The following is a 144179-nucleotide window of genomic DNA, read 5'->3' on the forward strand; positions in this document are numbered from 1 at the left end:
AGACTCTTCCAGATCTGCCAGTCAACCAGACTCTTCCAGATCTGCCAGTCAACCAGACTCTTCCAGATCTGCCAGTCAGCCAGGATCTGCCAGTCAGCCAGGATCTGCCAGTCAGCCAGGATCTGCTGAAACCACCAGCCAGCCAGGAGCTGGTAGATCTATCTACCTGCCTGAGCTTCCTCTCACTCCTGAGCTTCCTCTCACTCCTGAGCTTCCTCTCACTCCTGAGCTTCCTCTCACTCCTGAGCTTCTCTCACTCCTGAGCTTCCTCTCACTCCTGAGCTTTCTCTCACTCCCGAGCTTCCCCTCAGTCCCGAGCTGCCTCGGTCCCGAGCTGTCCTTCAGTCCCGATCTGCTCCTCAGTCCAGTGGGGTTCTGGGTGGGGACTTCTAGGCCATGGTCGGCGGCGAGGGTGGACTATCCAAGGACGAAGGGAGAGGGGACTAAGACATTAAAGGAGTGGGGTCCACGTCCCGCACCGGAGCCGCCACCATGGACAGACGCCCACCCGGACCCTCCCTATTGTTTTGAGGTGCGTTCGGGAGTCCGCACCTTAGGGGGGTTCTGTCACGCCCTGGTCAAAGTATTTTGTGTTTATCTTTATGTATTTGGTCAGGCCAGGGTGTGGCATGGGGTTTTTGTAATTGTGGTGTGTTTGTCTTGGGGTTTTGGTGGTGGTATTGGGATTGTAGCTTAGTGGGTTGTCTAGCAAGGTCTATGGCTGTCTGGAGTGGTTCTCAATCAGAGGCAGGTGCTTATCGTTGTCTCTGATTGGGAACCATATTTAGGCAGCCATATTCTTTGAGTTTGTCGTGGGTGATTGTCCTTAGTGTCTTACTTGTACTCTCTGTTAGTTTGCACTAGATAGGCTGTTTTCGGTTTTCATTACGTTTATTGTTTTGTAGTGTTTAGTGTTTAGTCGTGTTTAGTGTTTAGTCGTGTTTACGTTTTGTTTAATAAATATGGATCGCAATCGACACGCTGCAGTTTGGTCCGACTCTCCTTCATCACCACTAGAAAACCGTTACAGCACCCTAAATCATAGGTAGCCTATACGTTTATATGGAGCCAATGATGAATTTAAACTTTGACATTGATCCCTATGATACTCTTGTCTCATACTGTGTTGGAGGGTCAGAGAGTGGAACCTCAATTATAATCAAAATGATGACTAAACAGAGGCTGAATACAGGAGCTCATGAAACGTTACTTTGTTCTCTTGAAGAAGTACCATTGCAAACAGTTCACGTGACATGCAGGAATTTATAGACACAGGTCAGACATTAGCCTACCAAATCAATGGTCATCAACTCCAATTTCCACATCATAAAATCCTGTATAGATAGATAGGTCGGTAGCTAAATATCCTACCCACACACCAAATGCTGAGTGCCTGTTATGTGAAAAAGGGTTATATTAGCAGGAAAAATATTAGTGTAGCACAATCTTATGATCAAAACATGTTTCACAGGGTGAGATGATGATCCCTTTAAAAGTGTCCATAATGACACAAATCTTAATGCTGCAGCAGACATTATTTTTGATACATTGCATTGTTACATTGTTATAATGCATTGCCGTGTTCAACACGTTAGGGAGTGTAAGAATAGCACACCAACTGCTCCCATTAAAATCATATTACTGGAGTCTTTAAATCAAGGATAGGTTCAATCAAGGGCCTCAAGAGACTAGGGTCAACCAATGATGTATATAAAACAGGGGAGAGTGACTGTCCCCTCTCACTGAAGCCACGGAAGTTCAAGGCCGACCATAGTACTGCAGGCATTGATTTGAAAAACATGATCTCCCGTTACAGTGAATGGAAAAATATCAATGTTCATGGTCAATCTTTGTGTAAATTTCTTTTTTTTTTTGAAGACAATCATGGTACCAATAATTGCTTTTAATACACCAGATGTATGTCCTTTATCTGATTATTTTACAATCACATAGAAGAACTTATGAAGATAATTTTGTGGCTGCCTGCAGTACCCCGTTTGGCCTTCAACTTGATTTACTTAATAAGACGGGGCAGCACTGAGCTAGCATGCAACTTGCTAGAGTAGATCAAACTGCAGATGTTATGTCTCCATGAGACACCATCTTAACTGACTTTTTGACATTTGGCTTCAATGCGCTATTGTGTCTTCACATAGGAATGCATGATGTCATGTGATAGGCAACAACACATCTGCCACGCTGATCCTCAACACGGGGGCAGCTCAGGGGTGCGTGCTTAGTCCCCTCCTGTACTCCCTGTTCACCCACGACCAAGCACGACTCCAACACCATCATTAAGTTTGTCAACGTCAAAATGGTGGTAGGCTTGATCACCGACAACGATGAGACAGCCTACAGGGAGAAGATCAGAGACTTGGCAGTGTGGTGCCAGGACAACAGATCCTCAAAAAGCTATACAGCTGCACCATTGAGAGCATCCTGACTGGTTGTATCCCTGCCTGGTATGGCAACCGCTCAGACTCCGACCTCAAGGCGCTACAAAGGGTAGTGTGTATGGCCCAGGGCCAAGCTTCCTGCCATCCAAGACCTCTATACTAAGCGGGTTTTCGAGGAAGGCCCTAAAAATTGCCAAAGACTCCAGCTACCATAGTCATAGACTGTTCTCTCTGCTACCACATGACAAGCGGTACTGGAGGGCCAAGTCTATGGCCAAAAGGCTTCTTAACAGCTTCTACCCCCAAGCCATAAGACTGCTGAAAAGCTAATCAACTGGCTACCCAGACTATTTGCATTGACCCCCCCACCCCATTTGTACACTGCTGCTCCTCGCTCTTTGTTGTCTATGCATAGTCACTTTCACCATCTACATGTACATATTACCTCAATTTCCTCAACTAACCTGTACCCCCGCATATTGAGTCAGTACCGATACTCCTTGTATATAGCCCTGTTATTGTTATTTTATTGTTACTCTTTTTTATACTTTAGTTTATTTAGTAAATCTTTTCTTAACTCTTATTTTTCTTAAATCTGCATTGTTGGCTATGGGCTTGTAAGTAAGCATCTGTTGTATTGGGCGCATGTGACAAATAAACTTTTATTTTATTTTATTTGACCGATGGCTTTGTCCATTCATATATACAGTCATTGATATAAACCCTGGATTGCTGATGCTATGTATTGACCAATGAGAGAATTTGAAGCCACCGGGTGGCCCTATTGGCACTCCTCAGAAGAAGTACTCCTTCATTGGAATAAATGGATTTCTACAGTATTTCAATTAAATGTTTCAAGGACAAAATTACAAGTATTTTTTGTTGTTGTTGTAGTACATTAGTACTTTCCAAAAATTATATTTTAACGAAAATGTCTTGAAAAAGTATGCATTGATGTGCCTGTAATGGAATAAACAGATGTAGATAAAGATGTTAATAAATACCTTTCTATAGCTTCCAAAATATGTTTTTCAATGGAGAAGGAGAGTACCAAGATGGAGGCGCTGTGACTTCAAAACAGTGCCCTCTGTCAGTCATCTAGTGTATATATAAATCATTGGGGTCAACATGGTTATCAAGACCACATATATTGAGTGATGTTTTGATCAATAAGTTTTGCCCCAGAATACAGTAATATGTCTTCAGTTGGCACTGTAGAGATTACAAGTTCAAAGAAGGGTTAGTTTCACTAGATGGCAGCATTTACTGGCAGTCTGACATCGCCAGTCTGACATCGCCTCTAAGCAAGGGGAACTGCCCCTTCCTACCTTCAGGCTATGGTCAAACCCTACACCCCAACCCGAGCTGGTTGGTCTCTTGGCCCTAACACCCGAAGGGCAGTTCCCGCTGGGCCCAGTCAAAGATTTTCTCTGTCCTGGAACCCCAATGGTGGAACAAGCTTCCCCCTGAAGCTAGGACAGCAGAGTCCCTGCCCATCTTCTGAAAATGAGAGTCTTAGACATATCCCATTAGCTTTTCCAACTAGCACTGACTTTGATGATGAAATGTACTTGCTACGACTTTATATGTTGATGTCTCACCTAGCTATCTTAAGATGAATGCACTAATGTAAGTTGCTGGATAAGAGCGTCTGCTAAATTACTCAATTATAAATGTAAGCAAATGCTCCATGAGTTTGTGTTCAAGTGTGTGTGTGTTTGTACTTGTGTTTGTGTGTTGTATCTGTAAGAGAAGGAGGGATGGAGGGAGGGAGGTCACTACTTTCCCAATGTCATCTATTCAACAAAGAAAGACAGAGATAAATGCAGGAATCACCACTGTAAGGATTACAGTAAATACCTTTGTTGTCAACATGTCATCATGCCATAGGTTACAGCGCTTTGCACATCATTACCAAAGCTTGTAAACTGCAGCAGTCCAATGCTATAAATATTCACTGGAGCCACTGTGCTCTAGAAATGTGGATTCAGTGACTTCACAGTGTAATGACCATGGAGTTTGAATGCATATAATGCTTGTACTGTAAGTAATAGAAGCATTTTACAATTGTTTGTGGGCTTTGTAGTAGTGAGGATTGGGGCCGGGGTTGAACAAATTCAGCTTCATCTACTGGTGAGCTAAAAATAAAAATATCTGGAATTGAGAACCATGAACTTTCAACCCATTCCAGGTATTTAGAAATCTATATGCATTATTTTAAAAGTGTCCTGATACTACAATGGAGTCAATAGCAACTTGGGGAAACTCCAGAATCACCATTACATTTTGATTTGTAAAAATTAGCACGAAGATGAATAATTGTACCCTGCTGTTTTTAACTTACATGAGAGGATTAAAATGGTCTGCTTCACTAGTTTGTAGTACATGTCATTGAACACGTTGAGAGAGTATTGCCAATTTGACAAGCTATTCATAGACAGGCCAGTGGTAAGACAAGTCCCTGCCATAACGCTCTTTGTTGACAAAACAAAACACTGTCTCTGTCACATGGAAGACAGAGAGGAAATGTTTCAGATACCCTCACGCCCCTGAATCCCCCAAGGAATCCTACTGCCACCCTGTTACTCCATTATAGGAATAACTCCACAAGGCCCGGCAGCAGGCAGCCTCATGCCTCACAATTACCCCAATTAACACTGCTGCTACGACTCCGACTGTAGCAGGATTAGGGCTGTGTGGATACTGTAGGGGCTGGTATTAAATAGAAACAGAGCGTGATCACCAGCTACATAGCCTTACTAATACCAATGTCGTGCCATGTGCCACATAACGCAACCCTGGTTCCTGCTCCACTGATATTTTCCTTGGCTGTGCCAGGCAATAACAAAACACACACACTGAGCATTTTGATGACCATTTATTAACCAGCATGGCTAAACCCACCGGTCAACTTTTGCCCTCAGTCACCTGCAACTACTGTACAGCTCCATTTCCTACACCAAAAGGAGCAAGGCATTGCCAAACAAATTGATTGGACTAAAATAATGATATCTCATTGATGCATGGACGTACATGACTATTCTAAATGTGTCACATGGGACAGATCCCTCAGATCCCGCATGGGCCATGCTCACTGAGATGAGTGGCATGCCAGGCTGAAACGATATCTCACTCGCCTGTCTTCACCCACTCCATCTGCAGTGGGCACTGTGTAACCCATCTCCTTCAGAATGACTCTTTATTAATCTTTCTATATTAAGCAGCACAGTTTCCTCTGTTCATTCCCTTACTTTGTGTCAACCAGCAACAATTTATACTGCAGACAGGCATTACAAATATGCTTTCGTACACGCATGCCCTTGCCTGAGCATGCTGCTCTGCTGCCCTCTTCTAGGAAACACTGTTTGTCAGTCCCCATTAGGCGCTACTTGATAAGTAGCATATTATTTGTCTTCAAGACAAAAGTAATTATGTGTATGGGTATTTGTTTATATAACAAAGCATGTATGTGTAAATAAATGTCCCGCAGGCATATTTCAAAAGATGCCAGGAGCTCCATGTCAACATTCGTTGAGGGTTTTTCTCACACTTGGTGTGATGATGTGATGATGCTGAGGCCTTGGGTTCAGTAGTTCCTGTGGCAGGCAGGCCAGGCCAGCCAGCAGCTGAGGGCACAGAGCGGTGAGGTGGCTAGTGGAGCTGTCAAGCAGTATGGCCTATATAAGACCATGTGTCACTGAGACTTGGACAGTAAAGCTGCAGTTTATCACGATCAAGATACCTGATACCCTGAATAATTATAAACAATTAATACATATTTTCTCTTAACAGCAGGTGGCCTGGAACGGGTGTGTGCGTGTGTGGTTTGAGATGAATTGTTTCATTCTCTGAATGGAAAGACACTCAGTGATCCCAAGGTTTGTTACCCATGTACAAATCTGATAGCTAGTATACATTGTTGATCTTCTGAAGAATCATGTACTGCATAAGTAAACTCAGTGCGCATGCAAAACTATACCTCTATCTTTCTATGGGACTAATGTCCAGAACAGCTGGGAGTTATTAACTTTTAGTGTAGCACCTATTTGGAAATGTTAGCCTAATTGCAGCTGTGTTGAGCTGGTTGCCTTTCTACACCACTCTATAATTCCATTCCTGACAGACTCTGGGGACAGGTTGGAAGGGAGGACACCAGGACCTCTGTCCTACCATGTCATAGTTCCAAAACATGACAGCCTGGGTCAACTCTGACACTGAAATGTGATGAGCAACATTTAGACACTACACAATGTACACAAAATCATGCATGGCTCAAAGTAGTTTGTCATGGCCCACGAAGGAGCTATTATTGATGCTGTTCAAAATGACAGTACATTTAAATGATAAAACAGTTGTGCAGACAAATAATATTCAGTACCTGACCCAATACACTGATAGGAAATCAGGAATTCACATTGAAATAGACATAACATTAAACATAACCAAACTGAATCTGTATCTGAGCTGGGGCAGCCTGGGACAACATATTGGCCCTGACACTTTATCCACACACAGCCCACATTACTGCATGCACTGCCAACTCCCTGTCAAAATAGGACTCCATCATTTCCTTATTATTATATATGTTTAATAGAGATTCATTACATACATCTTGATGTACATTAATATCATAGGCTAATTTGTTTGCGGTTCAAAACCTGAGGAAGTGGAAAAAACACGTTAGCTCGATTGTTAACTGTAAATATAATACCCACTGCTAGTCCTAAAAAACACGTTAGCTCGATTGTTAACTGTAAATATAATACCCACTGCTAGTCCTAAAAAACACGTTAGCTCGATTGTTAACTGTAAATATAATACCCACTGCTAGTCCTAAAAAACACGTTAGCTCGATTGTTAACTGTAAATATAATACCCACTGCTAGTCCTAAAAAACACGTTAGCTCGATTGTTAACTGTAAATATAATACCCACTGCTAGTCCTAAAAAACACGTTAACTCGATTGTTAACTGTAAATATAATACCCACTGCTAGTCCTAAAAAAAAACATTGCAGTTGTAGGCACAACACTCAATATCTCAAAGCCATATTAAATATTTTGTTTGCAAAATAGTTACTATTAAGTTGATTATTGAGAGTTGAGAAATAAATATATACCTACAGGAAGCTGAGACCCTCCTCTCTTCAACAGGGACAAAGAGACAAAGCTTTCAAAGCTGTGTTTTTACTTCAATTGCATTTTGAAATGTTATATGTTCAGAACGCATTTCTCTCTCGAACGCATGGGAGGAGCGGAGAGTGGCTCGCTCATCACAGCAGCAGGCCCCAGCGAGGGCACAGGCACAGGGGCAGGGGCAGGGTAATGCACCAAATCATGGTCAATTATTTTTAAGTGAGGTGACAATGTAGAATGTGCTCTTTCTACGTTTATAGGCACCCTTTCCATTTTTTACGATCCATGATCTTGACTGTCTGATGACAGAGTCAGAGCAGGTCTCTTTGCTGATGCTGAATTTACATCTGAATTTGAGTTCGTGTGACCTCAGCTCAGAAAACCAGGCTGGCCCATCTTGGTAGGGAGGCCGGCTGTTGCTCCCTGATCAGCCAAAGGCTCATTATAGATTAGTATATCAGAGTAATTGCCCCAAAATGTATCTAAAAACAATCTTAACAGGCCCATGGGCCACCGGTCATTTCACCTTTTTCATTGTTTTATTTTTTGATATATATAAAAAATATTCTTGTGTGTGGCAATTTCGACCAGCCCATCCAAGCAAAATAATCGTCCAGCCGATCTGGCAATTACCAGAATTACCAGAATTGCCTGATAGCCAATCCACCCCTGTATCTGAGCAGCCTATAGACCCCAGAATAACTAGGGTCAGGGGTGATGAGTGAGGACTCTGAAGACCACCACTCTAGTCCATGTTGCTTCATACATATCCCTGTGGATATGTTTGTGTGTGTGAGTGCCACTGCTTGAGTGCATTCATGGCCGGCTCTTCGGGCTCTGCAGATAAGCCCCCTGTTGCACTGGACCTGGATCCATTTCAGCCTGGACAATCTAGTAGTGACCCAGCTGGCCAAAGGTCAATAGAAAGCTGGATGCAACAGGCTGGATGCTGGATGCAACACCAGTAGCTATATATGGTTTGCCAAATAGAGTTTTTCAAATCTGCTTTAGATTCTTTAATGAGATAAAGAATGCTTTCCTGAGTTCTTATGAGTTTTCTTCATCTCAGCTTAACCACATGATGTTTAACTCAGTTGTGGTGCTGTGTGGTGAGGTAAACTAGTCAGAACGTCATACAAATCTGATCCATAATTATTGGCACAGTTGATAAAGATGAGCAAAAATGACTGTATAAAATCAATACTACAAATACTGAGCTATTTTGCATGCAACAAAAAAATGAAAATTACATTATTTTATACCAATGCAATTGTTCAGAGAAAGAGTTGTTGTTTAACAAGTAATACAAAAAATACAAAAATGTATAGTGTTTCCAGATCCTTGATGTCCTTCGTCTACCCTTATGGACTTCCCTCTTCAATTCAAACCACAGGTTTTCAATGGGGTCCAAGTCCAGAGACTGAGATGGCCATTTTACTGGACAATTAACATTTCTTTGTGGAGTTTGATGTGTGCTTGGGGTTATCGTCTTGCTGGAAGATCCACTTGCGGCCAAGTGTCTGCCTCCTGGCAGAGGCAACCAGGTTTTTGGCTAAAATGTCCTGGTACTGGGTAAAATGTTTACTTGTTAAACAAAATCTCTTTCTCTGAACAATTGTATTAGTATAAAATAATATCATTTCATTTTTTTTTTGGAGCATACAATATACTGTAGCTCAGTTTTTTTGTATAATTTATTTTATACAGTCTTTTTGCTCATCTTTATCAAGGGTGCCAATATTTATGGAACTGACTGTATGTGGTGCGTTCAGTCTGCACATTCTCAGGGTACATGGGCTTGGTTACAGGGCAAGGAGGACGTAAATACAATGTGGTTGAATTAGGACATTTCAGGAAACAACTTTTTTCCCCCTTTTACATTTGTGACTGGAGAGATAATACACCATACTACTGTATCTTCACTGTGCTCAACTCTTTATTCTAGATAAGCGTGCATGACTGTGTGTTTAAACACACCTGCACATTTGTCGTTTAATAGACGCAGTCCTGTTAGCACTGAGAACATTGGGAGGTTGTAGTGGTATTAGCACATGTACTTACTCGTAGTTCTCTAGGGGGTTGTATTCGTGTGCATTTGTGTGAGTGTGCGAGCGGGAGTGTGAGTGTGTGGGCATGTGCCCATATTGGTACATCCAATAGTGACAGAACCTTTAATCTTCCAAGAGCAGTTAAGGTGCTTCTGCTTTATAAAGCAGCATGTGTGTCAGTGTGTGTGTCAGTGTGTGTGTCAGTGTGTGTGTAAGAGTGTGAGTGCCCTTTGCAGCAGCCAGTTTTGTAATCAGCTGTCGAAGTGGGCTCCGAGTCTTAGCTGTAGTCGAGTGGTAGCACTCTCCTCTAACCCTGGTCCACTCAGCCAGCCACACAGCCCTGTGATCCACAGCACAGCTGCAGTAAGGTGATGGAAGGACAGAGGGACACTAGCTAAACCTGAGCTTCACCACTACGCTAACTGGCACATGCATGCAAGTTGCATGTAGGTTGTGCGTATGTTTTTTTTTTTGTGTGTGTGTGCATTGTGTTTGTTGCAACATATGTGTACATATTTATTGATCGAGACCATTGTGATACTCTACTATAAAGGTAAGATAACCATCAGTCAGTTCTCTGATCATTTTGGTTGATGCAATGTTTTATGCTTGAGTAAGATCAATGTCGATTCAAATGCAATGAAATCATTGCTTTTGTTATGCATGTCATATGGGTATGAGATTTCTATATGTACTTAAATGCCAATTTTATAGTTTATGTACACCTACAACATGTGCATTAATACATCTTGCAGAGAAGGCTTGTGGTATTGCAAAAAAAGTATTATTTGTAATGATAATGCATGATATATCATATGATGACAAAAACCCTAAAAGTGTTCTAAATTGATCAGTTTACAACTGATCAATATTGAATGTTTACATGGAAAAACAATCAATAGCGATTGTGAAACCCACATTGCTTCCTTTTGCTAACTATTTTATGATTGAACATTTCTGTAAATATAATTACATCGGAAATGAGTTCCAATGTAATTTAATTGTGTAAATTCATAGCGAGATCTCGTTTAATGATTAATGTTCTCGTTAAAATAAACTACTGTATACATACATCCACTCCAGAATATTATATTATACAGTTATACCAAATAACTAATTTCGGTAAACTAATTTCAAGTCCAAAGGAATTAGATTTTCTTACTGTAGTAGTTGACATCATTCAAACAGGAAATTATGAAAGAGGATGTTTAAAATAAATGTTGGAACATTAATTCCATGTAGCCCATCTTTATTGTCAACATTTTAATTATGCATTTACACTATAATGTTACTGCTACAATTACAGCAACATGTTCTGTCACTACACAGTACTTTGTGGGATAATAACACTGATTGGGTATGTTATTAACCCGTGATGTTGTGTTTTTAGCAGTTTGTGTGATTATTTGCTATTTTATTTGACCTCAGCCTACACAAACGTAACAATCTTTGAGAAGTATTTAAGCTGTCACATAATAAGATAACCAGGCCATACAGAATGCATGTTCTGACTCCAAGTAGCCCTCCTTGCCATACAAATACGCCACGGATAATTCAAAACACCTGCAACATGTCTACATAACATGTCATCTAATGCTGTCAATGTGTTTCACGCCATGTGATACTATAAAATGTTTGGTTTTGCAGTGAGTGCTGAGTGTGTCGTATTAGTGTGTATGAATGACTGTGGTACAGAGAGAGTGCTGGGTGGGCCGGTGCTTCTCAGCTGAAACGAGTCGACCGAGGTAGAGGGGCATGCATAAAGTTACAGTAGTAAGACTGGCTATGGATGGATCTCTTTTCTGGAGATTGCGATTGTGATTCACCCTTTATTAACGGTCAGATTCATTATTAGGAATGGCTCGATAAATACATTGGTATTGTGACCACCAAAAACGTTGACCTCAAAATGAAGCTCTGTTGCCTTACAGTATAATCTTGGTACAGTGCACTTGGTACAGTGCAAATTTTGTTACGTTAATTAAAGCCTTATTCAAAATGTATTAAAAAATTCCAACATCTATCTACACAAAATACCCCATAATGACAAAGCGAAAACAGGTTTTTAGAAATGTGTGCAAATTTACTGAAATACCTTATTTACATAAGTATGCTATAAGACTCAAAATTGAGCTCAGGTGCATCCTGTTTCCATTTATAAACCTTGAGATGTTTCTACGTCTTGACTGGAGTCCACCTGTGGTAAACTTAATTGATTGGACATGATTTGGAAAGGCACACACCTGCCTATATAAGGTCACACAGTTGGCAGTGCATGTCAGAGGAAAAAACAAGTCATGAGATCAAAGGAATTGTCCGTAGAGCTCCGAGACAGGACTATGTCGAGCCACATATCTGGCTACCAAAAAATGTCTGCAGCATTGAAGGTCCCCAAGAACACAGTGGCCTCCATCATTTTTAAATGGAAGAAGTTTGGAACCACCAAGAATCTTCCCAGAGCTGGCCACCCGGCCAAACTGAGCAATTGGGGGAGAAGGGCAATGGTCAGTGAGGCGACCAAGAACCCGATGGTCACTCTGACAGAGCTCCAGAGATCCTCTGTGGAGATGAGAGAACCTTCTAGAAGGACAACCATCTCTGAAGCACTCCACCAACCAGGCCTTTACGGGAGAGTGGCCAGACGGAAGCCAATCCTCAGTAAAACAGCCCACTTCGAGTTTGCCATAAGGCACCTAAAGAATTCTCAGACCATAAGAAACAAGATTCTCAGGTCAGATGAAACTAAGATTGAACTATTTGGCCTGAATGACAAGTGTCTCGTCTGGAGGAAACCTGGCACCATCCCTACGTGAAGCATTGTGGTGGCAGCATCATGCTGTGGGGATGTTTTTCAGAGGCAGGGACTGGGAGACTAGTCAGGATCGAGGGAAAGATGAATGGAGCAAAGTTCAGAGAGATCCTTGATGAAAACTTGCTCGAGAGCGCTCAGGACCTCAGACTGGGGCGAAGGTTCACCTTACAGCAGGACAATGACCCTAAGCACACACACAAGACAACACAGAGGTGGCTTCGGGACAAGTCTCTGAATGTCCTTGAGTGGCCCAGCTAGAGTCCGGATTGAACCCGATCAAACATCACTGGAGAGTCCTTAAAATATGCAGCAACGCTCCCCACCCGACCTGACAGAGCTTGAGTGGCTCTGCAGAGAAGAATGGGAGAAACTTCCCAAATACAGGTGTAACAAGCTTGATGCGTCATAGCCAAGAAGACTCGAGGCTGTAATCGCTGCCAAAGAACTGAGTAAAGGGTCTGAATAGTTATGTAAATTTGATATTTGTGCTATTTATTTTAAATAAATGCTCTGTTATTATGGGGCGTTAGATTGATGTGTAGATTGATGACGGGAAAAAATGATTTAATGCATTTTAGAATGAGGCTGTAACGTAACAAAATGTGGAGAAAGTCAAGGGGTCTTCTTTACGAATGCACTGTATAGACTGTATACTGTGTTCGCATCCGTGCATCTCCAATAATTGTTTGTTGTGAATTGTGCAGAGGCATTGGATCATTACATTCATTAACCCATGTCTCTCTGACTGTCAGATTTGAGACAGAGAGAGAGAGATGATCGAGCTGGGCCTTGCAGATGGCAGTCTGATCGATGAACTGATTGCGCTGACGGCTCAGAGCCTAAGCCACTTGGAGATCAAAGAGCACTTCAACATTATCAAGGAGATCGGCCGGGGGAAGTATGGCAAGGTTCTGCTGGTCACCCATCGCTGCAGGGGTAAGAAGCCAACTCATAGTTTAAAAGGCTGAAATACTAAGGGCTTTCCTTTGGTTCAATGACACAATGAAATGTTTTATTGATTTCACGTAACTTGAAAAGTGTCAGAAGTTTTTGGTATCAAATTACCCTTAGAATTATTATTATTATTATTATTATTATTATTATATTTATTTAACCAGGTAGGCCAGTTGAGAACAAGTTCTCATTTACAACTGTGACCTGGCCAAGATAAAGCAAAGGAGTGCAACAAAAACAGCAACACAGAGTTACACATGGTATAAACAAACGTACAGTCAATAACACAATATAAAAATCTATATACAGTGTGTGCAAATGTAGTAAGATTAAGGAGGTAAGGCAATAAATAGGCCATAGTGGCAAAATAATTACAATTTAGCATTAACACTGGAGTGATAGATGTGCAGATGGGGATGTGCAAGTAGAGATACTGGGATGCAAAATAGCAAAAAATAAATATTATATGGGGATGAGGTAATTGGGGCTATTTACAGATGGGCTGTGTACATGTGCAGTGATTGGTAAGCTGCTCTGACAGCTGATGCTTAAAGTTAGTGAGGGAGATATGTCTCCATCTTCAGCAATTTTTGCAATTCATTCCAGTCATTGGCAGCAGAGAACTGGAAGGAAAGGCGGCCAAAAGAGGAGTTGGCTTTGGGGATGACCAGTGAAATATACCTTCTGCAGCACGTGCTATGGGTGGGTGTTGCTATGGTGAGCTAAAATAAAGTGTGGCTTTTCCTAGCAAAGACTGGAGCCAGTGGGTTTGGCGCGAATATGTAGCGAGGACCAGCCAGAGCATACAGGTCACAGTGATGGGTGGTACATGGGGCTTTGGTGACAAAATGGATGACACTGTGATAGACTACATCTAATTTGCTGAGTGGAGTGTTGGAGGCTATTTTGTAGAGGATATAGCTGAAGTCAAGGATCGGTAGGATAGCCAGTTTTAAGAGGGTATGTTTGGCAGCATGAGTGAAAGAGGCTTTGTTGCGAAATAGAAAGCCAATTCTAGATTTAATTTTGGATTGGAGAGGCTTAATGTGAGTCTGGAAGGAGAGTTTACAGTCTAACCAGACATCTAGGTATCTGTAGTTGTCCACATATTCTAAGTCACAACCGTCCAGAGTAGTGATGCTAGTTGGGCAGCGATCGGTTGAAGAGCATGCATTTAGTTTTACTAGCATTTAAGAGCAGTTGGAGGCCACGGAGGGAGTGGTGTATGGCATTGAAGCTCGTCTGGAGGTTTGTTAACACAGTGGCCAAAGAAGGGCCAGAAGTATACAGAATGGTGTCATCTGCGTAGAGGTGGATTAGAGAATCACCAGCAGCAAGAGTGACATCATTGATATATAGAGAGAAAAGAGTCAGCCCGAGAAATGAACCCTGTGGCACCCCCATAGAGACTGCCAGAGGTCCGGACAAGAGGCCCTCCAATTTGACACACTAAACTCTATCTGCAAAGTAGTTGGTGAACCAGGCGAGGCAGTCATTTGAGAAACCAAGGCTGTTGAGTCTGCTGATAAGAATGTGGTGATTGACAGAGTCAAAAGCCTGGGCCAGGTTAATGAAGACGGCTGCACAGTACTGTCTTTTATCGATGTCGGTTATGATATCGTTTAGGACATTGAGCATGGCAGAGGTGCACCCATGAACAGCTCGGAAACCAGATTGCATAGCGGAGAAGGTACGGTGGGATTCTAAATGGTCGGTGATCTGTTTGTTAACTTGGCTTTTGAAGACTTTAGAAAGGCAGGGCAGGATGGATATAGGTCTGTAACAGTTTGGGTCTAGAGTGTCTACGCCTTTGAAGAGGGGGATGACTGCGGCCGTTTCCAATCTTTAGGGATCTCAGACAACACAAAAGAGAGGTTGAACAGGCTAGTAATAGGGGTTGCAACAATTGCGGCGAATAATTTTAGAAAGAGAGGGTCCAGATTGTCTAGCCCAACTGATTTGTAGGGGTCCAGATTTTGCAGCTCTTTCAGAACATCAGCTTTCTGGATTTGGGTGAAGGAGAAGCAGGGGAGGGGGGCTTGGGCAAGTTGCTGTGGGGGGTGCAGAGCTGTTGGCCAGAGTTGTGTGGTAGCCATTTGGAAAGCATGGCCAGCCGTAGAAAAATGCTTATTGAAATTCTCGATTATCATGTATTTATTGGTGGCGACAGTATTTCCTAGCCTCAGTGCAATGGGCAGCTGGGAGGAGGTGCTCTTACTCTCCATGGACTTTACCGTGTCCCAAAACTTTTGGGAATTTGTGCTACAAGATGAAAATGCTAGCCTTTGCTTTCCTAACTGCCTGTGTATATTGGTTCCTAACTTCCCTGTTGCATTTCACGGGGGCTATTCAATGCTAATGCAGTACGCCACAGGATGTTTTTGTGCTGGTCAAGGGCAGGCAAGTCTGGAGAGAACTAAGGGCTATATTTGTTCTTAGTTCTACATTTTTTTAAATGTGGCATGCCTATTTAAGATGGTGAGGAAGGCACTTTTAAAGAATAACCAGGGTACCCGGGCCAGGTTGATTAGAAAGGCCTCCTCGCTGAAGTGTTTTAGGGAGCGTTTGACAGTGAGGGGTCGTTGTTTGACCGCGGACCCATCACAGACGCAGGCAATGAGGCAGTGATCGCTGAAATCTGGTTGAAGACAGCAGAGGTGTATTTAGAGGGCAGGTCGGTCAGAATGATATCTATGAGGGTGCCCATGTTACCGGATTTGGGGTTGAACCTGGTAGGTTCCATGATAATATGTGTGAGATCGAGGGCATCTAAACTCAGCAAAAAAAGAAATGTCCCTTTTTCAGGACCCTGTCTTTCAAAGATAATCCAAATGACTTCACAGATCTTCATTGTAAAGGGTTTAAACACTGTTTCACATGCTTGCTCAATGAACCATAAACAATTAATGAACATGCACCTGTGGAACAGTCGTTAAGACTCTAACAGCTTACAGATGGTAGGCAATTAAGGTCACATTTATGAAAACTTAGGACACTAAAGAGGCCTTTCTACTGACTCTGAAAAACACCATAAGAAAGATGCCCAGGGTCCCTGCTCATCTGCTTGAACATGCCTTAGGCATGCTGCAAGGTGGCATGAGGACTGAAGATGTGGCCAGGGCAATAAATTGCAATGTCCGTACTGTGAGACACCTAAGACAGCGCTACAGGGAGACAGGACGGACAGCTGATCGTTCTCGCAGTGGCAGACCACGTGTAACAACACATGCACAGGATCGGTACATCCGAAGATCACACCTGCGGGACAGGTAAAGGATGGCAACAACAACTGCCAGAGTTACACCAGGAACGCACAATCCCTCCATCAGTGCTCAGACTGTCATCAATAGAGAGGCTAGACTGAGGGCTTGTAAGCTTGTTGTAAGGCAGGTCCTCCCCAGACATCACCGGCAACAACATTGCCTATGGGCACAAACCCACCATCGCTGGACAAGACAGGACTGGCAAAAAGTGCTCCTCACTAACGAGTTGCGGTTTTGTCTCACCAGGGGTGATGGTCGGATTTGCGTTTATCGTCGAAGGAATAAGCGCTACACCAAGGCCTGTACTCTGGAGCGGGATCGATTTAGAGATGGAGGGTTCATCATGGTCTGGGGCGGTGTGTCACAGCATCATCGGACTGAGCTTGTTGTCATTGCAGGCAATCTCAACGCTGTGCGTTACAGGGAAGACATCCTCCTCCCTCATGTGGTACCCTTCCTGCAGGCGCATCCTGACATGACCCTCCAGCATGACAATGTCACCAGCCATACTGCTCGTTCTGTGCGTGATTTCCTGCAACACAGGAATGTCAGTGTTCTGCCATGGCCAGCAAAGAGCCCAGATCTCAATCCCATTGAGCACATCTGGGACCTGTTGGATCAGAGTGTGAGGGCTAGGGCCATTTCCGTCAGAAATGTCCAGGAACTTGCAGGTGCCTTGGTGGAAGAGTGGGGTAACATCTCACAGCAAGACCTGGCAAATCTGATGCAGTCCACGAGGAGGAGATGCAGTGCAGTACTTAATGCAGCTGGTGGCCACACCAGATACTGAATGCTACTTTTGATTATGAACCCCCTTTGTTCAGGGTAACATAGTTCCATTTCTGTTAGTCACATGTCTGTGTAACTTGTTCAGTTTATGTCTCAGTTGTTGAATCTTGTTATGTTCATACAAATATTTACACAAGTTAAGTTTGCTGAAAATAAACGCAGTTGACAGTGAGAGGACATTTCTTTTTTTGCTGAGTTTATCTTATATTGTAGGACGGCCGGGGTGTTAAGCATATCCCAGTTTAGGTCACCTAACAGTACGAGCTCTGAAGATAAATGGGGGGCAATCAATTCTCATATGGAGTCCAGGGCACAACTGGGAGCTGAGGAGGGTCTATAGCAAGCGGAAACATTGAGAGACTTAATTCTGGAAAGGTGGATTTTTAAAAGTAGAAGCTCGAACTGTTTGGGCACAGACCTGGACAGCATGACAGAACTCTGCAGGCTATCTCTGCAGTAGATTGCGACCCCGCCCACTTCGGCAGTTCTATGTTGGAGGAAAATGTTGTAGTTGGGGATGGAAATTTCAGAATTTTTGGTGGCCTTCCTAAGCCAGGATTCAGACACAGCTAGGACATCAGGGTTGGCGGAGTGTGCTAAGGCAGTGAAACAAACTTAGGGAGGAGGCTTTTGATGTTAACGTGCATGAAACCAAGGCTTTTACAATTACAGAAGTCAACAAATGATAGTGCCTGGGGAATAGGTGTGGTACTGGGGTCTACAGGGCTTGGCTTAACCTCTACATCACCAGAGGAACAGAGGAGGTGTAGGATAATGGTACGGCTAAAGGCTATAAGAACTGGTTGTCTAGTGCATTGGGAACAGAGAATAAAAGGAGCAGATTTCTGGGTGTGGTAGAATACAGTAGATTCAGGGCATGATGTACAGACAAGGGTATGGTAGGATGTGAGTACAGTGGAGGTACACCTAGGCGTTGAGTGACGATGAGAGAGGTTTCGTCTCCGGTGGGACCAGTTTTGCCAGGTGAGGTCTTAGCGTGTGTGGGGGGTGGGACAACAGAGCTATCTAAGGCAAGGTGAGTGGGACTGAGGGCTCTACAGTGAAATAAAACAGTAAGGACTAGCCTTGACAGCAGTAGACAATGCATATTGATTTTAGAGAGAGGCATATTGACATTAGAAAGAGACATAAAGCAGTCACAGATGTTGATCAGGAGAGCTAAGACAACAATGGGTAAATGGCGATGAATGGGCAGAGCGGGTCAGTTAGGAACATAAAGGACCTGAGTTTGAGGCTGGGGCCGACAGATAAACAAAATCTTATTGAAACTGTCCAGGGGGCATCAGCTGTGTAGACGAGTGATCATAGGGTCCAAAGAATAGCAATATTGGCAAAAGAGATATTGTAGCCCTAGAATTAGCTAGTATATGGGCCTAGCTCGTGGCTAGCTCAACGCTAACTGGTGCCTGCTTCGGGACAGAGGCGTTAGCTAACAGTAGCCACTTGGTAGCAGCTAGTTAGCTGCAATGATCCGGTGTAATGATCCAGAGTGGCAGGAATCCGGTGATGTGGTAGAGAGAAGCAGTCCGATCTGCTCTGGGTTGATATCGCACTGTGCAGACTGGCATGTATTGTCCGAGTTAAAGCTGGCGGTATCCAAGCTAAAAGGTGAAGACCGCTAGCCGTGTCTAACAAAGACTAGTAGCTAGTTAGCTGGCTAGCTCCTGACGGAGGGTCCAGTTATAAGGAATAGAAATAGCAGATCCGTACCACATTGGGTGAGGTGGGTTGCAGGAAAGTATATTTAGTTCATAGGTAGAAAGTGAGATTAAAATGTATACGGGAAAAAAACAGGCTATTTACACAGGATAAGACATGGGATAAGACAAAGACAAACACAACACACGACCGACTGCTACGTCATCTTGGAACAGCAAATTTCATAGAGTACTGCCAATACTGGATCTAATGCTGCTGCTAATATCATTTATACCGTCTGCTATCTCTTGTGTTTTCTGGTCATAAACATCTCTTATGGTCATAACATTTTACCAAGTTGTTATAAAACATAACAAATAGGAACGTTTTACAGGAACACCGATGGCTCTTAAAGTGATGCCAAAAGCCTCCACCAAGCTCCAGGGATTCTTACGGGAGTACTGCATCTCCTTGCACCTATCCTGCCACCCCTGCATCGTAGGTCTCTTCGGAATCGCCTTTCAATCTAATGAGCACTATGGCTTTGCCCAGGAGCTTGTTATTGGGAGGGACCTTTTTGCTGTCATCCAACCAAAAGTAAGATTGTGTTTGATTTTGATATAGTAAAACTGTGACCTAAGTACAAAGTGTTTTAGAATTCAATCAAGAGGATTGGTGAATATTGTCAATATATACCATTTTGAGTGTCCATGAGTGCAATGTACTGTTAAAAATGGTCCAAATGTACAGTCTTCTAATTCACCTTAGACAAGTCTCAGTGACCACAAAGCCTTAACAGTTTCCAATCCTCTGCTCCCAGGTGGGTATCCCAGAGAGTGCAGTGAAGCGCTGCGTCCTGCAGATTGCCAGTGCCCTGGAGTTCATCCACGAGCACGGCCTGGTCCACCGCGACATCAAACCTGAGAACATCCTACTGCTGGACAGCCACTGCTGCCGGGTAAAGCTGGCTGACTTCGGCCTGGCTCAGACGAGAGGCACTCTGATTCGCTTCATCTCCGGCACGCTGCCCTACATGGCCCCAGAGCTGTGTGCCGTTGCCCTGGAGGAGGGCCAGAAGGAGGTGACGGCGCCTCCGCTCAGCGTGGAGCCCAGCCTGGACACCTGGGCCTTCGGAGTGGTCATCTTTTGCATCCTCACCGGCTACTTCCCCTGGGAGCGCTGCGTGACCTCAGATGACTTCTACCAGGAGTTTGCTGATTGGTGCCAGGCACCCACCGTGGAGGAAGTTCCACCCTTGTGGAAGAGATTCACCCCGGCTGCCATGGAAATGTTCAGCAGGCTGTTGGAGCTCAATGCTAACAACAGATGCACAGTAGGGGAGGTCAGGTCCTATGTGGAAAAGGACTGGTTGATGCCGACGCTAGTGGACACAAACGGACTGCAACCGGAGAATGGCAAGGTCAGTGCCACCTGCTCCACCCCTAGTGTGTGTAGGAGTAGTCCTGTCCACCAGGAGGTGGAGTAAATGTCTTCAGTGGAACGGTGTCTGAGGTATCTGTGTACACCTCCAGCTCATGGTATCAACTATCCAATTTATAGGGAGCAAGCACAAGGTGTGCATTCGACCCCACTCTTACCATGCACTGATAGGTAGGGTAACTGAATTATACTCAACGTCAGTCCAGAGAGCCACACAAGGGGAAAAAGCTCTGATAGAATACGAGTATACTGTAAAAGCAGCACTATTTGAGTGTGAGTGAGCTCGTACTATTCTGTGTGTATGTACACAATATTGGTAACCTGATCAATTTAGCAATGTTACGAAATAGTTTGTATATCTACTGTAGCACAGGAGCAGCTTATGCTATATTGTGTGTAACTACACAACGTTGGTGACCTGAGAAATATACTGTAACATAGAACTTGTACCTAGGATAGGAGCAGCTATTTTCAGAACAATGCTTTATATTCTGTGTTTTAGAATCTCTCACTGCACAGAAGACAAGCATTATAATAATTTCATAGAGGGAGAGTGTGCACTGTGCGTTCAAGCTGGCTTAGTGGCAGTGTTCACTTTGGCAGTGCTCAATGTTCTCTCAAATGTTTTTGTAGTGTGTCACACTGTACAGGCTGTTCCGTGAATGAGGCTACCTCAGTTTGTCTATTTCTGTGCATACTCTCATTGTTCATGAAAGATTCATATTCAAATATAGACATACAGAAAATACATTAACTGTATAATGAATGTAATGTAATAGACTGAATATGAAATGGGTATGGGTAAATATCCAGAGTGTAATTTTTAGGTATTCCACAACTGACCCCAGAAAATGACTGTCACACTGAAAGCTGTTTCAAGTTCACATTGTTTCAAATCAACTTAATTTAAAGCAAAGGCAACAAATTGGGAGCTGCTGTATAACAATTAACTCTGTCTCCCTAAATAGAAATTGAAGTTCAATCATCCTTTTTGTGCACTGTAAAAAAAGGAAAAGGTTGTTTTTACGGTATCTTATTGGCAAACAGGTACAGTATGTTACCGTAAATACCGTAAACTTTACAGTAGTGTACTGTTAAAGTTTCTTTGAAATTTATGGAAACATATTGTAACTTTGTTTTATTCGAATCAAGTACATAATTATTGTGTATAGGTTGCACGTAAAGTTTTTGACACAGTGTTTGAGTATGCCTTTTGGTATGAACAAATAAACATAATCCATCTCTTCTGTCTGCTTCTTTTCATCCACTCTCGAGGGCATATCATATTTCCTTCTTTGAAGCTCCGTCCATAACCTAAGTGATTCATAGTCGCACCTCTCTCCCTCTCCTAACACAACCCTCACTCCTCACCACTCTCCCTCTCCTGCCACAACCCTCAACCTTCACCACTCTCCCTTTCCTACCACTCCCTCACCCCTCACCTCTCTCACTCTCCTCACCTCTCTCCCTCTCCTACCACAACCCTCACTCCTCACCACTCTCCCTCTCCTGCCACTACCACTACCTCACCTCTCACCATTCTCCCACTCCTACCACTCCCTCACCCCTCACCCCTCACCTCTCTCCCTCTCCTACCATCCCTCACCGCTCAACTCTTACCTCTCTTCCTCTCCTCACCTCTCTTCCTCTCCTACCACAACCCTCACCCCTCACCACTCTCCATCTCCTACAACTACCTCACCCCTCACCACTCTCCCTCTCCCACCACAACCCTCACTCCTCACCTCTCTTCCTCTCCTACCACAACCCTCACTCCTCACCACTCTCCCTCTCCTACCACTACCTCACCTCTCTCCCTCTCCTACCATAACACTCACTCCTCACCACTCTCCCTCTCCTACCACTCCCTCACCCCTCACCCTCTCCTACCACTCCCTCACCGCTCAACTCTCTCCCTCTTTTACCAAATTTAATCAAATAAAATGCTATTTGTCACAAGCTTCGTAAAACAATAGGTGTAGACTAACAGTGAAATGCTTACTTACGGGCCCTTCCCAACAATTCAAGAGTAAGAAAATAGAGAAATAATAGAAAAGAAAAACACATGTGCAGGGGTATGAGGTAATTAAGGTAGATATGTACATATAACTAGGAATAAAGTGATAGACAATAAACAGTAGCAGCAACATATGTGATGAGTCAATGCAAAAAAGTAGCTATTTGGTTAGCTATTTAACTAACTTTATAGTCTTATGTCTTGAGGGTAGAAGCTGTTCAGGGTCCTGTTGGTTCCTGAATAGGTATCCTGGTAATCTGTTTGGCCTTGTGAATGTTAACCTGTTTAAAGGTCTTATTCACATAGGCTATGGAGAGAGTGATCACAGTCGCCTGGAACAGCTGGTGCTCTCATGCATGGTTTATTGTTGCTTGCCTAGAAGGCATTATTAAGTTTGTCTGGTAGGCTCGCTTCACTGGTTAGCTCTCGACTAGGTTTCCTTTTGTAATCTGTGATTGCAAGCCTGCCACATCTGACGAGCATCAGAGTAGGATTCAATCTTAGTCCTGTATTGACGCTTTGCCTGTTTGATGGTTCGTAGTGGGATTGTTTTATAAGGGTACAGATAAGTGTCTCGCTCATTGAAAGTGGCAGCTCTAGCCTTTAGCTCAGTGCAGATTTTTTCCTGTAATCCATGGCTTCTGGTTGGGATCTGTACGTACGGTCACTGTGGGGACAAAGTCATCGATGCACTTATAATCAAGCCAGTGACTGATGTGGTAAACCCCTCAATGCCATCGGATGAATCCCGGAAGATATTTCAGTCTGTAGCAAACTAGTCATGTAGCTTAGCATCCGCTTCATCGGACCACTTACACTTTTACTTCCTGTTTGAGTTTTTGCTTGTAAGCAGGAATCAGGAGGATAGAGTTATGGTCAGATTTGCCAAATGGAGGGCGAGGAAGAGCTTTGTATGTGTTTCTGTGTGTGGCGTAAAGGTGATCTAGAGGTTTTTTGCCTATTGTTGTACAGGTGAAATTCTGGTAGAAATTAGATAAAATTGATTTCAGTTTTCCTGCATTAAAATCAATGGTCCCTAGGAGCGCCACCTCTGGATGAGCATTTTATTGTTTGCTTTTGGCTCTATGCAGCTCGTTGAGTGGGTTCTTAGTGCCAGCATCACTTTTTGGTGGTAAATAGACAGCTACGAAAAATACAGATGAAAACTATCTTGTTAAATATTATGGTCTACAAATATTACAGTTCTTCAGGTTCCGTTCAAATCAAATCAAATCAAATTTATTTATATAGCCCTTCGTACATCAGCTGATATCTCAAAGTGCTGTACAGAAACCCAGCCTTAAACCCCAAACAGCAAGCAATGCAGGTGTAGAAGCACGGTGGCTAGGAAAAACTCCCTAGAAAGGCCTAAACCTAGGAAGAAACCTAGAGAGGAACCAGGCTATGTGGGGTGGCCAGTCCTCTTCTGGCTGTGCCGGGTGGAGATTATAACAGAACATGGCCAAGATGTTGAAATGTTCATAAATGACCAGCATGGTCGTATAATAATAAGGCAGAACAGTTGAAACTGGAGCAGCAGCACGGTCAGGTGGACTGGGGACAGCAAGGAGTCATCATGTCAGGTAGTCCTGGGGCATGGTCCTAGGGCTCAGGTCCTCCGAGAGAGAGAGAGAGAGAGAGAGAAGAGAGAGAATTAGAGAACGCACACTTAGATTCACACAGGACCGAATAGGACAGGAGAGGTACTCCAGATATAACAAACTGACCCTAGCCCCCGACACATAAACTACTGCAGCATAAATACTGGAGGCTGAGACAGGAGGGGTCAGGAGATACTGTGGCCCCATCCGAGGACACCCCGGACAGGGCCAAACAGGAAGGATATAACCCCACCCACTTTGCCAAAGCACAGCCCCCACACCACTAGAGGGATATCTTCAACCACCAACTTACCATCCTGAGACAAGGTTGAGTATAGCCCACAAAGATCTCCGCCATGGCACAACCCAAGGGGGGCCAACCCAGACAGGATGACCACATCAGTGAATCAACCCACTCAGGTGACGCACCCCTTCCAGGGACGGCATGAGAGAGCCCCAGTAAGCCAGTGACTCAGCCCCTGTAATAGGGTTAGAGGCAGAGAATCCCAGTGGAAAGAGGGGAACCGGCCAGGCAGAGACAGCAAGGGCGGTTCGTTGCTCCAGAGCCTTTCCGTTCACCTTCCCACTCCTGGGCCAGACTACACTCAATCATACGACCTACTGAAGAGATGAGTCTTCAGTAAAGACTTAAAGGTTGAGACCGAGTTTGCGTCTCTGACATGGCAGACCGTTCCATAAAAATGGAGCTCTATAGGAGAAAGCCCTGCCTCCAGCTGTTTGCTTAGAAATTCTAGGGACAATTAGGAGGCCTGCGTCTTGTGACCGTAGTGTACGTGTAGGTATGTACAGCAGGACCAAATCAGAGAGATAGGTAGGAGCAAGCCCATGTAATGCTTTGTAGGTTAGCAGTAAAACCTTGAAATCAGCCCTTGCTTTGACAGGAAGTCAGTGTAGACAGGCTAGCACTGGAGTAATATGATCAAATTTTTTGGTTCTAGTCAGGATTCTAGCAGCCGTATTTAGCACCAACTGAAGTTTATTTAGTGCTTTATCCGGGTAGCCGGATAGTATTGCAGTAGTCTAACCTAGAAGTGACAAAAGCATGGATTAATTTTTCTGCATCATTTTTGGACAGAAAGTTTCTGATTTTTGCAATGTTACGTAGATGGAAAAAAGCTGTCCTTGAAATGGTCTTAATATGTTCTTCAAAAGAGAGATCAGGGTCCAGAGTAACGCAGAGGTCCTTCACAGTTTTATTTGAGACGACTGTACAACCATTAAGATTAATTGTCAGATTCAACAGAAGATCTCTTTGTTTCTTGGGACCTAGAACAAGCATCTCTGTTTTGTCCGAGTTTAAAAGTAGAAAGTTTGCAGCCATCCACTTCCTTATGTCTGAAACACATGCTTCTAGCAAGGGTAATTTTGGGGCTTCACCATGTTTCATTGAAATGTACAGCTGTGTGTCATCCGCATAGCAGTGAAAGTTAACATTATGTTTTCGAATAACATCCCCAAGAGGTAAAATATATAGTGAAAACAATAGTGGTCCCAAAACGGAACCTTGAGGAACACCGAAATTTACAGTTGATTTGTCAGAGGACAAACCATTCACAGAGACAAACTGATATCTTTCCGACAGATAAGATCTAAACCAGGCCAGAACTTGTCCGTGTAGACCAATTTGGGTTTCCAATCTCTCCAAAAGAATGTGGTGATCGATGGTATCAAAAGCAGCACTAAGGTCTAGGAGCACGAGGACAGATGCAGAGCCTCGGTCCGATGCCATTAAAATGTCATTTACCACCTTCACAAGTGCCGTCTCAGTGCTATGATGGGGTCTAAAACCAGACTGAAGCATTTCCTATACATTGTTTGTCTTCAGGAAGGCAGTAAGTTGCTGCGCAACAGCCTTTTCTAAAATTTTTGAGAGGAATGGAAGATTCGATATAGGCCGATAGTTTTTTATATTTTCTGGGTCAAGGTTTGGCTTTTTCAAGAGAGGCTTTATTACTGCCACTTTTAGTGAGTTTGGTACACATCCGGTGGATAGAGAGCCGTTTATTATGTTCAACATAGGAGGGCCAAGCACAGGAAGCAGCTATTTCAGTAGTTTAGTTGGAATAGGGTCCAGTATGCAGCTTGAAGGTTTAGAGGCCATGATTATTTTCATCATTGTGTCAAGAGATATAGTACTAAAACACTTGAGCGTCTCTCTTGATCCTAGGTCCTGGGAGAGTTGTGCAGACTCAGGACAACTGAGCTTTGAAGGAATACGCAGATTTAAAGAGGAGTCCGTAATTTGCTTTCTAATAATCATAATCTTTTCCTCAAAGAAGTTCATGAATTTATCACTGCTAAAGTGAAAGTCATCCTCTCTTGGGGAATGCTGCTTTTTAGTTAGCTTTGTGACAGTATCAAAAAGGAATTTCGGATTGTTCTTATTTTCCTCAATTAAGTTAGAAAAATAGGATGATCGAGCAGCAGTAAGGGCTCTACGGTACTGCACGGTACTGTCTTTCCAAGCTAGTCGGAAGACTTCCAGTTTGGTGTGGCGCCATTTCCGTTCCAATTTTCTGGAAGCTTGCTGTTTATAGGTTAGTCTCGAATGGAGCTAATCCAGTTTGTTCTCCAGTGATTGTACGTTCTCTTTTACGTTGCCTTTTTTTCCTGAGTCTCAAAGATTAGGGATTACCCCTTAACCACTCACCCCGCTCCTACCACCCCCTCGCCACTCACCCCGCTTCTACAACCCCTTAACCACTCACCCCTCTCCTACCACCCCTTCACTCACCACTCACCATTCATCCCTCTCCTACCACCACTTCACTCACCCCTCTCCTACCACCCCTTCACTCACCCCTCTCCCACCACCCCTTCACTCACCACTCACCATTCATCCCTCTCCTACCACCCCTTCACTCACCACTCACCCCTCACTTACCACGCCCTCACCACTCACCCCTCTCCTACCACACCCTCACCCTCACCACTCACCCCTCTCCTACCACCCAGTCACCACTCACCCCTCCACTCACCCCTCACCTACCACGCCCTCACCACTCGCCCTCTCCTACCACCCAGTCACCACTCACCACTCACCCCTCCACTTGCCCCTCTCCTACCACACCCTCACCACTCACCATTCATCCCTCTCCTACCACCCCTTCACTCACCACTCACCCCTCACCTACCACCCCTCACCAACCACCCCTCTCTTAGCACCCCCTCACCACTCACCCCTCTCCTACCCCCCACACCACTCACCCCTCTCCTACTACCCCCTCACCATTCTCCCTCTCTTACCAGCCCCTCACCACTCACCACTCTCTCTCTCTTACCACCCCCTCACCACTCACCACCATCCCACTCCTGCCCCCCTCTGACCACTTTCTCTCGTCTACCACCCTCTCACCCCTCACTCCTTTACATTGAATAAACCCCTGGCACCTGCTGCAGCTGGCCCTGTACTGACGGACGCCCAGCCTTTGTTAGGTTAAGAGCGGCGGGCGCAAGCACGGCTGTCTCAGGGAGGGAGAATGTGGTGTCCTGTGAGCTGGTGGCAGGAGGTTACTTGGCACAAGGCATGAACCTGCCTGCCCTCATGCTTTGCAGCATATTTAGGGTGTTACACTAACCAGGGTCATCTTTCACCAGATCCCAGGGCCCCTGTCACACAGTAACACGGCCAATGTAACTCACACTGCGGTGCACGCTATGACATTTGACTCCTAAACAATCCAAGCTGCAATTTTCTTCACACTGAAAAGCCTTTAGAAAAATTCAGCCTTCACATTATATTACATTAGTGGGCACATTCAGACCTATGTGCCCTAATCTAAATGTTGATTTTACTATTTTAAAACTCAACAGTTTTGATTTTCCTGCACATTACATAGCAACCTGATAGCAACCCATGTGTCTTCAGAATGTGATTTTCAACCTCGCAATCCAACTGGTACAGTAAGTATATATACAGTGCATTCGGAAAGTATTCAGACCCCTTCCCTTTTCTACATTTTGTTATGTTACAGCCGTATTCTAAAATGGATTTAAAAAATAAATAATAATAATCAGTCTACACACAATACACCATAATGACAATGTGAAAACAGGATTTTAGACATTTTCGCAAGTATTCAGACCCTCGAAATTGAGCTCAGGTGCATCCAGTTTCCATTGATCATCCTTGAGATGTTTCTACAACTTGATTGGAGTCCAACTGTGGTAAATTCAATTGATTGGACATGATTTGGAAAGGCACACACGTGTCTATATATGGTCCCACAGTTGACAGTGCATGTCAGAGCAAAAACCAAGCCATGAGGTTGAAGGAATTGTCCGTAGAGCTCAGAGGCAGGATTGTGACGAGGCACAGATCTGGGGAAGGGTACCAAAGCATTTCTGCAGCATTGAAGGTGGCCTCCATCATTCTTAAATGGAAGAAGTTTGGAACCACCAAGACTCTTCCAAACTGTGCAACCGGGGGAGAAGGGCCTTGGTCAGGGAGGTGACCAAGAACCTGATGGTCATTCTGACAGAGCTCCAGAGTTCCTCTGTGGAGATGGGAGAAACTTCCAGAAGGACAACCATCTCTGCAGCACTCAACCAATCAGGCCAGACGAGTGAGACGGAAGCCACTCCTCAGTAAAAGGCACATGACAGCCCGCTTGTAGTTTGCCAAAAGGCACCTAAAGGACTCTTTGGTTCTTTAGATTCTTTGGTCTGATGAAACCAAGATTGAACGCTTTGGCCTGAATGCCAAGTGTCACGTCTGGAGGAAACCTGGCACCATCCCTACGGTGAAGCATGGTGGTGGCAGCATCATGCTTTGGGGGTATTTTTCAGCGGCAGGGACTGGGAGACCAGTCAGAATCGATGAAAAGATGAACAGAGAAAACTACAGAGAGATCCTTGATGAAAACTTGCTTCAGAGTGCTCAGGACCTCAGACTTGAACCCGATCAAACATCTCTGGAGAGACCTGAAAATAGCTGTCCGGCAAAGCTCCCCATCCAAATCTGACAGAGCTTGAGAGGATCGGCAGAGAAGAACGGGACAAACTCCCAAAATACAGGTGTGCCAAACTTGTAGCGTCATACCCAAGAAGAGTCAAGGCTGTAATCACTGTCAAAGGTGCTTCAACAAAGTACTGAGTAAAGTGTCTGAATACTTATGCAAATGTTTTTTTTTTATAGGCTGAAATTTCTTAAAACCTGTTTTTGCTTTGTAATTATGGGGTATTGTGTGTAGATTGATGAGGGGAAGAAACGATTTAACCAATTTTAGAATAAGGCTGTAATGTAACAAAATGTGGACAAAGTCAAGGGCTCTGAATACTTTCTGAATGCACTGTATATTACATGCAAGAACATGAATCTTTGTGGCAAACAAGCTATTGCGGTGTCACTTCCAGGAAACTACAGAGATGAATCATGTCTTTTAATCAAATGACAAGTACCTCAAATGGTATAGGGGTTCATCTGGTATTGATGACACTATGCCCATATATGCTTTCCGATACATTTTATCCAAATGGTTGTCATGTTTGTAGTACTACACAGCATATATAAAACATGTGTGAACAAAAATCATCATGTGAAATGACTGGTCAGCTCATTTATGCTCTATAATAATTGGATTCTAATGGAGACAAGGCGTTGCAAAAATGTAAAGCTTGTTAAGCCAGTCTTTTCCATTTGTCATCTGAACACGACATAACAGTACAAACCATTTGGTCATTCAATACTTTGGCAGATTCCTCAACCATTAGACAACATATATCAATTTACTTTACAGCATGCCACTGATCAATGATTGAACCAAGCAAAAGTTGTAATAGGCAGCAAATGAGGAGTCTTGTCAGGGATATAGTGTAGACATTACCGTAAGTAAGTAGCCTGGCTCGAGCCTTGGCTTGTGTGAGCTGGAACGGCTCATGGGAGCAGGAGCCTATCTCCTGTTTCTGTAGTGTGAGGCAGTTTGATGTAGAAGTACAAACCCTGAACAGAACGCTAGTCTATCGCATGGCCCCAATTCATTTCCTTAATGTAATACTTAATACATTGATATCTGAATACACATCACTAAAACATGCATATACTCTTAATTAGTTAGTAAACAGTATCTCCTATGATGCCTGGCAACCATTTTTTATTATTATTACTCCAATGTCATTATCAACCCCATGTGTGAATATGGTAGAAGTCTGTCTGTCATATGATTTGTTACTGCCATGTGTGTGGAAACAAAGGAGAGCTTGCATTAAGATGTCATGTGTTGTTCATTGGAATTACATCATTCTCCAGGGTCCCACTGAGCATTCAGTCCAACAGATGCTTTAGATGTACAGTAACACCAGCAGGCCAAGATAGGGAAGATAGGGCCATCTTAATGGAACCAACCACTGGGGAGCAATACCTATTAATAAATCTCCGCTGTTGTGGAAAATCACCACAACTGGGCCTTTCTCACAGCTACAGTCTGCCCCATTACACCAATCAAAAGGCACGTGTGTGATGAGGTAAAGAAACATTGGGATTTCACAGCAGTTCGCTTCACCAACCTCGATCCACGGCAAACAAAGCTGTCTGTGAAAACCACAGCAAATGGCCATGGCAGGCTAGTGATGTCAGAGCTGTTGTTTTGAATATCTAGTAGATGAGGTTATGAACATTTGTCCAAGGTTCCAAGGTTAGGTGGTTGACAGTGCCGCAGTCAGTTCTAGAAATGTAAAGTAAAAAGATTAATTGTAATCAAATTCAGGAAAATAAATTGTTTTATAAAAGCTTTATTCATAAGTTGAATTATTCAATTCACTCTTGTTATTCAATTCCCTTCCAGACTCTAAATTTACTCTAATCCCCCCAAAAAGTTTTATAAAACACACTGTTGATGTTAGAGCCGTCAGAATGACTATTTACTATCAACAAGATAGTGATAAACCATGTTATCATGACTATGGCCTCAGTGCTGTTAGACAAAGCATTCAATGTAAAGAGATACACTGCAAACTGTTGATATCTTTAAGAGCATGATTATATAATGCAATCAAAAAAGTCCAATTGAGATCCATGCCAAGATACATAGGTAACAGGGACTGCTGTAAGATAAATTCCTCTTTGTATTATGGAGACAAAATCAAACCCAGAGTGAACATTTTATCCCCTCTCTTAAATATTGGTATGTACTCTGTTCTATTTATGTCTCCATCCCTGCAGCCTTTTTAATCCTGCATCCCTACCCTTACAAGAGCCCCCTGGTAGAGTGGGAGGCTGGGTGTGAGGTTTACATATAACACTCGAACCACAACTTACAAATTAGTCCCGCTGGGTATATCCTCAGTCCTGGGACCGCAATTGGCCCTGAATAACTCCTGGCAACATATAAAGCTCTCTGACGGTTGACATTCATGGTCACGGGATGCTGCTGTACTGTATGTTTCTCCCGTGAAGGGACATTATATCAGTCTTCTCATAAGAAACAGCATATTTGGAAATATTTTTTATCAGATAATTTTTGGTCAACAATTAATTACCTTACTGTGATTGTTTTCAATTAAGAGAGTCTAAAAGAAGCAAAAATGGATTCTTAGCAAAGAACAATTTCTCAAGCAAAATTTAGCTCGGACTGTCTGGGAGTGGTCTGAGTGGGGAGGGGGAAACTGAAACCTAGTTGTTACTGGCAGAGGGGTTGGGAACTCTATGTTATTTAAGTGATAATGATAGAGAAGCCAGTGTTTTGAAGATAGATTGGCACAGGTGTTGTTAGGGCTGAGAAAAAGTATATTTTTTCATTAAAAACTACATTTTGATCAATTTATTCATACTATTTCCTCCTGCCACAAGATATAGTCCCGACACAAATCTAGGGTTGCTACCCAAGCCAGCTGGTCGTTTGTTCTATCGGTTCTGTTGCCATGATGGCTGGCAACGTTCTCATCCCTTCTTTGCTAGCTAGCCAACTTTGGCTAACACAGTCACACTATTGTTCAGAAGAGATAGCCAACTACACAGCTAACACAATCACTTCAAGCTGAAGTTGGAATGACAGCAAACTAGCTGCATTTAGTGTTTTTCTATTGACATTTCTTTGTATATATCCATAAAAATGATGCTGATTTATGATTTCGACTGGCTGAGAAAAGCTGCCAGCCTCTCTGTCTCATCCCGACTCCTGACACGTTCATTACCACATAGGACAGCTGGAGATTGAATGAGAGACAGCAAAGATATTACTGTTATGCTGTTGAAAACCAAATGCTAGTCTAAAAGAAATGGGAGAAAAGGTCTAAATGCTTTTCATAGTGTAGATCAACTTTATAAATTGCCTGGCTGAGCTGATGAGACAATAGATTGCTCAGTCAGATGGAACAGAGTAAATAGGCATTTCAACATCATAGATTTAGCTGGTGGTAACTTGTGGAATAGACACAGGCTGGAATGCGGTTTTAACCAATCACCATCCAGGATTAGACCCACCCGTTGTGTAATGATGTCACCATGCTGGCCATAACTCCATCCCACCAGGCAGGCCAAAACTCCATCCCACCAGGCAGGCGAAAACTCCATCCCACCAAAACAGGCAGACATTTCAGGCAGCTCTTACACTAAAAGGGCATTATCATAATTTTCACTATTTCACAGTATTGCTCCAAACTCACAGTGTGAAAATATATATAAAACACAGGAAAATCACATTTTTGATTCCACTGCACTGCATACTGTATGTGCATAGACAGTTTAACCTTCACTGTTTTTACTTGTCTAAAATGTCATATTGTTAGGCATTGTAAACCTTCAAAATATAAAGATCAGTATTTTTTTTTAAATTACCATCATATGAATAATTTCACAATGTAAAATGTTAAATTAACACGACAGCATCAATAGAGCCAATAATTTAGTCTCCTTACAAAATCATTACTGACAGCACAGTACATTATTAAAGCAGTATATTTTCATTTTCTTCAATTGCGAAAGACATAATAAAGAAAATCTGACACTGTACATCAAATAATCATTGGAAGTATTCTTAATTGTAATTCATTTTATACCTCTCATCATCATCTCAATTTGTTTCATTTTTCACATTTAAGTTAGTTTTCTAATTTACACTGATTGTTTTCTCCACTATTGACAATATTCTTAAAATTCCAAACACCAAAATCTCAAACATGATTTCATAAAGAAAACAAAACTCTAAACAAACATGTTTAAACAAATAAAATACATAGCTATGAGATAAACCCTGTGAACTAATACGTTCATATTTTATAAACCTTCAAATATAATCAATTCAAAAGGTCAAAAATCTAACATTGAAATTATTATTGTGTAAAATCTGAATAAGAACTTTCATAAACACATAAATACTGAGAAGTTGAAGAGGAGAATAAAAACAACATCATTTCAGTGCACAATGTTATTGCATTTACAAATTTAAAAAATGTAAATTTTGCATTTATAAATGGTAAAAGTAGCAACAACAAAAAAACACGATAAAAGTCATTGAAAAACAGCTGTTGGCTATGAGCTTTGACGCATAAAGTGCAATTAAGAATTTTCACATGCTGTTCTTTATGGAAGGAACTATCACATAGCAAGATCATGTTTCACTAATACATGTTGTAAGACAGACACCATTGATTCTGTTCTGTGTCAATCAGTTCTGCTTTACAGGCCGTGGCACAACAAACCAATCGAAACATGTCAAATGAATCAAAACATTTGAAACGGTATCAAATGTTAGAGACAGAAAAGGGTCAAGTAATTGTAATAATTGGATCCTCACATATGAAAAAGAACCAGCAATATTATAAGTGAACCGATGAAAAGGGAACGTGAGGTTCTTATGCAGATACCCAGATTTTTGATGCCAACTTTGGGATCCTAAAAAGAGATGTTACAAGACATTTGAAATGGCAAGTTTAATGAATACAAAATATTCTTAAGAATTTGATGCGATAACATGTTTTCTCTATTTTGTAAAAATTAATAAACCATACCGTACTAATTTTACATGACATGAAAAATGTGCCAAATTGCTAGGTAATTACTATATACGGAAAAACGTGTATTTCTCAAATGCGTGAGAACAATGCAAAGTGCCAACGTAAAAACATCATCAAAACACCCCCTCTCATACTTCTGTTTGACAACAGATCATGTCAAGCCTCCATGTTGCTCACTCCTGTCCATTAGGCTCCAGGTCACCCTCCTCATCATCGTGGACATCCAGGTCCTTGGGTTTGGGTCTCTCAATGACTTCTGCAACCTCCTCTCTGGTCTCCTCAGCTGGCGTGGTCATCGACACCACATCATCGCAGCTCTCCTGTGGATCTTCCTCCACCTCGTAGGTAGCATGTCCTACAAAACATTTAGTTCAGAGCAGCACATAAAGGAACAACACATGAATGTATGTACTGTATATACACTGCATGTATGGAACTGAGCTGGGACTTTATCGTACCGTGGTTAGCAGCAGCTCCTGCCTCTGGGCTTCAGGCTACTGGTTCCATATCTTTCACTGGTTAAGGGTTGAGCTGGGACGCTCTCCTCCTCGGCAATGTCATCGTAGGACAGAGAAGACACACAACATCTCTGGCAATTTTCCTTGTCTCCACCACTCTCTGATCCTGTTGGAACGACGATACAGAGAACGCTGTGATGGTAAGTACAGCAAGACTGCCCTGCACAGTGGCCGGGCTGGTCTAGCAGTAATGCCGCAGCCTCCAGCACACGTCTATGGTGTCAGCGTGAGTTTGAATCCAGCCTACTACCCTTTGACACAACTTCTCTTTATCTTTCCCCACTGTCGTCCACTATCTGTTCAATTAAGTCTGAAAATACCTTTAAAAAAGTGCACTGCACCGACAATTCTTCTCTTCTTATCATTACTATAGTAATCCTTTCTGTCATCTATCTATCTATCTTTTGACAGGGTACTCTCTCTGCTACACTAAGCAGTGAATATAAATACTTGATCATGTTAAATTGATATATATATATATTGAGTTTTCTTAATAAAAATGTTGATCATTTTAATGGGTGACATGCACGTTTGTGGTGTTGTTTTAACAAAAAAGGATTGCACTCACCATGTTTATTCAAGTCTCTCGTTTCTGTTGGTCTGAACATTTCATTTCCATTGGTCTCAACATCCTCACAGTCTCCACTCTCAAAAGCAGACTCTTTTCTCACTGAGAATCTTGGTGTATCCAAAATTTGACTCTGATCAAAACCTTGTCAGTGTCTCTTGTAATGCACACATATTACGAAAACATGAGTTTTTGTTTTCACATATTACAGAACATTTCATTCAATGCCACAGGATGCTACTATTGCTGTCAAAGTGTTCACTGACTGCCCTCTGGTGGCGGCTCAATTGTACAGACGCATTTGTCATGTGTTTAGGATCTCCAGGGTATACCACTTCAGGGTAATTTCATATTTTATTTACGAAAAACGCTGTTGCGACATAGACACAGATAATTGCAAGTGTTTACAAAAGTGTCCTTCGATTTGGCTATTGTACCTTAGTGACTTAAGTCCCTACAGTATTATTTGTAGGTGTTGAAATTACATACGTGCAGTTGCTCTTGACCCTGTTTACAAAGTGTCCTCGCAATAAGAGAAAGAGAACAACAACCATGAGCTGAAATGAACAGAGACAACGTGCCAAGGGACAGACAAACAATCAAGTTGATGTGATGGGGATCTGAGCAATGGGCTGTTTGACTAGATAACCAGCAATCATATTAAATTATTGGGGAGAAATACACTATATATACAAAAGTATGTGGATTAGTAGATTTGGCTATTTCAGTCACACCCGTTGCTGACAGGTATACTAAATTGAGCACACGGCCATGCAATCTCCCTAGACAAACATTGGCAGTAGAATTGCCTTATCAAAGATCTCAGGGACTTTCAATGTGGCACCGTCATAGGATGCCACCTTTCCAACAAGTCAGTTTGTCAAATTTCTGCCCTGCTAGAGCTGCCCCGGTCAACTGTAAGTGCTGTTATTGTGAAGTGGAAACATCTAGGAGCAACAATGACTAGGTCACACAAGCTCACAGAACGGGACCGCCTAGTGCTGAAGCGTGTAAAAATCGTCTGTCCTCGGATGCAACCCTCACTATCGAGTTCCAAACTGCCTTTGGAAGCAATGTCAGCACAATAACTATTCCTCAGGAGTTTGATGAAATGGGTTTCCATGGCCGAGCAGCCGCACACAAGCCTAAGATCACCATGCATAATGCCAAGCGTTGGCTGAAGTGGTGTAAAGCTCGCCGCCATTGGACTCGGGAGCAGTGGAAATGTGTTCTCTGGAGTGATGAATTATGCTTCACCGTCTGGTAGTCCAACAGACGAATCCAGGTTTGATGGATGCCAGGAGGATGCTACCTGCCTGAATGCATAATGCCAACTGTAAAGTTTGGTGGAGCCGGTATATTGGTCTGGGGCTGTTTTTCATGGTTCAGACTAGGCCCCTTAGTTCCAGTGAAGGGAAATCCTAACACTCTCTGGACACAAACCTCCAAACAAGCCTCAATGCCATACAACACTCCTTCCGTGGCCTCTAACTGCTTAAACGCAAGTAAACCTAAATGCATGCTCTTCCACCGATCGCTGACCGCACCCGCCTGCCCGACTAGCATCACTAATCTGGACGGTTCTGACTTAGAATATGTGGACAACTACAAATACCTAGGTGTCTGGATAGACTGTAAACTCTCCTTCCAGACTCATATTAAGCATCTCCAATCCAAAATTAAATCTAGAATCGGCTTCCTATTTCGCAAAACAAAGCCTCCTTCACTCACGCTGCCAAACACACCCTCGTAAAACTGACTATCCTACCGATCCTCGACTTTGGCGATGTCATTTACAAAATAGCATCCAACACTCTACTCAGTAAACTGGATGCAGTCTATCACAGTGCCATCCATTTTGTCACCAAGCCCCATATACTACCCACCAATGCGACCTGTACGCTCTCGTCGGCTGATCCTCGCTACATATTCGTCGCCAGACCCACTGGCTCCAGGTCATCTATAAGTCTTTGCTAGGTAAAGCTTCACCTTATCTCAACTCACTGGTCACCATAACAACACCCACCCGTAGCATGCGCTCCAGCAGGTACAGTATATCTCACTGGTCATCCCCAAAGCCAACATCTGCTTTGGCCACCATTCCTTCCAGTTCTCTGCTGCCAATTACTAGAACGAATTGCAAAAATCGCTGAAGTTGGAGACTTATATCTCCCTCACTAACTTTAAGCATCAGCTATCTGAGCAGTTTACCGATCGCTGCAGCTGTACACTGTCACGCCCTGACCTTAGAGAGCTTTTTATGTCTCTATTTTTGTTTGGTCAGGGTGTGATTTGGATGGGCATTCTATGTTATTTTTTCTATGTTTTTGTATTTCTTTGTTTTGGCAGGGTATGGTTCTCAATCAGGGACAGCTGTCTATCGTTGTCTCTGATTGGGAACCATACTTAGGTAGCTTTTTCCCACATGGTTTTTGTGGGTAGTTTTCTGTTTAGTGTTTTGCACCTGACAGGACTGTTTCAGTTTCGATTATTCACTTTGTTATTTTTGTTTAGTGTTCAGTTTAAATAAAAAGTCATGAACACTTACCACGCTGCGCTTTGGTCCGATTTCTCTTCTTCATACGACGACACCCGTTATATACACAGCACATCTGTAAATAGCACATTCAACTGCCTACCTCATCCCCATATTGTTTTAATTAACTTTTTTGCTCTTTTGCACACCAGTATTTCTACTTGCACATCATCATCTGGACATCTATCATTCCAATGTTAATTTGCTAAATTGTAATTACTTCACTACTATGGCCTATTTATTACCTTATCTCCTTCCTCCATTTGCACACACTGTATATAGATTTGTCTATTGTGTAATGGATTGCACTTTTGTTTATCCCATGTGTAACTCTGTTGTTTTTTGTCACACTGCTTTGCTTTATCTTGGCCAGTTCGCAGTTGTAAATGAGAACTTGTTCCAAACTGGCCTACCTGGTTAAATAAAGGTGAAATTAATAATAAAATACAGCATATAATGACATTCTAGACAATTCTGTGCTTCCAACTTTGTGGCAACATTTGGAGAAGGCCATTTCCTGTTTCAGCATGAAAATGCCCCCCTGCATAAAGGTCCATACAGAAATGGTTTGTCGAGATCAACCCCATCGAACACCTTTGGGATGATTTGGAACGCCGACTGTGGGCCAGGCCTAATTGCCCAACATCAGTGCCCGACTAATACTTTTGTTGGTTGAGTTGGAAGTAAGACCCTGCAGCAATGTTCCAACATCTAGTGTAAAGCCTTCCCAGAAGAGTGGAAGCCGTTATAGCAGAAAAGGGGGGACCAACTCCATATTAATGCCCATGATTTTGGAATAAGATTGTTTGACTAGCAGGTGTCCACGTACTTTTGGTCATGTAGTGTATTATAAGACATTGACAGTACACTATTAAGTCCGTAGAAAGATTTCAGAAAGATGACAAAAGCATTTCTGCCAAGTGAGAGAAATCTTTTGCTTTTCAATAGCTAGATAGAGCCCCACAGTCAGCAACATATCTGAAAACAAGGTTACCTCACACATCCAGCTATAGCTACTTACAACATGAAACATTGGAAATGAGTACTTTTAACAACTACAGTACCTTCACAATAGATTTCACCAGTTTTGGCCTTCTTATGTACAATGACAGCCTAGGAACAGTGGATTAATGGCCTTGTTCAGAGACAGAACAACATATTTTTACCCTGTCAGCTCGGGGATTCGATCTAGCAACCTTTCGGTTACTGGCCCAACGATCTCACCACTTGGCTACCTGCCGCCCCCATATCATATTCACTACTGTATTAACAGAATGAACTTCTTCAAAGTTAACATTTAACTCTTACCTGCACAGGACACAGAAACCAATCCTCCACAACACATTCCCTTTGTTATTTTGCACTGCTGAAGTTTCGACTTGGAGCCTATGTGTCTGGCAAAATGTGTCATCAGGACTTATTCTGTTGGTTGCTTTCATTGAGATGCTGTTGCTACACTCCTGCTCTTTACATGCTAAAGAAAGTATTCACACACCTCAACTTTTCCCACACTTTGTTGTGGTATAGCTTGAACTTAAACGGATTAAACAGATGTTTTTTTCACTGGCCTACACACAATATCCCATAATCTCAAAGTGTAATTACGTTTTTCATTCATTTTGGAAATGAGTCAAAAAGGAAGAGCTGAAACATCCCGAGTCAATACGTTTTCAACCCCTTTGCTGTGACAAGCCTAAATAAGTTCAGGAGGAAAAATGTGCTTAACAAGTTGCTTAATAAGTTGCATAGACTAATAGTGTTTAACAGTTGTTGTTTTTTACTACCTCATCTCTGTACCTCACACAAACAATTATCTGTAACGTAACTCTGTCGAGCAGTGAATTTCAAAAACAGATTCAATCACAAAGACGAGGGAGATTTTCAATTTCCTCGCAAAGAAGGGCACCTATTGGTAGATGGTAGCAGACAACAAAAAAAAAAGCAGACAATGAATATCCCTTTGAGCATGGTGCAGTTATTAATTACACTTCAGGTCGGTGTATCAATACACCCAGTCACTACGAAGATACAGGCGTCCTTCCTAACTCAGTTGCCGGAGATGAAGGAAACCACTCAGGGATTTTACCATGAGGCCAGTGGTGACTTTAAAACAGTTACAGAGTTTAATGGATATGATAGGAGAAAACTGAGGATGAATTAATAACATTGTAGTTACTCCACAATACTAACTTAACTGACAAAGTGAAAAGAAGGAAGCTTGTACAGAATACAAATATTCCAAAACATTCATCCTGTTTGCAACAAGGAACTAAAGTAATACTGAAAAAAATGTGGCAAAGCAATTAACGTTTTGTCCTTGAATACAAAGTGTTATGCTTGGGGAAAATCCAATAAATCCAATGCAACAACATCTCCTCCCCGCTGATCCTCAACACTGGGGCCCCACAAGGGTGCGTTCTGAGCCCTCTCCTGTACTCCCTGTTCACCCACGACTGCGTGGCCATGCACGCCTCCAACTCAATCATCAAGTTTGCGGACGACACAACAGTGGTAGGCTTGATTACCAACAACGACGAGACGGCCTACAGGGAGGAGGTGAGGGCCCTCGGAGTGTGGTGTCAGGAAAATAACCTCACACTCAACGTCAACAAAACTAAGGAGATGATTGTGGACTTCAGGAAACAGCAGAGGGAACACCCCCTATCCACATCGATGGAACAGTAGTGGAGAGGGTAGCAAGTTTTAAGTTCCTCGGCATACACATCACAGACAAACTGAATTGGTCCACTCACACAGACAGCATCGTGAAGAAGGCGCAGCAGCGCCTCTTCAACCTCAGGAGGCTGAAGAAATTCGGCTTGTCACCAAAAGCACTCACAAACTTCTACAGATGCACAATCGAGAGCATCCTGGCGGGCTGTATCACCGCCTGGTACGGCAACTGCTCCGCCCTCTACCGTAAGGCTCTCCAGAGAGTAGTGAGGTCTGCACAACGCATCACCGGGGGCAAACTACCTGCCCTCCAGGACACCTACACCACCCGATGTTACAGGAAGGCCATAAAGATCATCAAGGACATCAACCACCCGAGCCACTGCCTGTTCACCCCGCTATCATCCAGAAGGCAAGGTCAGTACAGGTGCATCAAAGCTGGGACCGAGAGACTGAAAAACAGCTTCTATCTCAAGGCCATCAGACTGTTAAACAGCCACCACTAACATTGAGTGGCTGCTGCCAACACACTGACACTGACACTGACTCAACTCCAGCCACTTTAATAATGGGAATTGATGGGAAATGATGTAAATATATCACTAGCCACTTTAAACAATGCTACCTTATATAATGTTTACATACCCTACATTATTCATCTCATATGCATACGTATATACTGTACTCTATATCATCGACTGCATCCTTATGTAATACATGTATCACTAGCCACTTTAACTATGCCACTTTGTTTACATACTCATCTCATATGTATATACTGTACTCGATATCAGCTACTGTATCTTGCCTATGCTGCTCTGTACCATCACTCATTCATATATCCTTATGTACATATTCTTTATCCCCTTACACTGTGTATAAGACAGTAGTTTTGGAATTGTTAGTTAGATTACTTGTTGGTTATTACTACATTGTCAGAACTAGAAGCACAAGCATTTCGCTACACTCGCATTAACATCTGCTAACCATGTGTATGTGACAAATAAAATTTGATTTGATTTGATTTGATTTGAAATATAACACATTACTGAGTACCACTCTCCATATTTTCAAGCATAGTGGTGGCTGCATCATGTTATCGGTATACTTGTAACCATTAAGGACTGGGGAGTTTTTCAGGATAAAAAATACACTGAATGGAGCTAAGCACAGGGTAAATCCTAGACAAAATCCTAGACGATCAGTCTGATTTCCACCAGACACTGGGAGATACATTTTCCTTTCAGCAGGACAATAACCTGAAACACAAGGCACTGGAGTTGTTTACCAAGAAGACAATGAATGTTCCTGTGTGGCTGAGTTACAGCTTTGACTTAAATCTACTTGAAAATCTATGGCAAGACATGAAAATGGTTGTCTTGCAATGATCAACAATCAATTTGACAGAGCTTGAAGAATTTTGAAAATAATAATAGGTAAGTGTTCCACAATCGAGGTGTGAAAACTCTTAGAGACTTACCCAGGAAGACTCACAGCTGTAATTGCTTCCAAAGCTGCTTCTACAAAGTATTGACTGGTGTAGCTCAACAAAGTCACTTATATATGATTATAGTCAACTAACTCATGGATTTCTGTTATATCTTGTCCATAGACTGCTTACAAGGCAGGGAAACCAATATGTAATTTTGTAATTTGGCTGAACTATCCTTTTAATGTTGGGGAAATTAACTACAATTTTAGCATTACTTTTTTTAATGTATTGGCATTTTGCTCTAGTTAAGGACACACTTTGATTTATTGTTAAAAGCTTCTAGAAACGGGTTAGGATTAGTCCCCAAAACCAAGCTTTGATAACAAAATACAATACAATAACTCAAGAACTATTAATAACATAACTTTAGAAAAATAGAATGTATTTACAAATTTAGAACTAGACCCAGAGACATTTGTGATATTGACACAAATACATTGTAGGTCTATGAAGGGATATTTATTGTGTGACAATTTACTTCCAGTAATGACTAAAGTTAAACCATGGTTTTCATATGCTCATAAAATCTGTTTTTCATGACTGTTTCATGACTGCAATGTAAGATGTAGTATAGCAAGGTTAATATATTTACAGTAAAGGTACATGCATTAAAGTCACATCGCTTATAGCTACTAAAAGAAGAATTAGAAGAGTACAGGTTATTATCACATTTCGTAAATACCAAATTACAACTAATATTATTCTCAATAACTGTTAACACACACTTGACATATACAGTAACAAATGGCAACCTTCAACATGGTATCATATATACACTAAATTAGTTGTACTTAACAACTATGTTTTCCATGAGCAAGAAGTTGTTCTGATGCCTGCAGCTAGATGACAGTGTTGGCAGTCTGTGGCGGAGATAGGAGATCTGCCAACTGAGCGGAAAAGTTGAGCGAGCTGTCTGTGGCTTTGTGGTCTGTACACTTACTGAGAAATATGCAGCATGTTGTCTTATCTCCCACCATCTCAGGAGAGAGAAGGGTAGGGCCACTTTTATAAAGTTAATCTTTGCATAGGCATTTTCAGTAGTACACACTATCTGGATTTCTTGGTATCCGACTGCAAGACTCTTCAGGGGGTAATGTGTATGGCCCAGTACATCACTCCCATCACTCCCACCCAGGACCTCTATACCAGGAGGTGTCAGAGGAAGGCCCTAAACATTTTCAAAGACCACACACTCACAAATACTACACGGACACTCCAACACACATATATACACACACACACACACACACACACACACACACACACACACACACACACACACACACACACACACACACACACACACACACACACACACACACTTTCACACTCTGTAACTCACTTTTACTCCTACCTACATGTACATACACTCTGTGTACAAAACATTAGGAACACCCCTTTTGCCCTCAGAACAGCCTCATTTGGTTGAGGCATTGACTCTATAAGGTGTCAAAAGTGTTCCACAGAGTGCTGGCCCATGTTGACTCCAATGCTTACCATATTTGTGTCACGTTGGCTGGATGTCCTTTGGGTGGTGGACCATTCTTGACACACACCGGAAACTGTTGAGCATGAAAAACCCAGCAGCGTTGCAGTTCTTGACACACTCAAACCGGTGCGCCTGGTACCTACTACCATACCCCGTTCAAAGGCACTTAAACCTTTTGTCTTGCCCATTCACCCTCTGAATGGCACACATGCACAATCCATGTCTCAATTGTCTCAAGGCTTAAAAGTCCTTCTTTAACCCGTCTCCTCCCCTTCATCTACACTGATAGAAGTGGATTTAACAAGTGATATCAATAAGGGATCATAGCTTTCACCTGGATTCACATTGTCAGTCTATGTCATGGAAAGAGCAGGTGTTCCTAATGTTTTATACACTGTGTATTACCTCAATCACCTCAACTACCTCGTACCCCCATCACATTGACTCAGTACCGGTACTCCTTTTATATAGCCTTGTTATTGTTATTTTACTGTGTTACTATTTCCTTTTTTGCATGCAAATGTTCTTACTTTTTAACTCTGCATTGTTGGGAAAGTGCTTGTAATTTAGCATTTCATGGTAAAGTCTACACCTGTTATGTTTGGCGCATGTGACAAATACAATTTGATTTGATTTGGAAGGGGAAATTTGACCTTTCCGAAGAGGGGCCCACTGGGCACAGATGCCAATTCAATGTCTATTCCATGTTGGTTCAACGTCATTTCATTGAAATGACGTGGAAACCACGTTGATTCAACCAGTGTGTGCCCAGTGGGAGGACACGTCATCAGATTATGGGTAGGCCTATCAGTCATCAAGTGTACTTTTAAAGAACAGATGTACTCTGTAACTTTCCCCTTTTGCAATCAGGTGATTGATGATTTCAATGAATGCATCATGAGTACGTTAATTCATTATTCACTTTTGATGTAACATAGTGGCCAACGTGTGTAAGAGAAATGCTTGGACGTCTACTTGGATGATTATCTTCGTACTCTTGTGCAATGAACAGTTTGCTTACATTTGATGAGAAAACACAGACCACAGAGGGATATCTTTGCTAACAGAAAGCACAGCTTCCATCTTAGTAAGCCGACGTACTGACAGTTTATTTCACATACGCTACAGTTCAAAATTTTGTGATCACTTAGGAATGTCCTTGTTTTTTGAAAAAAAGCAAATTTTTTGTCCATTAAAATAACATGAAATTGATCAGAAATACAGTGTAGACATTGTTAATGTTGTAAATGACTAGTGTAGCTGGAAACGGCAGATTTTTTATGGAATATCTACATAGGCGTAGAGGCACATTATCGACAACCTTCACGCCTGTCTTCCAATGGCACGTTGTGTTAGCTAATTGGGGTGGCAGGGTAGCCTAGTGGTTAGAGCGTTGGATTAGTAACTGGAAGGTTGCAAGTTCAAACCCCCGAGCTGACAAGGTACAAATCTCTCGTTCTTCCCCTGAACAGGCAGTTAACCCACTGTTCCTAGGCCGTCATTGAAAATAAGAATTTGTTCTTAACTGATTTGCCTAGTTAAATAAAAATCCAAGTTTATAATTTTAAAAGGCCGATTGATCATTAGAAAACCCTTTTGCAATTAAGTTAGCACAGCTGAAAACTGTTGTTCTGATTAAAGAAGCAATAAAGCTGGCCTTCTTTAGACTAGTTGAGTATCTGGAGCATCAGCTTTTGTGGGTTGGTTTACAGGCTCAAAATGGCCAGACACAAAGACCTTCTTCTGAAACTCGTCAGTCTGTTCTGAGAAAATGCTATACCATGCGAGAAATTGCCAAGAAACTGAAGATCTCATACAACGCTGTGTACAATTCCCTTCACAGAACAGGGCAAACTGGCTCTAACCAGAATAAGAAGAGGAGTGGGAGGCCCCGGTACACAACTGAACAAGAGGATAAGTACATTAGAGTGTCTAGTTTGACAAACAGACACCTCACAAGTCCTCAACTGGCAGCGTCATTAAATAGTACCCACAAAACAACAGTCTCTTTGTCAACAGCAAAGAGTCAACTCCGGGATGCTAGCCTTCTAGCCAAAGTTCTTTTGTTCTTTTGCCCATCTTAATCTCTTATTTTTATTGGCCAGTCTGAGATATGGCTTTTTCTTTGCGACTCTGCCTAGACTCTGCCTTTTCACTGTTGACATTGAGACTGGTGTTTTTCTTTTAAAAACAAGGACATTTCTATGTGACCCCAAACTTTTGAACGTTGGTGTCGGTATTGTAAGTCCATAAATTGAACTTGTAGTTTAGATGAACTCTTGTAATAAATATGTGATACGTCTCGATCTTTCCATGTCTTTTTAGTTTGTTACTGATTTACTTCATTTAAAAGGTTTAGGTGTAACATGAAATATGAGGACATATAAAATAGGCTATACTGACACAACAGTAAATATGGTGGCACTGAGAGTCTAGTTGTTAAGAGCGTTGGGCCAATAATCCTGATTGCTTCAGTAAATCGCTCTGCATCTGCTAAAATGTTTATGTAACGAGGGCTGACTTTAGGGATAAGAACTTGAGGCTTAGACTCTAGCTATTGTGAGGGCTAATACTGTGGAGCAAGTGCAATATGAGTGAAGCCGTAAATCCCATTCAGCCATTCTCTAGCTAGCTACCCTCTGATGTCAATACCACAAATCAGATTAATGATGTCATTTTACACAGGTTAGTGCCACTACAAAGGTCAGATTCAATGTCAGGAGGATTAAGACAGACATATAAAACATACAGAGACAGAACACTGTTCCGGTCCATACATGCAGAGATGGAAAGGGTTACTCAACACAGGTCATGTTATGGTCAGATCACACAGTGGGTTAAAACTAAGCATACCGTACTTGAGATTTTCACCGCAATCTATTTATTCTGCACTATCTATGAAAACAGACTGTTGATAATTGAAATGAATTAATTAGAAATAAAAACATTGAGGTAATGTCATCATTGTCTCCCGTCATTTGAGTGTAAAGGTGAAAGGGGATATTTTACATCATATGTTGTAGCCTCCCCTACTGGTGACTTCTCAAATGAAATCTTACCATAGAGGGGATTATGGATCAAATAGAAAAACACCACCATTATTCAGGGGAAGAAGCACCGGAACAAAGCGTCTATCCCTTCTCTTTTTTGGGAGACTGAAAATAAAAGGCAACACAATTGTCTGAATTCTAATTGCTTTATTTGTGGAATAGAATATAGACAACTGTGCTTTTGATCTGTTCCGCTCGTCGTCCTCTAGGGAATCAGTGCATCTCTATCGCTGACTGAGTACTGGCTGGCGCCACCTCTCCTGAGCCTACACATCCGGTCACTTATCATTGGGTCAGGTAAACACTTCATTAGGAGTGGTATGTATAAGCTTCTTATAATTACTATATAATCTTCCCATCAAACGTGTGTTGTATTCATACAGCATACACGTATAAAGCATATGACACGACTTTACTCATCTGTTGTCACTTCCATGAGAAAACGACATTGTGTAAATAATGTGAATCATATCGCTATATATGTTTGGAAATGAATGTCAGCAAGTATGTGTGAGGTCGACATAGTGCTCATTCTACTCCTATCTGCATTATATGAATAAATACTAAAGTAACTTTAGAACAGCTGTAGTGCACAGTTACAGGGAAGTCTTTCATTGCAATATTATGCAAATAATAATCATCGGAGAGAAAAAGTAGGATTTGCCAAAGTTTGCGGTAAAATAATTACAACGGTTATTGCAAACACCAGATCTCATAAACAGAACTGGAGCCATGACAACAGTAAAGTCCAATGAAGTACAGTAGCAGCACCGATATGTTAGCATGTTTAACAAAAAAAACGTTGTTTGTCAATTACACAGCCATCAACGGGCTTGCATACACTTAACCCTGTAACATAATATTACAATAAGAGAAGTCAACGAAAGGTAACTGTGAACTTTTCTTACTGGTAACCTCTTCTCCCGAAGTTCTTTCTCATTGACAATGGATGCTGTTGAATCCCTCCTCTACATTTTATTTCCCAAAAGAAACAGGTAAAATACCTACAACGGTATCCATGCATATTTGTGATCAATAAACACAAGTCCTCCCAACCTACCACACACAGACCACACAATCATACTCACCCACTTCGCATTCTGGCGAGGAACATGCCTCAATATTTTTATTTCATTCATTTTTTATTTCTTTTAACCTAATGTACACTTCTGGTGCAGCACGTGACATCATTATTACTTCACAATGTTGTAAGGAGAAAGAAATCAAACTAACTGTTCTGCGGGAAAGAATAAGGTACCATGCAAAAAAACCTATGAGCTCGTCATATCTGACACCACTAATATCAGCAGTTCTATTCTCCACCATCTACTGTACAGGAACATGCATCGCTGTATTAAGCTCGTCATTACACTGACATTTTTTGGTAAGGTTTGAAGATGCATGTGATTTAGAGACGTATGATACAAAATATGTTACATATGCACTACCATCTAACAATCACTCCTTTATTTTCATCCGAGTTTGTGTGAAGAAATCTATTGCAGAATGCAGAACTAATATTTCTCTCTCTAAAGGTGTATTTATATGTCAATATAATTTTGTCATTATTCATAATCTTTATAATTTCTCCCTGCAATATTTTTTGACACACATTATGTACTGAATATTTGTTTTTCCTGCTTGTTCTAACGTTGCATATCTTGAAAAGTAAAAAGGCCTTCGATGCCACGGTGGGTATATCATTGTTGAAAAACACTCTTACCAACCACACCATCCATATGTGTCCGTTCTCTGAGTCCAAGAGGCATGTAGATTCCTGTTTCACACGCTGTCATCTGTTCCTGCTCAGCTCACAGTCTCCGTGAGTCTCTGTGATACTCACTCAATTTACTAACTCCCCCACCCCCCGTAACTCCCTGGACCAAAAGGTCAACCAGTAACAGTAACTTCCCCAGCACGTCACGTGGATGGTTCAAATCAAATGAATGAATAAATGAAAAAGATTCACGCTAGCCCTACCTCTATTCAGTAGACATTACGTTGGTATTGCAGTGAAGCATTTGCAAAGAGTGTGTGGTATCATCCTTGAATGTCCTTCTTTCCCATGTTCTTCTCTGATGGGCCCCTTTCCTCTTCTTTTGTGCAATGGGTCAAGGTCCTGTGCTTCAGGGGGTTATAAAGAGGAGATCTTGACAGTTTCCTGGGTGTTGAAGGTACTGGAGCGAGAGTTGCGTAGGATGCCAGGGATGGCGGGGGAGTTAGGTAGGCTCTCATCAGGAGTGTTGGCTGGGGGAGTGGGGATACTGATGATGGCTGCCGTGTAGTCATCACAGTTCAGCTTCAGGTTTTCAGTCCTGGCATTTAGACTGGAGCGACTGCTCAGACACACACACATAGATAAAGTTAGACAATGCACGCCAATATTCCTTTTAATAGTCCAACTTGTTAATTTTGTGTGGACTTATGTGTAATCATTGTAAGTAGATCAGTGTATTCTAGACAGGTAATTTGTTCTTCCACTCTCTGTAAAGTGATACATCCATCTACAACAACTATGTATAAAAATGCAAGTGCAATTTCACCATGATCAACTGTTTCTCTAAACAATAAACTATCATTAGTCATGCTACAGTGACAAATGTAAAACATTTTTTTGCATGGTTTTAGGCTTCTGGTACATTTATCATTAAACCCACGGAGGTTGTTTTGACAAACATCAACAGCATCAAAATAGTTAGAGGCAGCAGAGCTTGAACAACTTTGCCTCAGCTCGTAATTCAGGATCAGCAGAAGGTTATTTTCAATGAATCAGCCAGAGTAATATATACTAAAACATCAACAGCCTCTACAGGTGATTTAGTGGTGGGGCAAAGATAGAAAGGGAGGGGTGGGCTCCTTGGATCAGGTGGATGGTGTGTGCGGTACAGTACCTCTGTGGGTACTGGGTACCAGCAGGAGTCTTGGTGACGTGCAGCGTGTCCAGCTCCTGCACACTGCCCCGGCTGACAGAGACAGTGGAGTTGGCAAGGCGGAAGGCCCTCCTCTTGGCCCGGCGGGAGCAGCAGGTTGTGGTGGCCCCCTGCTGGCTGGACAGCGAAGTGCTGCGGCTGGTGCGGAAGCCCACTGAGTCGGTCACACACACCTCGCTGTAGGTGACTTCATCGGTGAACTCGTGATTCTGTCGAAACATACAAGAAATAAAAATGTCTATCATGTCCCTCAGTGAGTATCTGGGGCAAAGATGTTCAGGAGGAGTGTAAATGTTTCCTGCAGGCTGGATTGTGTTACTTTGCTGTACATTTTGATAATGTATTGACTACTGCTGCCTTCTTGGCCAGATCACCCTTGTAAAAGAGACTCTGTGTCTCAATGGGATTCTCCTGGTTAAGTAAAGAAAGAAAGAAATCAACCTCACAGCTTTGAATTAGCTGTAGGTTTCTGCATGCTATAGCTCCAGGATGATGTTCTCCTGATGGTGTTTAATGTCTGTTTTTAAGTGGTGAAGCCCAAAGACAAATTTCCACATTGCGTGGACAATAAAGTTTTTGTAATTCTGTGATCGCTGCTCATAACTGCTGAAAGTGTGAAGCATCATGAGCGTAACACTGCTGAGTGGGCATAAAGTACATCAAAGTGAGTGATCACCTTGAATAAAAATGATCCATGAGATAGTTAACAGGCAAAAAAGGAGCACTCACTGTGGTTTTCTCCAAGCAGTGCAATAGGTGATGATGTTGGTGCTCAAAGGCGGACCTGTTCTTCACACAAAGAGGTGTGCTGTCACCATCACCATCCTGAGGGACACAGCAAGAGAGCAAATCACTTAGCCCAACATGGCCACACATGAAAAGATATTGTAAGTGAAAATACAATGACATGAATAGTTGAATTAGTAGCTGGTAATGTATTGCTGTGATAAGCAAACTTAACATTGTAAACACATGTGAGATTTGATTTTGCCCGACAAACAATGTAGAATGAGTTCTTACTGATACAATAATACCATACACAGTACTACTGAGTAGACCGTGTGCCTCCACAGGGCTAAGGAAATACATCTGAGTGACTGTCCTTGACTGTCTGATTGTACAGTAAGTGACCGTTCATGGTCTCTCTCTCCAGTGATGTTCACCCGGACACACAGAACCCCAGAGGACCAGTGCCCCCTCTGATGCTTCCTAAAAAAACATTTTTTTTGTGATTTGTTAAACATCTGGCTGTGAAGCTGAGATTTCTAGGTCAAGGTGGTTGATCGCTATCATTATTGCAATAGACAGCCTGTCAAAGTCATCTACATTGAGATCATCTTATCTGTTAGACTGAGAGAGAGTGTGTCAGACTGGGAGGGAGGGAGGGAGGGAGGGAGAGAGGGAGGGAGGGAGGGAGGGAGGGAGGGAGGGAGGGAGGGAGGGAGGGAGGGAGGGAGGGAGGGAGGGAGGGAGGGAGGGAGGGAGGGAGGGAGGGAGGGAGGGAGGGAGGGAGGGAGGGAAACAGCTATGTTAGTCACAAAGCCAGTCTGGAGACCTGCTGCAGTGTCAGCGGGCTAAGGGACATCTGTTTGATTCACTACAGACATGTCCGATAAGATCGTCCCTAAGTAGAAATAAAAACAATTAGCTTTGGCCCTTTGGAGGTCGTGCTCTATTGGGTCACTGAATAACAGAGGAGATGGATTAAGTGAGTAGTGTGTTCTTTAGTTGATGGTTTTGTTGTTCTGCACCAGTCTATATGTTGCCGTGTACAACAGCACAAAACACTGCACTGCGGTGACATTGCATGAGTGGTTGAACATTTCATGTTAGCTATTGGAAATCTGAGAGAATGTTTTGCATTACATTACATTACATCACATCAAGTAGAAAACAGACTGCTAGCTATCCCTCATACAGTAGATTAAAATGAATGTTAATCACGGTCATTTGGAATAGGATTATGCAGTCCTCATGATAGAGTTCAATCCTAGGTTATTTGTTTTGCAATATATGACAGAATTGGCTATATTTGTCCTAATTTATCAAAAGAGGAACATACTGTAGATAGAAATACTGTGGGAGATAGCATTGCAAATCATGATTCATAGATTAAGTTCGGGTATGGCTGGAAGCCATGCATTCTTTATGCTAATGTTTTTTTTAAAGATCCATGTTACGGGAAACAGTGAGGTGTCAAATTGGGGAGATGGTTCTATAGGTGTTTGTGGGGGGGACTCTGGTATAGAGACTATACTGCAGGCAAGACTAAGAGGACCAGGAAAATATACAACGCTGTGATAGACCTGGGAGAAAAAACAACCCCTCTAGGTTTATAAATAGCTCTGCAGTCCTGTTAGTAATGGGTTTATAGATCCGTGCTGAAAAAAATACCCTCTCACTCTGGGATTGTAAATATTGGATTATAGTAGCTTTCAGCTGCTGAGAAGAAATAAAGACTACTCTGGAATCAACCTGGTGCATAGTAAAGATGAGAATTCAATCCCTCCCCATCTGTGCCTCCTCCTCCTCCTCCTCTCCCACCTCCACTCGTTACATCAGCAGAATAGGCATCTTCTTATATCCCTCTCTCCTCCTTTGGTGAAGCAAGATTAGTATACTGAAATATGTCTGGGAGGGAGCCCTTCTTTAATTCCCTGCACTGGCTATGGGTATTAAGGAATGTTACTGGAGATACTTCCAGTTGCATTGCTGTCTTCAATCATATTTGGCATCATAGAGTGTATGATATAACACACAGTTACTAACTACACTAGTCTGCCATGCACATAGTACTGTATGTCAACCTGGTCACAGAGCATTTAGTATTATTCTGTATGTAAATCATGGAACCCAAATGGAACCCAAAAGGGTTATACCTGGAACCAAAAGGGGTTATTCAAAGGTTCTCCTATGGGGACAACCGAATATCCCTTTTTGTTTTTAGATAGCACCTTTTTTTCTAAGGGTGTAGGATCATTGGTTGAAACCATTTATTTGCATACTGTGAATGAGATTCATTCTGAGGGAAAAATAATAGATATTTGGTGTAGCAAGTCATCCTTCATTATTACAGGACTATTGGTACTGACTGATAGATTTAATCAAAGGAAAGTTTGGGATTAAATATTAATGACTGTCAACGTGGCATTCGGTTATTTTAAATGTCATTGAAAGTGAAGCTGACTGATTCTTACAATGTGCTTGATGTTCCTGGCCAGCAGCTTAATTCATCTTTCTTTTAAATGTATATATATATATATGTTTTTCAAATAGGCAATCATAATGACATGAGATTATTATGCAGATAAGGCCAGCAGGCTAGTCTCTTTTTATTGGTTTGTAACTGTTATGAAAGTTGTATTGTCAATTTGTTTTGTAATTAAACACCTCTTTAAACGTGTACATGACACTGCAACAGCATTTCCCCATGGGGACAATAAAGTCAGTTAAGTAAAGTAAAGATTAGGTAGGTGAAACTACAGCAGAAAGTGTTGGTGTCGGGGAGGAGAGAGAGAAAGAGAGAGAGAGAGAGAGAGAGAGAGAGAGAGAGAGAGAGAGAGAGAGAGAGAGAGAAAAAGAGAGAGAGAAAGAGAGAGGGGAGAGAGAGAGATAGAGAAAGAGAGAGGGGAGAGAGAGAGGGGAGAGCGAGAGAGAGAGAGAGAGAGCTAAAGAGAAAGAGAGGGGAGAGAGAGAGAGGGGAGAGAGAGAGAGAGAGAGAGAGAGAGAGAGAGAGAGAGAGAGAGAGAGAGAAAGAGGAGAGAGCGAGAGAGGAGAGAGAGAGAGAGGAGAGAGAGAAAGAGAGAGAGCGAGAGAGGAGAGAGAGAGAGGGAGAGAGAGAGAGAGAGAGGAGAGAGAGAGAGAGAGAGAGAGAGAGAGAGAGAGAGAGAGAGAGAGAGAGAGGAGAGAGAGAGAGAGAGAGAGGGGGGAGAAAGAAAAAGAGAACAGCAATCTGTCTGATTCTGAAGTAAATCCAGTTATTATTGGCCAAGAATAAGCTACAGTTAAAGGAACAATTAATGATGCCATGGCAACAAAACTATCTCCAGAAAAGAGAAAAGCTTTAGTGCCATTTTGTTTTGTCACGAAGCTGAACTCCAAATGCTTTATCTTATCAGTCCAGAACCTCTGCTAAAAGCATTAAAGTAGGAATTCACCCTTTTGCCATGGACTCTGCCCTACTTTGCTCAGACCCTGGTGAGTGTCTACTACTATATATATTTAAACATACTTTAGGTGAAATACTGTATGCTGTACATGTGAAATCCAAACATACACCAGTGAAATAACTATGATTCTCTATATGAGCATAAGGAAACATTTGCTCATGTGTATTGCTTACCTGCAATCCCCCATCCTCTTTGTGCTGCAAGAATGCATTGGTGGCCCCTTTTTTAGCCATTCGAATCCTTGCCTGGCGCACTTTCTGGAGAATGGAAAAGAATTGGATAGAAATGCCTGTGTCAGCATTTGCTCCACATACAACCCAGTGAGCAATATCTGGGGGAATAAATACAAAACGGACATTTCACAAGACAGTGTGAATCCTTGTAGCTTTCCAATCGGCATTTGCCTGACAAGCACACCTAGTAAGGATAGAACCCTATCACACATAGGATACATTACAGCAAAGGGTCTGTCGACCTTCACAACAAACTGACATGCAGATGATGAGAATGACATCACGCCTCTCTCTCTCTCTTACCTGCTGTGCCCTCATCTTATCTGCCCTTTGGTTCTGGTGGTAGATCCTCGCGAAGTTGGAGACTATAACAGGCACAGGTAGAGCAATCACCAGCACGCCACTGAGGGAGCAGATGGAGCCAAATATCTTGCCCGCTATGGAGTCTGGAACCATGTCTCCATATCTGCAAACAGCGACACCAAGCCAGTGGGGGATTAATGTGAGGAACGCTCCTCTCAGGTCATTACTGTGACTAGTGAGACAGAACAGTTATATCTCAGCATCGCAGTGTATACAGGCAGAGACACAAAATAATGGTTGTGAGTGTAAACGTGTCAATCATCCTGTCTTGGACTTTAGAATGGCTCTGAAATTAAAAAAGAAATGTGCCTGAAATAGACGACAGGTACAGCACTCCAACACCTGTGTAAAAACTCATAAGGTGACAAGAAAATGAAATCAACACAATTACTCTCACTTCACTAGTAAGACGTCAATAAATCCATTGTGACAAGTCTTCATTGTGCTTGTGTGAACATTTGATTACATCATACATTACTTGTCGAAACTCAGAAACTCATCTTTGCAACTGAACACCTCATTTCAGAAAGACTGATTGCCATGACTGAGAGTGATCATGCCAGAGCAATTAAGTAAACCATTTATGTCTCTCTCCTTCACTCTCACTGAACACACACATACTGTACATGCACACACGCACGTACACACACGCGCACATGCACAGTCGCGCACATACACGCACATACGCAAGTTGCTGGTGGTTGCCTCATATAGAGTATTACACCATCTCACCTCTGGTTGGCCTAGCTTACTCAATAATTCACTGGTGCTGAGCTGAATGACTGTTACAAAGCAATAATAGGGGAGTGATGTCAGAAGCCAGACAGGTGTGGTGGAGCCAACATTTCCCACTTTCATCACGGCCATTGCTGTGCAGTGGAGGAATATGCCGCCTGCCTCCTGATCAGCAAGCTTTCCCATTACAATAAGGCCTCCATAGACATGCTGTGTCCCAACATGGCAGGGGGCTACTATCAGAGATAAACACTACAAACCTGTTAGCATCATTCACTCATGGAACGTTTGTCTTTCAAATCATGTAAAGACCAAAAGGTTTGTTTTGTTTTGCCCATCTGGCTGTCACTGTCACTGGATAGATTTCTTGAAGGGGCTATTTACATAAATGATAAATGCACAACAAACTTCCCTGCTGTAAGACACATACAGTATGGCAGCTGTGGCACTGTCTGCACTTTGGACCACCAACAATACAAGTGCATAGTGGTACTACTGTATGTACTCTATTCACAACGGGTTGCCTTTTTGACGACATTCTGCAGGTACAAAAACAAGCATGAAGATACTGTGATCCGCATGAGAGTAGAATATTGATCGGAGAAACATTGATACGCATATAACCATAAGGGAAAAGGGAAAAAATATGAATTTTCTGTCTTAAAAACAGATTTGATTTACTGCTTTAATTTGAAGCTACTGATGGTCTCCTCAAGCCATACAGTTGAAATCAGTTCTGGATCATTACAGGAGGAACCTGAGAAAGATTACTGTACAGTTGATGGGAAAGTTAATAGAGTTTCTCTGGACTGGGGACATTTGTAAACCACTCAAGTCATTTAGATCAGCACCATTTTGAGCAATTGTTTGTGCCTCATACTGTAGTTAGTGCAGCACACCATCATAGTGCTGAGGGAGCATCAGCTAGTTACAACCATCCGAGTAGCTGCAATAGCTCTGTTAAAGTAGAGCTGTAGTGAAGATGGTGGAGGTGGTGGTTGTAGTAGTATTAGTACTAGTGTTTGGTTTAGTATGTTGATACTGTACTTACATACGGTATATCTTCATTCATGACAGAAATTACATTTCTTATTACACAAGTTAAATTATGTATTATAAGCAAATGCCTAAGGGACATTTTTTTCCTACCATATCATTCAAATTGATTCTAGGTCTGATCCTAATACATTTTACAGCCAACTGTTTCCCCTTTGAATTGAAAAATAGATTAATGTTAGCAACGTTTTATCCGATTGCAAGTTAGCTAGGAGGCAAGAAGGCTTTCTCAAACCCGGCAGAATAAGGAGGGGGAACATCAAAAAAAGCACTCATCGAGACCATAAGACAAAGTGTTTGATAAAATACTACCTGCTGCCTTCTTTTTATGTGAAGATGTTGTCTATTGTTGTGTTCCCTGCTTCCCTCCGTTCAATAGCCCATAAGGGGCTCTGTGCTCCCTGGACCAATCTACATCAACTCCAGCCTCTAATCTAGTTTCGCATTGGAAAACGTCCAAATGATTGAATGGCAGGATCTCTGCAGATGGCCCTCGGTTCAAAGATAAGCAAGAGAACTAGTTATATACAGTACCAGTCAAAAGTTTGGACACACCTACTCATTCAAGGGTTTTCTTTATTTTTACTATTACTACATTGTAGAATAATAGTAAAGACATCACAACTATGCAATAACACATATGGAATCATGTAGCAACCAAAAAGGTATTAATCAAATCAAAATATATTTTACATTTGAGATTCTTCAAAGTTTGCCTTTTGCCTTGATGACAGCTTTGCACACTCATGGCATTCTCTCAACCAGCTTCACAAGGTAGTCACCTGGAATGAATTTCAATTAACAGGTGTGCATTGTTAAAAGTTAATTTGTGGAATTTCTTTCCTTCTTAATGCATTTGAGCCAATCAGTTGGGTTGTGACAAGGTAGGGGTGGTATACAGAAGATAGCTCTATTTGATAAAATACCAATTATATTATATTATGGCAAGAACAGCTCAAATAAGCAAAGACAAATGACAGTCCATTGTTACTTTAAGACATGAAGGTCAGTCAATGCAGAAAATGTCAAGAACTTTGAAAGTATCTTCAAGTGCAGTCGCAAAAACCATCAAACGCTATAATGAAAGTGGCTCTCAAGAGGACAGCCACAGGAAAGGAAGACCCAGAGTTACCTCTGCTGCAGAGGATGAGTTCATTAGAGTTAACTGCACCTCAGATTGCTTCACAGAGTTCAAGTAACAGACACAACATCAACTGTTCAGAGGAGACTGCAAAAATCAGGCATTCATGGTCGAATTGCTTCAAAGAAACCAATACTAAAGGACACCAGTAAGAAGAAGAAACTTGCTTGGTCCAAGAAACACGATAAATGGACATTAGACCATTAGAAATCTGTCCTTTGGTCTGATGAGTCCAAATTTGAGATTTTTGGTTCGAACAGCTGTGTCTTTGTGAGACGCAGAGTAGGTGAACGGATGATCTCTGTATGTGTGGTTCCCATCATGAAGCATGGAGGAGGAGTTGTGATGGTGTGTGAGGTGACACTGTTTGTGATTTATTTAGAATTCAAGGCACAGTTAACCAGCATGGCTACCACAGCATTCTGCAGCGACACGCCATCCCATCCGGTTTGCACTTAGCAGGACCATCATTTGTTTTTCATTAGGACAATGACCCAAACCACACCTCCAGGCTGTGTAAGGTCTATTTGACCAATAAGGAGAGTGATGGAGTATTGCATCAGATGACCTGGCTTCCACAATCACTCGACCTCCACCCAATTGAGATGGTTTGGGATGAGTTGGACCGCAGAGTGAAGGAAAAGTAGCCAACAAGTGCTCAGCATATGTGGGAACTCCTTCAAGACTGTTGGAAAAGCATTCCTCACCAAGCTGGTTGAGAGAATGCCAAGAGTGTGCAAAGCTGTCATCATTGCAAAGGGTGGCTACTTTGAAGAATCTCAAATATAAAATATATGTAGAAAATAGTAAAAATAAAGAAAAACCCTTGAATGAGTAGGTGTGTCCAAACTTTTGACTGGTACTGTATGTTAATGCTCATTGATATCATGCTATGAAAGCTATACTATATAATTAGAATTGTTATATATTTTAACAATGACACATTTACAGTAGATTGAACAGAGGAATTAATAGAATAGAAATGAAATATTTGAGACAAAAACAGAATACTACTGTGCACAGGTCAGTTCAGTGTCAGTGTCTCAATGTTTTCTTATGCAGCATTATCCATGCATTTCTCATCAGCATTATGTAGAGCTTCCTAGCTCTTTAATTTGCCCATAATAGAATAATGTCTTGGACAGATGCCCGTGGGGGAGAGCGAGAGAGAGGCAGCCTGGCCTAGATGTGGGTACTGAAAGGGGTCAAGGAGGGTTGTCAGTAGTTCACAGGGATATTGAGTAGAGAGAGAATAGTGAACTGAGAAATCGCAGAAAACTGTTAACTCTTCTTTTTTTCCTTTTTTTTTCACAGCCTTCAATGGAAAATGCTTCACATGATTAATTTGGATTTTTTTTTAAGATCAGCTATTATTTATATGGCTACCTTATATTCTTGGCAGTCATGTGAATGCAGTACAATGCTCTTCATATGAATCACCATCAGCACTACAGGCACTGTACCACTTTATTCCGGCCTCTTCACAATTCTGTCTACAATCAAGGCATGATTTTGGCTGCTCACATTTTCGAAAGAGAGGTTTTGTACATGATCCTTGTATCCAGGCTATGTTTTTGTGTCTAATAACAGTGCAATATGTTGTGTGTGTCCAAAAGGTCTGATTCAAACGAGACAAATCATTCCAATCCAGCATTCTCATACTGGAGGATAATCCTCTCTGAAAAAATGTTCGGGGAAAAGCCAATGAAAAACTTAACACTGACCACAAACAAGCCCATTGGAGAATGGAGCATTTTTGCCAGAGTCACCGAAGGTGAACCAACCATCTCAGATTGAAACTCATTGTGAGTCTTACCTACTCATAGCTAGCAGATTGTAATGGGCTAAGGCGATGTTCCATTAGGTCGTTACAGGTTAGGTACTGTTGGAGTAGCAGATAATTTTCTACCAACTTTATTTCTTTATTTTATTTTATTTAACTAGGCAAGTCAGTTAAGAACACATTTTTACTTACAATGTCAGCCTACCCCGGTCAAACCCTAACCCGGACGACGCTGGGCCAATTGTGCGCCGCCCTATTGGCCTCCCAATCAAGGCCGGTTGTGATACAGCCTGGAATCGAATCAGGGTCTGTAGTGACGCCTCTAGCACTGAGATGCAGTGCCGTATGCGTCTGCGCCACTCGGAGAGCCCCCAAATTTTCGACCAACGTTAACTTGGCGACACATCCTATTTTCCGGACTTGGAAGACAGCCAATGTCTTCTTATTATAAATGTCTAGTTGGAGGGTTTGCTTGAACATTTTAAACACTCCGTTATGAAATGTTTTGCTAACCAAGCAATCCAACAATGTGTACGCCGCCATCTTTTTCAAATTAAATAATATTCTCTCATTTTATTGAGACAGGTGAGTGTCATCATGACATGCGGCACTTTGGGGTGGACACCCACCTGTCTCAATCAATGAGAGAAGATTTGAAATAGACAAGATGGCGGCGAATACATTGTTGGATTACTTCATGGAGCAAAACGTTTAATTTAATAACAGAGCATTTTCTAAATTCAAAGAAATAACTAGACATGAACGTTTAGAAGACATTGGTCGTCTTCCGAGTCTGGAATTGAGAAAGTATTGACAAGTTATGTTTGGTCGAAAATTCTATGTGCTACACCAAACAGTACGTATCTAAACACACCTATTAGCCAGCTGGAACAGAGTAATGGTCTGAATAGGCCATAAATTCTAATTGTTAAACTACTCAATATTGACTATCACATAAGGTGTGTAACTGATATTGACTTGTTGTGAGTGGAGTTGTGATTGTGTCCAGCAGCTCTGATTGGTTAAACACTCATTTGCTGTACATGATAAACAGCTGCTAATGCAAAGTGACAGACCCACAAGCACCACTTGACATGCATCCTATTCAAACCTAATGGGGACAATGAGCTCATCAGTGATTGCATCAGGTAATGACTCATTTGGTAATGAACAGGCAAATGTCAAGTGCCTGGGAATTAAACAGAGGAAGGACTTCCCCTTGGTTAGCTGACAATGTTAATGATTACAGGAGCACACCTGGATACCACTAAGAGAATGCTCTCTGTTTAGTTACGGTATGACCAATGATTTATTGACAGAAAGTGTCAGCAACTAATAGACCTGCGGTATTCATAGATTCATTGAAATTGCTGGGATGGGACAACCACATCCCCTCGCTTTGATTACAATTGTACAAATTCTATTGGGGTACGGAAAAAAAACTGTTTAATAAAGATTTTAAAAATCACTTTGACTTTGAAGTGTGGGTCATTGTGGAGTTGGATTCCTTCAGTGATATCCACATGCTGTGTAGTTGAGGTGATTTGCCTCTGACAAAATCTGTTAAAATCATATTAATAATTCCCGGATATTAATAATATTGTCCCGTCTGTGACTTATGACCGTCACTCTGTTAAACTTCCAACAGGACTGAAACACAGAAGGGTGCCCTGACAACAACATTCAGAACAGCAGCATAACATAAATGTATGTATGAGTGATTCCATAAAGACATTCCATAAAACATTAACTTTATCACAGCATTAACATGGGCACTGAAACAGGTAAGGACATTCAATCAGTGTTAGCAGTGAGCAGCACTCTGTGTTGCTGGAGCCTCGAAGGTTGCTGTTGAGATCGGTTGTTTTGTGATGCTGGGTAGAGGGAGAGAGAGAGCAGAGCATGTGTCCCATATAGATAACCAGGCTATTTAATGCTGCCTGTCTACAGCCTGTGCAATTTGCTGGACTGATCATGAAAAACTGACCTGTCACCTTAATACTAACCACAGCCAAGGGTATTAAAGTGTGTTTAGATGTGAATGAGTACATTTGTATTTGTGTTTTCACTGTCTAAAGAAAATTAAAGATTTTTATGGCACATTAAATCCCCATAGTGGACTGGTGGTTGATTAATGAAAAGATCATGCAATGGAGAATCATTATGCATGGTCTATTTAAAATCGTGATTCACTCAAATAAATTAGAAAGTATTTTCCTCTTTCGATAAACAGCTGTAGTCCTATCTTACTTAGGACAGAGTGGTAAATTTAAATTCATCAGCCACCATGGGTACCCTAACCATTCGCAGCACTCTGTAGTAGGAATGACAACATGAGTAACATTGGAATTACAACCCCTACGTGGGAAGTGATACTGTATGAGAATTGTCTGTTATTGAATCTCTGAACCAATTTTTTTGGGACATAATACAGAAGAAATTATGACATACAGTACTGGCCTGTTGAGGAGTGACGGACTCCATCCAAGCTGGAGGGGTGCTCTCATCTTATCTACAAACGTAGAGAGGGCTCGAACTCCCCTAGCTCCACAATGAGATAGGGTCCAGGCCAGGCAGCAGGCTGTTAGCCAGCCTGCCAGCTTAGTGGAGTCTGCCACTAGCACAGTCAGTGTAGTCAGCTCAGATATCCCCATTGAGACCGTGTCTGTGCCTCGACCTAGGTTGGGCAAAACTAAACATGATGGTGTTCGCCTTAGCAATCTCACTGGAATAAAGACCTCCTCCATTCCTGCCATTATTGAAAGAGAATGTGATACCTGACATCTCAAAATAGGGCTACTTAATGTTAGATCCCTCACTTCCAAGGCAGTTATAGTCAATGAACTAATGACTGATCATAATCTTGATGTGATTGGCCTGACTGAAACATGGCTTAAGCCTGATGAATTTACTGTGTTAAAAGAGGCCTCACCTCCTGGTTACACTAGTGACCATATCCCCTGCGCATCCTGCAAAGGCGGAGGTGTTGCTAACATTTACAATAGCAAATTTCAATTTACAAAAAAACTACAACGTTTGTGTCTTTTTTTTGAGCTTCTAGTCATGAAATCTATGCAGCCTACTCAATCACTTTTTGTAGCTACTGTTTACAGTCCTCCTGGGCCATATACAGCACAACTAACTGAGTTCCCTGAATTCCTATCGGCCCTTGTAGTCATAGCAGATAATATTTACATTTTTGGTGACTTCAATATTCACATGGAAAAGTCCACAGACCCACTCCAAAAGGCTTTCAGAGCCATCCTTGACTCAGTGGGTTTTGTCCAACATGTCTCCGGACCTACTCACTGCCACAGTCATACTCTGGACCTAGTTTTGTCCCATGGAATAAATGTTGTGGATCTTAATGTTCTTCCTCATAATCCTGGACTATTGGACCACCATTTTATTGCGTTTGCAATCGCAACAAATAATCTGCTCAGACCCCAACCAAGGATCATCAAAAGTCGTGCTATAAATTCTCAGACAACACAAAGATTCCTTGATGCCCTTCCAGACATCCTCTGTCTACCCAGGGACATCAGAGGACAAAAATCAGTTAACCACCTAACTGAGGAACTCAATTTAACCTTGCGCAATACCCTAGATGCAGTTGCATCCCTAAAAACTAAAAACATATAAGAAGAAACTAGCTCCCAGGTATACAGAAAATACCCGAGCTCTGAAGCAAGCTTCCAGAAAATTGGAACGGAAATGCCGCCACACCAAACTGGAAGTCTTCCGACTAGCTTGGAAAGACAGTACTGTGCAGTATCGAAGAGCCCTCACTGCTGCTCGATCATCCTATTTTTCCAACTTAATTGAGGAAAATAATAACAATCCAACATTTATTTTTGATTTTTGATCCCATTCCTCTCAAAAAAATTGAAAAAGCTGTTGCACAGCAACTCACTGCCTTCCTGAAGACAAACAATGTATATGAAATGCTTCAGTCTGGTTTTAGACCCCATCATAGCACTGAGACTGCACTTGTGAAGGTGGTAAATTACCTTTTAATGGCATCAGACCGAGGCTCTGCATCTGTCCTCGTGCTCCTAGACCTTAGTGCTGCTTTTGATACCATCGATCACCACATTCTTTTGGAGAGATTGGAAACCCAAATTGGTCTACACGGACAAGTTCTGGCCTGGTTTAGATCTTATGTAACGGAAAGATACAGGTTGCCTCTGTGGATGGTTTGTCCTCTGACAAATCAACTGTAAAATTCGGTGTTCCTCAAGATTCCGTTTTAGGACCACTATTGATTTTATGTACAGCACTTTGAGATATCAGCTGATGTAAGAAGGGCTATATAAATACATTTGATTTGATTTACTGTATTGATTGAGATAAGGTGAAGTAAAACCTCTCCGTTCTCTCAGTGAGACAGTTGTGGATGCAGACGCAGTACTCCTTTAGGCTCGGATGGCGCTGGAATGGATAACTGCTGTTTTACAGGCTCTTGACCAATTCAGCTATTTATTGTGTTGTTTTGCGCTGATTGTTACCTATGACCGAAAAGAGCTTCTGGACATTAGAACAGCCATCACTCGATTTTGATGAAGATTTCTACTGTAATGAGTCGGTGGCGCAGGACATAGTGCTCATCCCGGACTTGGCCCAAATCCCAAGACTCGGAAGAGAAAGAGACGGCGCAAGAGAAGCCGACAGAGGCCATATCCTATCCTAGACTATCCTATAAACTGAAGAACTGTAATATCCTATGTTTCTCTGAGTAGTGGCTGAACAAGGACATGGATAATATACAGTGGGGAGAACAAATATTTGATAACCTGTAAAATTGGCAGTGTTTCCTACTTACAAAGCATGTAGAGGTCTGTAATTTTTATCATAGGAACACTTCAACTGTGAGAGACGGAATCTAAAACAAAAATCCAGAAAATCACATTGTATGAGTTTTAAGTAATTCATTTGCATTTTATTGCATGACATATGTGTTTGATCACCTACCAACCAGTAAGAATTCTGTCTCTCACAGACCTGTTAGTTTTTCTTTAAGAAGCCCTAATGTTCTCCACTCATTACCTGTATTAACTGCACCTGTTTGAACTCGTTACCTGTATTAAAGACACCTGTTCACACACTCAATCAAACAGACTCCAACCTCTCCACAATGGCCAAGACCAGACAGCTGTGTAAGGACATCAGGGATAAAATTGTAGATCTGCACAAGGCTGGGATGGGCTACAGGACAATAGGCAAGCAGCTTGGTGAGAAGGCAACAACTGTTGGCGCAATTATTAGAAAATGGAAGAAGTTCAAGATGACGGTCAATCACCCTCGGTCTGGGGCTCCATGCAAGATCTCACCTCGTGGGGCATCAATGATCATGAGTAAGGTGAGGGATCAGCCCAGAACTACACGGCAGGACCTGGTCAATGATCTGAAGAGAGCTGGTACCACAGTCTCAAAGAAAACCATTAGTAACACACTACGCTGTCATGGATTAAAATCCTGCAGCGCACGCAAGGTCCCCCTGCTCAAGCCAGCGCATGTCCAGGCCCGTCTGAAGTTTGCCAATGACCATCTGGATGATCCAGAGGAGGAATGGGAGAAGATGAAGAGGATGCTAAGCTACAGGACTGTTTTGCTAGCACAGACAGGAAGGAATATGTTCCAGGAATCATCCAATGCATTGCAGAGTTTAACATTTCAGTCACCGGCTTCATTAAGTGTATCGATGACGTCGTCCCCACAGTGACTATACATACAGTACCTACTCATTGAAGGGGTTTTCTTTATTTTATACTATTATTTTACATTGTAGAATAATAGTGAAGACATCAAAAGTATGAAATAACACATATTGAATCGTGTAGTAACCAAAAAAGTATGAAACAAATCAGAATATATTTTATATTTTTGATTCTTCAAAGTAGCCACCCTTTGCCTTGATGACAGCTTTGCAGGCTGTAGTGGAGCGGGCCGAGGGCTTCAAGTTCCTCGGAGTCCACATCACTAAAGCTCTATCATGGTCCACACACACCAACACAGTTGTGAAGGGGCCATGACAATGCCTCTTCCCCATCAGGAGGCTGAAAAGATTTCAAATGAGCCCTCAGAACCTCAAAAAGATATACAGCGGCATCATTGAGAGAATCTCGACTGGCTGCATCAACTGCTTGGCATCTGACCAAGGGGGTAGTGCGTAAGGCCCAGTACATCACTGGGGCCAAAATCTCTGCCATCCAGGACCTCTATACCAGGCAGTGTCAGAGGAAGGCTCTAAAAATTGTTAGACTCCAGCCACCAGTCAAAGGCTGTTCTCTGTGATACTGCATGGGAAGCAGTATCGATGCAACAAGTCTGGAACCAACAGAACGCTGGACAGTTTCTACCCCCAAGCCATAAGACTGCTAAATAGTTAGTTAAATAGTTAACCAAATAGCTACCCAGACTCTCTGCATTGACCCTTTTTGCACTAACTTTGTTTTAGACTCATCACATAAGCTGCTGCTACTGTTGTCTAGTCACTTAGTCCTAGTTGTATGTACAGATCTTCCTCAATTACCTTGTACCCCTGCACAGCGACTTGGTAATGGTACCCTGTGTATTTTGCCAAGTTATCGTTGCTTGTTGTGTATTTATTATTGCTTTTATTATTATGTGTTTTACTTTTCTATTATTTATCTATTTTCTTTCTCTCTGCTTTGTTGGGAAGGGCCCATAAGTAAGCATATCATTGTTAGTTTCCAGGTTGTTTACGAAGCATGTGATGAATAATACAATTTTAAAAGTATTTATTGCCACTGTGGAAAATACACGAATTCCACACAGGGAGAATTTGTTATTCCTCCCTTGGTAAAATAAAACAATACAGGGAACACCAATGGTGAAGAAAGTAATAAAAAAAGCCTCCATTTGATCATATTAAAATAGAACTGGTCCTCAATGGGTGTTTTCATGTTCTAACAAAGGCAATAATGATTTCACAAGATCTTATCATCACCACTTATCATCCCCCTCCTCTTCCTCCATCTACTTATCTTGCAGACTGATTCACCATCTTGTTTCGTCTCAAAATATTATAGCAATATCAGTTTTAGGAACAACTAATGCTTGTCCTTTTTTACCATATGCTAGTCCAGGTGTAAAACAGTCTTTAACCTTTCCAACTCTAGAGGGGAATTTCCCCAACTATTGAATCATATCATATGCATATATCATATTCTCCCTGCAAATATCTGCTCCATCGTGCTTATGAATCTACACCCCATTATGGTTCCAATGATTTTAGTGTGCAGAGCTCCAATGTAAAATAATGGATGACACAATGCAGGCAGTTGTAATATATTTGTATGGCTTTTAGCCTTGCCCTACATGGTACCTCTGTTTTAAAAGACAATTCAACCCAAATTCAACCCAACCCAACCCAGTGCACTCTTTGATAAAAAGGGTTCCAAAAGGGTTCTTTGGCTGTCCCCATAGGAGAACCCTTTTTGGTTCCAGGTAAAACTCTTGGGTTCCATGTAGAACGCTCTGTGTAAAGGGTTCTACATGGAACTCAAAAAGGTCCGACCTGGAACCAAAAAGGCTTCTCCTATGGGAACAGCCGAAGAAACCTTCTAGGTTCTAGATAGCACCTTTTTTATCTTAAAATGTATGGTTGTAACATACAACTTTTTAATGGAACTTTATTTAAAGGCTGAAATGTGAGGTTTAATTCTCTAACCTTTAATATTTCATATGAGAATTTCTACCATCTAACCCAGAGCCTGTAGTCTGTAAAGCAGGCTAACTCCTTTTAAATTATTGGGGAAAATAAATATTGAGGAACTGGTAAAAGATACTCAATTGAAATCTAATGACGAAGAAAAAGCCTCCAGAAGAGTTTTGATGGACTGATATTGCGGATAACTAAATATCCCTTTATTCAAAGACATTATTGTGTCTCCTCCTGCAAGATTATTGTCGTGTGGTAGGTTTTCCTTGAGAATTCTGTTCCTGCCTGCCGCCCTCCTATCCTCTCCAGCAGATGGTGTTCCTGCCTGCCACCCTCCTATCCTCTCCAGCAGACGGTGTTCCTGCCTGCCGCTCTCCTATCCTCTCCAGCAGACGGTGTTCCTGCCTGCTGCCCTCCTATCCTCTCCAGCAGACGGTGTTCCTGCCTGCCACCCTCCTATCCTCTCCAGCAGACGGTGTTCCTGCCTGCCACCCTCCTATCCTCTCCAGCAGACGGTGTTCCTGCCTGCCACCCTCCTATCCTCTCCAGCAGACGGTGTTCGTGCCTGCCGCCCTCCTATCCTCTCCAGCAGACTGTGTACCTGCCTGTCACCCTCCTATCCTCTCCAGCAGACTGTGTACCTGCCTGTCGCCCTCCTATCCTCTCCAGCAGACTGTGTACCTGCCTGTTGCCCTCCTATCCTCTCCAGCAGACTGTGTACCTGCCTGTCGCCCTCCTATCCTCTCCAGCAGATGGTGTTCCTGCCTGCCACCCTCCTATCCTCTCCAGCAGACTGTGTTCCTGCCTGCCGCCCTCCTATCCTCTCCAGCAGACGGTGTTCCTGCCTGCCGCCCTCCTATCCTCTCCAGCAGACTGTGTACCTGCCTGTCGCCCTCCTATCCTCTCCAGCAGACTGTGTACCTGCCTGTCGCCCTCCTATCCTCTCCAGCAGACTGTGTACCTGCCTGTCGCCCTCCTATCCTCTCCAGCAGACAGTGTTCCTGCCTGCCGCCCTCCTATCCTCTCCAGCAGACGGTGTACCTGCCTGTCGCCCTCCTATCCTCTCCAGCAGACGGTGTTCCTGCCTGCCACCCTCCTATCCTCTCCAGCAGACGGTGTTCCTGCCTGCCGCCCTCCTATCCTCTCCAGCAGACTGTGTACCTGCCTGTCGCCCTCCTATCCTCTCCAGCAGACTGTGTACCTGCCTGCCGCCCTCCTATCCTCTCCAGCAGACTGTGTACCTGCATGCCACCCTACCCTCCTCTCCAGGCCTCCTGTTCTCACTCTGCTCTGTTTATCCTCGGCTTGTCGATAGAAGACAGCCAAACAGCAGGATGCAAATGAACATTGAAGTCATTATCTGAGTGTGGTATTGAGCCAGAAAGCTATACCATAGTCTAGAGATGGGAGCAGCAAGAGGCAGGGTAGAGAGAGCGAGACAGAGAGAGATAGAGAGAGAGTACTGAAGTTGAAATGGAAAGAGGAGAGATGGACACCAGGCAAAATTGGAAGGTGCAGTGATAATAAGGGTTACGGACAAAGGTTGGCAAAAATAAGAAAAGAGCTTTGAGTGCTGGCTTGTCAGGGTGCCAAAAGTGGATGAGTGGATAAGGTGGGGTAAGGACAAATATGAGGGAAAAGAAGTGGAAGGACATGAGAGGTCAAGGAAACAAGTGGAGTATGGGGGAACGGGCTGACGATCAAGAGGGTACTCCAGTGAATTAGCTGATAGGAGCAAGGCCTTGAGATAGAACATAAAACCTGTACACAACCCCAGGGTGTCTGGCTGGCTGGCTGTGACCATAGAAAAGGGCTCAGATGGAATGTTGTGGCTCACTCATCCACTTTTGACGTAATAAATGGTGTCGGAGGAAATTGCAGCCGTTTTACGGGCGCCTAACCAATTGTGCTATTATGTGGGTTTTTTTGCGTAAATTGTAATTGTAATTTCTATCAGCTTTGTTAATGTGCAACCATAGGGAAAAAACTCTAGACCACCTTTACACCAAACACAGTGACACATACAAAGCTCTCCCTCGCCCCCCATTTGGCAAATCTGACCATAATTCCATTCTCCTGATTCCTGCTTACAAGCAAAAACTAAAGCAGGAAGCACCAGTGACTCGGTCCACAATAAAGAAGTGGTTAGATGACGCAGATGCTAAACTACAGGACTGTTTTGCTATGTTCCGGGATTCCTCCAATGGCATTGAGGAGTACATCACATCAGTCACTGGCTTCATCAATAAGTGCATTGATGACGTCGTCCCCACAGTGACTGTACGTACATACCCCAAACAGAAACAATGGATTACAGAAAACATCCGCACTGAGCTAAAGGGTAGAGCTGCCGCCTTCAAGGAGTGGGACTCTAACCTGGATGCTTAAAAGAAATGCCCTTTAGACGAACCATCAAACAGGCAAAGCGTCAATGCAGGACTAAGATTGAATCGTCCTACACCAGCTCCGATGCTCGTTGGATGTGGCAGGGCCTGAAAACTATTACAGACTACAAAGGGAAGCACAGCCGCGAGCTGCCCAGTGACACGAGCCTACCAGACTAGCTAAATCACTTCTTTGCTTGCTTCGAGGCAATCAACACTGATGCATGCATGAGAGCATCAGCTGTTCTGGACAACTGTGTGATCACGCTCTCCATAGCTGACGTGAGTAAGACCTTTAAACAGGTCAACATTCACAAGGCCACTGGGCCAGACGGATTACCAGGACAGATGCTCTGGGCTTGTGCTGACCAACTGGCAAGTGTCTTCACTGACATTTTCAACATGTCCCTTATTGAGTCTGTAATACCAACATGTTTCAAGCAGACCACCATAGTCCCTGTGCCCAAGAACACTAAGCTAACCTGCCTTAATGACTACAGACCCATAGCACTCATGTCCATAGCCATGAAGTGCTTTGAAGGGCTGCTCAAGGCTCAAATTAACACCATTATGCCAGAAACCCTAGACCCACTACAAATTGTGTACCACTCAAACAGATCCACAGATGATGCAATCTCTACTGACTCCACACTGCCCTTTCCTACCTGGACAAAAGGAACACCTATGTGATAATGATATTCATTGACTACAGCTCAGTGTTCAACACCATAGGGCCATCAAAGCTCATCACTAAGCTAAGGACCCGGGGACTAAACACCTCCCTCTGCAACTGGAACCTGGGGGGAAAAAAGTATTTAGTCAGCCACCAATTGTGCAAGTTCTCCCACTTAAAAAGATGAGAGAGGCCTGTAATTTTCATCATAGGTACACTTCAAGTATGACAGACAAAATGAGAAAAAAAATCCAGAAAATCACATGTAGGATTTTTTATGAATTTATTTGCAGATTATGGTGGAAAATAAGTATTTGGTCACCTACAAACAAGCAAGATTTCTGGCTCTCACAGACCTGTAACTTCTTCTTTAAGAGGCTCCTCTGTCCTCCACTCGTTACCTGTATTAATTGCACCTGTTTGAACTTGTTATCAGTATAAAAGACACCTGTCCACAACCTCAAACAGTCACACTCCAAACTCCACTATGGCCAAGACCAAAGAGCTGTCAAAGGACACCAGAAACAAAATTGTAGACCTGCACCAGGCTGGGAAGACTGAATCTGCAATAGGTAAGCAGCTTGGTTTGAAGAAATCCACTGTGGGAGCAATTATTAGGAAATGGAAGACATACAAGACCACTGATAATCTCCCTCAATCTGGGGTTCCACGCAAGATCTCACCCTGTGGGGTCAAAATGATCATGAGAACGGTGAGCAAAAATTCCAGAACCACACGGGGGGACCTAGTGAATGACCTGCAGAGAGCTGGGACCCAAGTAACAAAGCCTACCATCAGTAACACACTACGCCGCCAGGGACTCAAATCCTGCAGTGCCAGACGTGTTCCCGTGCTTAAGCCAGTACATGTCCAGGCCCGTCTGAAGTTTGTTAGAGAGCATTTGGATGATCCAGAAGAAGATTGGAAGAATGTCATATGGTCAGATGAAACCAAAGTAAAAACTCAACTCGTCGTGTTTGGAGGACAAAGAATGCTGAGTTGCATCCAAAGAACACCATACCTACTGTGAAGCATGGGGGTGGAAACATCATACTTTGGTGATGTTTTTCTGCAAAGGGACCAGGACGACTGATCCGTGTAAAGGAAAGAATGAATGGGGCCATGTATCATGGGATTTTGAGTGAAAACCTCCTTCCATCAGCAAGGGCATTGAAAATGAAACATGGATGGGTCTTTCAGCATGACAATGATCCCAAACACACCACCCGGGCAACGAAGGAGTGGCTTCGTAAGAAGCATGTCAAGGTCCTGGAGTGGCCTAGCCAGTATCCAGATCTCAACCCCATAGAAAATCTTTGGAGGGAGTTGAAAGTCCGTGTTGCCCAGCAACAGCCCCAAAACATCACTGCTCTAGAGGAGATCTGCATGGAGGAATGGGCCAAAATACCAGCAACAGTGTGTGAAAACCTTGTGAAGACTTACAGAAAACGTTTGACCTCTGTCATTACCAACAAAGGGTATATAACAAAGTATTGAGATAAACTTTTGTTATTGACCAAATACTTATTTTCTACCATAATTTGCAAATAAATTCATAAAAAATCCTACAATGTGATTTTCTGGATTTTTTTCCTCGTTTTGTCTGTCATAGTTGAAGTGTACGTATGATGAAAATTCCATGCCTCTGTCATCTTTTTAAGTGGGAGAACTTGTACAATTGGTGGCTGACTAAATACTTTTTTGCCCCACTGTACATATTACCTCTAATATTGTTTACCTAATACCTATTTTTTACTTAAAAACTGCACTGTTGGTTAAGGGCTTGTAAGTAAGCAAGTAAGGTCTACTACACCTGTTGTATTCGGCACACGTGAAAAAATAAACTTTGATTTGATTTGTAAGCAGGAAGTACATTTTACATGCCCCTCTGCTATTTAGAGGAGTCAGTGTGCCATGGGATCTGAATGTCCTGGATGTACACAATGTAGACAATGTGTACATGAATTACTCATAGCGGTTTAAGCGAATATTCTGATGTGGATTACAGAAAGTCATTAGCCAAGAATAATAATAACAATGACTTTTCTCTTTGCACAGCACTTAAAGCATTCTCTATAAAATGGAAAACAAGGCAAATCCCCAAATAATGTTCAAGATTGGCACCATTTAATTACTAATCGCTAATCTTCCATTTTCATTTTAAGTTTGGGATGAACTGGCCCTTTAAGAAATAACCTTATGAAGAGATATTCTGTTAATTATAGGTAAATTAAACCTGATGGACCAGAGACTCTGGGTTCGAGCCTAGGCTCTGTCGCAGCCGGCCGCGACCGGGAGGTCCATGTGGCGACGCACAATTGGCCTAGCGCCGTCCGTGTTAGGGAGGGTTTGGCCGGTAGGGATATCCTTGTCTCATCGTGCACTAGCGACTCCAGTGGCAGGCCGGCGCAGTGCACGCTGACCAGGTCGCTAGGGGCGCGGTGTTTCCTCCGACACATTGGTGCGGCTGGCTTCCGGGTTGGATGCGCACTGTGTTAAGGAGCAGTGCGGCTTGCTTGGGTTGTGTTTCGGAGGACGCTTGACTCTCGAACTTCATCTCTCCCGAGCCCGTACGGGAGTTGTAGCGATGAGACAAGATAGTAACTACTAAAAACAATTGGATACTACGAAATTGGGGTGAAAAAAGGGGTACAAAAATAAATAATAATAAATTAAACCTGATGGACTTGATACTAAACAGAGGTCAGTAGGCTATATTGTAAAAACAATGATAATCACAATCAGAATCACAGAAAGATTGTCTGCGAGTGGCCCATCAAGGAAGATGTCAAAGAGAGAATACAGAGAGGATCCTTGGCTGGTTTTGTAGAGCCAGATTGAGCAGATATGCGTCCATTTGTGATGACTAAGGCAGAGAAAGGCATTAGATTGTTATCAACAGTATCTAATCTAAACTGATTTAAGAAGGAGAGGAGGAAGGGCAATTCAACTCAATGTTCACTGCAAATAGAGTGACTATACTTGGACTGCTGCTAGTCTTTGTCAACCTTTGTGGTTGTTTGTTTTAGACTAAATATTTTAGCTAATGCTCATTTCCTGGTTTTCTACAATCTATTTAAAAATAGACAGATGATATTGTTCTATCCAAATTTTTCAAGTACCCTTGATTTTTGAAAGTTGCTAATTTTTCTGTTGCTAATTTTTGCTCACATTTCTCTAGCTTTATGGCCTAAATATGGTAGTTGCCTAATATTTGTTTGTACTGTACAGTATATGCAATGAACAAGACATTTCGTACACAAAAGTAATTTTTCTTAAGATGAATGATCACGGTTGGCCCATTCAATTTACTTAGGCTTAGTTGCTGGTGCAGTGAAATCCAATTATCATAACCTCAACCAACAATATACTGTGCAATTTATCTCCTTAAAAAACACTATGTTAATTCTCTCCCCTGGGTGGCCAATCGGTTCTGCCCTGTGCCCTACAGTAGCTCAATCTTAAGGGGTAATGATATTAATGTAAGATTCTGTACATGTTTAAACATACATTTGGCCTCTGGTTATGTATGAACTGTCTGAGTGCAGGACTTGGCTGGTTAATGGGATTGGGAGGTAAATATTGCCCCAGAGAAGAGGTTTCTCTGCAGCATCTGGTTTCTCTAAGAGTAGAATAAAAATGCTATACTACTAGAAGCTACATTGAAATATGCATCTCCCTACAGCTTGGGGCATGGGGAGAAATAAAGAACACAATAAAAAACAGAGGTTCACTCTCCCCTCCCTCGCATTACTCCACCATGCAATCTAATACCGAGCCTATAACTTAAATTCAATCCAGTGTACCTCGACAAAGCATGTGCACGATACAATAGGCAACAGTGACAGATCCACAATGAATTGCAATGAACACATCACTGTGCAGGAATGCACGTCTGCTATACACTTTGAATGGGGGCTTATTTTTTTTGTCTAAATATAGCCACGTCCATGCAGAGAGGGTTAATGCAATGAACACAAGGATCACCATCAAATGGGGGGATATTGCAAATAATGTCTGTGGCATTTGTAAATCTACTACAGAAAAATACCACTTAAAGATACCTCTCAGGCAGATATCTGGAGAGCGTATTGAGTCACCCCATTAACACTCTAGTAATACTAAAGAATTAAAGAATGACTCGTTCAAAGTAAGTCCGCATGAACATTTAGAAAGTCTTATTATAACCATTATACTGTAATTTTACGCATGATCAACTACTAACACAATAAAAACACAATTATATAGGCCGACTATAGGTTCTGGAAAAAGCCTATATTATATCAGACTACCAGAATAACATACTGTAGACATTATTCTGTCATTGTCACCCAGAACAAGATTTTCCGGTCTTCTGTGAGGGAATTGCATTTAAATCAAGTCTCCCTAACAGCAGATTGCTCAAGTAAAACTAAAAATGACCAACCATAACTCTTATCATCAGGTATTATGCTTATACATTACTGTAAAAATGATGTTAATGCACAATGTTTATGTCATGTAGTAATGATTCAACAAACAGTTACTCAATTCCAAAGGACCTCAGTTTCAGACTATAGAAACAGATCACATTCACAATATAGCTTCTGTACATGATTTCTTTAGCTTTAACTTTGCTAACATCTACAGTTGAAGTTGGAGGTTTACATACACTTAGGTTGGAGTCATTAAAACTCGTTTTTCAACCACTCCACAAATCTCTTGTTAACAAACTATAGTTTTGGCAAGTCAGTTAGGACATCTACTTTGTGCATGACATAAGTAATTTTTCCAACAATTGTTTACAGACAGATTATTTCACTTAAAATTCACTGTATCACAATTCCAGTGGGAATTGAAGTTTACATATACTAACTTGACTGTGCCTTTAAACAGCTTGGAAAATTCTAGAAAATGATGTCACGGCTTTAGAAGCTTCTGATAGGCTAATTGACATCATTTGAGTCAATTGGAGGTGTACCTGTGTAAGTATTTCAAGGCCTACCTTCAAACTCAGTGCTTCTTTGCCTGACATCATGGGAAAATCAAAATAAATGAGCCAAGACCTCAGAAAAATAATTCTAGACCTCCACAAGTCTGGTTCATCCTTGGGAGCAATTTCCAAATGCCTGAAGGTACCACGTTCATCTATACAAACAATAGTACGCAAGTATAAACACGATGGGACCACACAGCCGTCATACTGCTCAGGAAGGAGACGCGTTGTGTCTCCTAGAGGTGAAAGTACTTTGGTGTGAAAAGTGCAAATCAATCCCAAAACAACAGCAAAGGACCTTGTGAAGATGCTGGAGGAAACAGGTACAAACGTATATATATCCACAGTAAAACAAGTCCTATATTGACATAACCTGAAAGGCCGCTCAGCAAGGAAGAAGCCACTGCTCCAAAAACACCATAAAAAAGCCAGGCTGCGGGTTGCAACTGCACATGGGGACAAAAATCGCACTTTGTGGAGAAATGTCCTCTGGTCTGATGAAACAAAAATAGAACTGTTTGGCCACAATGACCATTGTTATGTTTGGAGGAAAAAGGGGGAGGCTTGTAAGCCGAAGAACACCATCCCAACCGTGAAGCACGGGGTGGCAGCATCATGTTGTGGGGGTGCTTTGCTGCAGGAGGGACTGGTGCACTTCACAAAATAGATGGCATCATGAGGCAGGACAATAACAGTGCCTTGCGAAAGTATTCGGCCCCCTTGAACTTTGCGACCTTTTGCCACATTTCAGGCTTCAAACATAAAGATATAAAACTGTATGTTTTTGTGAAGAATCAACAACAAGTGGGACACAATCATGAAGTGGAACGACATTTATTGGATATTTCAAACTTTTTTAACAAATCAAAAACTGAAAAATTGGGCGTGCAAAATTATTCAGCCCCCTTAAGTTAATACTTTGTAGCGCCACCTTTTGCTGCGATTACAGCTGTAAGTCGCTTGGGGTATGTCTCTATCAGTTTTGCACATCGAGAGACTGACATTTTTTCCCATTCCTCCTTGCAAAACAGCTCGAGCTCAGTGAGGTTGGATGGAGAGCATTTGTGAACAGCAGTTTTCAGTTCTTTCCACAGATTCTCGATTGGATTCAGGTCTGGACTTTGACTTGGCCATTCTAACACCTGGATATGTTTATTTTTGAACCATTCCATTGTAGATTTTGCTTTATGTTTTGGATCATTGTCTTGTTGGAAGACAAATCTCCGTCCCAGTCTCAGGTCTTTTGCAGACTCCATCAGGTTTTCTTCCAGAATGGTCCTGTATTTGGCTCCATCCATCTTCCCATCAATTTTAACCATCTTCCCTGTCCCTGCTGAAGAAAAGCAGGCCCAAACCATGATGCTGCCACCACCATGTTTGACAGTGGGGATGGTGTGTTCAGGGTGATAAGCTGTGTTGCTTTTACGCCAAACATAACGTTTTGCATTGTTGACAAAAAGTTCAATTTTGGTTTCATCTGACCAGAGCACCTTCTTCCACATGTTTGGTGTGTCTCCCAGGTGGCTTGTGGCAAACTTTAAACAACACTTTTTATGGATATCTTTAAGAAATGGCTTTCTTCTTGCCACTCTTCCATAAAGGCCAGATTTGTGCAATATACGACTGATTGTTGTCCTATGGACAGAGTCTCCCACCTCAGCTGTAGATCTCTGCAGTTCATCCAGAGTGATCATGTGCCTCTTGGCTGCATCTCTGATCAGTCTTCTCCTTGTATGAGCTGAACGTTTAGAGGGACGGCCAGGTCTTGGTAGATTTGCAGTGGTCTGATACTCCTTCCATTTCAATATTATCGCTTGCACAGTGCTCCTTGGGATGTTTAAAACTTGGGAAATCTTTTTGTATCCAAATCCGGCTTTAAACTTCTTCACAACAGTATCTCGGACCTGCCTGGTGTGTTCCTTGTTCTTCATGATGCTCTCTGCGCTTTTAACGGACCTCTGAGACTATCACAGTGCAGGTGCATTTATACGGAGACTTGATTACACACAGGTGGATTGTATTTAACATCATTAGTCATTTAGGTCAACATTGGATCATTCAGAGATCCTCACTGAACTTCTGGAGAGAGTTTGCTGCACTGAAAGTAAAGGGGCTGAATAATTTTGCACGCCCAATTTTTCAGTTTTTGATTTGTTAAAAATGTTTGAAATATCCAATAAATGTCGTTCCACTTCATGATTGTGTCTCACTTGTTGTTGATTCTTCACAAAAAAATACAGTTTTATATCTGTTTGAAGCCTGAAATGTGGCAAAAGGTCGCAAAGTTCAAGGGGGCCGAATACTTTCGCAAGGCAATGTATGTGGATATATTGAAGCAACATCTCAAGATATCAGTCATGAAGTTAAAGCTTGGTCGCAAATGGGTCTTGCAAATGGACAATGACCCCAAGCATACTTCCAAAGTTGTGGCAAAATGGCTTAAGGACAACAAAGTCAAGGTATTGGAGTGGCCATCACAAAGCCCTGACCTCAATCCTATAGAAAATTTGTTGGCAGAACTGAAAAAGTGTGTGTGAGCAAGGAGGCCTACAAACCTGACTCCGTTACACCAGCTCTGTCAGGAGGAATGGGCCAAAATTCACCCAACGTATTGTGGGAAGCTTGTGGAAGGCTTCCCGAAACGTTTGACCCAAATTAAACAATTTAAAGGCAATGCTACCAAATACTGAGTGTTTGTAAACTTCTGACTCACTGGGAATGTGATGAAAGAAATAAAAGGTTGAATGAATCATTCTCTCTTCTATTATTCTGACATTTCACATTCTTAAAATAAAGTGGTGATCCTAACTGACCTAAGACAGGTGATTTTACTAGGATTAAATGTCAGGAATTATGAAAAACTGAGTTTAAATGTATTTGGCTGTATGTAAACTATGTAAACTTCCAACATCAACTGTATGTCCTTTTTTTGTACTTTTCAGTACCACATACAGTCGATAAAATAACCTAACAATGCAAGCATAGCTTCTCCCCTTCCAACAATTCATCAAAACAGTGTAATATTCTGCAATTACTTATTGATGAGAAGCATATAAAAGTTGCAGGAGGAAGGATTGGTATTTCGTGTTCCTCTGCTAGTCCCTGATATTTAATTGTTTACACCACCTGCCTTCCCCTTCCTTCAACAATCCTGTAGCATGCAGCTAAAATAGAGCAGCATCCTCATACACACCCTAGTGAGACATGAAGCAGCGAGACATGAGAGCCCTGTGCAATGAAGCTGCTTGTGGATCGTTACTCAACATGTTCACTCCATTCTGCTTCACCGACTTAAATATATATATATATTTTTATTACAGTATAAACATCAACTTCGTTCACATGTTTAATGACTTTGACGTGCTCATCTAGGTGGTCTAAAACTTTAAAATGAAGGAGTAATAAAATGGTAGTGGTGTGAAGCAGTTTAACCGTATAGGGGTACGAAACCTAAGGATTGTTGGTAGTACAGGTATGTGCATTGATTTATCAGAATCAATCAGTAAAATAAACTGTAAGGGGCCCTGGGACTGCTTTTGATGCGTGTCCTGGGAAACATGAGCTCTCTCAAAAGCAGCAGAGCCTCCAAAATAATGTTTTTAACATAAATTAGTGTGTACCTGAATGAGACTAGATACAGTGAATGAGACTAGATACAGTGAATGAGACTAGATACAGTGAATGAGACTAAATACAGTGAATGAGACTAGATACAGTGCCAGGGTATTAAGAAGTAAGTATTTCTAGTCATGTTGTACTACTATTTCACCCCCTAACCTCTCAGTATGCTCTACCAGTCTCAGTGAAACCACTGCCCTGCCCAGCCTCAGTGCTGAGCCCAGCCCAGCCAAGCCTGGAAGGCTGGGTGTAAATGGCAGCAAGCGGAGGTTCATCCCAGCGATCTTCTGTGATTATTGTTAGAAGTGACTGTTGACATACACTGAGTGTACAAAACATTAGGAACACCTTCCTAATATTGAGTCGCACCCCCATTTGACCTCAGAACAGCCTCAATTCGTTGGGGCATGGACTACAAGGTGTTGAAAGTGTTCCACAGGCATGCTGGCCCATCTTGACTCCAATGCTTCCCACAGTTGTGTAAAGTTGGCTGGATGTCCTTTGGGTGGTTGTTACGCACGCCTCTATGAAGAGGGAATGCAACACCCTGCTACAACTAAACTCTCTGTGAAGCGAAAAAGGTATGGACTGTAGGTGCGAGTAAAAATGACAACAAGCAGAATGTGGTACCGTTTACAAGGACTTTATTCCTTTACACGGTAATATGGTGAAAAGGGGCTGGACGGAACCAAAGCAAAGAAAGTAAATCTCAAAGCCCCCCCCCCCCTCTCCTATCTTACCTGCCTACCCACTACTTACCTAATTTAGCACCACCTGGTGCCCTAACCAAAATACAAGGGGTGGACCATTCTTGATACACACAGGAAACTCTTGAGTGTGAAAAACCCAGCAGCGTTGCAGTTCTTGACATAAACCAGCGTGCCTGGCACCTACTACCATACCCTTTCAATATTTTGTCTTGCCCATTCACCCTCTGAATGGCACACATACACAATCCATGTCTCAATTGTCTCAAGGCTTAAAAGTCCTTCTTTAACATGTCGCCTCCCCTTCATCTATACTGATAGAAGTGGATTTAACAGGTGACATCAATAAGCGATCATAGCTTTCACCTGGATTCACTTGGTCAGTCTGTCATGGAAAGAGCAGGTGTTCTTAATGTTTTGCACACTCAGTGTGAATCCCAAACTTACTAACTGTGCATAAAAGGTGGTAATTGGAGAGGCTGTGCTGAGAATGAATGTAAGGCATCAACACTCACAATAGAGCCCTTTGAACACTGCAAATAACATAATTTAAGGAGTAACCTAAAATGCAATTGCCATTTTGCCTCCACTGTACATGTTCAATGACTCATTTTCCAAACAAACCAGCCACATTTAGTCCCACAGAGTGTGTTTGTTGCCCAGAAATAAAGATCACCTGGGCAACAAACAAATATTGTACAGTAAGTTACATGATTTGATGTACAAGACTACAATAGGCATCTTAAACTACTGTATCTAAGGATTAAAGCAAGTTGAGATTCTGTACGGAGATATAAATAAATGTTATTCAAATACAGTTGCACTGGTTATTAGTTAGTTAATGAGCATACAAAATAGTGGAAATTGCAGATTTTTCTTTAAAATGACAAATGCATATAGCATACATAAAAGCTTCATAAGCACTACATAAATGCTTCACACATCTATAAGCGTATGTTATACTCAATAAAGGGTGTATAAACATACATAGTATATTATGTCACATTTTGCAATTCACCCAACAGTGGGAATGGTTGTCACCTTTTATACTGTACACCATTTATAGAGGATGGCATAGGCTTATAGATGATTTGTGAAGCCTTTATGTGTGCTATATAAAGCCTTTATAAGTTGTGCTTCTTTTAAAGTGGGACCGAAAAGGGACTTAAAGGCACGGCAAAATTGAGATTTACGCAAAAAGAAGACATCTGGGAGATTATGAAGACATGATCAGAAGATAGATAGGAGTTACAGAATCTGGGAGATTATGAAGACATTATCAGAAGATAGATAGGAGTTACAGAATCTGGGAGATTATGAAGACATTATCAGAAGATAGATAGGAGTTACAGAATCTGGGAGATTATGAAGACATTATCAGAAGATCGATAGGAGTTACAGAATCTGGGAGATTATGAAGACATGATCAGAAGATCGATAGGAGTTACAGAATCTGGGAGATTATGAAGACATGATCAGAAGATAGATAGGAGTTACAGAATACACAAGATCAATCACACACGTTTTGAAAGTCATATGTCATTGACAAGCTACAGTATAAGTGATTTATTGATGACTAGAGCTGTAAACACATCAGATGGCTTCCACAACATGTGAACAATATCAGAAAAAAGGGGATTGATAGACCTAACAACCAAAATGGGCAGATGTTTTTGAAAGTGGTGTCAGGTGTTGTCACGGGACGTTTCCATGTGTCCCTAAACCTCTCCAAAGTGGCGTAAATTAGATTATTCCAGTGCTTTTACATATTTGCAATCCCTAAATGCTATTTGTTTAGTATAAAAACACAATTTCTACCATATAAACTTCACTCAAACATTGTGGTGGTGTTATGGGTTATCCAACGTACATTCAAGTGTCCTTTCAACCTCTCCAAAGTGTCAGAATGTAGTAATTGCACTGTTTTTACATGCTTGATGTGCCTAAAAGTTATTATTCACTATACAAACAACATTTCTACGACACCAACCTCTCTCAAACATTGTGGTGGTGTCGGGGGACTTGCAGGGGATATCCAAGTGTGTTCTCAACCTCTCCAAAGTGCCTGAACGTTTAGCCTAGGCATATCCAATGTACTGGTCCCACATACAAATAAACTGTTTACAAAAACAATATTAAAGCAAAAGATTTATATAAATATGTCATATCAAACACAAACGTGGTTATACACCTGTCCTTCACTAAAAAAGGTGCAAAAATAGGAATTAGCTGAACTATTTCCAAACGGCATTCATGTTGGTTTTACATCCCAGGTGTAGATGATTAGACTTCACTTTCAGCATAGCGTTGCATGTCATGAAAGTCTTTGAAGCAGTCCCTCTCTGCCAGGGAACAAAAAGAAAAAAAATTGTAGTCCTTCACATAAAAAGGAATGGGGACATTCTTCCTCACCCAATGGCATTTTTCACCCATGGTCGTTATTGAATGCCTTCTGCTGTGTGGTAAGTAAAATTGTCCACAAAGAGCTTGTACACGCTGCCAAGTAAGGGAATGCCATCAGCTGCATTCCTAGTGGGTGTGATCTCCTTGCCTTCATAGATTAAAAAGTTCTACATGTGGGCAGAGGCTGAATTGGCTAGCACAAAGAGCTTGTAGCCCCATTTGGTCGGCCTATTTTTCATATATTGCTTCAAGCCAATTCAAGCCTTTGAGGCAACCATGCGCTCATCTATAGCTAGATTTTGAGCAGTCTGGAAGTTTTGCATGCCTCCATCATGTCATGATAATGGGGTTTGACTCTTGCAAGACGATCATACCCTGCAGTCCCCTTCTTCTGGTCATTCACCTGATCCTTTTGTGGATCACTCATGTGAAGAGTACGGTTAATGGCCAATAACCTGTTTTCACTCATGGAGGTGGGGAACTTGAACCGACAGAGTGGGGACTTGCTCCAGTTGTCAACTAGTCTTGATACCTTCACTAGTCTGATGTAAATCACCAAGGAAATGTAGTTGATCTTGTCAACCTGCTGCTTCTTGACCCATACTTGTTGGTATTACAAATTAGTATTACCAGTACAGAAGTGGTCAAGTAGAGCTGAAACAGCTGTAACATGGTGAATGTTTCATCACTAACCAACTGTTGGCCTTCAGGTTGTTTGGGTTTAAACCTAAATTGTTCTGGCTCCTCATCATCTTCAAGGACAGTATGCCACCAGTCCTTAGTTTCATCTCCCTCTGTTGTGCTGCTTCCACTGTCTCTCCCTCTTCTCTGTTGAGGCCTAGATCTTCTCCCTGCCTCCGCACCTCCAGATGAACTTGCAGAGAGGGGAGTGGTGCCAGGGCCTGCAGTGAGGGTGATTGAAGAGGAGTGGGGCCTTTGTCGAATGGTGGATGTAAAACCATCAAATAGGGTGATTGACATAGCAGTGAGGGATGAAGATCTTGACCGACTGGGTGCTTGCTGGGGAGGGGTGGCTCCAAAATGTCATCATCCAAATCCTTTGCATCCTCCGCTCTGCTCTGTGGTGAAGAAAATAAAGGGATATATTGTTGTAAGACACACAGAATTACAGTTTAAAAAATTTAAAATTACATTACTGTAAAGTAAAAACACCAAGCCTAAACTTTATCAGTACAGTGACTCACATAGAAGGTGTGAAGAACACACACAATGCAAACACTTTGGAGACAAAGGCAGTGGTGAGAACCACAAATAAACAATGGCCATGAGAGTTTAGTGGCCTCTCCAAAGTTACAAGGATGAAACGTAGAACAGCAAACAGTGAACCAGTATGAAACATAGACAATAACTACTTTGTAATTATATAACATTGAAATGACTTGTTACATAGGCATATGTCAATTAAATCCAAAGCACAAAAAGCAGACAACTGAGAAAAAAAACGAAATATGTAGTAAATTAGCTACACAAAGTCATGAAAAGAATTTACTTACAGATCTAAAAGTGGATCCAATCCTTCTAGAATGCAATCATCGTCGGCCAAATCGAATTCCTCGTTGTCCAAATCGCTCCCCTGATCTGAGTCGTACTCCAGTATTTTATTCAAAGCTTCTATGTTGGTAGAATTATTCATAACTACCTTCTTTTTAGGTTCCTGTTCAATATTCTTAGCTTTTACCTTTCTTTTCCACCTTGAGAAGCCATCTTTTATGCTAAAGTGATGAAATTAAAGCGCTGAAATCTGTTTACAATGTCATGTAGCGTGCTCCGTGTGTCTTGTCTCTGAGCCAGGTAACAATAGTTCGCATTACGCATAAAAGGTTCTAGGCCTTTGTCCCACCCAGGTCAACTGCATATCCTGTAGAGGTTATCTCATTGGCTACAAGACTGTCAAGGTTACATAGTAACCAATCCCCTGTGTAATGGATGCGCGTAAGCAGGACACATCATATTTTTGATGCTCATAGATATAGTCACTCAGTGGACATCCAATGTTGCCATTAAGTCATAAATCATCAGATAACATGGCAATAGGCTAGATAGGCTTTGTTACTACCAACCTAAGGATTAATTTTATACCCCCATGTAGCTATAGCTCAAACACAGACCAAATCAAAGCTTACCATGTGGGGGGTTCAGATGTTTTCAGAAGATGGGCAAGGACTCTGCTGTCCTAGCTTCAGGAGGAAGTTGGTTCCACCATTGGGGTACCAGGACAAAGAAGAGCTTGGACTGGGCTGAGTGGGGGAGGGAGGGCCAAGATACCTTAGGAGGCAAAATGGAGTGCTCGGGTTGGGTGTAGGGTTTGAGCATAGCCTGAAGGTAGGGAGGGGCAGTTCCTCTTGCTGTTCTGTAGGTAAGCACCATGGTCTTGCAGTGGATGCAAGCTTCGATTGGAAGCCAGTGGAGTGTGTGGAGGAGCGGAGTGACATGAACACCAGGCAGGCTGCAGCGTTTTGGATAAGTTGTAGGGGTTTGATGGCACAAGACGGGAGACTGCCAACCGCGAGATGCAGTAGTCCAGACAGGTGAGGACAAGTGCCTGGATTAGGATATGCGCCGCTTCCTGTGTGAGGTAGAGTCATACTCGACAGATGTTTGCAGAGAACGACAGGGTGTTGTCCATGGTCACGCCAAGGTTCTTTGCCCCCTGGGATGGTGACACTGTGGAGCGGGTAGGCCTTCCCCAGTGGGAAGAGCAGTTCCGTCTTGTTGAGCTTGAGATGGTGGGCCGACATCCAAGTTGAGATATCTGCCAGGCACGCAGAGATGCGTGTTGCCACCTGGGTGTCAGAAGGGGGGAAGGAGAAAAGTAGTTGAGTGTCATCCGCATAGCAATGATTGGAGAGACCATGTGAGGATACGGAACAGAGTTACTTGGTGTATAGAGAGAAGAGGAGAGGGCCTAGAACTGAGCCCTGTGGGACACCAGTAGTGGGAGTATGTAGTGCAGACACAGATCCTCTCCATGTCACCAGGTAGGAGCGGCCTGCCAGGTAGGATGCAATCCAAGAGTGTGCAGAGCCTGAGACGCCCAGCCCTGAGGGTGGAGAGGAGGATCTGATGGTTCACTGTGTTGAAGGCAGTGGATAGATCAAGAAGGATAAGAACAGTGGAGAGAGAGTCAGCTTTGGCAGTTCGGAGAGCCTCTGTGACACAGAGAAGTGCATTCTTGGTTGAGTGACCCATCTTGAAGCCTGACTGGTTAGAGTCAAGAAGATCATTCTGAGAGAAATAACGACAACGTTGATCAGAGACAGCAAGCTCAAGTGTTTTGGAATGAAAAGAAAGAAGGGATAGTTTTTGACATCAGATGAGTCGAGTGTTGGTTTCTTGAGGAGGGGAGCAACTCAGGCCCTTTTGAAGTCAGAGGGGAAGCAGCCAGTGGCCAGGGATGAGTTGATGAGGGAAGTGAGGAATAGGAGAAGGTCTCCAGAGATGTAGGAGGGGATGGGGTTGAGCGATCAGACCTCACTAGTTGCAGGATGTCATCTGGAGAGAGAGGGGAGAAAGAAGTCAAGGCGCAGGGTATTTCTGTATGAGTGAGACCAGTGGACTCAATAGGCTGAGTGAATGAGTAGCAGATGTCTTCCCCTTTTTTTCAAAGTGGTTGACAAAGTTGTCATCAGAGAGGGAGGACAGGGGAGGAGGGTTGGAGAATTAAGGATGGAGTAGAAGGTGGAAAATACCAAAATACCAGTGCTGTAGGCTACCTGTGAGAGTCAGATGGAGAAACACAGGAAGTAATCAGCACCTACGTCACAATGTTGTCCTTTTCTGCACTACACTGTTGTATGCAAGTAAGTGTGTCAAAGAGGATGCCTACTGTAACTGTTGAGAGATATGTCATAACATTCTCTGTTTCCTGTTTGGTTTGCGTGTAGAGAATTGCAAACAGTGTCTCAGACAGAGTCTGTTTGGTTAAATCAACATTGTCCAATAGCTGCAACGTGGGTTGGCAGTATCAGGCATGGTTTAAGGACTGCCAATGTCTTCATCTTATTTACATGAGCAGCAGTGGAAAATAGAGAGGATGATTTACGGTAGATTGATCTTGGAAGAAATGTAAAAACATCATCCAATGTGCATATTTCAACTGCCAATTGAGTTACAACTTGACATATGCCACTGTACTGGCTGCTACACATACTCTTCAATGTCCAGGTCATGGCATAAGTGTTGTATCTGTGTATGGTACTGTTGTAAATAGATGTGTACTTGCTTACATGTACTTGTTCTCTGTGTAAGTGGATATGTGAGTCTGTGACTGAATGGGAGTGCATGCTGAGTGATGCAGAGCTGATCGATTTTCTTCCAGCATATTTGAGAGGAAGGCATCTTCTCGTTAATGTGTTTACGGACTCTGTGGAAAAGGCAGGGGCAGGACAGGGAGGGAAACTTGCTCAGGCTATCAGGAACATATTTTGGGCAGTACAAAATCTGTTTAAAATGTGTTAACCTTTCACTGTCATCATAAGGAAAGGTTTTAAAGCTTTAAAATATAAACGTTTTATAAAAACTTTGAATTCAAAATGGAACAAGTGATATAATTTCCTTTGATAGATGTTTCTCAGAAGCTATGCATTATACAGTATGATGTTTCAATGTAATTACTATGTAATGACTCAGAAAATACCTAGTAACAAAAAGGAAATACATATTTAGTCCCAAACGTACTTACTAGGAACCAAGCAAGTGCGTACTACATATTTAACTAGTAAATACAAACAACATGTAATTATTATATAGTATATTTTTTGTCTCAAAGGTTAATATTGAGAACCGTATAGTTAAGTACAGTGTACTTACTATGTAAATACCTAGTCACACTACTGTTCAAAAGTGTGAAGACACTTAGAAATGTCCTTGTTTTGAAAGAAAAGCATATTTTTTGTCCATTAAAATAACATAAACTTGATCAGAAATACAGTGTGGACATTGTTAACGTATTAAATGACTATTGTACATGGAAATGGCTGATGTTTTATGGAATATCTACATAGTTATACAGAGGCCCATTAGAACAGCGCAGAACTGGCTCTAACAAGAATAGAAAGAGGAGTGGGAGGCCCCGGTGCACAACTGAGCAAGAGGACAGGTACATTAGAGTGTCTAGTTTGAGAAACAAACACCTCACAAAAGTTATTTCTGTTTTTCAGTCCTCAACTGGTAGCTTCATTAAATAGTACCCTCGAAACACCAGACTCAACGTCAACAGCGAAGAGGCAACTCTGGGATGCTGGCATTCTAGGCAGAGTTGCAAAGAAAAAGCCATATCTCAGACTGGCCAATAAAAATAAAGAATGCCATCAACTCGGAATCGCCTCTTCAATGTTGAGACTGGTGTTTTGTGGGTACTGTTTAAATGAAGCTGCCAGTTGAGGACTTGTGAGGCGTCTGTTTGTCAAACTAGACACTCTAATGTACTTATCCTCTTGCTCAGTTGTGCACCGGGGCCTCCCACTCCTCTTTCTATTCTGGTTATAGAGCTAGTTTGCACTGTTCTGTGAAGGGTGTATTACACAGCGCTGTATGAGATCTTTAATTTGTTGGAAATTTCTCGGATGGAATAGCCTTCATTTCTCAGAACAAGAATAGACTGACGAGTTTCAGAAGGTATTTGTTCCTGTCCATTTTGTGCCTGTAATCAAACCCACAAATGCTGATGCCCTGACCATAGAGAGCCCTTGTTTCTATATGGTGTAGTAGGTCAGGGCGTGACTAGGGGGTATTCTAGTTTATAATTTCTATGTTGGTGTTTTGTATGATTCCCAATTAGAGGCAGTTGGTAATCATTGTCTCTAATTGGGGATCATATTTAAGTAGCTATTTTTCCCACCTGCGTTTGTGGGATATTGTTTTGTGTTTGTGCATGTGCACCACGTAGTCACGTTTAGTTGTTCGTTTATTGATATATTTTGTTTTGTTTAAATTTCTCTTTGAATTAAATACAGTGGGGCAAAAAAGTATTTAGTCAGCCACCAATTGTGCAAGTTCTCCCACTTAAAAAAAGATGAGAGAGGCCGGTAATTTTCATCGTAGGTACACTTCAACTATGACAGACAAAATTAGAAAAAAATCCAGAAAATCACATTGTAGGATTTTTAACGAATTTATTTGCAAATTATGGTGGAAAATAAGTATTTGGTCACCTACAAACAAGCAATATTTCTGGCTCTCACAGACCTGTAACTTCTTCTTTAAGAGGCTCCTCTGTCCTCCACTCGTTACCTGTATTAATGGCACCTGTTTGAACTTGTTATCAGTATAAAACACACCTGTCCACAACCTCAAACAGTCACACTCCAAACTCCACTATAGCAAAGGGTCTGAATGCTTGTGTAAATAAGGTATTTCTGTTTTTCATTATAAATCAATTTGCAAACATTTCTAAAAACCTGTTTTCTCTTTGTTATTATGGGGGATTGTGTGTAGATTGATGAGGAACATTTTTTATTCAATACATTTTAGAATAAGGCTGTAATGTAAAATAACATGTGGAAATAGTGTGGAAATAGTGAAGGGGTCTGAATACTGTAAGTAGAAACACATTTGTAGTCATGTACAATCATGTAATCATACAAGCTAGCACAACAAGTAAAGTGAACTGCATTCATTTCTATGTGGAAACCTACCTGGATAAAGAACGTTAATTTGAATGGACGGATAATGTGATCATAGATCTATTAACTCTGGTAAAATAAACTCAATAACAACAGGTAAATGTTCACATCATGATAGTCAATATACTGTATGTACTCACAAATGATGTCTCTTTAAAGGCTATAAAGAGAAGGATTGCTTTGGATTGTGGCAGACTTGTACAATCTTGGGTAACATTTAAAAGTAGATATCCTAGTGCAGTGGTTCCCAAACGTTTTATAGTCCCATACCCCTTCAAACATTCAACCTCCAGCTGCGTACCACCTCTAGCACCAGAGTCAGCGCACTCTCAAATGTTGTTTTTTGCCATCATTGTAAGCTTGCCACACATTATACAATACATTTATTAAACATAAGAATGACTGTGAGTTTTTGTCACAACCTGGCTCGTGGGAAGTGACAAAGAGCTCTTATAGGACCAGGGCACAAATAATAATATAATAATAATCAATCATTATGCTCTTTATTTAACACATCTTGACCGCCAAAATACATCTGATGTCACATAGCTGTCCAGTACATTAAACATATCCTTTCCTGTTGTCCTGGTTTCCAGTGGTTTGCAGAAGAGGATGTCTTCCTTAATTGACCGGACATATACCAGGAACTGTGCTAGGCCCGCCACGTCTGTTGACTCATCCAGCTGTAACGCATAGAATTCACTGGCTTGTATGAGAAGCAGTAATTGTTTCAATACATCTCCTGCCATGGCACTGATGTATCGTGAAACAGTTTTGTTTGATGAAGGCATTGTCTGTATAGTTTTTTGGGCCTTTTCCTCCAGCATTTCCGAGCCATATCCACGGCAGCAGGAAGAATTAAGTCCTCCACAAAAGTATGAGGCTTGCCTGTCCTAGCTACTCGGTAGCTCGCCATATAAGACGCTTCTAGCACCAAATCACGCCCCAAAAGGATAGAGTCCTGACTATGAAAGACTGCTTTTAAATAGTTTGTTTGACCTGCTGGCCACAATGAATTCTACAGCAGGATTAATGCACGCTTCTCCGGCTCAGTGGCTCCAGAGACATGCTCTGACCACCACCTGTCAATCATGTGCTCACAGAAAAAAGATCACGCTGCAGGCAGCATAGAGAAGGAAAAGACATGTTTAGAACTGATAAATGATTGCATGGTGCAAGAATGAATGCAATCAATTCATTACTGAATGTTATCGATGGACACAGCTTTGTAGAACCAAAACATACACAGCCTGTCTCTGCTCAACACTTGACCAAAAACTAATCTAGAGAACAAATCGTTTGGGTGGCTGCTGCAGTTAGCAAACGATAGCCTATTGGTCAAATCTCCCTCGCGCCAGTCAAGCAATTGCATTACGCCAAGAGTCATTCAACATGGTAGGGATAAAAACACAGCAAACAGAGGACATAGAAAGCACAGTATGTGGGTATGTGCGGGTGTATTGTGATGGAAGGTTGGGTGTGTGTTTTGTGTTTGGAAAAGTGAGTGATAAAGGAAAATGGCTGCAAATGCCAGAGCCCATGTGTGTCTATGAGCAGGGGTTGTGACAGAGAGAGCTTTCCATTTTGTGCAAATAAAATACATTCTAAATATAGTTGATTTATTTATCCTATCATGATGGAACGGTCCCCAACCCTATACCCTAGAAACCCACCTGAACGACCCATACACAAAGTAAAAGTCCTTCTCTGTTTTATAGGCCTACTGCAAGTAGTCAATATGCAGCCAAGACAGAAAGATAAATGTGGTCAGAGATCCACTAGAGCAGCACCGCCCCCTCAAGATTCTGAGCCTGCCTGGCAGGGTTGGTCCTACAAAGCCAAAGCCCCCTGATGGGAGAGCATAATATACAAGGAAATTCTCAAATCTGCTAATGAGAACCTTGACGACCTTGTACCTAGCCGGTGGTGATTCCGGTGGGGTGCCCCCACCCAGGTAGTGGCAGTGCTGGCAACACTAGCTGCAGTAACCAATGGGGAGGGGTCACACTCGGACAATCAGAGAGGGGGAAAATTATTGTGGCTCTGGTGGCACAAAATAATAAAAGGTCTCACTGCACAGAGATGCTTGGGAGAATGGTCACAACAGGGGACCAGCGTTTGTATGTTTCAGGGGAAGGGGGTGTATCGGAGTTCCACCAGCTAAGACTTGACATTGGTTAATCAAATCTCCCCATTCTTGCTCAATGTTGCATGCCTTCCCTAACAGTTGTATATGCATTCTCACATCAAGTCTTCTCTTGAGTTGGGCTCGGGGATGGAACAACTGTTGAACATCTGAGCTTGAGGTTATTTGTGGAGGAAGTGTGGGGAGTGTGTATGAATGTGTGTATGTGGATATGTGTGTGTGTGTGTATGTAGGTATCCCACATCTGTTGCTATGGGGTAAAGATGTTAGGGACAATATAGGATGAATGATTTAAAAAAAATTGTAATGGCAATCCTGGTTATAGGTAACAATCCTGGTTATAGGTAACAATCCTGGTTATAGGTAACAATCCTGGTTATAGATAACAATCCTGGTTATATGTAACAATCCTGGTTATAGGTAACAATCCTGATTATAGATAACAATCCTGGTTAGAGGTAACAATCCTGGTTATAGGTAACAATCCTGATTATAGATAACAATCCTGGTTAGAGGTAACAATCCTGGTTATAGGTAACAATCCTGATTATAGATAACAATACTGGTTAGAGGTAACAATCCTTCGCTTGAACTGCCTACATTATTACACATATTATTCGTTAATTCTGGAAATAAAGACATGCAAGATTTTTTATATACAGTATATATCTTTTAAATAACTGTTTATAATACAATTGAGTTGAGGGAAAGGCTTTTGGCGGATGATCTGCTTCTGTTCTGTGTGCTCTTTATGAAGAATGGGTCCCGGTCTCTCGAGGGCCCTAGGATCCGGGGGGACGGGGGTGGTCTGTCGGTTACTGGGACGACAACCCAACTTCGGATGGGGGTAGGTTTTAGTGGGTGGAGTAGTGGAGAACAATTAGAGGTATACTTAGTAGCCATGCAAATATCATGGTACAGCTATATGGACACTCAATCATTATGGTACTTTTAAATGGTAAGTTTACAAACATATATTATGATAAATAGAATAGAAACTTGTATCTCATTATGGTAAATAGAATAGTGAAATAAGTATAGCCAGTTGTAATTGTAATGGCTTAGCAGATAATATGAAAATACGATCAGTATTTACCTGGCTAAAAGAGAAGGAGTATTAGATCTATTGTTTACAGGAAACTCATTCAACTATTTTAGATGAAGTTGTATGGAAAATGGACTGGGGGGTGAAATATACTTCTCCCATGGGCAAAGAAATGGGTGATGATATTAATTAACAATCATTTTTATCTGAGTGTGCAAATTGTCCAAACAGATCCACAAGGTAGAAATATGTTATTGGGCCCTAAACAGGCACATTTATCTATACGGTCCAATAATGATGATTCACGCTTCTTTGAAAGTATATTTAATAATTTATCAAACATACAAGCATTACACAACTAAATTATTATGGTGGGAGATTATTCTATGGTTTTAAATACCTCAATGGACCGTAAGGAAATTACACAAAAAATATCACCCTCATGCACTTAAGGAAATCACGAACATCACAGCTATATTGGAACTAGTGGAAACTTAGCCAAATACATTTAAACTCAGTTTTTCACAATTCCTGACATTTCATCCTAGTAAAAATTCCCTGTTTTAGGTCAGTTAGGATCACTACTTTATTTTAAGAATGTGAAATGTCAGAATAATAGTAGAGAGAATGATTTATTTCAGCTTTTGTTTCTTTCATCACATTCCCAGTGGGTCAGAAGTTTACATACACATTAACAAGTTTACATACTCGCATTAACATCTGCTAACCATGTGTATGTGACAAATAAAATTTGATTTGATTTACACTCAATTAGTATTTGGGAGCATTCCCTTTAAATTGTTTAACTTGGGTTAAACGTTTCGGGAAGCCTTCCACAAGCTTCCCACAATAAGTTGGGTTAATTTTGGCCCATTCCTCCTGACAGAGCTGGTGTAACTGAATCAGGTTTGTAGGCCTCCTTGCTCACACACGCTTTTTCAATTCTGCCCACAAATTTTCTATGGGATTGAGGTCAGGGCTTTGTGATGGCCACTCCAATACCTTGACTTTGTTGTCCCTAAGCCATTTTGCCACAACTTTGGAAGTATGCTTGGGGTCATTGTCCATTTGGAAGACCCAAGCTTTAACTTCCTGACTGATGTCTTGAGGTGTTGCTTCAACATTTCCACATCATTTTCCTTCCTCATGAGGCCATCTATTTTGTGAAGTGCACCAGTCCCTCCTGCAGCAACGCACCCCCACAACATGATGCTGCCACCCCCGTGCTTCACGTTTGGGATGGTGACTCGTTTTACTGTGGATATACATACTTTTGTGCCTGTTTCCTCCAGCATCTTCACAAGGTCCTTTGCTGTTGTTCTGGGATTAATTTGAGTTTTCCTCACCAAAGTATGGTCATCTTTAGGAGACAGAAAGCGCCTCCTTCCTGAGCGGTATGATGGCTGCATGGTCTCATGGTGTTTATATTTTCATACTATTTTTTGTACAGATGAATCTGGTACCCTCAGGCTTTTGGAAATTGCTCCCAAGGATGAACAAGACTTGTGGAGGTATACCATTTTTTTCTGAGGTCTTGGCAGATTTATTTTGATTTTCCCATGATGTCAAGCAAAGAGGCACTGAGTTTGAAGGTAGGCCTTGAAATACATCCACAGGTACACCCCCAATTGACTCAAATGATGTCAATTAGCCTTTAAGAAGTTTCTAAAGCCATGACATCATTTTCTGGAATTTCCCAAGTTGTTTAAAGGCACAGTCAACTTAGTGTATGTGAACTTCTGACCAACTGGATTGTGATACAGTGAATTATAAGTGAAATAATCTGTCTGTAAACAATTGTTGGAAAAAATACTTGTCTCATGCACAAAGTAGATGTCCTAACCGACTTGCCAAAACCATAGTTTGATAACAAGAAATTTGTGGAGTGGTTGAAAAATGAGTTTTAATGATTCCAACCTAAGTGTATGTAAACCTCTGACTTCAACTGTACATGGCGGAGGCTCAATTAAGCTAGTCGTCTTGATTACTTTCTTATGTCATTCTCGCTGGCAGCAAAAGTCTCAAAAGTGTTGACAGGGGACAGAATGCTGTCGGACCATCAAGTAATTGGCATATACATTTCTCTTACAGAATTTCTACATGGGCAAGGATATTGAACATTTTATCAAAGCCTATTGGATGATAAATTGTTTTTAACTCGGATGGAATCATTTATTTCTGAATTTTCCAATCTTCAGTGCATTTGGAAACTCAGACCCCTTCCCTTTTTCAGCATTTTGTTACATTACAGCCTTATTTGAAAATATATATATTTTTAAATTCCCCTCATCTATCTACACACAATACCCCACAACGAAAAAGTGAAAAACTGTTTTTTATAAATGTTTGCAATTTTTTAAAAACCCAACAGAATTACCTTATTTACATAAGTATTCAGACACTTTGCAAAGAGACTCGAAATTGAGCTCAGGTGCATCCTCCTTCCATCGATCATCCTTCAGATGTTTCTACAACTGTGGTAAATTAAATTGAATAGACATGATTTAGAAAGGCATACATCTGTCTATATAAGGTCCCACATTTGACAGTGCATGTCAGAGCAAAAACCAAGCAATGACGTTGAAGGAATTGTCCGTAGAGCTCAGAGACAGGATTGTGTTGAGGCACAGATCTGGGGAAGGGTACCCAAAAATGTCTGCAGCATTGAAGGTCCCCAAGAACACAGTGGCCTCCATCACTCTTAAATGGAAGAAGTTAGGAATCACCAAGACTCTTCCTAGAGCTGGCCACCCGGCCAAACTGAGCAATTGGGGGAGAAGGGCCTTGGTCAGGGAGGTGACCAAGAACCCGATGGTCACTCTGACAGAGCTCCAGAGTTCCTCTGTGGAGATGGGAGAACCTTCCAGAAGGACAACCACCTCTGCCGCACTCCACCAATCAGGCATTTATGGTAGAGTGGCCAGACAGAACACACTCCTCAGTAGAAGGCACATGACAGCCCACTTGTAGTTTGCCAAAAGGCACCTATAGGACTCTGACCATGAGAAACAAGATGCTCTGGTCTGATGAAACCAAGATTGAACCAAGATTGTCACGCCTGGGGGAAACCTGGCACCATCCCTACGGTGAAGCAAGGTGGTGGCAGCATCATGCTGTGGGGATGTTTTTCAGTGGCAAGGACTGGGAGAATAGTCAGGATCGAGGGAAAGATATACGGAGCAAAGTACAGAGAGATCCTTGATGAAAACCAGCTCCAGATCGCTCAGGATCTCAGACTGGGGCGAAGGTCCACCTTCCAACAGGACAAAGACCCTAAGCACACAGCCAAGACAACGCAAGAGTGGCTTTGGGACAAGTCTCTAAATGTCCTTGAGAGGCCCAGCCAGAGCCCAGACTTGAACCCGATTGATTGAACATCTCTGGAGAGACCTGAAAATAGCTGTGTAGCGACACTCCCCATCCAACCTGACAGAGCTTGAGAGCATCTGCAGAGAAGAATGGGAGAAACTCCCTAAATACAGGTGTGCCAAGCTTGTAGCGTCCTACCCAAGAAAACTTGAGGTTGTAATTGCTGCCAAAGGTGCTTCAACAAAGTACTGAGTAAAGGGTCTAAATACTTATGTAAATGTAATATTTCATTTATTTTTGCATGTATTATTTTTTAGCTTTTTTCTTTGTCATTATGGGGTATTATGAGAGGGGAAAAAACTAAAATAAAATGTAGGAAATGTCAAGGGGTCTGAATACTTTCCGAACACACTGTAATTACATTTTGTTACTTTGTATTTACCAAGTAAGTATGAAGTACTTACTTTCTTTATTACTAGATAGTACGTTTGGGAGTAAATAGCTACTATACTGTATATTTACTTTTTATTACTAGGTATTTACCTAGTTATTACCGGGCTTTCCCAATCCTTTTCTATCCGATCAAAAAGTTTCAAAATACAACCACTACAATTCCATGGTAGGATAACTAAATTATGGCCTGTGCTAAGATATTTCATAGTGTTTATTATTGTAAACTGTAGTGCCATGCCTTGGGGACAATAGCTAGATTCATTATTTTTCCTCCATAAATAAATCCTATTTTTAAATACCTTGGCTAATCCCAAATGAATGGTTCGGTCCCTAATTTTCAAGATAAATCAATATACACGTTCAGTGGTTGATATTTTTTCATTGAGGATATTTATATAGTCCAATAATTTGGATTAATATAATTTCAGGTTGTCCTCCAACAATTCAGATTATCCCCTCTGAATACATAATGAGGATAAAGGCTATGTAAAGTCATCGCCTCTGAAAAGAGAACTGCATTTAAACCTAGTCTACAATACACAATATAAGCCATTTATAAACACAATACACAAAATAAGTAATTTATTGAAATAGCTGTGCAAAAGATGTCAATGTAAACATTTTGTCATCCAACAAAACCCTCTGAGTAGAGACTAAGAATCTTACTCAAGACGTGATCTCTTGCATCTTCTTACAGTGAAATGGGGTGAAAATGTGGTCTGGGGCTGCTGAATAAAGTCATGATTTGAATCCCCTGTTCTTACCCCTCAAGACAACAAACAAGCATCATAATAACCATATACATGAAGGATCTTGAACCACAGAATGGGCACAATTAGAGTAAGAGTGTTAAATTGATTAGACACGATCACGGAACTCAACAAGATAAATGGCATGCTCATGCGTCTAATAAACCAGAGCTATCTAGTGTAGTAATATGTGGGTCATATATATTAAACACACAGTAGAGACAGAATATGAACACTGAACAGAGAATAAAAACATTGCATTGCAGTTTTAGCGTGTTGTGTTATTTATTGGGTACTATGCATAGAGTTAAGAAGCTCCCATTTGAAACAAATTAATATGAATCACTCTATGTGAGGGTCATCCTTGTTATTTTCATCTTAATGTGGAGGTTGAGCTCAGTTATATGCTAATAATAACTCACAATCTCATATTTCGGCTAGGCTACATATGTACTGTCTGTGTGCGTGTATGCAAGTGTTATATTCTCAAGTAACACAAAACCATGGAAACAAAAGAATGATAGCTTAGCGAAGTGAGGATTTCAACATACAATATATATACAATATATATATATAGAGGATTTCAATATTTGAATATACACTTTGAATATACACTGGGGCGCATGACATTTGGAGAGGCACTTAGAATTGCGAGGAAACTTAATGAAAATAATTGATGAGAGTAGAGTATTCGCTGGAGTTTTTTTTTTCAGTGGCTGTGTTCTCTGCCTCAGTGAGAGTGATATTCAGAGACAGAGTCTAAGTGGTCCAGCTGTGCAGTGTCTGCCCATTCCTGAGAGTTCCACGGGGAGAGGTGTGGTGTGGACACTACCGAGGCAGATGGGGACTTGGGAAGAAGATAAGTCAGCTTTGTCATCCCACCACATAGCCAGTAAATAGGTCAGCTTGAGAAGGCAGAAGGGCCACAGCGAGAGCCTGTCCAAAATTGTGAGCACCCCAATTACTTAGAGAGGAAGTCAACTCAAAGCTTCATAGAGTACAGGAAGAAGAAAAGGGGAAGAGCAGCATAAGATGTATTTAGTCTACTTAAACAATCCCACATGTGAAGAAGCTGGATGTGGAGGTCCTGGGCTGGCGTGGTTACACGTGGTCTACGGTTGTGAGGCCAGTTGGACATACTGCCAAATTCTCTAAAATTACATTGGAGGTGGCTTATGGTAGAGAAATTAACATTTAATTATCTGGCAACAGCTCTGTTGGACATTCCTGCAGTCAGCATGCCAATTGCATGTTCCCTCAAAACATGAGACATCTGTGTCATTGTGTTGTGTGACAAAACTGCAAATTTTAGAGTGGCCATTTATTGTCCCCAGCACAAGCTGCACCTGTGTAATGACCTTGCTGTTTAATCAGCTTCTTGATATGCCACACCTGTCAGGTGGATGGATTATCTTGGCAAAGGAGAAATTGTTCACAAACATGGATGTAAACAAATTTGTGCACAGCATTTGAGAGAAATAAGCTTTTTGTGCGTATGGAACATTTCTGTAATTATATTTTTGTTCAGACAACATAGAGATCACCACTGTGACTGATTTTACAGTATACAGTACCATTAAATAAAAGAAGGCCTCAATGGACTATTTAGTTAATACTTTGTTCAGTAGATGCCTGCCCCTCCATCTGTTCAGTCACTGTTAAACTCCCTGAGTGCAGAAGTATACCACTTCATGATATGAAATAAGGCAAGGGCCAATACCTTCAGCCTGTTGTGTTTTGCTTATGTTGCCTTCTTTGGAGTAGAATCCCCTACGGAGCCACGTCTCCTCACTATGTTCTTTATTCTCAATGTTCGTCATAGTCCACAAAACAACTTTAATTCTCATTCTATTGCTGTGACCTGAGAATGGACCCCGAAAGAACTCAACTCAGCTTAGCATTTGCACAGTGCACATGGAATATATTCTACAACAACTGGGTTATAACAAGAGTGTTAACCTAACACCAATTATCCTTTACATTTCCATTGACCAATTTTCTAGACCAGAGAAAGTAGCACACTGTACAGCAGACCATTTGACTCCCAACTTGCAGTTCAGTGTCAATGGGTGGTGCCTTCATGACACTAATCTGCTCAATGCACCTTGTTGACCTTTACGGGTAAACAAATCCAGTTATCTGGAGAAAATCCAGTTGTCTGCTATTTCCATAGATTATGAATAGCTTGTTATTGTCAAACTGCAGAGTACTGTCAAAATTGCAGCATAAGCATAAACTATAATGGTATATAAAACGGCTTAGATATGCCTCCATGAAAAATGAACCCTCGCATGCCCTGACAAACAGTCAACGTCTCAGAAAGTAAAATATATAGTGAATGTTAGATTGCTGCTTTGGCACAGGCCTCTCTTTCTCCCTCTGAGAAGTGTTGGCTCCTAGGAACACTTTTTGTCATGCCATCCAGTGAATGAGAGCAGTTTGGGAACAAAAGGTCAGATATGAAACATCATACAACACATGGCACTTGGCTGACATGGTTCAAATCAGATTCTTCAACAAAATAAAATAAAACTAATTTCAAGTCAACTAGAATCATTCTCTTTATGGGTCTCCTCGACCTCCAGCAGCAATGTTAATACCACCAGCAGGTAGACAAGACAGGCCGTCTGGTACAGTACAGTATTTGGCTAGTGGAAGGCAATTTCTAAGTATCACATAATTCAGAAACTAGGATTAAGCCAGGTTACATCACAAGATAATACAATTATTCATAAATACTAAACCCAATCTCATGCAAAGGAGCTCATGGTCAAACCTACACATGCAGATCCAACAATTTGTCACGAATGATATCTGAAGTCAGTTATAAAACACTTTGAGTTATAAAACAGTTGGTGAGCCCAGTCAGTCAGCCTACTATTGTTCAAGGACAGCGGTGCTCCCAAAAGGCACTTATGTAATATAATAACAGATGGTGACTGAAGTGTATTGGGAGTGAATTACTCAAGAAAGGGGAAAGTGATGCAACGGGAGTAAAGAGGCTTGTCTTTTAACTGAAATTGAGGATTAGGATCAAAGTCAATAAGGTATTTCACATTTTAAAACGTATTTCACCTGTTCCTGGTGGGATTGGACAGTTTTCGCTATCAACAAGGTATGCAAGATCTAGAAATACTGTATCAATATTAACTATTTGTTAATAGGAATATTTGTTTTATTCAAAGTTTAGAAATAATTGCTACATGTTGTGGGCAGGTTTTCACAGATAGTTATTTCCTCCTACGCTATCTTGAATACTTATTTCCTTTCCTTCTAAACTATTGGCCAATGTGCTGGATGGGAATAGGCCAAGGTCAAAATGGGAATGAAAAAAGCTCGATATGAAGTCCCATTAATGAGGAATCAAGTCGGTTGCCCCAGAGACGGGGTCAAGTAATTGCAAATAGAAACGTGCATTTATTGGAGCATCTATAAGTCTCAGAGTCTTTTCCCCTATGCTTGGATCAGCATACATGACTTGCAATCTTTCTGCTAACTAAGAATAAAGTATAATATTTAACAAGCTATCATCAGTCTATCCTGAACAGAATACATTACAGGAGATTGTATAACCATGCCAGCATAACACATGAACAATTTCCATTTTCTTTTTTATTACCATTGAGAATTACAGTGTACCGTTCTAATCTGAGCAGGACTTACACTATTAGGGAATAGTTCCATCTGCCTGTAATTCTGCCAGATCAAACCTCCTTGGCAAGCTGATAACCGATTTTTGGACCGTATTAAATTCCTCTTCCGTATACACATTCTACTACAGCACAGTACTGAATTTACATCTGGGTAAGACAAACTAAGGCCAAAATCAGTGTCATTAAGCCACTTCAAAGAAGTCTGAACATCAGTGAGGGATCGATCATCCTTCTGCTCTAACAATGCTAATACCATTATTGGAAACATGTTCCTAAATAGAAGAAAACATGTGTTCTGTAATAGTGTAACAGTCATCATCAGAACACAATTTTCAAATCCTTTTTCTCTTCAATTGAACTAGAATTCCGAGTAAAAACGGCATGAATAAGGGATTTGGGGAAATTATGTTTCCATTTTGGGAGGATAGTGTCATATAACCGTTGACATACTCCAAACCTGAGTGGGTGCAATGAAATACAATCATCGGGTTGGCAGAGGCCAATGAAATGTTCTTTTTAAGGTATATTTGGTAAGTAGACTACAGTATAATGCCAAAATGTTAGAATGTATCTTTACTTTCTATATATTTCAATAATTGCACCAAAAATGCAGCATATATCATAGAATACCGACAGCACAGTAGTCTCCAATCCTGAGTCCCTTCCCTCTGAAATGGTTAACACCTCACTGCTATTCGCTCCATTAATAAAGGGTCCAGCTATATGGTAACATTTGATCAGAAACACCACAGCAAAATTATTTTCATGCAGTAGTTAGCCACAGTTTGGATAGCTTGTTAGCTAGCTGGCTGAAGCCAGCATCAAAGCTGGGCTGCGTTTCAAACTCAGAAAAGACACAACCTCGTCCACTTACCCTTGCCTTATGCCCTTGAGGGAATCCCCAAGGCCATATTTGTCGTCGGTCCAAATTATTAGCCAAGCAAGGGAAGTTTGCAACGTAAGCCCCACAGCCCTAGTTTTTAATAGAGTTTGCGAGTGTACAATTATGTTCACTTCGGGGCCTGAAACGTCCCATAATTCAATTCACGATGATTATACATCCGCTAAGAAAAGTCAGCCAAAACTTAAAACCTCAACATACATGTGTAAGTAAAAACTAATGTAAATAAGTTAGAAATTGTGCTACTAATGCACAAACACATCTCGTAAAAGTAATGATGTTTTTGTTTCGTTAGCTTTTGGAAATTGTAGAAATAAAAGATGTTCCTTCTTCAGAAGTTCCAGCTAGGCAGGCAAATGTTAGTTAGCTAATTAATTTGCTAGCTATCATACAGTATACATATATTAATAATTATATAGTTAATATAAGTAGACATGCAATCATAATTGACTGTAGTGCATATAAAGCACGCACAAGCTACCAGTGGCAGAAAACACACTCGTCGCAGGATGAATGAGTGACGAGGGCGGTCCAAGGGCGGTCCATTTAAAATTCACTCCTTCCTCCCTCGCCCCTTGACCTGCAAGTGTAAGCTCGTCAGACATCATGATACGTCATCAGAAGTGTCCACTTAATTTGAGGGTTAAGGTGAGAGGTTGTGTCTGTTAAGTGTTTAGAATGCAGCCCTAGATTACTTATTGGGAAACAATATTTCTGCTAGCTAGCTAAATGTATACGTTTATTACGTTAATTAAGACACCTTATGTTGATGTTTACTTTATTTGGCAGTTACCTGTATATGAATGTTAGCTAGCTAGTTGTACATGTGTTGTGTCATCCAACAATTTCTTAACTCAAAAATGTTGCTTGCTAGCTAGTATTAGCTATTTGAATGGCAGCCTCATCACATCGATTGGGAATTCACTGACTGGCTATAGCTAGCGAACTAACTGCATCATATCTATCTGCATATGAGTGAACATTTTTGTCATAAATGTTTATTCCCCAGATATATGAGCGCCTTCTCACATCATGTCGGTATCATTTCTGTTGTCATTTCTGATCCAGAAAAGGACTCACAAAAACCATGTCTGTAGCTTGTGTTGCTTGCAGTAAGCCATTGTTCTTTTCTTTTTGACCTGAAATTATGTAATTCATGAAAAACAAAAAAGTAGAAATGACAGCCAAAATGTAGCGATAGACAAAAATGCTGTTGAGGCTTATTTAATGAAGCCTAAATTAGCATTGGCATTATGTTTTATAGATTGTGTTCTTTGCCTTTCGCCTTTAATCAATTCCTGAAAAGAAGAGAAATGTCACTGCCATACATCTACATTGTTACATCTTCTCAGACTCCCTCCACACAATGGCAGGATCCAAAGTTCAAAACATGCCAAAATGACATCACACCTAAATGTGTCAAGTGGATTCGGGGGAAGGAAACAATAGGCCAAGGGACCACTCCCTTCTCTCCTCTCCTTGGTTCTTATCGTTTACACACTGACACAGAAAAAGGCTCCACCTCCATCAATCAAATGGAGAGATGATGCTGTTGCAGTGATAAACAGAAACCTCGAGCAGTCCCTCCGACAGAGCTTATTTGTCCATTGATGGCAAGGCTGCTACACTGCTCATCAAGCAGCTCTTGCTACATCATTACCTGAGGGTGAAGCTACATTAATAAGCCAGCATTAGATAATGTAATTCAACATGAGATAAGATGGACACACAGATATATGTTACAAATCCACACCACAGGTGCTACATTAAAAGGCCAAAACCACGCATCTAATCCATTCTAGCAGTGCCAAATGGCCTATCTGAAATTCAAACAGCCATCTTCAAACGCAGATATTTTCCCCCCGGATGACTGTAATTCTACAGAGGAAATCAAGGAGATTGCATGAAGTTGTATGGCGTCATGGTACATTATCTCTCTACTCTACATGTCAATACATTGGATCGTCTCAGACTCCTGTTGGTTTGAAGTAGAAATTATAAAGGGGCCAAATGTTGTCAGGCAATATGGAGACGGTAGTAAAAGCATCTGTGCTGCGTTTGAGCCCATTTAGTGCTTGGACACATACTGTTTTGAGTTTAATGGCCTGGGGGATTGCCATCAAAACAAGCCGGATTACTCATGGACGTATTGGAGAAAGAGGCCTGGGAAAACACAGGGGCGAGGACCATGGCTCACTGGGGTACTGTTGTTCCTGTGGCCCAGCTACACTTGAAATAATCCAAAAGATGAGTCCTCAATCAACATAACAACATGTAGTCTCTGCCGCAGTGGTAGTCAGATGAAGGACAGTTTGAAACAGGATGCAGCTCATCTGAGGTCCCTTAAATATCCCTTTTCCTGCACTCATTCTGCTATATTTAACTACCCTTCATCACAGTAAGATACTCATCTGCAAACCACTGCTTTTATTTCAGGAATGATCTTTGTTAGGATTTTGATGAATTAATAATGATGACATGTTTTCAAACCAAATTAAATGATGCGACAGGTTCCCTACATTGGGGAACTGTCATATAAAATGCTGCATCTTTGTACAGCACAGAATACTATTACATAACAATAAACCTTATGTCAAATTAAATAAGGTTACATGATTTTTGTACTACTCGATCTCAAATACAAACTGAAGACAATATTCTTAAACCCTGGTCGTTCACATCAAGTGCATGGAGTGGGCTGTAAAATCTTCTTAACACCACTCATTTCCCATTCACAGTACACAAGCCATTACTCTCCCATTCATAACACACCTGCAGGGAGAGTGTTGGAGTGTGTGACACCTGAGAGCAGTGTAAAGATGAGGTGACGACAGGGGATTGAACAACTAAAATGACTCATTCACAGTCCAAGATATTTCCTCAATTGATTCTACTGAGATTAGCACCACCATTTCATATTCAAGCAACACTGTATGTGGGTGGTAGAAGTTGCTATGGAACTGGTTATGATACTTTTACAGTTAATAAAGGTTAAGTAGTATAACAACATCCAAACACTTACCCCAGTGTTGTCATGGTGACGATGGTGTACCAGAAGGAGGCAGGGATGCTGGAAAACGTGGTTCCCTTGGTGCCTTTCTCAGCGTAGAACATGACGGTGGCAAAGATGATGACGGCCATGGTGAGGGAGAAGAGGAGGAAGCCCAGCTCCGAGGCGCAGGCTTGCAGCGTGCAGCCCAGGATACGCAGGCCCTGAGAGTGACGGGAGAACTTGAAGATTCGGAACACCCGGAAGACTCGCAGGGTGACAAAGGCCCCACTGACTTCCTCATTCTCTGGCATGACAAGGCCAATGTAGAAGGGCAAGATGGCCACCACGTCTATCACGCTCATCACCGAACGCGCAAAATCACAGCGGCTGGGGGCAGCATACAGTCTCATGAGGTACTCAAAGGAGAAGATAAGCACACAGGCCGTGTCCAAACAAGAGAAGGCCACTGAAAACTTCTCACCACATGGCAGGTCCTTTATACTCCCTTTGATTGGTCGGCAGGGAACTGTTTCCACAACGTTGGCAATAACAGACACAGCGATGAAGAAGCCAGTGACGTAGTAAAAAACCAAGGCCATGGTGCTTGTGTGAGGGTTCTCAAAGGCCCTCCATAGCCTCTCTCGTAATGTGGCGTCTGGGGGCAGGGGAGCGTCTCCGGCATTCTCGGCCTCAGTGTCCTCAGCCAAACGCTCCTGGTTCTCCTTCTTGCGATCCCGGTACTCTTCCATACAGCAGTCACCTATGATCTCCGGTATTATGCCATAGAAAGCCAGCTCTTCCTCAAAAGCCTGAATGCATTCATGTCGGGGGTAATGTAGTTTGCCTGTTCGAAAAAAGTTTAGTATATGGCGGAACATCTCTGGATCCCTGTCAAAGAAATATTCCTGAGTTTCCTCATTGTAGAAAAACTCCTTTTCTGAGCTGCCTAGAAGGGTGTCTGGGTAACGGTCCAAGGTGTTCTTCCATGTCTGAAAGCGTAGTCCACTCACATTTACAAACAAGATCTCATCACTGCGACTCTTTTTGTCCACAGGAGGCTTGGGCATGGTCTTTTGGGCCAGTGGTAGCCAGCCTACGGCTGCTGCCCGAGCAAAGGGCATCCATGTTGCAACTCCAGCAGCCATTTTTGCTTAGTAGCTTTTGTTTCAGGAGTAAGCCGGGATGGTGAGTAAAGGTACGGAGTGTGTCTAGGTACTTGAGGGCTATTTCTGAGCCTTTTTCCGGATCAGGAGGAAAAGTATAGGTATATCCGATCTAATCATCCGAACTGAAGGCCTCAACAACCGGGTTGGCTTGCCTCCATTTCCAGTCTGTCAGTTTGTTTGTGCATTGGCTTCAGTAGGAGGGAAATGTAAGGCAGGCAGGGAGATGATAGTGTTTACATCATCAAAGAAAAGGGTCAAGATAAGGCAGTTGGGGACTGAACCTAAAGTTCAGGCCATTGGAATAGCTCAGGAAAACTAGTCCTGATTCATAAAACATCAGACTATTGACAGGGTTTGTATAAATAATAGCACAGTAATATTGTAGAACAATACTGTATATGGCTTTTCAGTAGTGTTAAAAATAAAATAAATAATACGTCTCCGACCTTCACTCACTGCCTCCCCTTTCTCAGAAGACAGATTAGTTGCAGCGCTGTGGTTTTTCAAATTCGTATTCAATTGTGATGATGGTCGCCGAAGTTGCAAGATAGACACATTGCTTTCTCCCTTTCCCTCTCACTGTTGCTCTCCAGCTTTGATTATGGATGCCTCTCTCTGTCCCTTGGATTCTCTCGCCCTCTCTCTCAAATGCACAACCAAACCTTAAGTATAATCGATTTCTTTGGTGTCAGAGGTCTTGTGAAAGGAAACGTTTGAGTCTTAGGCATTTCTATTCCTTGTATGGTCGTCCCTTTTTATACCTGTCAAGAAACACAACACACAAAACTTAGATATTGCGCAGCACAAGCTGTAAAGGCATGCTATGATGTCTCTTTGTGTCACAGCTTGGGTGAACTTAGCATATAGTTTGCGTCAGTCTGTTTAAAAAGTCTGAGCTTCAATATACAAACAGAGAGGTCCCTCACAAAGAGAACTTTCAAGTTGTCCACATTTTAATCATATTTAGAACCTAGACCAAACATTTGTACCAATAGACATACACATGTTCCTTTTGCACTGATTGTCAATTTGTACACATCAACCACTCAAAACCATAAGATAATGACATGACAAAATGCTAAAACACAACTGTACCTCTTCAATATTAATCCACAAAGGGATTATGCTTTAATTGTGCAATAATGTAAACAACGCTAAATTGTATTTCAATATAAAAAGGTTTAACATTAAACGTCGAGATTAAATAAATTCTAAACAAATACAGATGACTGTATGTTCTTGTTCTTTTAATGTCACTCTTCTAAACAAGAGATGTGTGAGGGTGTATCCATGAAACATCTAGTCTGTCTTGTGAGGGGAGCTGGAATGTGCCCCGACCCTAACCAACAGACAGGTGACCCAACCCAGATGCATTACAGTGCACAACATGCTCACCCAATCAAAAATCAATAAGACTCTATAACACAGCAACGCTGCTGCAGTGGACGCAAATGACATCCAAAACAGCTACTTCAGTATATAAAGAAAAACACAGCAATCTCACATATCAGTCGAGCACTAACGGTTAGTTTACAAGTGAAATGAGGCTTTCGTGCTGTGTTCACTTAGCCTTCTATGTAAATTGTTACTTCAATGTTCTCGCCATGTTGCTTAAAACCACATGGTCACGCAGTCAATGGAAAATGAAATACGAAATAGTCCTAAGGAAAAGGCGTCATTTCAACTACATTATCTTTAGACTTAAATTCAGACGAAGTATGGATGTGTATAAATGTATGTGCATATGTCAGAGTATAGTAGAGTATGTTATGTGCATGTGTTGACATATGAACAGAAATCTGAATAACTCGTGAAGTTCTGTATTCCATTACTATTAAGGCTTGGGTTGTAGCTAGAGCAATTAAGAGCTTACTTACCATGCATTAAAGCTGCAGACAATGTGGAAGAGAAAGCAAAGGCAATGAGAGAATTATAAGCAGCCCCTCTCCTGGAATCGAACCACATCGCACACCGGAGAGTGAGGGAGTGATTGTCATGCTTAGCCTTAGCTCCTCTCCTGTCCACTCTCTCCTCTCAGTCAGCTCTGTGCCTCCTGCTTGCTCTCACTTTCTCTAACTCTACCTCTCATTTGCTTGCACGACCCCCCCCACAACCTCTCTCTCTTTCTCTCTCCCTCTCTCTACTGCGCTCTCCCATCACATACACAATCACATACACACACTCCTTACCACTTAAAAACACAGAGCATCATACACTGGGACATAAGGATGATGTTATTTGATACACAGAAATCCCAGACTACTGTTTTTGCATGCACCATGGCTTAAATCTGACTAAGCAGTTTTACTGGGGGAATACACTTCACATTTTATACTCAGTCTCAAACCGTTCATAGAGATTCTTTGCGAGCCTGTTTTTCTACAGTTCTTTTAGGGCAGCTTGATTAGGAAGTAGGGGTGGTATTTCAGGCAGTGTTTAAGCTTCAATTACCTACCCAAAAAAGAAAACAACACAGGCCTGCTATTCCCAAAAGCACTTAAGTAGTGTCACATTTGCCGTTCCACTTAGGATAACAAATAGAACGCTCAAATAGTTCTCAATACAACCTACCTGGATACTGTGCCTGGACTACATTTTTAAAAAGACAAATGAACAGCTGAGGAGAGAAGCTTGTGATGATGACAGACACAGCCTGAGGAGGAACATAGGATAAACAGCACCTTAAGAAGAACATAAAGAAACAGCATACAAACACAAGCTCTGGTGAATCTATTCCCTCGCTTGAATTATTCATGTGGGCAAAAGCTGCATTCAGCACTCTAACATTCATTCAACTTACCATTTATAACCAGCCAATGGCCATTGACCGAAACAAACATACAGCACAAACCCACGTTTGTGAATGGGATAAACAGTTCATGCAACTGGTTCATTCTGTATGTATGGGTCTAGATTGTCAGCCTCCATAAAATAAATATATACAGTATGATGTACATCACATGGAAAATAATGTATCGTACCAAAGAAACCTAAAACTGACAAATCTTGTGAAAGAACTGTACTGAACAGTACAGCTATCAGATATTGATCTGTTTGCCTTTGAAACCTTCGATGCAAAGGATCTGGAGCTAGATCAATCATTTTGTGGATCACGTGCTTAGTTTTTAATGCCCACTTGTTTATTTTCAATGAAACCATAGCCATCACAGGGCACATGTGACTCTCTTGCTCAAATTTCATGGTGAAAACCTGGAAATGTGTGCCTTGAGGCACTAAGTTATTGTGACTGATACTAAACAAAAGGCCCTAAGACACACAACATGGATTCTTGACTGGCTTGAGCATGGATTTTTATATGGTGTTGGCATTCCTGCGTTCAATAGTGAATAAAAGCACTACCGATACATTTAACTGCAGTGAAGGGGAAAGCAAGGCAGAGGCGCTTCGTCAAAGGAAGATGGCTGAATTGCATTGAGGTGAATGACTTGATAGTTAGTGATAGAGGCTGCATCAAGACTCACTGCTCAAACGAATGTTAATGGTAATCATGGGCATGGCAGTTACTTAAAGGAACAGTTTCTCTCTTCCAATTGGTGAAGTAGTGATATGATATCCAATGGGCTTTGCTTTTCGTTAATGTCAAAGTTGATTGGCTGCTTCTGCAGTATGTATTATCTTATTAATAATTCACCAATCTCAGTGCGGTCAGGTGCAGAGTGGAAGTAATGGGATGGAGAAACATTTCAAGAGTGAATGAATAAATACAATACAAGGAATGATGATGGGAAAAGGAGAAGCTCACTGGTTAGTCTCTACTTGCCCCTGCAGCTGTCTGATGTGTGTGTTTGTGTTCCACTTTAACAGTAACTGTATGACCTTTTTACTTGTTCCATGACTTGCTCTGGTTCAATTCGCCTTGTATGGGAGGGTGGGGTAAATTTAGCCATTCTTTTTTTTTTTTTACATTCAACAAAGATATCTACATATATTTCAGGATGTTATGTATCCCTGAAAAAATCTATATATTTCATGTAAACATTACAGTTTTGAAAACATAGCTTGTGCAAAAAAAAGTGGTCTCTTGGCAAAACTTACCCCTGGTATTGGGTAGGTTGAGCTGCGGGACAGGGTAAGCTAAGCCCCCTACACATTTCTGTACTGAATGAAATATTACCAATACCTTTGAAAAACCATGTCTTATGTTTATTTCCCAAACACAATTCATCACAATCACCATTTAAAAACACAGGCTTAACACCAATCTCATATCCTAGCGATAATGCTTTACATTACGCCTGGGATGAAAACACTTACATTTGCTCAACTTGCTATTGGCTCAACTTAAGGCAAACATTTTGACTATATTAGCCCACACAGCTACAAAGATGCACTTTCATGCTAGGTTTAGGACCTCATATTGAAGGTTAAAGAGACCCCAACTGACGTATAGAACAACCTTACAACTATCTACTTTGGTTTAGATACAAGCATCATGAATCTGACAACACAATAAATTCCTTTGACACATTTATTTGGACCTAACTTGCTTACCACCTTTTCCATGTGTTTTTTTCCATAAAACCATGACCTCTTCCTAAATACGCTATTTTGTCAAATTATTATTTTTGTATGGTTTTCGTAGCAACAAGGCTGGTTCAACTTACCCTTCTGGCTCAACTTACCCCACTCTCCCATATGGTTCACTGAGTTATTTTCACCTCCTGTTCTCCAGGTACATTTGGTGGCTTTACGTTCCTCTTAATTCAGCTAAGAGCCGTCAGCTCTTATCACATCCAACAACACAATTCCACAAAGCTGATTTGAGAGCTTTACAGTATGCTACACTAGATTTCAAGAGAACTGCTTTCTTAGCTATGCAAACATCATCACTGCCACGGTGTCACCATCAAACTTCACGTGATTAGTAACACATCTACTACAGTTAAAATAGCTACCTACCTCAAATACACTGACCCCCCTTGGGTTGTGCCGTGGCGGAGATCTTTGTGGGCTATACTCGGCCTTGTCTCAGGATGGTAAGTTGGTGGTTGAAGATATCCCTTCAGTGGTGTGGGGGATGTGCTTTGGCAAAGTGGATGGGGTTATATCCTTCCTAGTCCCTAGTCTACGGATTTCACATTATTAGGAATACAGATATGCATCTGTTGGTCACAAATACTGAAAAAAAAGGTAGGGGCATGGATCAGAAAACCAGTCAGTATCTGGTTTGACCACCATTTGCTTCATGCAGCGCGACACATCTCCTTCACATAGAGTTGATCAGGCTGTTGATTGTGGCCTGTGAAAGATTGTTCAACTCCTCTTTAATTGCTGTGTGAAGTTGCTGGATATTGGCGGGACCTGGAACACGCTGCCGTACTCGTCAATCCAGAGCATGCCAAAATAGCTCAATGGGTGACATGTCTGGTGAGTATGCAGGCGATGGAAGAACTGGGACATTTTCAGCTTCCAGGAATTGTGTACAGATCCTTGTGACATGGGGCTGTGCATTATCATGTTGAAACATGAGGTGATGGCAGAGGATGAATGGCACCACAATGGGCCTCAGGATCTCGTCACGGTATCTCTGTGCATTCAAATTGCCATCAATAAAATGCAATTCTGTTTATTGTCTGTAGCTTATGCCTGCCCATACCATAACCCCAACACCATCAAGGGGCACTCTGTTCACAATGTTGACATCAGCAAACCGCTCGCCCACACGATGTCATACACGTGGTCTGCGGTTGAGTGGACCGTTGGACGTACTGAGAAATTCTCTAAAACTATGTTGGAGGCGGCTTATGGTAGAGAAATGACAATTCAATTCTCTGGCAACAGCTCTGGTGGACATTCCTGTAGTCAGCATGCCAAAAGCATGCTCCCTCAAAACATGAGATATCTGTGGCATTGTGCTGTGTGACAAAACTGCACATTTGAGAGTGGCCTTTTATTGTCCCCAGTACAAGGTGCACCTGTGTAATGATCATGCAGTTTAATTATCTTATTGATATGCCACACCTTTCAGGTGGATGGATTATCTTAGCAAAGGAGAAAGGCTCACTAACAGGGATGTAACATTTGTGCACAAAATATGAGAGAAAGAAGCATTTTGTGCGGATAGAACATTTATTTTATTTCAGCTCATGAAACATGGGCCCAACACTTTACATTTATATTTTTGTTCAGTGTAGATTACACTTAATTTAGCAACACCCAAATGGACAATAACAAAAGCCACATAAATCAGAAATCATATATGGACATCAATTGGTGATTTAAACATTACAAAGTTACCATAGTAACTGTATTCCACATTTGGTGAGTTCCTTCCTTCCTACACGCTTAGAAAAGAACATGATATCTAGAACCTAAAAGGGATCTTCAGCTGTCTCCAAAGGAGAACACTTTGAAGAATCCTATTTGGTTCCAGGTAGAAACCTTTTGGTTCCATGTAGAAACCTTTCCACAGAGAGTTCTACATGGAACTCAAAAAGGTTCTACCTGAAACCAAAAAGGGTTCTCCTATGGGGACAGCCAAAGAACCCTTATGGAACACGTTTTTGTAAGTGCACTCCTGATACTCTGAAATGGTAGCACACTGGCTCACATGACCAGAGTCTGGAGAGCAACATCTTACAACCCATTACTGTAATGTGTAGCAACCTGGTTAGAAATAGGAGACTTTACACTTTTACATTTTCCATCCAGTGAAACTTTATGTCCACAATTTGACTTAGAGCACTACTACGGTACATGAAGAAGAATCATAAAACCTACTTGCCATCTGAGCTCCTTGCATGTTGGCCTGTACTATACTTGAGGACAGTATTTGTTTTGTTTAAATTATTGCTACCTTTCTATGAATGATTACAGAGATGTGTAAAAAGGCTAGCACTTCATTCCAACACTTCAGACGCTCGCACAGCTTCATCTGACTGCAGGCCAATGCTTGACTTGTCATTTCTCATAGACCCCTTTCCAGTACACGACACACTGACGTCATGCATAAATGCGTGCGACTCTTGGCAGCAGTAAGAAAGCCATCGCCATCTGCACCCATTCAACATAGCCTGGATTTATGTTTTTATTACTTGTAAACCAAATAACTTTGATGATATAATAACTCAATGATGTTTTGATTCTTGCTTGAACAGCCGTTAAGATTATATTTGGTTGTGATCTTTTCAAAATAACTATTTTTTTGGTTGAAGTTTAAGTGTTTTTTAAAGTATAATGCAGTGTATATGCGATGATGACGCACATATTATATTAAGCAGGACATTCATATGAGCCTTAAAATCCCAAAGTATTGTGAAATGCATTCATAAGCAACATGTAAATATAGGCTTTTTTTGCTGGCGTTCTATAAGAACTCCCCTCTTGTTCTGCCAGCAACTGGCACGCATCGCTCTCGTACGGCAAGGTTTGCAAACACAGAAAGGGGTCTATTGGGATGGGCAACTGGCGGCTCTCAGATCAATTCCCCCCAACACACACATTTATTTGTTATAATATTGCGAGTTGCAATAGTAGAATACACAAGGTGCAATTTTGAATTTTGGTTGTGCATCAGCAGTTCTTCTCTTGTATGTCAGTCACTGATAGTCACTCAATTAGCCCATGTCAGCTAACATTTTCAGATTGGTATGTTAGACTAGCAGCCAGCTACCTTCAGAAAGTATTCATACCCCTTGACTAATTACACATTTTGTTGTGTTACAGCCTAAATTCAAAATGGATTAAATATATTTCCTCTCTCACCCATCTACATGCCCCATAATGACAGTGAAAACGTGTTTTTAGAAATGTTTGCAGATTGATTGAAAATGAAATACAGAAATATCTCATTTACATAAGTATTCACACCCCTGAGTCAACACATGTTAGAATCACCTTTGGCAGTGATTACAGCTGAGAGTCTTTCTGGATAAGTCTTTAAGAGCTTTGCACACCTGGATTGTATAATATTTTCAGCTCTGTCAAGTTGGTTGTTGATCATTGCTAGACAGCTATTTTCATGTCTTTCCATAGATTTTCATGCCGATTTAAGTCAAAACTGTAACTAGGCCATTCAGGAATGTTCAATGTCATCTTGGTAAGCAAATCCAGTGTATATTTGGCTTTGTGTTTTAGGTTTTTGTCTTGCTGAAAGGTGAATTTGTCTCCCAGTGTGTGTTGGAAAGCAGACTGAACCAGGTTTTCCACTAGGTTTTCCTCTCGTGTTGCTCAGTTGGTAGAGCATGGTACTTGCAACACCAAGGTTTGGGTTCGATTCCCACGGGGGACCAGTACAAAGAAAAGTTGTAAAAATGATGCACTCATTACTGTAAGTCGTTCTGGATAAGAGCTTCTGCTAAATGACAAAAATGTTAAATGTGTTGCATTTCTTTTTATCTCCCACCATCATGCTTGAAAATAATGAAGAGTGGTATTCAGTGATATGTTGTGTTGGATTTGTACCATACATAACACTTTGTATTCCGGACATCAAGTTAATTTCTTTGCCACATTTTTTTCAGTATTACTTTAGTGCCTTATTGCAAACAGGATGAATGTTTTGGAATATTTTTATTATGTACAGGCTTCCTTCTTTTCACTCTGTCATTTAGGTTAGTATTGTGGAGTAACTACAGTGTTGTTAATCCACCCTCAGTTTTCTCCTATCACAGCCATTAAACTCCGTAACTATTTTAAAGTCACCATTGGCCTCATGGTGAAATCCCTGAGTGGTTTCCTTCCTCTCCGGCAACTTTGTTAGGAAGGACGCCGGTATCTTTTTAGTGACTGGGTGTATTAAAACACCATCCAAAGAGTAATTAATAACTTCACCATACTTAAAGAGATATTCAATGTCTGTTTTTTTGTTTTTTTTACCCATCTACCAATATCTGCCCTTCTTTGCGAGGCATTGAAAAACCTCCCTGGTCTTTGTGGTTAAATCTGTGAAATTCACTGCTCAACTGAGGGACCTTACAGATAATTGTATGTTTGGGGTACAGATATGAGGTAGTCATTCAAAAGTCATGTTAAACACTATTACTGCACACAGAGTCCATGCAACTTATTATGTGACAGGTTAAACAAAGTTGAACTCCTGAACTTATTTAGGCCATAACAAAAGGGTTGAATACTTATTGACTCAAGACATTACAGTTTTTCATTTTTAATTCATTTGTAAAAATTCCACTTTGACATTATGGGTATTGTGTGTAGGCCAGTGAAACATGTCAATTTATTCCATTTAAAATCCAGGCTGTAACACAACAAAATGTGGAAAAGGTCAAGGGGTGTGAATACTTTCTGAAGGCATTGTATCTATAAATCTAGTAATCATGGTCAAATTACCGGCCAGGTGGTCCCACATTGATTTTGCTAGTCAGTCTCACTCAGATATCATATTAAAAACTGCAAAAATTTGTAACGTGTACGCTGGGAGTTAGGAAGAAAGTACAGGGAGTGAATAATTTAATAAATAAACAAACATGAAAACAAACAAGTAACACAAAAAGCGTACAAACATGAAACACGAACTGAGTCAATAACGCCTAAGAAAAGAACCAAAGGGAGTGACAGTTATAGGGAAGGAAATCCAGGTGAGTCTGATGAGGCACTGGTGTGTGTAACGATGGTGACAGGTGTGCGTAATAATAAGCAGACTGGTGAACTCGAGCGCCGGAGAGTATACAGTGGGGCAAAAAAGTATTTAGTCAGCCACCAATTGTGCAAGTTCTCCCACTTAAAAAGATGAGAGAGGCCTGTAATTTTCATCATAGGTACACTTCAACTATGACAGACAAAATGAGAAGAAAAAAAATCCAGAAAATCACATTGTAGGATTTTTTATGAATTTGTTGGCAAATTATGGTGGAAAATAAGTATTTGGTCAATAATAAAAGTTTATCTCAATACTTTGTTATATACCCTTTGTTGGCAATGACAGAGGTCAAACGTTTTCTGTAAGTCTTCACAAGGTTTTCACACACTGTTGCTGGTATTTTGGCCAGCCACGTTTCAAGACCCAGCCACGTTTCATCTTCAATGCCCTTGCTGATGGAAGGAGGTTTTCACTCAAAATCTCACGATACATGGCCCCATTCATTCTTTCCTTTACACGGATCAGTCGTCCTGGTCCCTTTGCAGAAAAACAGCCCCAAAGCATGATGTTTCCACCCCCATGCTTCACAGTAGGTATGGTGTTCTTTGGATGCAACTCAGCATTCTTTGTCCTCCAAACACGACGAGTTGAGTTTTTACCAAAAAGTTATATTTTGGTTTCATCTGACCATATGACATTCTCCCAATCAAATCAAATCAAATTTATTTATATAGCCCTTCGTACATCAGCTGATATCTCAAAGTGCTGTACAGAAACCCAGCCTAAAACCCCAAACAGCAAGCAATGCAGGTGTAGAAGCACGGATACATCTTCTTCTGGATCATCCAAATGCTCTCTAGCAAACTTCAGCCACGCTCAAGGTCCTAAACGATATCTTAACCGCCATTGATAAGAAACATTACTGTGCAGCCGTATTCATTGATCTGGCCAAGGCTTTCGACTCTGTCAATCACCACATCCTCATCGGCAGACTCGACAGCCTTGGTTTCTCAAATGATTGCCTCGCCTGGTTCACCAACTACTTCTCTGATAGAGTTCAGAGTGTCAAATCGGAGGGTCTGCTGTCCGGACCTCTGGCAGTCTCTATGGGGGTGCCACAGGGTTCAATTCTTGGACCGACTCTCTTCTCTGTATACATCAATGATGTCGCTCTTGCTGCTGGTGAGTCTCTGATCCACCTCTACGCAGACGACACCATTCTGTATACTTCTGGCCCTTCTTTGGGCACTGTGTTAACAACCCTCCAGGCAAGCTTCAATGCCATACAACTCTCCTTCCGTGGCCTCCAATTGCTCTTAAATACAAGTAAAACTAAATGCATCTCTCTTCAACCGATCGCTGCCTGCACCTGCCTGCCTGTCCAACATCACTACTCTGGACGGCTCTTACTTAGAATACGTGGACAACTACAAATACCTAGGTGTCTGGTTAGACTGTAAACTCTCCTTCCAGACCCACATCAAACATCTCCAATCCAAAGTTAAATCTAGAATTGGCTGCCTATTTCGCAACAAAGCATCCTTCACTCATGCTGCCAAACATACCCTTGTAAAACTGACCATCCTACCAATCCTCGACTTCGGCGATGTCATTTACAAAATAGCCTCCAATACCCTACTCAACAAATTGGATGCAGTCTATCACAGTGCAATCCGTTTTGTCACCAAAGCCCCATATGCTACCCACCATTGCGACCTGTACGCTCTCGTTGGCTGGCCCTCGCTTCATACTCGTCGCCAAACCCACTGGCACCATGTCATCTACAAGACCCTGCTAGGTAAAGTCCCCCTTATCTCAGCTCGCTGGTCACCATAGTATCTCCCACCTGTAGCACACGCTCCAGCAGGTATATCTCTCTAGTCACCCCCAAAACCAATTCTTTCTTTGGCCGCCTCTCCTTCCAGTTCTCTGCTGCCAATGACTGGAACGAACTACAAAAATCTCTGAAACTGCAAACACTTATCTCCCTCACTCGCTTTAAGCACCAGCTGTCATAGCAGCTCACAGATTACTGCACCTGTACATAGCCCATCTATAATTTAGCCCAAACAACTACCTCTTTCCCTACTGTATTTATTTTATGTATTTTGCTCCTTTGTACCCCATTATTTTTATTTCTACTTTGCACATTCTTCCACTGCAAATCTACCATTCCAGTGTTTTACTTGCTATATTGTATTTACTTTGTCACCATGGCCTTTTTTTGCCTTTACCTCCCTTATCTCACCTCATTTGCTCAAATCGTATATAGACTTGTTTCTACTGTATTATTGACTGTATGTTTGTTTTACTCCATGTGTAACTCTGTGTCGTTGTATGTGTCGAACTGCTTTGCTTTATCTTGGCCAGGTCGCAATTGTAAATGAGAACTCGTTCTCAACTAGCCTACCTGGTTAAATAAAGGTGAAATAAAAAAAATAAAAAAATAAAAAGACGGTTCTGGACATGTACTGGCTTAAGCAGCGGGACACGTCTGGCACTGCAGGATTTGAATCCCTGGCGGCGTAGTGTGTTACTGATGGTAGGCTTTGTTACTTTGGTCACAGCTCTCTGCAGGTCATTCACTAGGTCCCCCCGTGTGGTTCTGGGATTTTTGCTCACCGTTCTTGTGATCATTTTGACCCCACGGGGTGAGATCTTGCGTGGAGCCCCAGATCGAGGGAGATTATCAGTGGTCTTGTATGTCTTCCATTTCCTAATAATTGCTCCCACAGTTGATTTCTTCAAACTAAGCTGCTTACCTATTGCAGATTCAGTCTTCCCAGCCTGGTGCAGGTCTACAATTTTGTTTCTGGTGTCCTTTGACAGCTCTTTGGTCTTGGCCATAGTGTAGTTTGGAGTGTGACTGTTTGAGGTTGTGGACAGGTGTCTTTTATACTGATAACAAGTTCAAACAGGTGCCATTAATACAGGTAACGAGTGGAGGACAGAGGAGCCTCTTAAAGAAGGAGTTACAGGTCTGTGAGAGCCAGAAATATTGCTTGTTTGTAGGTGACCAAATACTTATTTTCCACCATAATTTGCAAATTAATTAATTAAAAATCCTACAATGTGATTTTCTGGATTTTTTTTCTCATTTTGTCTGTCATAGTTGAAGTGTACCTATGATGAAAATTGGGATTGGGAGTGGGAGAACTTGCACAATTGGTAGCTGACTAAATACTTTTTTGCCCCACTGTACGTGACAAAATGTCTCTACATCCCATGACAAAATGTGTAGAATTGCAGCAAACCTGCGTTTTATTTTTTTTATCCCATGGTGATTTTTTTGTGGCCCCCACCCCCATCAAAGTTGCCAATGCCTGCTCTACACATCCACATTACACTGTATGGCCCGCTATCCAAGAAAGACACAATAGTGAAATATATGCCCACTTGCTTTTCGACCATACAGTTAAATATCCTTCACTATCAATCATAGCATTTCCAATTGTTCATAAGTAGGTAGTACAATATGATTTACTATCAAATGAGATTGGCACTTTCCCTTTTATAGGCCCATCTCTATTGCATACTAAACTCAGCAAAAAAATAAACGTTCCTTTTTCAGGACCCTGTCTTTCAAAGATAATTTGTAACAATCCAAATGACTTCACAGATCTTCATTGTAAAGAGTTTAAACACTGTTTACCATGCTTGTTCAATGAACCATAAACAATTAATGAACATGCACCTGTGGAATTAAGACACTAACAGCTTACAGACGGTAGGCAATTAAGGTCACAGTTATGAAAACTTAGGACACTAAAGAGGACTTTCTACTGACTCTGAAAAACACCAAAAGAAAGATGCCTAGGGTCCCTGCTCACCTGCGTGAATGTGCCTTAGGCATGCTGCAAGGAGGCATGAGTACAGCAGATGTGGCCAGGGCAATAAATTGGAATGTTCCTACTGTGAGACGCCTAAGACAGCTCTACAGGGAGACAGGATGGACAGCTAATCGTCCTCGCAGTGGCAGACCACGTGTAACAACACCTGTACAGGATCGGTACATCCGAACATCACACCTGCGGGACAGGTACAGGATGGAAACAACAACTGCCCGAGTTACACCAGGAATGCAAAATCCCTCCATCAGTGCTCAGACTGTCTGCAATTGGCTGATAGAGGCTGGACTGAGGGCTTGTAGGCCTGTTGTAAGGCAGGTCCTCACTAGACATCACCGGCAACAACATCGCCTATGGACACAAATCCACCGTCGCTGGACAAGACAGGACTGGCAAAAAGTCCTCTTCTCTGACGAGTCGCGGTTTTGTCTCACCAGGGGTGATGGTCGGATTCGCGTTTATCATTGAAGGAATGAGCGTTACACGGAGGCCTGTACTCTGGAGCAGGATCCATTTGGAGGTGGAGGATCCATCATGGTCTGGGGCGGTGTGTCACAGCATCATCGGACTGAGCTTGTTGTCATTTCAGGCCATCTCAATGCTGTGTGTTACAGGGAAGACATCCTCCTCCCTCATGTGGTACCCTTCCTGCAGGCTCATCCTGTCATGGCCCTCCAGCATGACAATGCCACCAGACATACTGCTCGTTCTGTGCGTGATTTCCTGCAAGACAGGAATGTCAGTGTTCTGCCATGGCCGTCGAAGAGCCAAGATCTCAATCCCATTGAGCACGTCTGGGACCTGTTGGATCGGAGAGTGAGGGCTAGGGCCATTCCCACCAGAAATGTCAGAGAACTTGCAGGTGCCTTGGTGGAGTGGGGTAACATCTCACAGCAAGAACTGGCAAATCTGGTGCAGTCCATGAGGAGGAGATGCACTGCAGTACTTAATGCAGCTGGTGGCCACAACAGATACTGACTGTTACTTTTGATTTTGACCCCCATTTGTTCAGGGACACATTATTCCATTTATGGTCACATGTCTATGGAACTTGTTCAGTTGATGTCTCAGTTGTTGAATCTTATGTTCATACAAATATTTACACATTTTAAGTTTGCTGATAATAAACACAGCTATTTGACAGTGAGAGGACATTTATACACAAGGACTAATATTGCAATAGCCACCTGTAATACTAAAACAATGACAGGATGTGTGATGCATACAATGGCAAAGTCAAGGCCTTCGAGCCCTTTATATAACTGTTTTTACCAGAACATGTTAGTCTAGGTGAAATAGGGACCCATTAATAAAATATGAGGATGAACTCACATGGAATGGGTTTAATTCAGACACAAAGATATGAGTTAAAAGCTATGGAATGGTAATGTGGCTGAAATTGCATTTGACAGCACTCTCCAAAATCCTGAGTGCGACCTCCCAAATGTACTTATCCCTTTTGAGGACATCCAGTGGAACAAAAACATACCATTATTCATAGCGCATGGCAGCCTTCTTTACCTATGCACAGCACAGATCATACATTACGAAGCATACAGTAGCCTCCAATACAATAACACTATTTTACTTCTGCCTCAGGATTGGTACCACAGAGGTACCAGAGCGACCAGAATAGATAGTGATTTGATCATCAAGATAAGTTAGCAATACAGTTATGCAGTGACTTCTCCATCAAGCCTAACATATCACTTTGACGAGACCAGATCAAATAAGAATGCCTATAATGCTTCCAGAGAAGGCAAGCAACTTAACTACGCACAAACCACGGTGCAGTATGGTGTACACTTTCCATATGAAAAGAGTATTCTAATGGGACACTGTAGTATTCATTTGAGTTTAATGTTTACCTAACAGGTGGCAGATTTTTTATTAAACCTTTATTTAACCAGGCAAGTCTATTAATAACAAATTGTTATTTATAATGACAGACTGGCAAGAGGCAAAAGGCCTCCTGTGGGGACGGGGTCAGATAAAAAAGAAAACCATGTAAGACAAAACGGACGACACAGATATAAGACTTTGGCAACAGCACAAATACAACAGAAAACAAACAGTGGATGTGTGTGTCCGTTCTATGGAACCTTCTTCCAAGATAGTAATTACCATGCATTTTATTTTAGAGGAATTCAGAACAAACTTCCAATCATGCAGATTCTGTTAAATGATGTTAAAAATTATGTTAAAAGTCAAACTGCTGCTGCCACTTGAATAGAGAACAGTGTCATCTGCATAAAAAAATACATCAGCTATCTTAATATGTCTCCCAATGTTGTTGATATAGATAATAAACAGCAGGGGACCTAAAATTGATCGAGGCAGAACTCAGCATAACTCTGCGGTGTCCGACTTACAACCATCTGCCTTAACACTAGGGGTGGAACGGTTCACTAAACCCACAGTTCGGTACGTACTGCGGTTTTGGGGTCACGGTTCAGTTCGGTTTCGGTACAGCAGGAAAATGAAATGCCGTTCACAATGTTCAGCATTCACAATGTTCCTAGCATTGTCTGTTGTGAGAGGATTGTTGGGCCTCTCAAGTTTCCACTCTGATGCTGCTTTTGTAACCATGTGGGAGGTGGGAATTTGCCAGTCGTAAATACCAGTCGTAAATACATTCATGAGATTTGAACTTGTTTAGAAATGCTGATTGGGGGCCTCCCGAGTGGCGCAGCGGTCTAAGGCGCTCATTGCAGTGCTTGAGGTGTCACTACAGTCCCATATATGACGGCGCAAAATTGGCCCAGCGTTGTCAGGGTTAGGGGAGGATTTTGCCGGGAGGGCTTTACTTGGCTCATCATGCTCTAGTGACTCCTTGTGGTGGGACTGATGCCTGCAGGTTGACCTCGGTCATCAGTTGAACAATGTTTCCTCCGACACATTGGTGCAGCCAGGTTCTGGGTTAAGCAGGCAGGTGTTAAGAAAAGCGGTTTGGCGGAGGATGCATGACATGATCTTTGCCTCTCCCGAGCCCGTTGTGGAGTTGCAGCGATGAGGCAAGATCGTAATTGAAATTGGGAGAAAAAAAAAAGAAAAAAAAAGATTGTTGATTGGCTAATGGCCAACAAGCTGCATCAACCATAAACTAAAAGGGACATGCTTGTTAAATAAATTACAGAGTTAAAAAAACACAATAATACATTACTTTTTATAAATAATGCTGTTATAGAGGCCATTTCCTTAGTAGGTGACATTAGAGGTCACTACGTGGGAGAAGTGGGTGCTCAGGATGATGGACGAGTTTCCCACTAGTAATTACCAGTTGGAGGTCCACTCAAGGTGATTTTCCCCAGTCTTATGTGGTAAATTCCCACTACCCATTTGCTTCCCATTTGGCCTCCTTCAGTGCAAGACGCTCACTTGTGACTCTCATAAAGGGGGCTTGTCTGTAGCACGGTACACCTCCCACTCTGGGGTAATGTGATGTGCTGTCACTTAAGTAAACACAGAGTGTTGGCCGATGAATAAAAAACATCTGCTTTGACTTGGGTAGTATCCAATTAATTCAACATTTCTGCTTTGACTTAGGTAGCGGGTACTACCTGTTTGCTGAAATGGGTGCAAGAGGGACGTTGTAAACAATGATGGAGGATCCTCCAATTCTGGTTTATCAACCCCACCACCATGATCATACAGAACTAGTTCCCGGCTGCTGCTCACAAAAGGGCAGTTTGAAATGTGGCAATTAAGATTAGAATTTCGATTACCGGCTCAAATTTACTAAGAGGCATTGGCCTACAACGCAGCGTAGGCATAGCCTACAGATGTAGGATCTTCATTTGATCTGTCTTTTGTTGATGTGAATTTAACTGCACAGCAGGAAATGCAAACTTGTAGTGTATTCCAGGTTTAAAAAGATTCTTAAAACCTTTTACTGCAGTGGACTAAATCAGGGGCACAGTGGAATTCTTGGTAGTCAAACAAATCGACTTTGAAACAAAAGTATACACCTCACAAACATGGTTATAGAAGACACCTGCACTATGTAAGATATACAGTGCCTTCAGAAAGTATTCAGGCTTTTTTGACATTTTGTTACGTTACAGCCTTTCTCTAAAATGGATTAAATAAAATATGTCTCTCAGCAATCTACACACAATACCCCATAATGACAAAGCGAAAACAGGTTTTTAGAAATGTTTGCAAATGTATTATAAATAAAAAACAGAAATACCTTATTTACATAAGTATTCAAACCCTTTGCTATGAGACAATTAAGAAAATTAAGCTGATTGGAGTGCACCTGTGCACCTATTGATTGGAGTCCACCTGTGGTAAATTCAATTGATTGGACATGATTTGGAAAGGCACACACCTGTCTATATAAGGTCCCACAATTGACAAGCCATGAGGTCGAAGGAATTGTTCGTAGAGCTTTAAGACAGGATTATGTAGAGGTACAGATCTGGGGAAGGGTACTAAAACATTTTTGCAGCATTGAAGGTCCCCAAGAACACAGTGGCCTCCATCATTCTTAAATGGAAGAAGTTTGGAACCACCAAGGCTCTTTCTAGACCTGTCCACCAGGCATAACTAAGCAATCGGGGGAAAAGGGCCTTGGTCAGGGAGGTGACCAAGAACCCGATGGTCACTCTGACAGAAGTTCCTCTGTGGAGATGGGAGAACCATCCAGAAGGACAACCATTTCTGCAGCACTCCACCATTCAGGACTTCATGGTAGAGTGGCCAGACCGAAGCCACTCCTCAGTAAAAGACACATGACAGCTCACTTGGAGTGAAACAAGAAACAAGATTCTCTTGTCTGATGAGACCAAGATTGAACTCTTTGGCCAACAGCACAACAACCCTAAGCACACAGCCAAGACAATGCAGGAGTGGCTTCAGGACAAGTCTCTGAATGTCCTTGAGTGACCCAGCCAGAGCCCGGACTTTAACCCGATCTAACATCTCTGGAGAGACCTGAAAATAGCTGTGCAGCAACGCTCCCCATCCAACCTGACTGAGCTTGAGAGGATCTGCAGAGAAGAATGGGATAAACTCCTCAAATACCAACCTTGTAGAGTCATCGCTGCCAAAGGTTCTTCAACAAAAGTACTGAGTAAAGGCTCTGAATACTTATGTAAATGTGAAATTTCATTTTTTATCTTTTTTTTATTATAAATTAGCAAAAATGTATAAAAACCCGTTTGTGCTTTGTCATTATGGGGTATTGTGTGTAGATTGATGAGGGAAAAAAAACTATTTCATATATTTTAGAATAAGGCTGTTATGTAACAAAATATGGAAAAAGTCACGGGGTGTGAATACTCTCCGAAGGCACTGTAGAGTTGAAATGTATTCATTTTTGAGTTTGCATCCCGATAAAACACTTTATATACATCACAGAAGACTGAAATATAACAAAACTGTTTGACATAGAAACATTGGATTTTCACTCTGATCATCTGTTTTTTAAAAATCTTTATTAATTATGAAAATATTAATAACATTCCACCCATGAGGCCAAAGAGGGCGCTTTTGGTCAATGACTGCAGGAAAGGGCTAATTTCCACTTTAAAATTAGATTTTTTTAAATCAACCCTTAAACAAAGTCCATTAATTATAATCCACACAATAATTAACATTTCCTGTTGCTTCAGGATTACTTTCCTTCTTTTTGCACACAATGTATATAGACTCTTTTTTTTCTTTTTTTTCTACTGTGTTATTGACTTGTTAATTGTTTACTCCATGTGTAACTCTGTGTTGTCTGTTCACACTGCTATGCTTTATCTTGGCCAGGCCGCAGTTGCAAAGGAGAACTTGTTCTCAACTAGCCTACCTGGTTAAATAAAGGTGAAATAAAAATATAAAATAAATTGCAAACTGTCTCAAATTAAGATCATACATCTGTATAGGCCTAGTGCTTAAATTTTGTAAAAAAGAAATGGTATTCATTCGGGTTCACAGTGTGGACCAAACCGAGGTCCCTGTACCGAATGGTTCGGGAACGAATATGGGTACCGTTACACCCCTTACCGTTACACACAATGGGTTCAATTTGACAGGTAGTTCACAAACCACTCCAGAACATGACCAGTAATCGCAATACACTTCAATCTCTGCACCAAGACAGTATGGTCCACAGTGTTGAACGTATTCGACAAGTCTATGAATACAGATACACAATGCAGCTTCTTATCCAGGGCACAGTGGATATAATTCAAAACCCTCAAAGTTGCTGTGAAACCTGGAACCTGATTGCATACAGCTCAAAATATTGTTTTCCTGGAGGTATGCCTTAAGCTGCTTATTGACTAGGGACTCCATTTTGTTGCCAGAACAGACCATTTAGATATGGGCTGATAGTTATTCAGTAGGGGGATCAACTCCTTTTAAAAGAGGTAGTTTATCTCACACCCTCCCTTAACACCCAAGTCCTTGCAATCGCAAAAAATCTCTCCTCACATCTACCCTCAGCACTTAGACGCGTGAGTCTGGGTGTTTATATGCTGACCTCACGCCTCAACAAGCTTCTGATTGGTCATTGTCAATACTCCTGGCACCATTGATTGGCAGATCTGTGAAGCAAATGTGTGTGGCAACAGAACAGTTTTTAGAGGTCGAGGGAAGGTCTGAGAGAAACATCCACACGAGCTCAGCCATCCACATAAAGAGAATGCAATTACTGAACTGGGAACATTTTCATGCTGGGAGAAATTTTACAGCATGACGTCACAATCAGAATACAATCAGAACGATTGAGAGCTATTTCATGCTGGGAAAATATTTACATGACAGCTGGCAGTGGGAGAAGAGAGATGGATTTTGTCCAACATTCTGCACATTTCTCTTGAATTAAATATTTAATCTCAATACAGTGTTCTGTTCCCAAAACTAGAATCCGTTATGAATAGAGTGGACAATGTTTTGCAGAGTTTACCCTTTGTAAAAGTTGAAAAAATAGCGTTGTTTAGAAGGAGTGCAAAGGCAAATTGAGTTATTGCATACGCGCACTTCACAGAGTAGGTGTTACCTAATGGGAATATGCAGATGCATGCCAGAACACGCCAATAGGATCTCACTAGCTTGTGCTTGGCTCTGCCCACCACCTTTCTAGTTCTGCCCACTATGACTCATTTGTTCCCATTGGAAACGACAGACTGTGGTCTATCTTGGTTTAGTTATACAAATCTTTGATCCTGTATTATTTCAAACAGCAACTATCAGAAAATAACACTGATCACATTTTACCACACATTTAGAGTGTTCATTTCATCAACTGTTGAACAAATATGATAGAAAACACAGATTTTTTTTTTTTTGAATGCACAGGGCTTTTAAAAGTTGCTAAGGCAGAAACGTTCCATCAACTATTTGACTTGTTTCACATTTAACATTTAACATTTTAGTCATTTACCAGACGCTCTTATCCAGGGCAACATACAGTTAGTGCGTTCATCTAAGTTTGGTATGAGTTCATACCCGCTGACACTAATGTCTTGTCTCATGCATGGTTTCATTGACTAAATATTGACGTAGCTTTGTTTAGAACAAGGGTTGGAACCAATATTATTTTCCAATCATTTAGTTCTGAGAAAAACAATTCATTTTTCCATCCCGTTCCACTGTTCTGACCAGTGACGGATTATATCATTCCTTTCTGTTCTTTTTCAACCTCTGATAATTGAAACATTTTAACATTTAGCTCAACATTAAATTACTTCACCAAGCACAGCAGCTTGCTATGGAGAGGGCAATACACAGTTGAAGTCGGAAGTTAACATGCACATTTATAAAAAATATACAACTAAAATATATAATTTACATAAGTATTCAGACCCTTTACTCAGTACCTTGTTGAGCTTCGCACCCCTGTATTTGGGGAGTTTCTCCCATTCTTCTCTGCAGATCCTCTCAAGCTCTGTCAGGTTGGATGGGAAGCGTTGCTGTTCATCGCACAGACAGGAATAAGAAAATAAAGATATATGGATGAGCAATGTCAGAGCAGCATAGAATAAGATACAGTAGAATAGTATAGGATACAGTATAGTCGGAAGTTTACATACACTTAGGTTGGAGTCATTAAAATTTGTTTTTCAACCACCCTACAAATGTCTTATTAACAAACTATAGTTTTGGCAAGTCGGTTAGGACATCTACTTTGTGCATGACACAATAACTTTTCCAACAATTGTTTACAGACAGATTATTTATAATTCACTGTACACAATTCCAGTGGGTCAGAAGTTTACATACACTAAGTTGACTGTGCCTTTAAACAGCTTGGAAAATTCCAGAAAATGATGTCATGGCTTTAGAAACTTCTGAATTGGAGGTGGGCCTGTGGATGTATTTCAAGGTCTACCTTCAAACTCAGTGCTCCTTTGCTTGACATCATGGGAAAATCGAAATAAATCAGCCAAGACCTCAGAAAAACAATTGTAGACCTTCACAAGTCTGGTTCATCCTTGGGCGCAATTTCCAAACGCCTGAACATACCACGTTCATCTGTACAAACAATAGTACGCAACTATAAACACCATGGGACCACGCAGCCGTCATACCGCTCAGGAAGGAGACGCGTTCTGTCTCCTAGAGATGAATGTACTTTGGTGCAAAATGTGCAAATCAATCCCAGAACAACAGCAAAGGACCTTGTGCAGATGCTGGAAACAGGTACAAAAGTATCTATAGCCACGAGTCCTATATCGACATAACCTGAAAGGCCGCTCAGCAAGGAAGAAGCCACTGATCCAAAACCGCCATGAAAAAGCCAGCCTAAGGTTTGCAACTGCACATGGGGACAAAGATCATACTTTTTGGAAAAATGTCCTCTGGTCTGATGAAACAAAAATTGAACTGTTTAGGCATAATGACCATCATTATGTTTGGAGGAAAAAGGGGGAGGCTTGCAAGCCGAAGAACCCCATCCCAACCATGAAGAACGGGGGTGGCAGCATCATGCTGGAGGGTTGCTTTGCTGCAGGAGGGACTGGTGGACTTCACAAAATAGATGGCATCATGAGGCAGGACAATTATGTGGATATATTGAAGCAACATCTCAAGACATCAGTCAGGAAGTTAAAGCTTGGTCGCAAATGGGTCTTCCAAATGGATAATGACCCCAAGCATACTTCCAAAGTTGTGGAAAAATGGCTTAAGGATAACAAAGTCAGGGTATTGGAGTGCCCATCACAAAGCCCTGACCTCAATCCCACAAAAAATTTGTGGGCAGAATTGAAAAAGTGTGTGTGAGCAAGGAGGTCCACAAACCTGACTCAGTTATACCAGCTCTGTCAGGAGGAATGGGCCAAAATTCACCCAACTTATTGTGGGAAGCTTGAGGAAGGCTAACCGAAACGTTTGACCCAAGTTAAACAATTTAAAGGCAATGCTACCAAATACTAATTGAGTGTATGTAAACTTTTGACACACTGGGAATGTGATGAAAGAAATAAAAGCTTAAATAAATCATTCTCTATGCTATTATTCTGACATTTCACATTCTTAAAGTAAATTGGTGATCCTAACTGACCTAAGACAGGGAATTTTTGATAAACACCATGTGAAGAGTGGCACCAGTTCCCTGAACCGGTTCCAACCCCTGGTGTGAGGGTAGTAGCTGATACGCAGCCTAATGTCTCCTCTCTCTGATGAATGATTGATAGAGCGGTGAGACTGAACTGTAGGTACCCGTCACTCTGTCCTTAATCAGCTCTAGCACTGCAACAAAGTTTCCTGATGAAGAGGTAATTTCAGCTTTTTAGGAGTATCGGAGGTGATGTCATCTGACTTATCAATGATCCCCAGGAGCATTGTTAGACCCAGTATTCTCTCCCTTGGCTAAAGTGTGTAGAGAGCTAAGCGATAGTCTATGAGATGAATATGTGCACTGACAAGGCTATGCTTTAGCAGGATAAGCACCAACTGTGCTGAGGGGAAAGATTACATTAAACAGTGTCATGAGATGAGAACTTAATTCTAGACCGCACTAACGTGACTTCACTTTTATCATTAATCTGAAGACTGTTATTTATCTAATCAAGTAACTATGTTAAATTGTTACCCAATTAAATTAATCATGTAACAATTAACTCATTAGGATCTGGGGCACCACAAGAGCATTTCTTTAAAGAGTTGCTATCTTCCAAATTAAACTCTAAAGGTCTTTACCAATCACATCTATAAACATTCAACTTATTAATCATAACCTCGTATCATGTCATCATTCTGAACAGTCGTAACCTCCATGCATCTGCAAAAACCCGGGCCGTACTTATGATTCAGTACTACACGAATCGGTTTCATTATTTATTTACTAGCTAACTAAATGGTAACACATGATAAACATACACACTTAATACATTAAAAACAGTTCCCTAGTGGACTGACAACAATATGGTTGCTTGTTACAAAATTCATGGAGAGGGCAAGAGAGAGAGAGAGGGACAGGGACACTTAACGTTTTGGGTCTTTTCGCGGCACACTTGTAAGGCTCTGATTGTCCGAAATGGTTCAGACAAGTCTTCTACTGTTGTCCTTTTCTGTAGTTGTCCGGTATCCAGTGACTTGTCATGTAGTCCTGAACAGAGCTACAGAGTTGATTCTCCTTCCATTCACTCTAGAAGACTCCTCTTTGAAGATAGGCTAGCCAGCCGTGTCGATGGTTCCCAGTGGGGTGACGAGATGGTTTGAGCAGAGTTATAGAATGGTCCCACTTAAATTCGCTTTTCTAGATACTTTACTTAGGACAGCTAATCAGCTGTACCTGTGATTGGTCGGGAGGTGAGTTGATTGTCTCTACCTCGTTTTGAGATTCAGAATTCAAACCACTTTAAACATGAGCTGAAGCACTACGTCTCTCTGGTCTGATATGTTCATTCTTAACCCATCATTTTATACAGTTTGTTAGGAAGGGGCGGTTCCATCAGGCTGACATCCTCTATGACCTCACTCAAGGGCGTGACTTGCCACTTTTACAAAGTTATGTTAAACTATTATCCCTTATGGCTCCTGAAATCATGTCCCTCTCTTATCAAAAACACTTTCCTAATGTTTCATATTTCATTCACAACACATAGGACGGACACTTCGTACATGTGTATGTCCTTTATAACATTTTTTAATGACCAGAAAATACCAGAAAATAACGCACAATATGACATTAGTGTTCTATAGATTGCCTCTGACCGTTCCATGTTCCTGTATTCGCTTTAGAACATGTTAGAGTTTCGGCGGGAAATGTCTGTCAAACAAAGGCACATTCCCCTGGTGAACATTGGAGAGGGAGACCTGAATCTTCTCTCCTTGATTTACAACAGGGCGTGAGGTGTTATCCCCCACCAGTTCCCTCCTCCCCCCTCTGCAGGTGAGAGGAGGTCTGGTTGAAGTTATTTATTGCAAAGCTGTTCTGGCCTATTTGGATCCTCACAGGACAGTCATGACAGCACATTGCGGATATTGTTTCAGGGAGTCAAAATAACCTACATTACCTGTAACAATCCAGGTACCCAAATTTAGAAGAGGCCAAGGAAAATAACTCACTTCATTTTAAGGACTGCATTCCCCAGGTTGGGTCCATAAAGTTGCAGCGATGAGATACATCAGTGTGTCATAATGACACAGTAGGATATCAACACCACTGCAGGGATGACTGGTGCTGATAGGACAGGCAACAATTCTATACATTGAAAGTCACTTACTGACTCATGTAACTTACTGAAAGCTCTACACTCTGAGGTTTTTCCACTGAGGTAGATTAGTGTAGTGAATGATGATCATCTCATAACAATCAGGGTGCTGAAGTTCTAAAGCTTCGTATCTCCCTTCCATGCAGACTTGATAAACGACAGTGTGACATGCGTCCAGTTAGTGGGGCGGGGTTTTGCATTTAAATGACCAGTGTTTCCTTGCGTCCAGCAGATCTCTTCTAGGCGTGTACAGGTTGGCGTGCCCTGGGAGGACTAGAGCGGGGACGGTGCAGCATAGTCCACATTCAGTGGAACCGAATCGTGTAAGTGTGCATGGGCTGTGAGTGCCCATCTCCCTCCAGATCAGCTCTCCTTCTCCCAGGGCACTCCCTCCTTGAATTCTTTGCATTTACTGTAGAAAAACTGCTCTAAACTATTTCTATATATTTTTATGCATAGCCTGATGTATGCGCATCAGCGCTGAAGATGATGTTTGAGATGTGCGGAGCACTCTGATTATTTATTGATGATTGAATGTGATCACATTGCTTTTTATTTACTGCAGCAACGAGAAGCAGCTATCTGTCTTATCATTCCCATGGTCCACCCCTGATGTTTAGAAACTGTATTTTCTTCATGTTTAGTTGTATTTAGTTATTTATCAGAGGACCTTAACTCTATAAAAGCTGGCGCATCGGCGACAACCTTCTCCTCATCACAATAGGAACTTGTGGGGGACTATGGAATTAGCAATATATCAAATCAAATCAAATCAAATTGTATTAGTCTCATGTGCCAAATACAACAGGTATTTCACCTTACAGTGAAATGCTTACTTACGAGCCCCTAACCAACAACTCAGTTTAAAAAAAATACGGATAAGAATAAGAGATAAAAGTAACAATAATTAAAGAGCAGCAGTAAAATAACAATAGTGAGACTATATACAGGGGGGTACCAATACAGAGTCAATGTGCCGGGGCACAGGTTAGTTGCGGTAGTACGTACACGTAGGCCGTGTTATTATAGTTACTATGCATAGATGACAACATTTTTTTAAATTTTATTTATTTAACTAGGTAGGCTAGTTGAGAACAAGTTCTCATTTGCAACTGCAACCTGGACAAGATAAAGCATAGCAATTCTACACATACAACAACACAGAGTTACACATGGAATAAACAAAACTTACAGTCAATAATACAGTAGAAAAAAAGAAAACAAAAGGTCTATATACAGTGAGTGCAAAGGGAGTTAAGGCAATAAATAGGCCATGGTGGTGAAGTAATTACAATATAGCAATTAAACACTGGAATGGTAGATGTGCAGAAGATGAATGTGCCAGTAGAGATACTGGGGTGCAAAGGAGCAAGATAAATAAATAAATACAGTATGGGGATGAGGTAGATAGATGGGCTGTTTACAGATGGGCTATGTACAGGTACAGTGATCTGTGAGCTGCTCTGACAGCTGGTGCTTAAAGCTAGTGAGGGAGATGTGAGTCTCCAGCTTCAGTGATTTTTGCGGTTCGTTCCAGTCATTGGCAGCAGAGAACTGGAAGGAAAGGCGACCAAAGGAGGAATTGGCTTTGGGGGTGACCAGTGAGATATACCTGCTGGAGCACGTGCTACGAGTGGGTGCTGCTATGGTGACCAGTGAGCTGAGATAAGGCGGGGATTTACCTAGCAGAAACTTGTAGATGACCTGTAGCCAGTGGGTTTGGCGACGAGTATGAAGCGAGGGCCAACCAACGAGAGCGTACAAGTCGCAGTGGTGGGTGGTGTATGGGGCTTTGGTGACAAAACGGATGGCACTGTGATAGACTGCATCCAATTTGTTGAGTAGAGTGTTGGAGGCTATTTTATAGATGACATTGCCCGAAGTCGAGGATCGGTAGGATGGTCAGTTTTACGAGGGTATGTTTGGCAGCATGAGTGAAGGATGCTTTGTTGCGATATAGGAAGCCGATTCTAGATTTAATTTTGGATTGGAATGGGAGACTGGAAGGAGAGATTACAGTCTAACCAGACACCTAGGTATTTGTAGTTGTCCACGTATTCTAAGTCAGAGCCGTCCAGAGTAGTGATGCTGGACGGGCGGGCAGGTGCGGGCAGTGATCGATTGAATAGCATGCATTTAGTTAAAGTTGCATTTAAGAAGCCACAGAAGGAGAGTTGTATGGCATTGAAGCTCGTCTGGAAGTTAGTTAACACAGAGGGTCCAGAAAGAGGGTCCAGAAGTATACAGAATGGTGTCGTCTGCGTAGAGGTGGATCAGAGAATCACCAGCAGCAAGAGCAACATCATTGATGTATACAGAGAAGAGAGTCGGCCCGAGAATTGAACCCTGTGGCACCCCCATAGAGACTGCCAGAGGTCCGGACAACAGGCCCTCCAATTTGACAGAATTAACTATATGAGAAGTAGTTGGTAAACTAATTTTGCACGCCCAATTTTTCAGTTTTTGATTTGTTAAAAAAGTTTGAAATATCCAATAAATGTCGTTCCACTTCATGATTGTGTCCCACTTGATGTTGATTCTTCACAAAAAAATACAGTTTTATATCTTTATATATCTTTATGTTTCAAGCCTGAAATGTGGCAAAAGGTCGCAAAGTTCAAGGGGGCCGAATACTTTTGCAAGGCACTGTAGGTCTGTAGCAGTTTGGGTCTAGAGTGTCACCCCCTTTGAAGAGGGGGATGACCGCGGCAGCTTTCCAATCTTTGGGAATCTCAGACTACAAGAAAGAGAGGTTGAACAGGCTAGTGATAGGGGTTGCAACAATTTCGGCAGATAATTTAAGAAAGAGAGGGTCCAGATTGTCTAGCCCGGCTGATTTGTAGGGGTCCAGATTTTGCAGCTCTTTCAGAACATCAGCTATCTGGATTTGGGTGAAGGAGAAATGGTGGGGGCTTTGGCGGGTTGCTGTGGAGGGTACCGGGCAGTTGACCAGGGTAGTTGTAGCCAGGTGGAAAGCATGGCCGTAGAGAAATGCTTATTGAAATTCTCAATTATAGGTGATTTATCGGTGGTAACAGTGTTTCCTAGCCTCAGAGCAGTGGGCAGCTGGGAGGAGGTGCTCTTATTCTCCATGGACTTTACAGTGTCCTATAACTTTTTTGAGTTTGTACTATAGGATGCAAATTTATGTTTGAAAAAGCTAGCCTTAGCTTTAACTGCCTGTGTACATTTGTTCCTAACTTCCCTGAAAAGTTGCATATCACGGGGCTATTCGATGCTAATGCAGAACGCCACAGGATGTTTTTGTACTGGTCAAGGGCAGACAGGTCTGGAGTGAACCAAGGACCATATCCATTCCTAGTTCTACATTTTTACAACACCAGAGGAACAGAGGAGAAGTAGGATAAGGGTACGGCTAAAGACTATACGAACTGGCTTTCTAGCACGTTCAGAACAGAGCGTAAAAGGAGCAGGTTTCTGGGCACGATAGCATAGATTCAAGGCATAGTGTACAGACAAAGGTAAGGTAGGATGTGAGTACATTGGAGGTAAACCTAGGCATTGAGTAATGATGAGAGAGATATAGTCTCTAGAGACGTTTAAATCTGTTGATGTCATCGCATATGTAGGAGGTGGAACAACATGGTTGGTTAAGGCATATTGACTAGGGCTAGAGGCTCTACAGTGAAATAAGACAGTAATCACTAACCAGGACAGTAATGGACGAGGAATATTGATATTAGAGAGAGGCATGTGTAGCCAAGTGAACATTTGTGTCCAGTGAGTGGTTGGGCTGGCTGGGGACACAGCGATTCAGACAGTTAGCAGACCAGGGCTAGCAAGCTAGCAGTTAGCAGACCGGGTTAGCAAGCAAGCAGTTAGCAGACCGGGGCAAGCAAGCTAGCAGTTAGCAGACTGGGGCAAGCAAAGTAGCAGTTAGCAGACCGGGGCAAGCAAGCTAGCAGTTAGCAGACCAGGGCAAGCAAGCTAGCAGAAGGGCCTTTGGGGGACGTCGCGATGGAGGTAAGTCTGTTTTTGCCTCTTCGTGCGGTGACGTCGATAGACCAGGATCAGCAGCGGTGTAAAGAGAGGGGGGATGCAAATAGTCTGGGTAGCCATTTGACTAGATTTTCAGGAGTCTTATGGCTTGGGGGTAGAAGCTGTTTAGAAGTCTTTTGGACCTAGACTGGCGCTCCGGTACCGCTTGCCAAGGCCTTCCTCTGACACCACCTGGTATAGAGGTCCTGGATGGCAGGAAGCTTGGCCCCAGTGATGTACTGGGCCGATCGCACTACCCTCTGTAGTGCATTGCAGTCGAAGGCCGAGCAGCTGCCATACAGTGGGCAGTGATGCAACCAGTCATGATGCTCTCGATGGTGCAGCTGTAGAACATTTTGAGGATCTGAGGACCCATGACAAATCTTTTCCGTCTGAGGGGGAATAATTATGTCGTGCCCTCTTCACGAATGTCTTGGTGTGCTTGCACCATGTTAGTTTGGTGGTGATGTGGACACCAAGGAACTTGAAGCACTCAAACGGATCCACTGCAGCACCGTCGATGAGAAGGGGGCGTGCTCGGTCCTCTTTCTACTGTAATTGGAGTGGGTTTAGGGTTTCTGGGATGATGGTGTTGATGTGAGCCATGACCAGCCTTTCAAAGCACTTCATGGCTACGGACATGAGTGCTACGGGTCGATAGTCATTTAGGCAGGTTACCTTAGTGTTCTTGGGCACAGGCACTATGGTGGTCTGCTTAAAACATGTTGGTATTTCAGACTCGGACAGGGAGAGGTTGAAAATGCCAGTGAAGACACTTGCCAGTTGGTCAGCGCATGCTCGCAGTACACGTCTTGGTAATCTGTCTGGCCCTGCGGCCTTGTGAATGTTGACCTGTTTAAAGGTCTTATTCACATCAGCTGCGGAGAGCGTGATCACACAGTGTTCCGTAACAGCTGGTGCTTTCATGCAGGTTTCAGTGTTATTTGCTTTGAAGCGAGCATAGAAGTAGTTTATCTCATTTGGTAGGCTTGTGACATTGGGCAGCTCTCGGCTGTGCTTCCCTTTGTAGTCTGTAATGGTTTGCAAGCCCTACCACATCCAACGATCATCAGAGCCGGTGTAGTACGATTCGATTTTAGTCCTGTATTGACGCTTTGCCTATTTGATGGTTTGTCGGAGGGAATAGAGGGATTTCTTATTAGCTTCCGGGTTAGAGTCCGGCTCTTTGAAAGCGGCAGCTCTAGCCCTTAGCTCAGTGTGGATGCTGCCTGTAATCCATGGCTTCTGGTTGGGGTATGGTCATTGTGGGGACGACGTGATCGATGCACTTATTAAGCCTAAGACTGATGTGGTGTACACCTCAATGCCATCGGAGGAATCCCGGAACATATTCCAGTCTGTGCTAGCAAAACAGTCCAGTAGCTTAGCATCTGCTTCATCTGACCACTTTTTTATTGATGTAGTCACTGGTGCTTCCTGCTTTAATGTTTGCTTGTAAGCAGAAATCAGGAGGATAGAATTATGGTCAGATTTGCCAAATGGAGGGCGAGGGAGAGCTTTGTAAGCATTTCTGTGTGTGGAGTATAGGTGGTCTAGAGTTACAGTGGGGCAAAAAAGTATTTAGTCAGCCACCAATTGTGTAAGTTCTACCACTTAAAAAGATGAGAGATGCCTGTAATTTTCATCATAGGTACACTTCAACTATGACAGACAAAATGAGAAAAAAAATCCAGAAAATCACATTGTAGGATTTTTAATGAATTTATTTGCAAATTATGGTGGAAAATAAGTATTTGGTCAATAACAAAAGTTTATCTCAATACTTTGTTATATACCCTTTGTTGGCAATGACAGAGGTCAAACATTTTCTGTAAGTCTTCACAAGGTTGTCACACACTGTTGCTGGTATTTTGGCCCATTCCTCCATGCAGATCTCCTCTAGAGCAGTGATGTTTTGGGGCTGTTGCTGGGTAACACGGACTTTCAACTCCCTCCAAAGATTTTCTATGGGGTTGAGATCTGGAGACTGGCTAGGCCACTCCAGGACCTTGAAATGCTTCTTAGGAAGCCACTCCTTCGTTGCCCGGGCGGTGTGTTTGGGATGATTGTCATGCTGAAAGACCCAGCCACGTTTCATCTTCAATGCCCTTGCTGATGGAAGGAGGTTTTCACTCAAAATCTCACGATACATGGCCCCATTCATTCTTTCCTTTACACGGATCAGTCATCCTGGTCCCTTTGCCGAAAAACAGCCCCAAAGCATGATGTTTCCACCCCCATGCTTCACAGTAGGTATGGTGTTCTTTGGATGCAACTCAGCATTCGTTGTCCTCCAAACACAACGAGTTGAGTTTTTACCAAAAGTTCTATTTTGGTTTCATCTGACCATATGACATTCTCCCAATCTTCTTCTGGATCATCCAAATGCTCTCTAGCAAACTTCAGATGGTTCTGGACATGTACTGGCTTAAGCAGGAGGACACATCTGGCACTGCAGGATTTGAGTCCCTGGCGGCGTAGTGTGTTACTGATGGTAGGCTTTGTTACTTTGGTCCCAGCTCTCTGCAGCTCATTCACTAGGTCCCCCCATGTGGTTCTGGGATTTTCACCGTTCTTGTGATCATTTTGACCCCACTGGGTGAGATCTTGCATGGAGCCCCAGATCAAGGGAGATTATCAGTGGTCGTGTATGTCTTCCATTTCCTAATAATTGCTCCCACAGTTGATTTCTTCAAACCAAGCTGCTTACCTATTGCAGATTCCCCAGCCTGGTTCAGGTCTATAATTTTGTTTCTGGTGCTCTTTGGTCTTGGCCATAGTGTAGTTTGGAGTGTGACTGTTTGAGGTTGTGGACAGGTGTCTTTTATACTGATAACAAGTTCAAACAGGTGCCATTAATACAGGTAACGAGTGGAGGACAGAGGAGCCTCTTAAAAGAATAAGTTACAGGTCTGTGAGAGCCAGAAATCTTGCTTGTTTGTAGGTGACCAAATACTTATTTTCCACCATAATTTGCAAATAAATTCATAAAAAATTCTACAATGTGATTTTCTGGATTTTTTTCCCTCATTTTGTCTGTCATAGTTGAAGTGTACCTTCCTAAAATTACAGGCCTCTCTCATCTTTTTAAGTGGGAGAACTTGCACAATTGGTGGCTGACTAAATACTTTTTTGCCCCACTGTAATTTTCCTCTGGTTGCAAATTTAACATGTGGATAGAAATTTGGTCAAATGGATTTAAGTTTCCCTGCAATTAAAGTCTCCGGCTATTAGGGGTGCCACCTCTGGGTGAGCGTTTTCTTGTTTGCTTATGGTGGAATACAGCTCATTCAATGCTGTCTTAGTGCCAGGCTCTGACTGTGGTAGTATGTAAACAGCTACGAAGAATACAGATGAAAACTCTCTCGGTTGGTAGTGTGGTCTACAGCTTATCATGAGATACTCTACCTCGGGCGAGCAATAGCTCGAAACTTCCTTAGATATCGTGCACCAGCTGTTATTTACAAAAATACATAGTCTTACCAGACACTGCTGTTCTGTCCTGCCGGTACATCGTATAACCAGCCAGCTGTATGTTGATATTGTCGTCGTTCAGCCACGACTCCATGAAGAATAAGATGTTACAGTTTTTAATGTCCCGTTGGTAGTTTAATCTTCCGCTTAACTCGTCAATTTTATTCTCCAAGGATTGTACGTTTGCTAGCAGAATGGAGGGAAGTGGGAGTTTATTCGATCGCCTACGATTTCTCAGAAGGCAGCCCGCCCTTCGTCCCCTCATTCGTCGCCTCCTCTTCACGCAGATCACAGGGATCGGGGCCTGTTCTTAAGGAAGCAGTAAATCCTTTGTGTCCGGCTCGTCAGAGTCGTGAAAGGAAAATAATCATTCTGCTAGTCGGTGGTGAGTAATCGCAGTCCTGATGTCTAGAAGTTATTTTCGGTCATAAGAGACGGTAGTGGCAACATTATGTACAAAATAAGTACAGAAATTTGTTACAAACAACGCAAATAAGCAAACAAATAAACACAATTGGCTGGGGGCAAGTAAAACGTCTGCCTTCTTTTCCGGCGCCATCTTACAATATTAATCAATACCAATCCCTGCTAAAGGAACATGGGAAACATACAAAAAAATATGTACTGCACTGTACATGCTCTTGACGGATGTCTAAAACAATTTCAATCTACCTATTATAGAGACATTACACAGACTCATTTACCCATTACAATCTGTCATTCAATGCATTAAGTCTAAACTACAAAACACAATGAACTTCTAACATCTCATCATAATGTAATTACTGAAATATCACTTGGAGTAGATATTATGATAACATATGATTAACTGTCCCAGCCACAGTGATGACTTGAGAAACAGATTTCCGGAATGTTGTGGGAATCAGCAACAGTAATCTTAAAAGCCTGGAAAAATACTGTATTATCCATCAATCTTATCTTACTATCATTATAGTACATTCCAGGTCTCTCTTGAAATACAGATTTTTATCTCAATGAGACTAACCTGGTTAAATAAAGGTTAAATAAATAACAATGCCTCTATACTGCACTGTGTAAGCTTCTTAATGAAATAGGATGCAAGGACCCTTGGAAAGCAAAACTAATAAAGACACGTGACAAGTGTGTGTTTGGTTTTTAATGTGTGTCCTTCACATAGTTGTGGTGCTCTCAGTCAGAGTGCAAATCGTCATTTACCCAGTCTGCTCTTCTTCAAGAATCTCCCTCCCTCCCTCCAGCCATCCAGGATCACACGTCTCCCCAGCTTGCCTCATTGACTCCATTAGATTTCAATTAGGTCTCCCTTTTCCCCCCCTTCTCCTGTAAATTCAGGGAAGTGGAAGAGGAGGAAGAGAAAAGGTGCTGTGTGGGGCATTAATAGAGGACGGGTGAGAGAGAGTAATGTAAAAAGATTGGTGGAGATACAGGGGCAGAAGGAAAGAGGACACATTATTTATTCATGATGCCTCTGTAATGATTTCTATTACCAGATAGATTGCCTTCTGTTAATGGGCACTCTCTTTTATTTCTGTCTATATTTCTTTGTAGTCAGTTTTATGCTCTGGAGTGGAACATCAATGCAGGGCAATGGGGGATCCAAGGCTGTTCTATGTCCTCTGGAGTGGGATCAGTGTGTGAAAAAGGCTGGACTGTGAGTGTCAACTGTGGTTGTACTCTCCCTCACCTCCTGCTTCTAAAGCCAATCTCTTTATCCCCTGGGTCACATTGTTAGTATTGATGATTGGTGTCCTCTCATAAGCTGTTTCTCTTGACAAAAATAAATAGTTTCACTCCTTCCCATTCATTTTTAATGATCAATGAAACTAGATCATGTGTCCCATGATACAGGTAACTGCCAAAATAAAGGAAACACTTGAGTAAATGAAGTATATTGAAAGCAGATGCTTCCACACAGGTGTGGTTCCTGAGATAATTAAGCATTTAACATCCCGTCATGCTTAGGGTCATGTATAAAATGCCCAGTTGCCCATTATTTGGCAGCATTTTCCACCCCCATCAACAAAACACCAAATGATGGGATTTCTCGTGGAAGAATGGTGTCACACCCCTTCAATAGAGTTCCAGACACTTGTAGAATCTATGCCAAGGCACACCGAAGGTGTTCTGGTGGCTCGTGGTGGCCCAACGCCCTATTAAATCAAATCAATTTTATTTGTCAGATGCGCCGAATACAACAGGTGTAGGTAGACCTTACTGTGAAATGCTTACTTACAAGTACTTAATCAACAATGCAGTTCAAGAAATAGAATTAGAAAAATATTTACTAAATAAATTAAAGTAAAAAATAAAAAGTAACAATAAAATAACTATAATGAGGATATATACAGGGGCTGCCGTTACGGAGGTAATTTGTACATGTAGTTGGGGTAAAGTGACTATTCATAGATAATAAACAGCAAGTAATTGTTCAGCAGTCTTATGGCTTGGGGGTAGAAGCTGTTAAGCAGCCTTTTGGACCTAGACTTGATGCTCCGGTACTGCTTGCCGTGCGGTAGCAGAGAGAACAATCTATGACTGGAGCCTTCCTCTGACACCGCCTAGTATATAGGTCGTGGATAGCAGGAAGCTTGGCCCCAGTGATGTACTAGGCCGTACGCACTACCTTCTGTAGCACCTTATGGTCAGATGCCGAACAGTTGCCATACCAGGCGGTGATGCAACCGGTCAGGATGCTCTCGATGGTGCAGCTGCATAACTTTATGAGGATCTGGGGAACCACGCCAAATCTATTCAGTCTCCTGAGGGGGAAAAAGTGTTGTCGTACCCTCTTCACGACTGTCTTGGTGTGTTTGGACCATAATATTTTGTTGGTGATGTTGACACCAAGTAACTTGAAACTCTGGACCCGCTCCACTACAGCCCCATCGATTATAGTCCACTGGGAAAGGGCAGTGTGGAGTGCAATAGAGATTGCATCATCTGCAGATCTGTTGGGGCAGGTTGCGTATTGGAGTATGCCTAGGGTTTCCGGGATGATGGTGAGTGCTACGGGGCGGTAGTCATTTAGGAAGGTTACCTTTGCTTTCTTGGGCACAGGGACTGTGGTGGTCTGCTTGAAACATGTAGGTATTACAGACTCGGTCAGGGAGACAGTGAAGACACTTGCCAGTTGGTCTGCGCATGTTCTGAGTACACGTCCTGGTAGTCCGTCTGGCCCCGCGGCCTTGTGAATGTTGACCTATTTAATGGTCTTGCTCACATCGGCTACGGGGGGCGTGATCACACAGTCGCCTGGAACAGCTGGTGCTTTATGCATGCTACAGTGTTGCTTGCCTCGAAGGCGAGCATAGAAGTAGTTTAGCTCCTCTGGTAGGGTCATGTCACTGAACAGCTCGTGGCTGTTTTCCTTTGTAGTCCGTAATTGTTTGCAAGCCCTGCCACATCCGACGAGCATCAGAGCCGGTGTAGTAGGATTCAATCTTAGTTTTGTATTGACTGTTTGCCTGTCAATTAAGACACTATGTTGGGGTTTCCTTTATTTTTGTAGTTACCTGTACTGTACATTAATTTATGGCATATACATGAGCATTTTGTCCTATTTATATTAAGAACAGTTTTAATTTCTTACATTTCTTTGATTAAAACTCAATTCAGAGATCACCAAATGAAGTACCATAAAGTTGTATTGAATTGAATAGATTGTTTTCCCCAGTTCATTTGTCAGTAATAATAATGTATATTATACACTACATGACCACAAGTATGTGGACACCTGCTCGTCAAATATCCCCTTTGCTGTTATAACACCCTCCACTCTTCTGGGAAGGCGTTCCACTAGCTGTAGGAAGTATTCCTCCTCCACCAAACTTTACAGTTGGCACTATGCAGTCGGGCAGGTAGCGTTCTCCTGGCATACGCCAAACCAAGATTTATCCATCGGACTGCCAGACGGTGAAGCGTGATTCATCACTCCAGAGAACACGTTTCCACTGCTCCAGAGTCCAATGGCAGCGAGCTTTACACCACTCCAGCCGACACTTGGCATTGTGCATGGTGATCTAAGGCTTGTGCGCGACTGCTCTGCCATGGAAACCCATTTCATGAAGCTCTCAACGAACAGTTATTGTGCTGATGTTGCTTCCAGAGGCAGTTTGGAACTCAGTAGTGAGTGTTGCAACCAAGGACAGACGATTTGTACGCTCTAAGCGCTTCAGCACTCGGCGGTCCCGTTCTATGAGCTTGTGTGGTGTACTACCTTGGAGCTGAGCCAGTGAAAGTCACTGAGCTCTTCAGTAAGGCCATTCTACTGCCAGTGTTTGTCTATGGAGATTGCATGGCTGTATTTTATACACCTTTCAACAACAGGTGTGGCTGAAATAGCTGAATCCACTCATTTGAAGGCGTGTCCACATACTTTTGTATACATGGTGTAGATTGTTTTGTACAGGGGATTAAGTATACTATTCTATCTCTCTAAATGCCAGACAGATAAGGGGCACCAGTCAGTAAAGGGGAAACCTACTTAGTTCATGTATCATTTGCCTATATCTGTGAGCTCTAGAACTCAGACCAATTGCCCTGCTTTAATTGGACCATAATGTATGACATCATGCAGCAGATACTTTTAGGGCCAATTACTTGATTGTTTGTGACAACTGTTTACAAAATGCCACAGTTGTTTACAAAATGTTCTGTTTAAACCTATAAATAGATTTGTGCAAGTTTCAAACAGGACAATCCACTTCAAGTTAGCATACCCTAGTTACCATTATCCTTTTCTGTGTAGTTCTACAGTATTGTAGAGTAGTCAGGACATTACTAGAAGGCATTATGATCATGTGCCATTATGCTTCATTGAAATCAATTAGATCAAATTGCATCAATATTATAGTCAGTCAGGGACAAAGCTAGCTGTGTATCGTTTTCATGACCATGTCTGGCTGTGGCATGTCAATGTTCCTTAAGCATCAGGTAGCCTATGGATAATATATTGAGCAGCGCACAGGAACCTGGCTGGCACTGAGGCTATGGAACCAAATCTGTTGGAACCAGCGGCTGATACAGCAGACAGGTCTGGTGTTCATTCAGTCCAAATGGCCCTGGTGTATTGTCACACAGGTGCACAGTCAGTCCAACCATTATCTCAACAAACCGTGTGTGATGCTGGAGGCCCAAGCCCACAAAGTTAGCAGGTGTTGTAGGTTATCGTGATCTGTTAGCTTCAAACCATAGCTAATGGTGAGAAGCTTATAATCGACTGCCAGATAAAGATATCACGACAAGGCAGAGTAAAACACCTCTCCTTTGGTGCTTAAACCACCAGAGAATGACATCCAACTTTCAATCTTCCTGTCCTCTATAACTGATTTATATCAATCACCCTGACTATTGGCAGGAGACCCTCCTATTATAGATAGACTCCTGATGGTCAATTTAATGGACTGTTCCTACCAATATAATCCTGTCTCCAGTGTATCATAATGCCCCAGTTTACAAGTATGGCCGACTAATTAAATGGACAGTTTGGAAAAGCCATGAGTGGACATAGACAGGGAATGTTGGCCCGGAGAAATTGACTATCCACATAATTATCTGTGCCTAGAGAATATAAAACAACGGTACCAATAGTTGTTGCTAATTGGGTTCATCTTAAAAATCCATACACATCTTGAAAATCCATCCTCTTATTTGACAATGAGGGCTATTTGATCCTAAGAGGTCAAGAACACAAGGGGAAACATCTAAGCTAGCTAAAACATTTCATGTTTCGGTTGAGGATACTCTAGTTTATTGTCCCATTTAGCATATGACTGTTCTGTATATGTTGTATATTCCTCACTGGCCAAGGAATTCTGTATTTTGGTAAGTAAAGGAGGGTTAATTATTTTACTTGACTCTAGGCACAAATTAATCACATGAATCATGGGGACTGGCACGGGCTGTTCGGTCAGGTCAGACGTGAGCTAAACAAAATATGAAAAATGCTTTACACTCATAGGCGTGGGACGTAGGGGTGCTGGAGGTGCTGCAGCACCCTCTGATAAATTGCAATAAATTTGACAAAATGATATAATGATGTAATAAACAGACATCAATTCAATGATTTAGTAAAAGAAATGTATGCAGATGATACAGTGTTGAATTCCATTGCTCCAGCGTTTGACCAAGGCTTTTGACATTTGAAGTCTGATATTCAAGCACTGCAGAGCTAACAGATCACGATAACCTACAAAAAGATTGGATCTAAAGTTGCTCAATGCAAACAAACCAAATTGCATGCTTTTTCTCTAGGTCCCATAACCCAGATTTAAATTAGTTTGTAATTGCTAGTTTGAACGGTACACAAATTGAGTGAGTTACTTCTTACAAATATCTTGGTATTTGGCTTGATGACAAAACTGTCATTTAAAAAACATGTCACTGAGTTGGTGAAGATGTTCAAGTTTGAGGTTGATTTATTTTACAGAAACAAAGCATGTCTGACTTTTGTTAATAGGAAGGAAATTGTCCAGGCCACTTTTATGTCTATTTTAGATTCTGGGGATATTATCTATATGCATGCAGCAGCATCTACACTTAAACCACTAGATGTTGTTTTCGATTGCGCCCTTAGGTTTATTACTGGTGATGGTTCTAGAACTCACCATTGTGTCCTGTATCAGTGGGTTGGGCCTCTAGTATGTAAGGAGAGAGCAGCATTTTCTTGTGTTTATTTACAAAGCACTCATGTAGAAACTTCCTATGTATCATCATCATTGATTCAATTTAGACTTCCAAGTGACCAAACCTGGTCTCAGGCTTGGATAAAACTGGAGGCCTCTTTGGTCTTCACAGAGTTGGGTAAAGCTGATTTTAGTTTGTTGCAACGTTTATGTGGAACAACTTCCAGAGCTCTCTGAAATGAGATGTTCATGTCAACCGTGGTCAGACCAGAGTCATGTTGATAAATGGGTCTGTTTTTCTTAATATGTTTGGTAAATTGTATATTGTATGTGTTTAATGTATTTCTGCAGGGCTCATCTGTAAAAAAGACCTTAGCCTCAGTATGACTTCCCTGTCAAAATAAAGGTTATATACAATTCAAAATACTACACCAGAGAGACGCAATTTGGGCAGCACCCGCGTAAAATATGTCCAGTTGTGGCCATTGAAATATAATCTCTAGAAGGGTATTGGAACCTCTAACCTCAGCAATTTGACTGGTAAACTCATGGGTGCAATGGCTGCCAGGGATGACTTGAATGGGCACGTCCGTTCTATGGCTTATATTTCTATGGTTGCGGCTGTCAGTGAAGATCAGCTACAACAGACCTTTAGCAAATGTCTAAATACAATCGTGGGAAAAGCATAGTTTAGAAAGCAA

The 144179-nt window shown here is 41.9% G+C and overlaps 2 protein-coding genes and 1 long non-coding RNA gene across 5 annotated transcripts; 1 reads left to right on the forward strand and 2 right to left on the reverse strand.

Annotated features, from left to right (window-relative positions):
- Window positions 1-9717: 9717 nt before the first annotated feature.
- si:dkey-8e10.3 (serine/threonine-protein kinase SBK1) lies at window positions 9718-21740 on the forward strand. 3 transcript variants are annotated; one of them, XM_024375620.2, is made up of 4 exons: window positions 9718-9942; window positions 13144-13327; window positions 19451-19653; window positions 19877-21740. In XM_024375620.2, the coding sequence occupies exons 2-4, from the start codon at window positions 13165-13167 to the stop codon at window positions 20540-20542; spliced, it is 1032 nt and encodes a 343-aa protein (XP_024231388.1). In that variant the 5' UTR covers window positions 9718-9942; window positions 13144-13164; the 3' UTR covers window positions 20543-21740. The 3 variants fall into 3 exon arrangements, with proteins under 3 accessions (XP_024231388.1, XP_024231387.1, XP_024231389.1); XM_024375619.2 differs by having other exon boundaries at window positions 9720-9947; XM_024375621.2 differs by lacking the exon at window positions 9718-9942 and adding an exon at window positions 10015-10132.
- A 10493-nt stretch (window positions 21741-32233) lies between these two features.
- Window positions 32234-35901, reverse strand: LOC112216597. The gene is made up of 3 exons (XR_002948354.2): window positions 35173-35901; window positions 34545-34710; window positions 32234-34441 (listed from the first exon to the last, which is right to left on the reverse strand). It is a non-coding gene; the product is annotated as an uncharacterized LOC112216597 (long non-coding RNA).
- Window positions 35902-46535: 10634 nt separating this feature from the next.
- LOC112216030 (potassium voltage-gated channel subfamily D member 1) lies at window positions 46536-106349 on the reverse strand. Its single transcript, XM_024375622.2, has 7 exons — window positions 106202-106349; window positions 103189-105085; window positions 54048-54210; window positions 53685-53768; window positions 50072-50167; window positions 49304-49551; window positions 46536-48748 (listed from the first exon to the last, which is right to left on the reverse strand). The coding sequence occupies exons 2-7, from the start codon at window positions 104301-104303 to the stop codon at window positions 48547-48549; spliced, it is 1908 nt and encodes a 635-aa protein (XP_024231390.1). The 5' UTR covers window positions 104304-105085; window positions 106202-106349; the 3' UTR covers window positions 46536-48546.
- Window positions 106350-144179: the final 37830 nt, after the last annotated feature.

Source organism: Oncorhynchus tshawytscha, linkage group LG16, assembly GCF_018296145.1.
Source record: "Oncorhynchus tshawytscha isolate Ot180627B linkage group LG16, Otsh_v2.0, whole genome shotgun sequence".
NCBI classification, from domain to species: Eukaryota; Metazoa; Chordata; class Actinopteri; order Salmoniformes; family Salmonidae; genus Oncorhynchus; species Oncorhynchus tshawytscha.

Bases quoted from the DNA above. Each gene is read 5' to 3' on its own strand.
- LOC112216030 (XM_024375622.2), bottom strand. From the start codon at position 104,303: ATGGCTGCTGGAGTTGCAACATGGATGCCCTTTGCTCGGGCAGCAGCC. The intron at 53,769-54,047 runs GTAAGAGAGAGA...TCCATTCTCCAG, and splicing joins ATAAGATGAGGGCACAGCAG to AAAGTGCGCCAGGCAAGGAT. The intron at 50,168-53,684 runs GTAAGCAATACA...TGTGTCCCTCAG, and splicing joins AAGAGGATGGGGGATTGCAG to GATGGTGATGGTGACAGCAC.
- si:dkey-8e10.3 (XM_024375620.2), top strand. From the start codon at position 13,165: ATGATCGAGCTGGGCCTTGCAGATGGCAGTCTGATCGATGAACTGATT. The intron at 13,328-19,450 runs GTAAGAAGCCAA...AACGTTTTACAG, and splicing joins GGTCACCCATCGCTGCAGGG to GAACACCGATGGCTCTTAAA. The intron at 19,654-19,876 runs GTAAGATTGTGT...CTCTGCTCCCAG, and splicing joins TTGCTGTCATCCAACCAAAA to GTGGGTATCCCAGAGAGTGC.